Source organism: Erythrolamprus reginae, chromosome 4, assembly GCF_031021105.1.
Source record: "Erythrolamprus reginae isolate rEryReg1 chromosome 4, rEryReg1.hap1, whole genome shotgun sequence".
Taxonomy (NCBI): domain Eukaryota; kingdom Metazoa; phylum Chordata; class Lepidosauria; order Squamata; family Dipsadidae; genus Erythrolamprus; species Erythrolamprus reginae.
Window position 1 is genome coordinate 63,315,793 of NC_091953.1, and position 144,179 is coordinate 63,459,971.

At 41.6% G+C, this 144,179-nt stretch overlaps 1 protein-coding gene across 1 annotated transcript; it reads left to right on the forward strand.

Moving 5' to 3' along the window:
• The first annotated feature begins 8,245 nt into the window (after positions 1–8,245).
• PCP4 (Purkinje cell protein 4) lies at positions 8,246–95,201 on the forward strand. Its single transcript, XM_070751784.1, has 3 exons — positions 8,246–8,427; positions 40,081–40,132; positions 94,846–95,201. Exons 1-3 carry the CDS (start codon positions 8,419–8,421, stop codon positions 94,971–94,973), a joined length of 189 nt encoding a protein of 62 aa, XP_070607885.1. The 5' UTR covers positions 8,246–8,418; the 3' UTR covers positions 94,974–95,201.
• The last annotated feature ends 48,978 nt before the right edge of the window (positions 95,202–144,179 follow it).

Consider the following 144,179-nt stretch of genomic DNA (forward strand, 5'->3'; position numbering starts at 1 on the left):
GCTAAGTTTATTAACCATGGTAGATTGAATGCAATGCAGTTCATAAAACGTACTATTCTATAAACCATGGTTTTACAAAACCCAGTGACTGGTTTCATACAGTAAATCATAGCAAAATCAAACTAGCCATTCTTTACATATAGTATATGAAGAAGGTTACTCAAATAGTCAAGTACACTGCCTCTGAACAAACAGAATATAAATTTGCTTGCTTTTCATGCCATGACCAATTTAATGCAACATTTTCCAGGTCCAACACCATGTGATTTACACCCTTGTTTATCCCTCAAATGTCTGGGAGATGTTCAGTATTTGTAGAGAAGGCACCAGGAAATAACAAGACTGCAATAACTCTCAAAGCAAGGTTGAATCAAGCAAGGTTTATTTCGCTAACAGGACAAGGAAGTCAATTCAGTCAAGAAGCAATGGAGTATTGAGAGCTCTATATAATGACAGTTCTCCTATTTATACAATCTAGCCCAGCAACAGGGCAGTTTTACAAAGATACATTTTAAGCACCAAAAGAAGGCAACCAATCAACATGCAATAAACAACTCTGAACTTTTGACTTTTACCCTGTCTGGGTAGGTCACCCAGGCAAATATCTAACAAAGACTGTAGGCTGGATTGAGACATGAGAGAAGAGAAGGCCATGCCAAGCAATTGAAACTCCAGCCCCTTTTTATACATAGCATACAAGTGGGCACATATACTGTAAAAAGGGTAGACATTGATTATATTGGTGCAGCCACAATCTTACCTTCTTGGAACATTCCTGCAAAAGCCCTTCGGCCAGAATATGGTGGCCAGAAGACCACACAGATGAAGTAGTATGAAGCATGAGACCTTTTCTATGGAGTCGTCAGGAACTGAGCTTGACTCAAAGAAGAATTATCTTTACCTAGATTCTCTCCGAGCATGTATAATTTATATTTATAGTAAAGTTGGAATGAATATTTTATTAATGCTTAATTTAATATTGTGACTCTGGAGAGTTAATCAGGCTGAACTGATGTAAAAGTCTAGCCTTTAGAAATATATGTTGTTAGTTGTACATTTTTCCCTGTAAAGTTTTGTCACAAATTTAGGCTTTGCACATCCACTTCTTTGTCACAGCCTACTCTTGGTTCATGACAAAAACATTCATGATCATAATACATCCCCTTGGCATTAAAAAGTGACCCCCTTCTGCTCCAATAAATGCATGCATGATTTTAGCTTAAAGTATCAGAATTGTAGAGATGAATACCTTCTAGCCATATGAGATTTTTTAGTGTGTGCCAACTGAATGCCAAGCCCACGTATCATTTTTTCCTGTTTGGGAATTAGGGAATTAACTGACCTGAATATGCTTTTAAAACAGGGACTATAACAGAGGCTGGCATTTTATTCAAGCCCCGGCAGGCCCAGGCTATTATCCTGCAAACTAGTTACAAGTTAAGAATGCCATGCAAAGCTGTTAGGGGCTGCTTTCAAAAGGTTCCTAGGCTCCTTCTGGGAGCTACAGTGACTGGCTATCTAGGAGGAATACAAGATATGGAAAGAATCCATGAATTAAAAAATAAAATTCCAAGAAAATATACACTCCCTTTATCTCTTCCAGTAAAGGATCAGTTAATAATGGAAATGCAGATATATTGTATTCTTCCTTTCTTCTGGCTGAGCTTTTACAGTAAAGTGACCAGACGTCCCACTTTTGGAGGGACAGTCCCGATTTTTAATAATTTGTCCCCCACCCTGGAGGGTTTTTAAAAAGTCCCGATTTTCCTTTCGCCCAGAGCAAATAAAACGTTTCCTTTCTCTGGGTGCTGGGAGAAGCTTCCTCCTCCCGGTGCCCAGAGAAAGGAAATGCTTTATTCGCTCTGGGCAGTCCAGACAAATAAAGTCCAGGCTATGGGTTGCTTTGCACATGCCCAGGGCCACCATCAGGAATTTTGGGGGCCCATACAGCCAAAGTGTCTGCCCCCCCCCCCACCATTTTAAAACTACTTTATTTTGCGACATACCAATTATGTATTAAATCAGGGGTAGGGAACGTTGGCTCTTCTATGACTTATGGACTTCAACTCCCAGAATTCCTGAGCCAATCATGCTAGCTCAGGACTTCTGGGAGTTGAAGTCCTCATGTCATAGAAGAGCCAACGTTCCCTACCCCTGTATTAAATTTACCTTTCAAAAAAAAATTTTTAATCCTGCCACTACAAGGTACACTTGCTTGACAGATTAATAATATGTTAATAAAGCAGAAAATATATTCAAGTGACATCAACATATTACATACATATAAATAAATAAATAACCAGAACAGTGCAAATACACCAAATTAACAAAATATTATTATTTTTGCCATCAACAATATTAAAAGCAGCAATAAGATGGCACAAAGGATAAAGACAAAATACTCCTGCATCACACTAGAAAAATATTTGTTTTCACAATAATACCAATAAATAATAGGTAACCAGAAGATAAATTATATGCAATAACGTTTAAAACTACGTAAACTCCACCATAGGTGTAAAAAGCACAGTGCAAGAAAAAAGAAGAGAAAGAAGAGGGAAGAGCAAAAAAACCCTTCCCTCTTCTTCTCATTAACCTCTCCACCTATCTCCTTATAGCATTTTCCAAAGTTTGCAAAATTTTAAAATTGCTTTATAAAAAAGAACATACCCTCAAGTATCATCAAATCCACATTATAAAGCAAATGTGCCAAAAATCCAAGATTTTTTTCTCATACACGTACCTGCTATTGAGTTCCATAACTTAATATATTTAAGCTTTTAAATGTGTAATGTATAACGTCTCTTAACAAATAGCATGTCCGTGGCTCTAAGAGCAACACCTTTTTTTTCTCTTTATTATTTATTCTTTTTTTCCTAGGATGTTATCATATCTATTAAACATATGGTGAGATATTACTCTGTATGCGTTTAATATAATTTAGAAGGTACAATGTAAAATAACCAACTCCCGCTTCAGATCTTCTCTGTACAAGTGTCAAAATATGATGGTAGTTTTGTTTTTTTGAAAAGACCATAATAGCATTACCCAGCTTCTCCTTTGCATATTCAAATCATTCCACTTCCCACAATGCTTGCTTCTCGAATCCAGGATGGTGTTTTTGATTCTCAAATCTAAAATGGCGAGACGGCTCCAAAAAACATGTCAACTCCAAAGCAACACATCTTACCCTCACACTTAGAAGGGAACAATTTTGAAAAAAATCTAACGCCATAACCAAAATGTATACCAAATTAGGTCTCATCCAAACTTTATCTTGAGCAGCTATGAAGCTCTTCAGGCAGATTAGAGAAAACTAGGCATTTTTGCTGATCTGTGCTGTGCCGACTGTAACAATTTTGCAACTTAATAATTTTTCAATTTCGCCCGGCCCACGCTGCCAAAGGCTCCATCGGGGCTTCGAGTCCTGCCTCGCGAGGGCCAGAGGGCCCACCTTTTCTGTTGGTGAGGCAGGCAGCTGGCAAGAGAGGGCCGGTACTGCGCATGTGCGATGGCGGCCATGGCCGGGCCCGGTACACCACTCCCAGTAGTATCGCCCTATCGGCGGCCCTGCACATGCCCAACAGCGAGAGAGAGAGAGAGAGAGAGAGAGAGAGAGGTTGGAGTAGAGATTGAGCGCGCACCTCTCCGGCGTTGGGAAGAAGAGAGTGCTGCTTCCAGTATAAGAAGCAGCTTGAAAGCAGAAGAGGGAAGCTACCTTGCTCTCTTCCCTTGTCTTACTGTTTTTATGCTTTTCAAAAACGGGAAAGATAATAAATTGATAGAAGTGCCGGACTAGGAAGCAATACATTAAAAAAAACCATAGAGGTGAAAGTCTGTAGAGATTTTTCAGTCGTACGTCGTGCGTCCAATTGTGTCCTGCTTTACCAAAGTTATAATCTGGTCACCTTATTTTACAGGGGTGTGAAACTGGTGGCCCCTGGAACAGATGCATCATGCACAGGCCACGGCCACCCTGGCTCAAAAAATGCAAAAAATGACGCGATATACATCATGTGACACGATCAAGTTTTAACACCCGTGCTCCATCAAGTTCAAAAGGCAGCATAAGTGAAAATATTTGCTTCACTTTTAAAATATTAAAAGATGCCCGGGGTAACTTTAGGCCAACCACTCTTGTTCAGTCCAGACTGACTAGTCAGAAAATGCCCATCTACCAGCCCATAGTAAAGCAACATAGATCAATGTATTGTACTCATCATGGAAAAATACTATTCTTTTGTAATAAAATGGTAATGGTTAACTTCTCCTGATATTTTCCTAAACCCATTTCACAGTTTAGGTAAAATATGATTGATTCTTGTCTAGTTGAAAGCACAAATAAGGTTGCGCCAGGCAAGGACAGATCAAAAGTGAACAGATCAAGTATAAAAATGCAAATTTAGAAGCAAGCAAGCAAGTCTGCTCCTAAAGAGAAAAATGCTTGACATTTTTTCACCAGCAACTATTTTAATCCTTAATTGCAGTGCTGCTGCCCTGAATCTGCACATTTAATATTCAGTATTGTGCTAAGATTTATAAATGAGTTTAATTTAAAGAGTATCAGAGAAAAAACAAGGTTTTTTTTTAAAAAAAAGCATGTTCATTTCACCCGTGCCAATGGTGGCCACATCCAATCATGTTTAGAAAACTAAAGCTCAGAATTGCATTCTCAGCTGAAGGGTGTTTCTCCTTATAAGGTTCTGCTATTGAGACAGCTAAACTCTGGAGAAAGAAAAATGCTTATATTGGCACTGAAATATTGAGTAAGATATGGAAGAGAGGACAAATTAATGAAGATGGAGTATACATAGAATGGAGGAATACATTAGGTAAACATCAATCCGCCTCGAGTCTACTGAGAGGGGCGGCATACAAATCTAATTAATAATAATAATAATAATAATAATAATAATAATAATAATAATAATAATAATTGTTCTGTCGGGCTCTCTGGTAGACTCCTCCCAAAAATTCACTGGTACAAATTTCAGACACACACGTTTGAAAATTCAAAACAATGTTCTTTATAATGAAAATTCACTTAAACTAAGCCCTCTTTTGGTATAGCAAAGAGCACTCGTCTCCAAACAAACTGGTAATTTGTACAAGTCCCTTATCAGTTCTGTGATACTTAGCTTGCAGCTGTGAGGCAATTCAAAGTCCTTCTTCTTTCATGAAGTGAAACACACTTTGCTCTGGTTTAGTTTCAAAGCGGGGAAAAATCAGCACACAAAAGGTCAAAGTCAGTAAAGCAGTCACGAAACACAACGATCAGATAATCCTCCACAATGGCCAAACCCACAGGCTGCTATTTATAGCAGCCTCACTAATTACCACAGCCCCACCCAACCACAGGTGGCCTCATTTTCTTTGATAATAATCTCTCAGTTGTTGTTGCCTATGCATCGCTCTCCGCATGCGTGACTGCATCATTAACTCTTGTTCTGAATCCAAAGAGGAGCTAGATAATTGATCTCCTTCTGAGCTGTCTGCCACACTCTCCTCCTCCCTGTCACTCATGTCTTCTTGGTCAGAAGAGCCTTCATCAGCAGATTCCACCGGGGGCAAAACAGACCTGCAGCATGTGGATGTCTCCCCCACATCCACAGTCCTTGGGGCAGGAGCTGGGCCAGAGCTAACCACAACAAATAATTATAATAAGTTTACCATTACTATTAACCAAGACAAAACTATATAGCTGGATCTGTACATTGCTCTAAGTACTGCTTCACTTAATTGTGGTTTATTGGATAAACAACAATTTATTCAATATGTTAAACAAAAACAAAACAAGCAACATTATGGCTTAGTATTAGGGCACTTTGCTATTGTCTAAAGTTTAGGGAATTCGAATACAGCTAGAATACACCTAAAAAGCTGGGGGGTATTTTAACTCCTCCTTCGCCCTGCAAGTTCGTGCGAGATTTTTCCATAGTCAAACATGGGGATGGGTTCTGGTTTACTTTGCTGCCAGTTTGCTCCTTGCTTGCCATAAATGTGTGCATGGGCACATGGGCATTGCTAAAAAACTCCCAGCTTTTGTGCATGTACAGAAGCAAAAAACAACATGGTGATGCCTTTGGTACCGTCGAGAGAGACGGTTCAGGGGCGCAGCAGGCCTGGGTCGCTGCCGGTTCCAATGATTCAGGTTATCAAATTACTATTGGTTCCATAGAACCAGTCTGAACCAGGAGGAGCCTACCTCTGTGGTGGAATGCACAAAGAGGAAGAATTGTAGAAAATTATGTCAACTGAGGAAAAAAGGACATGTTTCCACAATCCATAAAGTTATCACATGTGCCACGATGAGAAATATTGGGCTGAAGTCTACAAAAAGGAACCACACACAAGTCCCTGGGGATTCAAGATGTTGCAAAATATAGTGCAGAACTTGTTTGTTTCTTTGCTTGTTTGCTTGTTTGCTTGTTTGCTTGTTTGCTTGTTTGCTTGTTTGCTTGTTTGCTTGTTTGCTTGTTTGCTTGTTTGCTTGTTTGCTTGTTTGCTTGTTTGCTTGTTTGCTTGTTTGCTTGTTTGCTTGTTTGCTTGTTTGCTTGTTTGCTTGTTTGCTTGTTTGCTTGTTTGCTTGTTTGCTTGTTTGCTTGTTTGCTTGTTTGCTTGTTTGCTTGTTTGCTTGCTCGTTCGTTCGTTCGTGTTGTGGTTAGCTCTGGCCCAGCTCCTGCCCCAAGGACTGTGGATGTAGGGAAGACATCCACATGCTGCAGGCCTGTTTTGCCCTCGGTGGAATCTGAAGATGAAGGCTACTCTGACCAAGAAGACATGAGTGACAGGGAGGAGGAGAGTGTGGCAGACAGCTCAGAAGGAGATCAATTATCTAGCTCCTCTTTGGATTCAGAACAAGAGTTAATGATACAGCCAGGCATGCGGAGAGCGATGCACAGGCAACAACAACTGAGAGATTATTATCAAAGAAAATGAGGCCACCTGTGGTTGGGTGGGGCTGTGGTAATTGGTGAGGCTGCTATAAATAGCAGCCTGTGGGTTTGGCCATTGTGAAGGATTATCTGATCCTTGTGTTTCGTGACTGCTTTACTGACTTTGACTTTTTGTGTGCTGATTTTTCCCTGCTTTGAAACTAAACCAGAGCAAAGTGTGTTTCACTTTGTGAAAGAAGAAGGACTTTGAATTGCCTCACAGCTGCAAGCTAAGTATCACAGGACTGATAAGGGACTTGTATAAATTACCAGTTTGTTTGGAGACGAGTGCTCTTTGCTATACCAAAAGAGGGCTTAGTTTAAGTGAATTTTCATTATAAAGAACATTGTTTTGAATTTTCAAATGTGTGTATGTCTGAAATTTGTACCTGTGAATTTTTGGGAGGATTCTACCAGAGAGCCCGACAGAACAGTTCGTTCATTCATTCATTCATTTATTCATTTTATTTATAGGCCGCCCTTTTCCTCATGGACTCGGTGTGGCTTACAAAGGTAATATTGAAAGAATATCTCAAAATATTTAGAGCTGTTTTACAAGTATTTCAGTCTTCAATCTGAAAAGTTATAGAAGAAATCAATATTTTGGTGACAAATGTTCAATTTTTCCAAACTCTATTGGGGATTATTATTTTCCTAATCTGGTGCTACCCCCATGACTTATTCCAGACAATCAGAGAACTGAAAGGAGGAATCCAGCAAATTTAAGTGGAATCCAGATACCCCAGCTGTCAGAGACTTGACAACTGCTCAAGCATGTGAAATGCTAATTCTAAGTCTTTTTCTGGTAATATAATTGATCACTGTGTGTGTTTGTGTGTTGTGCTTGGAAACAGTGCAGTTGATTCCCACCCCCACCACCCCCACCCTGGTTTGGCTCTGGCTCTAGGTATTTATTTTAGCAAGCAGATAAACTTCCAGTCAGGTTTTTTTCCTCTCAGTTTCCAGTCCAGGATTTCTATTCAAAATCTTCACATGCATGTTTTCTTTATATGAAGTGAAGGGATGTCTCACCAGCTGCAGCTTGCAGATGTTCAAGGCACAGGAATTTCTCTCGGGGGAAAAAACATGTAAATCTTGCGATATATTTTGGTATGAGTTCTAATGAATTGGGTAACATACTCCCTTCTATGATTCTCATGGATATGATTTGTATCAGTGAATAATAAAGAGACTTCATTGTCTACCTTCTCAAATTTGACATCTGTGTTGTATGCCGGATTCTTTCTTTTTCATCTTTTGAAGAATGCAATTCTTATTCTTACCACAGGGTGGCCCTTTGAGCCCTCTAATACACGCCAGGGGCTTCAGCAGGTAAGAGCTCCTTATTGGTTTATTCAAAACATGATGCTTCCAAGCAACCCTTTTAAAGAGAAAAGCTAGAAACAGTACAGAGAGCTTGTAGCCCAGCAGCTCTGCCTTCAGGAAGTGAAGATCTGCAAACTCTCATTTCAAATTCATCATCATGAGTGAGGTGAGTGAAGAAATCCTTTCATTTTAGGAGATGGGGAGAGACAGAGAAATGGATAGCTGATGAGGCATGAATTTGCCATGTGGCTAAATTCAGAAAAAGGTTGAGTTGCCTTAGTATGAGAAGAACGTATTGTCTGAAACTATTGTTAGAGTATGCGTGTATCTTACTTTTCTGACAATGGGTTATGTACAGCTACTTAATTTAATATGCACCGATTTAAAATCAGTAAGTAATCTTCACTAGTACATTAATCCTATACCAGTTTAACTATGAACAAACCCAATGAAATGCCATAGAACTTTCTCTAAGCAGATATGAATCAATGAGAAACTTAATTAAATAGTCTTAGGAACTTTTGCCAACTCTGAAGCATCAATTCTGCAATTTATTCACTGGGTGGAAAAAACCTTTTGTTTTTTGTTTTTAGGAAATACTTTAATGACAGCTCTCTAGATATGTATCATGTGCTGAGGATATAAAAGAATGTATTTCAGTTCTTGTTCTGCATCGTTAAAAAGTCAGATCAGGTTTCTGGTGTACAAAAGTTAGATAGAAATCAGAGTGATTTGGGACAGATCCAAAATCATCCTGTTTCTTGCTGTTTATTTCTCACTGCTTTTCCACTGCCTACCTTATATTGCTTTCCAATGGTAGAGTATCAGTAGCAATTGTGTTTTTAATATACAGAAAATTGGGGCTGCTTCTATGTATCCATCTTAGTGAAATGATTTTCTAGTATTAAGGCAGCCGTAACTATCCCTTGATTGAAAATGTCATGATAGCTCTACTAACAGAGTAATATTTCTCCCATCTCATTGCCTACGTCTTATTAGACAGATGTTTCCATTATAAAGATCTTTTTGGGCAAAAGCCTAACTTTTTTTCCACTTCACAAAATCAAACTGCCTTGAATAGTGTATATGCAGAAGCAGATGTTGTTATTGGATAAGGTGATCTATTATTTGAAGAATACCTACCATATTGTCTAAAAGGGAGGGGTAGAATCAATAGTTATGGGAAAGAAATATTGCTTTTTTAATAGGCATAACCTGATACTTTTTATGGAGCTCTGGCAGCATATCCATCCCAGGGGACAGAGCTGCCCTAGGACCGGGGGAATTCCTTTCCTGGGTCTCCACAGGCAGCCTGAGTGTATAGTTAAGAGAATCATATGATTGGATGGTTCAGTTTTGGACATTTATGCGTACAGCTGAATAAATAAACTTGAAACAGTCAGTGTTTTAGTTTAATTACATTAAAATGTCTTTTCTTATATGTAGCAAATTAAATGGTTAATTGATCAGGCTACATGCCCTTTTTGTTATAAGTTTAAAAAAAGTTTATTTTAAATCCATATTTGATTTCTCCTGTCTGTCCACAGTTATAATCTGATTTTGTTCCTGGTGCCACCAACTGTTCATAAAATTGTCATTCACAGTACAACATACATTTAGTTCAATTCATATAAAATCTTTCTCCTCTTCAGTTCAGTATAAACTGGAATTTCTCACACACCAAAAATAACTGTGTAGCAAAAATAATAAACTTAGATTGCTAAACTTAGATTGCTAAACTTAGGCTCTATCAGCCACAGGAAAATCTAAGCTAAAAACCATTAAACTCTGCCAGTCATTCAACATAATTTAAAGACTGAATCAGTATTTACAAATATTTTGTGTCAATGATATGTTTACATTATCCTATAATATAGATATTTTGAAATCCAAAGTTGTTGTAATTCTGAAAAAGTTGTACAAAAAATCAATTAGAATATAAAACCACATCTTTTATTCAAAGAGGAGAAGAAACCAATGTGAAAGATAAATAATGCTTTTTTAAAATAAAAATAAACAAAAACAGTTTTAGAGAGAATTACAATTATTTGAGCTTTCTGTTTGGGTGGTGCATTTGATAGAATATTAATTTGGTGAACTGAGCTTTACAAATTTTTATCTCCAAGCGTAAGGAGATGAAACCTGACATACTTTAATGGATCTGGTAGTTCAAATATGTCTAGGAAAATATTGCCTCCAAATACTGCTGAAAGAGAATGAACCAAAGGAAGACATTTCATAGTAGAGGTGTTTATACTTCCAAGAAAATCTAGGATTTTTTCATCTTCTCAGTTCATTTATTTCATTGCATTCAATTATTTTTCTAATTTGATTTTTTTTTAATGATAGGGATAAATGTTGCTAGTCTTTTATGGTTATAGAAAAAAATGAATAGCAGAGTAACATATTCCTTATTCTGATCTTACCTTTTTAGTCAATTAATTTGATGTGTATTCTTTTATTTGTAAAAGGTTTCTTTGAAATTTGATCTAACAGTATGATTATAAGACATTTAAAGGACAAGATATATGCAGTTGGGTGGCTGTCCATGAAATCAGAACTTATTCTTTTTAATACTGTATTAACTATATAAATATACATATCATATGCATACACACCGTTTTTCAATGTATTAGAATTTTTCAAAGTATCTATACAGTCCAGTGAGCTTTCTGTATATCTATCAATATCTATCGATAGCTGTATATCCACCTTTCACTGCTTGCTTTTGCATATTCAGCATGGAATCCTAAACATAAGCCAAGGTAACATAGGGATAGAGTTAAGACTTCTGGCTCAGTTCCATTGACTTCCTATGTTTTGACTTTATGCATAGCTTAACACTTCCATCAGCCTCTTTGCACCATAAGAAAGATAAATGTGGTGGAAACTAGGAAAAAAATAAATGAATGCATTTTTAGTCTTTGGATTAAACATATATAAAATGAAAAAAGCCAGACCGTCAAAACAATTCTATTTTCATAATCACTGAATTTAACTTAAACTTCAATTTAAACCTCAAATTAGTTTTGAAAAAAAAAAAGCCAGCAGAAAAAGATATAATAGTATCTTACAATATATTGACTCCATTTTAAAATGCATTTTAAGATGAACACATCTCTTCCCAATACAATCCTGGGCCTTGAAAGCCTAGAACTACGACGCCTAAAACACGATTTGAGTATTACCCACAAGATCATATGCTGCAACGTCCTACCAGTCAATGACTACTTCAGCTTCAACCGCAATAACACAAGAGCACGCAACAGATTCAAACTTAATACGAACCGCACCAAACTTGACTGTAAAAAATATGATTTCAACAATCGAGTTATCGAAGCGTGGAACTCATTACCGGACTCAATTGTTTCAACCCCTAACCCCCAACACTTCTCCCTTAGACTCTCCACGATTGACCTCTCCAGGTTCCTAAGAGGCCAGTAAGGGGCGTAAATAAGTGCACCGGAGTGCCTTTCGTCCCCTGTCCAATTATCTTTCCTTTCCTTCACCTATTTTATATATTCTCTTCCTTTCATATATCCTCTCCTATAAGTTCACTTTCACCCTCTTTTATATTATCACATGTCTATTTTTCTTCCTATGTATTTTTATTTTGGACAAATGAATAAATAAAATCAAATAAATAAAATAAATAAACAATACAGGAACCCTCTAAAGTCAACAGGGGTCCATCTAAAGCTAAACACAGGCCAATTAGTTAAGAACAAATTGTGATGCCCAAATTGTGAGTGGGATAACTTTCCTGACTGCATCACTTAGTGAATGGATCCCCATAAGCGCAGACAAGCTGTCCGGCTCTTTACTGCCTTGGATGTATAGCTAGCTATAATTAGGACAAATGGGGTACTTACCAGTTTGATAAAGAATTCTGCAGCTGACATAAGGTGGGTGGGGTGGGGTGAGAGAAGGGAAGCAAAGAAAGATCACTTAATAATTTGAGCTGACATCCCTTTATTAGATGGGTGGGAACCTGCCAGTTGACGAAAGGGAGCAAAAGATATCTTAAAGTTGTCACTTTGCCTACGCTTTAACTCAGGACAGGTTGAGGATTTGTTACCCTCCAAGTTTTGCTGATAGAACTATTTAAAAAGACAAGTAACCACATATATTTTCCTAACTGCTTCAAGTATAGCTACATCAGCATAGTCATGAAATATCACTCCATTAATGGAGAAAGCAGGTTGTAGAGAGAGGTTAGATACCTTTGGGCAGCTCATTATTTCTATTGATGTGATAATTATAGTTGCAAAGACTAATGCAGTTGACAAGGGTGTTAAAGAGAAAATGTCTACCTGGTTGAGGTGAGAATAACTCACTAGTCCTGATAATACTGCTACATTGACATAAGGATAATTAAAATCAACCCCAAAACAAATATTTGCAAAAATAGTCTGGTTTTAAAAATTACCTTGAAAATCTCCATTAACTTTGGACCTCATTGCCTCATTGAGATTCAGTTTCTTTGCTTCTGACAATAATGTAATGTGATTCTTGTTGTCTATGGACTTTTCTGAACCTTTTGATAAATATCTAATGCTAATGCTATTTTATATTGGTAGGCAAAATCCAACCCCTTCTAGTCTGATGTTTTCTCCCTCTGCAGCATTTGGAAAAATACTGTGCTTTTTCTAGAGTTCTCCTAAAGCAATTCCTCCATAAACCTTTGTAAATTTATCATGATTTGAAGGTTGGAGACAAGGTAAAACAAAATCACCAACAGTGTGTGAAAAGCCAGCAGCTTAAGTTCTTAACCTTTTATAATAAAAGTTTCTGAACAAGCTTAATTATAAGGATTAACAGCATAAGGCTTCCCAGAGTTTATGCTGGCAATAAAAACTGTGAACATTGCTTAGAGTCCTTTGTTAGAGCTTAGAAAGAAATCTTATTTCTGTTGCTAGTTAGCCTCCTCGAAGCTCATGATTGAATTTGCATCCTCTGATCAAGTTAAATCGTGCTTTATTTATTTATTAAACTTATGTGCTGCCCGTCTTATCGATAAGGCAACTCTTTTATTAATGTAACCATGAAGAGTTCATTTATCAAACTACATTAATAAACCGTGCTTTATAAACTTAGAATGTTCACATAACATGCTATGGGAAAGCCAAATAAATCATGTTAAGGCTTAGTGCTTAGTGAACAAGTGTAGGAAAGAGAGACCAGGGAAGTAGCAGGTGCAGAGCTGATTTTGAGCCATTAGGAAGCCTTTTTAGTGACATATAGAATAGAATAGAATATAGTAGAGTAGAGTAGAATAGAATAGAATAGAATAGAATTTTATTGGCCAAGTATGATTGGACACACAAGGAATTTGTCTTGGTGAATATGCTCTCAGCGTACGTAAAAGAAAAAGATACATTTGTCAAGAATCATGTGGTACAACACTTAATGATTGTCACAGGGGTCAAATAAGCAATGAAGAAACAAACAATATTAATAAAAATCTTAGGATACAAGCAACAAGTTACAATCATACAGTCCTTAGTGGGAGGAAAAGGATGATAGGAATGATGAGAGAAAAAAAACTAGTAGAAATAGAAGTGCAGATTTAGTAAAAAGTCTGACAGTGTTGAGGGAATTATTTGTTTAGTAGAGTGATGGCGTTCGGAGAAAAAACTGTTCTTGTGTCTAGTTGTCTTGGTGTGCAGTGCTCTGTAGCGATGATTTGAGGGCAGGAGTTGAAACAGTTTGTGTCCAGGATGCGAGGGGTCAGTAAATATTTTCACAGCCCTCTTTTTGACTCGTGCAGTATACAGGTCCTAAATGGACGGCAGGTTGGCAGCAATTGTTTTTTCTGCAGTTCTGATTATCCTCTGAAGTCTGTGTCGGTCTTGTGTGAATGCTTTAATCTTCCCTTCATTCAACAATCAGGTGATTTTTAAATAGGCAAAATATAGTAGACAAAGCAATATTTTTAATTAGCTCAAATTCTACGCAAATTATCCAACTTGTTAACTTCTTTCCATCCTTTCTTTTTTTAAAAAGAAATCTCTCAATCTCCATTTGCTCCCACCCAAGTCCTAGTGAATGTTCCTATTTTATAACAGCACAGTTTTGGATATATGATTTATTTCTGACAACTTCTTTTTCCTGGAAACAAACCAAAGAATCCAATGTTGCTATGCTTGCAATTTGCAAGCAAGGGAATATTGACCTTTTTTAAAAAAACAGCTCTTGTATTCATTATTCATCAGTGATTAAAGATGAAAGGGGGAAAGGAAAAAGAGATGAATAAATCTATTAGTAAGGCAAATATCTCTATGACTGATCTTAAGTACATGTTTTCCAAAAATCTAATACTGTATTACTTATAGATTTTGCATCTCATAGATTTTGCATAAGGCTAACAATCTCACGGAGATGGAAAGCCAAATTTGGTTCTTTATTTAAGGCATGGAATGTTGGTTCATTATTTTTTTTAAAAAAATTGATAAGCAGAACTTTCTTGGAACAGACTTGTAGAATGAACCATACTTTCGTACAGTTCAAAGGCAGGAATTCATTCATATGGAATTTTCTTCTCCTGTTTTGATACCTATACTGTACTTGACCAATTTTATTTTCAAGATATTGGCCCAGAGACTGAATCGGATCAGATGCAACAAGGCCTATGCCACTAGCTTCAATGACCTATAGAATAACAGAGTTGGAAGAGACCTTGGGGGTCTTCTAATGCAACACCCTGCTGAGGCAGGAAACCCTACACCACTTCAGACAAATGGTTGTCCAATATGTTTTTTAAAACTTTAAAAAGCGTTGGAACATTCACAACTTCTGGAGGCAAGTTGGTCCACTGATTAATTGTTCTAACTGTCTGGAAATTTCTCCTTGGTTCTAAATTACTTCCTCAGGTAACTAGCATCCAAGCCATAAAGTGCTTTTAACTTCTGGTCCCTTGTTTGCTGGCCTTCTTTTGCAATTAAAAGTGTTGGTCTTGACCTATAAAGCCCTTCATGGCATCAGACCAGAATATCTCCGGGATCACCTTCTGCCGCACGAATCCCAGTGACCGATTAGGTCCCACAGTGTTGGCCTTCTCCGGGTCCCATCGACTAAACAATGTCGTTTGGCGGGTCCCAGAGGAAGAGCCTTCTCTGTAGCGGCCCCAACCCTCTGGAACCAGCTCCCCCCTGAGATTAGAACTGCCCCCACCCTCCTTGCCTTCCGCAAACTCCTTAAAACCCACCTCTGCCGTCAGGCATGGGGGAACTGAAATATCTTCCCCAGACCTATACTGTTTATGTATGGTATGTTGTGTGCATGTTTTTTTAAAACTATGGGTTTTTAGCTTTCTAATTATTGAATTTGTATTATATATTGTTTTCTGTTACTGTTGTGAGCCGCCCCGAGTCTGCGGAGAGGGACGGCATACAAATTTAATAAATAAATAAATAAATATTGTAAAAGAAGTGTGCCAAAACTTACTGGTTAGGCTACTGTTTGTTTGTTTGTTTGTTTGTTTGTTTGTTTGTTTGTTTGTTTGTTTAATTTAGTTTGTCAAACATGTATGAAATAACAGGTATAATTATAAACATGGACATGAGCCCATGAAATGAGTACAAATAAATGGGGACAGTAGGACAGGGGTGGTAGGCACACTGGTGCGCTTATGCACGCCCTTACAGACCTCTTAGGAATGGTGCAAGGTACACAGTAGATAGTTTAAGGTTGAAGCTATGAGAGTTTGAGGAAGTAACAATGGAGTCAGGTAAAGCATTCCAGGGGTTGAACACACTGTTGCTGAAGTCGTATTTTCTGCAATTGAGTTTGGAGTGGTTTACCTTGAGTTTGTATCAATTGTTTGCCCTTGTGTTATTATGGCTGAAGCTGAAGAAGTTGGCAGGTAAGACGTTGTAGCAGATAATTTTGTGTACTATGCTTAGGTCAAATCGCAGGCAGCATAGTTCTAGGTTGTCCAGGTCCAAAATTTCAAGCCTGGTGGCACAAGGTATTCTATTGTGGGTAAAGGAATGGTGTGCTCTTCTTGTGAAATACCTCTGGACCCACTCGATCGTATTAATGTCCAATATATGGTATAGATTCTTCTCTTTCTCCTCCTTCATTACCAATGCTATCTCCATCCCCTTCTCTCCCTCTCCTCTTTTTGAAGTCCATCCATCTTCAAACTGCTACCACTAGGAAAGGCTTCTAGATGAATGCCTGTAATAGATGATCCAAAGATGTTCTGATTAATTTAGCAGATAATTTGCCTACCATGCAGCCCAATTCCTGAGCAATTCTCTGGGGAGCTTTTAAAACTTTATACAATGTTTTGGTGTCTCTACTTCAAGGAAAATTGCTGGGACAGCTTTTCATGTGGGCTTTTGGAAGTCCTTCAGAGATACAGACCATGTTCCACTATGAAAACAGATGCTGGAAGATTGTGGCCCACTAAATCTTGTGATGGTTGAGTTGAAAGTCTTTGAGAAAATACATTTTACTACTTAGCAGAATAACAGAGTTGGAAGGGACCTTGGAGGTCTTCTAGTCTAATCCCCTGCTCAAGCAGAGATACCACACCATTTCAGACCAATGGTGGTCCAGTTTCTTCTGAAGAGCCTCCAGTGATGGAGCACCCACAACTTCTAGAGGCAAGCCATTCCACTGGTTAATTGTTCTTGCTGCCAGGAAATTTCTCCTTACTTCTAGGTTGGATCATTCTTAAAGAGAATAATAGAGTTGGAAGAGACCTTGGGAGTCTTCTACTCCAGATGCTGCTCAAGCAAGAAACCTACACCATTTCAGACAAATGGCTGTCCAACTTCTTTTAAAAACTTCCAGTGTTGGAGTACTCACAACTTCTGGTGGCAAGCTGTTCCATTGATTAATTATCCTATTAGGAAATCTGTCCTAAGTTCCAGGTTGGTTCTCTCCTACATTAGTTTCCAACCATTGCTTCTCATCTTGCCTTCAGGTGCTTTGGAGAATAGATTGAGCCCCTCTTCAAATATTGGAATACTGCTATCATGTCAACTCTTCTTTTCATTAAACTAATAGACATATCCAATTCCTGCAAATGTTATTCTTATATTTTAGCCTCTAGTCCCCTGATCCTCTTTGTTACTCTTCTCTGCCCTCTTTCTAGAGTCTCAACATCTCTTTTTTTTAATCTTATGGCGACCAAAACCAGATGCTGTATTTCAAGTGTGGCTTTACTAAGGCATTTATAAAGTGTTAGTTAACACTTCACGTGATCTTGATGCTATCCTTCTATCTTTTTAAATTTAATTTTATTTATTTTGTCAAGCATATATATAATTTCAGAAAAAGTATAGACATGATCATGAATACATAGAATGTATCAACATGGTTATGAGCAGGCAAGGGTTCCCTGTCACCGGCGCTACTGGTGCACTACCGGTGACCGGTGCGGGCGTGGGTGCATGCCCGTGTGAGATTTGGCTTCTGTGCAAACCAAATTTTGCGTGAGGATGTTCTCACGTGAGATTTTGTCCATTTTCGCCGATTTCTTTGCTTCCGCGCATACTACCACCCTATAGAGTGGCCCGTACTGCCTGGAACCCATTGCTGGTTATGAGTACATGAGATGACTGATGCTGCTCAATCATGCTATTCTGCATTCTACAAAACAGTATGGCAAAGAGAGTCAGGGCATCATCATTGGGCCAGAAGCTTTTTCCACTGCTAGTGAAGCAAGCCTCTGAGAATATGGTACCTTCCTCACGCTGCTGCCCTCCAGACACTTCAGAATTTACGCACCTTGTCCTTAGCTAGCAAGCTCATTTGTAATGCTAGGGATGTTGGAAATTGTATTGTAACACGCTTGGAGGGAACAGTCTTTGGGAGCTGTTCTACAGCAACTGCTTGCTGAAAACATTCAGAAAATTAGACAATATATCAAGCAAGTTATGTACATTTCAATTTATTTCCTATATGCTACCCTTCCCCCTCTTCTTACTCTCCCTGATTTTATTGATATTAAATGCATTTGAGCAAATTCTGACATACTGAAGGGATGAATCTATTGGTCTTACTCCTATTCTTCTGGCTTATAAGAATGCTCTGAAAGTCTATACATAATAAATTGGCTAAGATCCAGACTATTAACATCATGAATACATGGAAGCTTATACACGCAGATGGTGCTTAAAATAAAAGTGACCCCATTTGTGAAAGATGCTGTAATTTTATCATGCCTGGGGGCATTCAAGTTTTGTTGCCCTGAATATCCAGCAGTCACCTAGGTAACAAGGGATGCATTTGTAATGTTTTACAGTTTACAAAATTGCCATCCCTATTCCTCCTACAAACTTTGAATATAATGTAGTCTTAGAGTTCTTCTGTCACATAAGAAATAATCCACTAGGTACTTTTGCACAAAATATTCAATCTATTTCATTCAATGAAGAGAAATCATTTTTAAAAAAAGGAAAAGAGGGTTGAAGCAGGGTGGTATTCAAAAGCATGAGGTAAGTTCTACCTTAAACTGACATATATCCACTCAGGAGGGATGTTGCTTTCCTTATCCCTATGCCAGTGATGGAGAACCTTTATTTCCTTGGGTGCAGAAAGAGCATATGCGTGCACTATCACACATACGCGAGTGCCCACACCCATAATTCAATGCCTGGGGAGGGCGAAAACTGCTTCCCCCATTCCCCCAGAGGCCCTCTGGAGGCCGGAAGCAGCCTGTTTCCCAATTTCTGGTGGGCCCAATTGGCTCATGTTTTGCCCTCCCCAGGCTTCAAAGGCTTCCCTGGAGCCAGGGGGAGGGTAAAAATGTCCTCCCCCACCCCTTGGAGGCTCTCTGGAAGCCAAAAACGCCCTCTCGGAGCCTCAGTGTGAGCCAAAAATCAGCTGGCCAGTACACACATGCACGTTGGAGCTGAGCTAGGGCAATGGCTCAAGTGCCAGCAGACATGGCTTGCATGCCACCTGTGGCACCCACGCCATAGGTTCGCCATCACTGTCCTATGCTTTTGGTGTTGCACCTCTTCTAGCAGCATTGAATGATACAGGCAGTCCTCAAGTTACAACCACAATTGAGCCCAGAATTTATGTTGCTAAGTGAAACATTTGTTAAGTGAGTTTGCCCCACTTTACGATTTTTATGCCATGGTTCTTAAGTGAATCGTTGCATTTGTTAACCTAATAACATGATTGTTAAGCGAATCTGGCTTCCCTATTGACTTTGCTTGTCAGAATGGGAATCTCATGACCTTCGGACACTGCAACAGTCATAAATATGAGCCACTTGCCAAGCATCTGAATTTTGATCTGGAGACCTAGGGATGTTGCAAAAGTGTGAGTGTGAAAAACTGTAATAAGTCACTTTTTAAAGTGTCATTGTAACTTTGAACAGTCATTAAATGAACTATTGTAAGTTGAGGACTACCTATATTTTACTGTTTGGGAGATTCTCTTTTGGGAAGGGCCTTTCCCTTTCAGCCCCTCCCCTTCTACCAATCAGAGCACTGAGCATAAAGGGGGAGGGTCTGACTTCAGAACCTGTCTTTCATAGGCTGATGAGTCTGTCTCTCCTTCCAGGCCTCACTGGGCCATCTCCCAGGTTAAAATAATGGGAAATGAAAAAACTATAGAAGACATCATAGCAGAAACAAGAGCTGTGATTGTATTGCTTAACTCGCCTTTGCAAATCAAGATAACTGACACTGACAAGCTGCGGATAAAAGTAGAGAGTAGTGGGCCTTTGACCACTGCAATCTTCTTGCAACAATCTATTTCAGTGAGCTAACTTTAGTTACAACAATGCAGCAGCCAAACGATAGATTTTCATTCTGATCTGGAGTTCTATGAAGTTTTTCCTAAATGCCACTAAACAATGAAAGGCAAATGCTCTGTGCAATTACACTCTTTTTATATCCCTGCAGTAGCAGAAAAGCAGATTTAAACTGCAGCCTTCCTCCCACCTTACATAAGGACTTTCTGGTGCCATAAGGTCTGCAACCCCATCTCTATCTCCCATCCCTTTAGCTATCTTCAGCACAAATGAAGGAGGACTGTCAGTGGAATAGAGAGCTTAGGTGACATGCACTCATCAGGCTGTAATACCTGGTGGTGACAACAATCTCTCTGAGTTGGTTGCAACTCTTGATATTTTTGAAACAAAGATGTTTATTTTATTTTATTTATTTTATTTATTTATTTATTTATTAAACAAATAAATGTGCAATAGGGTTGATATTCCTGGAGGCATCTGTAATATGGTAAATGATTTAGCTTTACTAGATACTGGTAAATGGTCACAGCAATGGAAACTGCAGTTTAATGTTTCCAAATGTAAAATAATGTACTTGGGGAAAAGGAATCCTCAATCTGAGTATTGTATTGGCAGTTCTGTGTTAGCAAAAACTTCAGAAGAAAAGGATTTAGGGGTAGTGATTTCTGACAATCTCAAAATGGGTGAACAGTGCAGTCATGCGGTAGGGAAAGCAAGTAGGATGCTTGGCTGCATAGCTAGAGGTATAACAAGCAGGAAGAGGGAGATTATGATCCCGCTATATAGAGTGCTGGTGAGACCACATTTGGAATACTGTGTTCAGTTCTGGAGACCTCACCTATAAAAAGATATTGACAAAATTGAACGGGTCCAAAGACGGGCTACAAGAATGGTGGAAGGTCTTAAGCATAAAACGTATCAGGAAAGACATTAAGAAGGAAAAGGGGGGACATGATCAAAACATTTAAATATGTTAAAGGGTTAAGTAAGGTCCAGGAGGGAAGTGTTTTTAATAGGAAAGTGAACACAAGAACAAGGGGACACAATCTGAAGTTAGTTAGGGGAAAGATCAAAAGCAACATGAGAAAATATTATTTTACTGAAAGAGTAGTAGATCCTTGGAACAAACTTCCAGCAGACGTGGTAGATAAATCCACAGTAACTGAATTTAAACATGCCTATAATAAACATATATCCATCCTAAGATAAAATACAGAAAGTAGTATAAGGGCAGACTAGGCGGACCATGAGGTCTTTTTCTGCCGTCAGACCTCTATGTTTCTATGTTTCTATTAGATTTGTATGCTGCCCCTCTCCTCAGACTCGGGGCGGCTCACAACAATAATAAAACAGTATACAATGAACAAATCTAATATTTAAAAGAAAATATCTAAAAAACCCTTATTTAAAAAACATACAACTCAAGCATACCATACATAAAACTATATAAGCCTGGGAGAGATGTCTCAATTCCCCCATGCCTGGCGATATAGGTGGGTCTTAAGCAATTTACGAAAGGAAAGTGGGGGCAGTTCTGATCTCTGGGGGGAGTTGATTCCAGAGGGGCGGGGCTGCAACAGAGAAGGCTCTTCCCCTGGGCCCGCCAGACGACATTGTTTAGTCAACGGGACCCGGAGAAGGCCAACTCTGTGGGACCTTATCGGCCGCTGGGATTCGTGCGGCAGAAGACAGTCCTAGAAATGTTCATTTCTCAGCAATAACAGGTATTCAGGAATTTAGATTCTTCTTTGAGGCCCAGTGCCTTTAAAATGGCAGATCCCCAAATTTGCTGAAAATAAGATGTTGACTAAAGTTAACCATCACCACCCCAAAACTGTCACAAAGAGCAGTCCTTATATTCCCTTTAAGGTCATCCTCTTCTCTTTAATGAAGGTGGGATTAACATGAAATGATTTATTGGGGACAAGTCTTTGCAGTAGTGTTCTGGAAGACAGTTTTTAACTAAATAACAGCTGGATTTGCTGTCTGGAAAATTTAATTATTTCCTAATCTCATTTTTCTCTCTGTTTAAAGATTACCATAAGTCTTTCCTGTAAAAACAAACACAAAACTTTTCTCCCATTGAAGGATCATTTCTATCCTAATGCCTTTCCTCTTCTCTTCCTCTACACCTTTCTTACTACTCATTCTACAATCCCCACAGCAAGTTTTGAATTTCCCCTCATACTTCAGCATCTCTTTTTATCAGGGCTTGCAGACATCATGGACTAGAGGTAGTCTTCATCTTACAACATTTAGTGATCATTCAAAGCAGTAGTGGGTCCTAAAACCAGTTGCTACCAGTTTGCACGCGCACTTGTGCATGACGCTTCTGTGCATACGCAGAAGCATCCTGGATGAGTGGGTGGAGCTTACTGCCACCCCTGACCCGGTTGGTAAAACCAGGCTGAAACAGGAGCAACCTATTGCTGATTCAATGTTACAATGGCACTCAAAGAAGTGACTTATGACCATTTTTCACACAACCATCACATCCCCTTAGTCATGTGATCAAAATTCAGAAGCTTGAAAATTGGCTCATATTTATGACACTGGATATTGCAGTTTCCTAGGGCATGTGATATTTATTTGTTTGTTTGTTTGTTTGTTTGTTTGTTTGTTTGTTCGTTCATTCATTCATTCATTCATTCATTTATTAGATTTGTATGCCGCCCCTCTCCGAACACTCGGGGCGGCTAACAATAATAAAAAGACAATGTAAACAAATCTAATATTAAAAATAATCTAAAAAACCCCAATTTAAAAAACCACTCATACATACAAGCATACCATGTATAAATTCTATAAGCGAAATTTCAATTCCCCCATGCCTGACGACAGAGGTGGGTTTTAAGAAGCTTGCGAAAGGCAAGGAGGGTGGGGGCAACTCTGATATCTGGAGGGAGCTGGTTCCAGAGGGTCGGGGCCGCCACAGAGAAGGCTCTTCTCCTGGGTCCCGCCAAACGACATTGCTTAGTCGACGGGACCTGGAGAAGGCCAACTCTGTGGGACCTAACCGGTCGCTGGGATTCATGCGGCAGATTCCTCAGGTCAATCACATTCTTCCCCATTAAAAAATATTTTAATCTTTTCAACCTTCCCAAAATGGGGTGTGCAACCGGCACTGTCCGTCGGCCAAAACACGATGTTCTTCTTTGATCTCTGCATGGCCCACTTTTGGAATTGGGGAGGAAAGTGTTTTCAGGCTGCAGTGCCGCCCGGAACACCTATCACCTGAAATGCGATGCTCTTTTTTTTGGCTCCGCACGTTCCACTTTTGGAATGGGGAGAAAAGTGATTGACCTAAGCGCACAAAGCCTGAAATAGTAATCAAGGTATTGAAATAACTTGGGTCTTCCGGCATAAACTGCCCAGCAGTTCAGTACACATCACCACCAAAATCAATAAATAAAAATCTCCAAATCGAGGTCTCTAGAAACCCAATTTGAGGAATCAGGTGGTTGGATCCCGCAGCCCACCCACTTCAGTTAAATGCTCGGAATTGTTTCTTTCTTGCTTTGCCCACCCACAATTAAGGTGCATCTTATACTCTGGTGCATTTTAAACTCCAAAAACTATGGGAGCTCTATGATTACATTTTACAGTTTTATATCATTATTTGCTGCCTCAAAAATGTTAGATGTTAGATACAATAAATTATATGCCAGAATTACGCTGCCAGTTATTCTAATTTAGGGATTAATCTCAAAATTAATTTTCTGCATTTCATTTTTTGTTATCCAATTTGCCACTGAAATTTCTTGCTGTGTTCAAAATCCTTTCCCAACAAACATGCTGGTTGGGGAATCCTGGGAGTTTCTTTGTTTGCTTATTAAATTTGTATTCTGCCTATTCTCGAGGGGCTCGGGAGTTGAAATCCATATACTGTATCTTAAATTTGCTGAGGCTGAAAAACAGTGCCCAAGAGCAGGGGTCTTCAGCCTTGGCTACGTTAGGACTTGTGGACTTCAACTCCCAGAAGCTTTGCGGGCTGAGGAATTCTGGGATTTGAAATCCACAAATCTTAAAGTCGCCAAGGTTGGAGACCCCTGCCCTAGAGCATTGAGTATGTCCAGAAACTTTCCCAGGTCTGATACTGAAGCTATACTTCCATACATCTCATGCTGGGGTTTGGCTTTCATTAAACAGCCAAATTTATACCAGAAGTAAGACATGTCTCAGTGTTAAAGGCTGCATGAAGTAGAATTTTTCAGACCCTGAGAGAAAAAGGTTAGGTAGTACTGGAAGAGGCTATCTTTTAAATGATTCAGCTGTGCAGTTGATAGCATTATCCCTCATATACAGTAATACCTCGTCTTACGAACCTAATTGATTCCAGGGGGAGGTTCGTAAGACGAAAAGTTCATAAGACAAAACATTGTTTCCCATAGGAAACAATGTAAAATCAATTAATCCGTGCAACAACAAAAAAACCACGCAAAAAACAGCCGCCGCCCGGCTGTCACCTTTTGAAACAGCCGGGGGGCTTCCCAGCGTCCTCCTGAACGCCGAACCCGGAAGTTTGGGTTTGGTGTTCGGGTTCAGGAGGATGCTGAGAAGACCCCCGGCTGTTTCCAAAAGTGACAGCCGGGCGGCAGGGCTTCTTGGTGGCGGCGGCGGGTTCGTAAGAAGGAAAAAGTTTGTAAGAAGAGGCAAAAAAATTCTGAACCCCGGGTTCGTATCTCGGGTTGTTCGTAAGACGAGGGGTTCGTATCATGAGGTACCACTGTATTTAATAAGTTTCCCTTTCTGTCACTCCCAAACTTATAAATTTATAGCAGGCGCCAGCTCCATGCTTTGAGATCCTCCCTGTTTTGGGGACCTGACATGATTGCGATTTACCGTCATGATTGCGATTTACCTGACATGATTGCGATTTACAGAACATCTCTCTGGGCCTCACCTTTACTAAGGGCATCTTGGAAAGCAGCAGAAACTGCTGCTGCTCTGCTGCTGTCAGAATTTTACAGCCCGTGAAGCTTGCTGAAAAGGACTCCTTAGAAGGATTTAGCCAAGCCCTCCAGGATGGCTGCAACAGCATTTCTCTGGAATCTGTACTGGAAAATTGGAATGAGCTCATTTGGCAAAGAACCCATTTTTTTTCTGCTCGGTTGTCTTTGACTGTCTCCTCACTTTTTCTCTGTTTATAATTGTTGTGAAAGCTGCTACATGACTGAACATATCTGGCCTTTCTCTCCTTTGTTCTTCTTTTGCCTCCCTCTTTGTCAACTTTAGTTAGCTCACCTCCTATTACTACTTTCCCCGTCTGTCTTTTATCTGCCTTATGTTTTGGGGAGGTGTCCTGAAGCCAAGCTCAGTTTGCATAAAACTGCTATGTACACATTCTCCAACTTCTTTTAGCTTCCATGGAAAATGAGAGACTTGCAATATTCTGGCTTATTCAGTTGGGTAAAACTGATCTCTCAATTGATCCCTTGAACCTTGTTTTCTTAATTATTCAGCTATTATTTCATATTTGTGCATTTAATTCATATTTCATTGTCTTCCAAATGGGCAACACAAATTACCGCTTGAAACACTGGCATTTATTTGTTTCTCAACATTATCACCTCTTGTAGAAAGGAAAGGCCCAACAGACAGTCAATGCCTTTTCTCATTTTTACATTGGTAAACAACACATCTAAATATGCAGAAAGCCATCACAGAATAGAAGTCATTTGACCAGTCACAGAACTGCACAGGATTCCATGTACACTGTGCATCACAGAAGATAGGATGAGTCTGAGGTCAGCATGATTAATGAATGCTTGGTATATGAGAACCATTCCTGAATTCTTTTTAGAAGTTGTAGATTATTACAATTTTCCAATATAGATATTGTTGTGGTTGGCTCTGGTCCAGCTCCTGCTCCGAGGACTGTGGGTGTTGGTTTGGGAGAATCCTCACGTTCTCATAGACCGTTTTTACTGTCAACAGCTTCAGACAGTGAAGATTCTGTGTCAAGGGTAGACTCTGGAAGTGAAGCAGGATTAGGTGATGAGGTAGTTACAGGCAGCCCATTAGCTAATGACCCCATTAGTGAGTCATCATTAGACTCGGAGGAAGAGGGATTGATAGATGCTCGCAGGCGCAGGTTTATGATGAGAAGGGAACAACTGCGCAAGTATTATAGAAGATAAGGGAGAACACCTGTGGCTGGGGCAATTAGGCTAATGGGGCTGCTGATAAATTGCCAGCGTTGCTGAGAGAGTGCGTGGAAGATTATCCGTTTGGAGGGGGACAAGTGTTGTTTGATTTTGGACTGCTTCAGGATTTATAAAGACTTTTTGAATATTTCACAGTTAAGTACAGTTTGTGGTCTCTTGAAGGGGGGTGGCTGTGACGTCTTCACAGCTGTCTTTATCTGCTCTGCTTTTGTTTTTGCTTTTCACAGCATTCCAGGCTTGTGGTTTGTGGGAGGGCACTTTGGCTGATTAAAGTGCGTGTGTACAATACTTTTGTTTTGATAAACCGACTCTTTCTTTACTTTACAACAATGTGTGTGTTTGAATTTACACTTCGGACTTAATTGGGGCTCGTAACGTGAAGCCCGGCATAACAGATATGGGGATGTAACATTCTAAATTTTGAACACCACACTTAAATAAAAATGTAGACATACACATTATTGTAATCAAATACCACTCATGTGCTCATGTAAACATTCTAAATTTTGAACACCACACTTAAATAAAAGTGTAGATGCATACATTATTGTAATCAAACATCACTCATGTCTTGCTCATGTTTATGACATATATATATATATATATAGGAAAAACACATTAAATCTCACTCTGTTCTCTTTGGGCTTTCAGATGAAAAACATATATGATGAAAAACATATTTATGTGAACAGCAATAAATATGACTTTTTGCTGCATTTGAGGGTTTTTCAGCCATTTTGTGCCCTGGAATGGTTCCAAAATGGCCAACAGCACTGAAGTGCACTTAAAATGGCCACCGGTACTTGTGGACGATTAAAGATGGCATCCTGAGCTTCAGCTGCCAGTAATTGAAATTAAAAATGGCCACCAATATTAAAGTACACTTCAAATGGCCACTGGTACTTGTGGACAATCAAAGATGGCATCCTGAGCTTCAGCTGCCAGTAATTGTAATTCAAAATGGTCACCAGCAGTTGAGGGCAAACAAAAATGGCTGCCAGGGCTTCAGTATACAGTACAGTAATTGCAATTCAAAATGGCCATCGGCTCTTATGGGCAAACAAAAATGGCTGCCAGGGCTTCAATATATAGTAATTATAATTCAAATTGGCCACCGCCCTTCAGGTAGCTAAGCAACAGCTACTGGTGCCTGATTACTAGTCAAAATGGCTGCCGATCAGAAACAGCAGAAAAAGGACAATCTTGAGGCAGCTGAGGTAATAAATAGCTTTCATGTAACAGTAATGAGCCAAGCTGGCTGTAATGGGCCTAGGCCCAGCTGGAGACAGAGGTAGGAGGCGGTGCAAGCACTAGGCTTCTGCACCTTGATGACAGGAACAGCTGGATCAATTCTTTTGAGGACCTCTCTCCCTGCAACAGCAGCTTGGCAAATAGATACATAAAGGCCCCTAGCTCAGAAAAAGCTGATGGGGACTTGTATATACCTCAATAGCTGGAATAGGTTGTTAAGCAATTTTCACAGCTGTCATCAGCTGAAGGGCCGCCTCTGGCATGGATGGTGACCACTGCTAGCCTCAACTCTGGTGTGTGAAACAGCATTGGGGAGGCAGACTGATTTTACAGGTACTCACAGATGTTATATTTGAAGAGAGAGAAAAATCCACACTAACCTGGAAGGCTGAGAGCAATGCACATATTCTAAGGTTAAAGCCTGAGCCAAAAGAGGGAGATCCGGGTGTGGGGGCCAAATTTATGGTTTTTCAGACTCATAGACAGGGTTTTCTTGCTTCCTTTCTTTTATTCCTTGTATTCCTTGTCTTGGTAATCCAATGAGCACTCAAGGAACAAAACTGTAAAAAGTAGAAAATCTAAAAGTTAAAGCATAAACTAAAATCAATACTCCAAGGCAAAACCACTTAACAATTAAAAGCCTGGCAAAAGAGATGCATTGTTACAGATTTTGAAACCGCTAAGAGAGTGGGGGGGGGGGGGGGGGGGGCAAAGGAAAAATGCTCCATAGGTTAGGAGCAGTGCAGGAGAAGATTGTAGCTGATGATGGACTTAGACATCTGGAGCTTCTTCAGAAAAAGTTATCCTATCCCTTTAGCAGTTGGGCAGGTTCACAGTGCGAGAGGAAGCCCTTTAGACAGGAAGATCACAAACTACAAAGGCTTACATTTGATTTGGGAGTATCTCTGCTACTTAAAAGTCAAATTCCTCTTCACACAACAGCCCAAAGGCATATAATTCATATTTCATTGGTCTCCTACACAGTGTCTTCCAAATGGGTAACACAAATTACTGCTTGAAACACTGGCATTTATTTGTTTCTCAACATTATCACCTCTTGTAGAAGGGAAAGGCCCAACAGACAGACAATGCCTTTTCCCATTTTTACATTAGTAAATAAGTTATCTAAATACACAGAAAGCCATCAAAGAATAGAAGTCATTTGACCAATCACAGAACGGCACAGGATTCCATGGTCACTGCATCACAGAAGATAGGATGAGTCTGAGGTCAGAATGATTAATGAATGCTTGGTGTATGAGAACCATCTCTGAATTCTTGTTAGAAGTTGTAGATTATTACAATTTTCCAATATAGATATTATGGGGGTGTAAACATTCTAAATTTTGAACTCCACACTTAAATAAAAATGTAGACATACGCATTATTGTAATCAAACACCACTCATGTGCTCACGTTTAGGACACATATAAATGGAAAAAACACATCAAATCTCACTCTGTTCTCAACAACTATATGTTAGCTTTGGGCTTTCAGATGAAAAACATATATGATTAAAAACATTTATGCAAACAGCAATTAATATGACTGTTTGCTGCATTTGAGGCTTTTTCTGCCATTTTATGCTCTGGAATTTTTCCAAAATGGCTGCCGGCACTTAGGTGCACTTAAAATGACCACCGGTTCTAGTAGATGATCAAAGATGGCATCCCGAACTTCAGATGCCAGTAATTGTAATTCACAATGGCCACTGACACTTAGGGGCACTTAAAATGGCTGCTGGCACTTATGGATGATCAAAAATGGCTGCCAGGGCTTAGTATACAGTACTGTAATTGTAATTCAAAATGGTCACTGCTAAGCAATGGCTACTGGTACCTGATTAGTAGTCAAAATGGCTACGGATCAGAAACAGCAGAAAAAGGACAGTTTTGAGGCAGGTGAGGTAAGAGATCGCTAGACTTCAATGTTCTTACAAACATTGTAAGTGACACCTGTCATTTAACTGTATGTGTGAGGGTTAGTATTGTAGTATTTTGATACCGTAACTTGACACTTTAAAACTTGTGGATTTCAATTCCCAGAATAGCTGGAGAATTCTCGGAGTTGAAGTACACAAGTCTTAAAATGGCCAGGTTTGAAGACCTCTGCCATAAGCAGTGCCAGTGCAACAGTTTAGTCTATTGAAAAGAAGAACTAGGGAGATATGACAGCAATGTTCCGTATTTGAGGGGCCACCACAAAGAAGAAGGGGGTCTTTCTATTTTCCAAAGCACCAGAAGGAAAGAGAAAAAACAAAGGATGGAAAGAAACAATGAAAGGAGAGAAGCAATCTAAAACCAAGGAGACATTTCATAATGGCAAAAACTATTGACCAGTGGAACAGTTTGCCTTCAGAAGATGTAGGTGCCCCATCTCTGGATGTTTTCAAGATGAGACTGGACAGGCACTTGTCTGAAATGGCATAGGCTCTCCTGCTCGTGCAGGGAGTTGGAGTAGTTGACCTTATTCTATGTTCTAACAATCTAGGCAATGTAGCAGCTGCCCCTTTATTCTACATGAGGGTAACGTGAGGATAGGCTTCAAGTTATCAGAAATTTTTTTTAAAAAAAATTCTGCTAGATAAATGTCAGGTATGAAATACTTTTAAGGAGTTGCTCATTCCCCATTTGTCTATTTAAATATGATTATTTATAGTGTAAATATACATTTGGATCCAGTTCCTTTTTTTTGCACTCTAATAAGAATAAAGACCACATCCTTTATTATAATAGGATAGAAATAACAGCAATCCATTCTGTATGGGAGGACAGGAACAGCTAACCCTGTCTTTTGCACTTACCCTTTGTAAAGGAAGCATATAGTATTTACCAAAATGTACATGAAAGCAAGACCATGCTCTTGCTGTCAGCATTCCAATTAACACCCAAGAAATAATTCAGAGTCCAAATCTTGGCCTTTTTCCAAGTTCCAATTTATTAACAGAGTCATATTGGCCACGAACTGTAGGCAACCTTATACAGTACAAACTTTTCCTACAGTTCTCCACCCAGGCTAAGGTTCATGCCTTGTCCCTACACCCCCACAAGTTCATCACATGAACTACTCTGGTTCTCTCAACATCCATGATCCTCCCATGTACTTCCGGCTGGTGCTGAACAAAATATGACCTTGAATCTCTGGAAAGAATTTGTTATGGCTAGTATTTTTCCTTCTCATACAATCACCCGCCCCCAATTCCCATAGTACTATTCTACTTGTGGCAGGCCAAAGTCTCCAACTCAAAACAATGACTTTAGCCTGACACTTGCACACAATAGCAATATAGTTGTTCTATTTGAGTACATGAATATTTCAAGGGAGTTGGGACATCAGGGAATCACCTTTTCAGATGTTTGCAAAATCATTTTCAAATACTATTAAATTTCTACAGGAGTAATATTTCTGAACCCAGGATCCTTGGATATGGATCTGCCAAAGAATAGACTTACTTCAAAATTTGTGGTATTTACATAATTTGAATTTCATTTCATTCTCACTATTCTGATAGAAACAGAAATTACAGTATTCCCATTTACAGTTCACCTAAGTGCATGGCATTACTCTACAGTTGGGTGACAGATTTTAACTGCAAGTACTTGAAATATTGGATTGGATCCCTGACCCGAAAGTGCTTTTTCAAGAGGCAACTGGACTTTCCATCCCTTTCTTTTCCTGGACTTTCCTATTAAGAAACCTCCTCCCACTGATCTTATGCTATGAATAGCAGATGAGCTCCCATTGACTTCATGTTTTTCCTAAACCATGCACAGCTCACAACTTGGTAACTTCTAATTTAGATTACCACAACACAGTCTACATGAGGATGCTCTTGCAGGCCACCTAGAACAGTGATGGCAGAGCTTTCTTGGTTTGCAGGCCCAAAGGGTGTGTGTGGGTGTGCTAGCATCTGCGCACATGCCCACAGCCCTTCCCTCCCCCTTCATGCGCACCCTCTCCCCGTGCATGCGCACAGGCCTTTCTGAAGCGTGGTAGGCAGAGGTGGGTTCCTACCAATGTGGTCCAGAGAGGTACACTGGTATAAACCCACTGATCTATTTTTTTTTTAACGGTGTCTCTGTGTGGAAGAAGCCTTCCTGCTCACCCTTGTCTTAATGCTGACTTTATTCTTTGTTGGAAGCACAGCTGAGGGTTTCTTCCACACAAAGATGCTAGGGAAAAAATCATGCAAAATCGGTGGGTTCATACCGGTGGGGCTCTCTGGATCACACTGGTATGAACCCACCACTTCTGGTAGGTCAAAAAAAATGCTCAAATGGGCAAACCGAAAGTGCGTTTTCCCAAATTCTGGTTTGTCTGTTGGGGTTTTTGGCTCGGAGCTTCAGGGAGGCTTCCCTGAAGCCTCCAGAGGATGAAACGGTCTTTCCCAAGACCAAACATTTGTTGCATGCTGGAGCTGATACAGGACAAAATCTCGCTTGCCCTCCCATATGGCTCCGCGTGCCACCGTTGGCACGCATGACATATGTTCACCATCACTGACCTAGAATCTCAGCTGGTCCAGAGTACAGCAGTTCACTCGATATTGAGTGTCTTTAGGTTTGTTCTTGTTCCATATCTGTTGTGCAAGCCACACTGGTTCCCATTTTTCTTCCAGGTGCAATTTAAGGTGCTCGATGGCATGAGACCAAGTTATCTGCAATGGCTAGCTAGCTAGCTATTTGTTTGTTTGTTTTGTCCAATACACAATTAGGGTTTTAGTGGGTATATATCTATATACACATAGTAAAATACATGAAGAAGGTTATAGAGGAGATACTCATAGTAAAATATATCTAAGAAAGAATAGAAAAGAAGATATAGTAATAGAACATTTCAATAAAAGAATAGAAGATGAGATATAGGTATAGAAGAAAGCTATAGGAGATATAGGAGAGCAATAGGACAGGGAACGGAAGGCACTCTAGCGCACTTGTACTCACCCCTTACTGACCTCTTAGGAATCTGGATAGGTCAACCGTAGATAATCTAAGGGTAAAGTGTTGGGGGTTGGGGGATGACACATGGAGTCCGGTAATGAGTTCCATGCTTCGACAACTCGGTTACTGAAGTCATATTTTTTACAGTCAAGTTTGGAGCGGTTTTGTCCCAGAGCAGTGAGTGCAGGCACAATCCAAGCCCTCTCTCTTAAACATTACCACTATCTGTGTGTATGGAAGTGTGATTTTTCCATTGTAGCCCCTGCCCTGTGGAATACTCTCTCCCTTAGGTCTGACAGACCCCTGGCCTCTTATTATTCTGGAGATAATTTAAAACCTGGTTTTTCCTCCAGTCATTGGGGTAGGACAAGATCAAAATGGGATGAGAATATAGAGGCATCAGAAAAGTATGACGGGCGCTAAGTCTTTGTGTTTTCACTTTTATTGCTGTTGGTTTTATGCTGTTTATATAGTTTTATTAGTTGTAAACTGCTCACATTTTATTTTCGCAAGCCTGCAGAATACCTCACCAGATTACAAAACATGTGAATTTTATGTTTGCCTTTTCCTATCCATTTTAAAGGATGCCTTTTTTGGAAGTTGTCTTGCAAATGTAAATCATGTGTCCTCATTTTCAGAGGCATCTAAAAATAGGTTGACAGCAATTGAATTAAAATGAAAATAAATTAAGGGTGACATACAGTACAGCCATAGCAATCTAACTTAAATTGTTTCAAAATCAATATCTAGGCTTTTGCAGGAATAAAGGATAGGCTGCATCAAATAGTGCATAAATACTGTATACTACAGAATAATGTCATTCTGGTTCACAAACCAGTTCTTGAAAAATTAAAGTATGAACTCACTGAAAAGTATGAACTCACTTCTGAATGGCTCTAATGTCATCAATCTTTTTTTGCTTTTCTTTCTTTTTTCATTCCCTTTTAAAAAAAAATCTCCACATCTTCTCAGGCTATTTGGGTAAAAGTTGTTAATTGGTGTAATTTCTTGTTTAAAATAAACTAGATTCACTCCCATTTGCATTGGCTAAGTTCAGCTAAGACAATATAGAGTGGACCTCATTATATCAGTCGCCAGGCATGGGGGAGTTAGGATATTCCTCCCCCTAGGCCATTACAAGTTATGTATGGTATGTTTGTGTGTATGTTTGGTTTTTATAATAAGGGTTTTTAGTTGTTTTATTAAATTGGATTGTTACATGTTGTTTTTTATCATTGTTGTTAGCCGCCCCGAGTCTGCGGAGAGGGGCGGCATACAAATACAATAAATAATAATAATAATAATAATAATAATAATAATAATAATAATAATCTCCCTACAATATAGCAGATCACAAAGAGAACAGAAAATTGGAAGTGGCAGCAATCCAAATTTAGGAGTGAATTCCACATAAATATTGGTTGAATATAAAGAGCTTAAAACTCAGACTCCTAAACGCTATCTACTCATGCCATCTTCATGGATCACTATATCTGTCAATTACATGTTCTCAGCAAATCACTTTGGTTTAAATGTCAAGTGCTTGCAGCTTACGAAAAAATGCACATTGGTCATCTCTGTTCCTCCTCCTTCTTCATAAAAAACCCTCACTCTTAAAATTTTTCCATCACCCAAATCTCTCCCTTGAAATATGGGGAAAACCTCTCCCATTTCCTTCCACATTCCCTGTGTTGATAGTGATATATTTGGATTCAGTGCAAGGTTTAAACTATGACATCTTCTTCTCTATTGATGGGCAATGAGGATGGGAAGATGACATTTTCTTGCTCTTTGCCTTCTTCCAGTCATATCATTCATGGGGTCTACAATTTTGCATTTCATCTGCCACATCATCTGGTCTGCAGCATCTTGCATGTCACCATCTCAAGCTTTGTTTTGGGTTTGATGCCTAATGATGCAACATTGAAGTCTTAGCCAACTTGTTGTTAAAATCTGATGCCTACCCTCCTCCTATCCCATCTAGGCTTGGGGACCAGCATGATGGAGTCGATGGGATGATGACATGGAAACATATATTCCCTCTCTTTTTCAGAGAAGCTAGTGGAAAGAAAAACCCTTCTATCCAGACAACTGGTGTCCTATTTATTAATTATTTTTAATTAATTGGACTTATATGTCATCCCTCTCTGTGGACTCGGAGCGGTTTGAAGGATCATGGCCCTGGGTAGCAGCTTCCTGAGATACCGTGCACATTTCTTTCTGAAAAATAAAAATAAGTGGAGTCTCATAGCCAATTTTTTTTAGCTTGCAGCAAGTTTCAAATTATGCTAATGGCATTATTTGAGGCATTTCTTCCCTGAAATGAAGACTCTAAAGCAGGGTTGGGCAATTAATTTTGCCATAGGGCCGCATGAGAAATTGGGATGGTTTTAGAGGGCCGGACTTATATAATGAACTCAGTTCTACCCAATACTGTATATTATTGGGTAGAACTGAGTTCATTATATTATAATTATAAATTATAATTATATATTATATTATATAATATATATAATTATCTATCAAGGAACTTGGTTGCTTTCCATAAAAGGGGAGATAGATTCATATTTAATAGTTTTATATTTCCAGAGTAATACAATTTCTCCTTCCTTCCTTCCTTCCTTCCTTCCTTCCTTTCTACCTTCCTTCCTCCCTCCCTCCCTCCCTTCATTTCTCCTTCCTTCCTTCCCTTCCTTCCTTCCTTCCCTTCCTTCCTTCCCTTCCTCTTTCCTTCCCTCCATTCTCAGTCTTCCAATTCTCTCCCTGCTCCCCAACCTGATTTCCCCCCACTGGGGGTGGGAGAGGCTCCACTGCAAATTCCCAAAAAAGGTTAAGTCAACTTATGGGAAAGGTGGAGAGGGCGAGGCGAGAGCTCCGGTGTAGGCAGTGCCGTCAGTGAAGGAACAGGCACGACGCGACTGCCGCTTTTTCGCTTTTTGCTTCTGCATGCAGGTGGTGAGGCCATCCGACTCCACCACATGGCTTTTGGAAACGCTACATGGCTTTTGGTTTTTGCCTGCGCATGTATGCACATACGCACAGGTTAGACTGACCTCTGAGGGCCAGTCACAGACTGGGCGGGCTGCATCCGGCCCCCGGACCGCATCTTGCCCAGGTCTGCTCTAAAGGGATGTGCTGCAAAAGTTTCTGCAAGATCGATACAGTGTTGTCCCTCGACACCTAAAACATAAAATAGTTGTTCCGTCCTACCTATCCAACACAACTTAGCTTTGCCATTTGAACTTTGCCAAACAAAAATAACAACAGCAGCAATTTGCCTTGGCATTTAAAAAGAGAGAGAGACAAATAGAACTAGAAATTGATGAAAAGAATTAATAAAGATAGTTTTAGGCATTTTATTTCCAAAAAATAATTTCAACTTTTCCAGAGGTAGGAATGGAATTTTGACAATTCTGGAAACGTAAGGTTTGTGGCATATAATTCTCATGATAATGCATATCATTCTCTATGGTTTATTTTATACCTTTAGCTTGTATTATACTTTTCACTTTTCCTTTTTATAATGACAGATTTAAAATGAGTTTGGTTTCCTGTGCAGTTTTTAATGATGTTTCTCTGATGTTTTGGAAAACCAGTAACTTAAAAATTTATATGGCCCCAAGCAACCATAAACTGTGTTACCTCTAAGCTTCATAACAACAGTACTATATTGTTTATCTTTTTTAATAATTGTGTTTTTTATTCATGTTAATTGTAGCTGAGATATGTCATCAGCAAGAGATAGTGAAAGAAATTATGCTTCTGCCTTCTTTAACCATGACTAGTGGTATTTACTTTGTGCAACTTGGTGGCTTCTAGATGTGTTGGACTACAATTCCCATGAACTCTATTGAATACAAAAATAGGAATTATGGGACAAGTTGTCCAACACATATAGAATTCATCTGCTTGGAGACAACTCTGGTATCATTTTAGTGTGCTTACTTGATATAATTTATATTCTCAGTTTTCAGCCATTAAAGCTAAAGTGATTCATTATTAAAACATATAATTTGATAGACGTTGATGGAGGAAATTAGTAAACTACTTCTGACTTTCAAATGGACCTGATTGCTCCCCTCTAGTTAGCAAATACTATATTTTTTTGGAGTATAAGATATACCAGAGTTTAAGATGCACATTATTTTAGGGGCAGAAAACAAGAGGGGGAAATCTGCCTTTGCCTCCCAACAATTTGCCTCCCAGCAAACAGCAAACAACACTGATATACACTGTATTTCTGTGTATGTGTGCCTGGCCCATAGAAATATCAAAGAATTATAGCAGTATATTAATGTCAGAAAGTTTTCTTAAATGTAGTCACCCTAACTCCTCCCAATTATTTAAATAGATTTACTCCAAACATAGCTAAGTCAAGGTTTAACTCAGCTGCCTTATCTTAATATTATAACAGGACACTGTTACATTTCAAATTATACTTGTACAGATGCTGTTAAAATTGATGTGGCTTTCTGGAAGTATATATTCTCTGCTTTTTAAAAGAAGATACAATAGCACTGGCCTCTTCAGATCAAGCATTTATTTTAAATAGTTTCCTTAATTTGTTAAGTTGTCTAGAACAATAATAAAGCAGTCTTTAAAATATAAGTCTAATAATTTGAGTATTCTATAGACATTTATAGTTATTGACTTACCTCCTTGCATTCAGTTTCAATAGTCTGATTAGCACAAGAAAATAAAAATTTGCCTCTATCTCTACCTCTCAGCAATTTGCCTCTTTGCAGCTTTAGTTTCAGTTTCAGTTTAGCGCTTCAATCAGCTGAGGGTCGGAAAACTGATAATTAGTTGGTGTAACAGGCTCTGTACTGTTCGCTGCAAGGAAGTAAATTGCTGGGAAGCAGAGGCCAAAGGGTTTGGGTGGCTGGGTGGGGCTACATTTGGGGTGTAAGGCACATCCAAGTTTTCACCCTCTTTTGGGAAGTAAAAAAGTGCATCTTATACTCCAAAAAATACGGTAGTTTGTTCATTGAAAAGCCAGTTTGAATTTGCTCCTGCCCTTACCCATAGGTGTCTGCATACTACAAGTGTCTTTTAAACTGAGTGGACTTTGGGTTGGATATCACCAGGTTACTGCAACTTTGTCAGCAAACCAGATCCCTATAGCAAAAGTGGATATAAACTGCTTAAATAAAATATGGAAAATGTGATTTACATTACTTTTCTTCTCAAAAAGAATAGTATACATATGTGACATGACTTAGTAAGTCCCTCTGTAGAAAATAATTGAAGATGCTATGCATAGGTGACATGGCTTAGTTTATCCCACTGCAGAACATAATGGAGACAATGTGTGCACTTTTCTTTCCTTAAACCAGACATTTTCCAGCTGGAAATAATGGAAAGCAACTGCTGTGATTCCTTAAAAACATCTTATCCTTAAGAATTGACTCCAATAGAAGGAATATTAATTCTCCTCAAGGCCAGGAGGATGTTAATTTATATTTTAAAAGTGTCTTCCCTACATTCTTTTCCCCACTAATCATAATCAGACATTCAATATACTGTACAGGAGTCTCAAAGGCAATTTATGATAGTTCTCATAGTTATTGACTAGATAGACTCAGATAAACCCAAAAAAGAAGCTTATAATACTTTACAAACTAATATATTTATTATAACATTAGTTTTCATGTTCTAGGACCGTGATGGCAAACCTATGGCATGTGTGCCAGAAGTGGCACGCAGAGGCATCACCCATTGCTCTTCTGAGTTTTGGAACTACATGTTTGCATTGCTGGCCTCCAAGACATTCAGGCAGCATCCATTGCTTTCTCCTCTCTTCACTGAATCTTCACACCATCACTTAGATCAGTGGTTCCCAAAGTGGGGCCCACACCTCATGGGGGGCAATTTTATTTTTAATGGGGGCAATTGGAACCTTGTTTAAACCAAGTTAATGGCCTTTTAGGCTTACTCCACATGAGTAGGAGTTCACTTTTTGAAAAGTAAGAATTATATGTCATGGGAGGGGGGAGGCATTAGGATTTTAGAGACGCTTAGGTGGGGCATGGCCAAAAAACCACTGCCTTAAAAGGTAAAAGTTCCCTTTGCACATACATGCTAGTCATTCCTGACTCTAGGTGGCAATGCTCATCCCCGTTTCTAAGCTGAAGAGCCAGGGTTATCCGAAGATGTCTCCATGGTCATGTGACAGGCATGACTAAATGGCGAAGGCACATGAAACCAGCCTTAGATGGATCTCAAATCAATGAATAGCTTCATACTGTGGTTGGGGTGATCTGATTCTTCACAATGTACACTCCAATTACTTCACAATTTTCACTCTCTAGAAAACTGTTGCAACAGCAGTACCATTTTTGAAAGCCTCAGATGCAACTGGCCTCTGAGCTGAAAGAAAATGGTTGCATTAATAATGGCTGATTATCTTCAGCAACCCATCATGCCATATTTATTTGTTGTACTGTACAAACATTGCTAATTCAAGCTAGCTCCCTTCAGCTTTGATTGAAAAGTTCCTATACTTCTGTTGCAATGCCATTCTCTTGTTTTGGTTTTCCCTTCAATGGCTGAAATATTTTTTTAAATCTTCACGCTAATCAGTGGATCAACCTATTTTCTCCTATGCACTGATCAAATAAAAATGCGAGGGGTGCAGGGGTTAGGCACATCAGAAAGGGTATTGAATTCAATTCTGCAGGTCCTGTTCAGAAAGCTACTTAATAACAAGGAAGGATTTGCACCGTCAGCTATTTCTGACTGAAGGAGTGTCCTCCTTCAGTCAGTTCTTTTCATGATCCTCACTAGAGCAAGAAAAATTCTGTGAAAATGTTGATATGGCATGTGACTACAGTGAAAAAGCAGAAACTCTTATTGGTGTCTGGGAATTATTGAGAAAGGAGTCAAAATTAATTTTGCCAGATGAATATGATGGCATACAACACCAGAGGGTAGGAAATAGCTTTCTATCTCATAATCTTTGAATGTAGTTCATCCAAGAAAACTAAATATGTAAGTGTCAGACAGATTCACACAATGTACAGTTATGAAATTCTTTAGTAAAAAAGGTAATGATGACAAATTAAATGTCTTTCAAAGGAATTAAACATATTTTAGAGATAAATACGTTATGAAGCATGCATAGGCGTGCATAAGCGCACCACTGTGCCTACCGTCCCTGTCCTATTGTCTTCTTTTGTTACTTTTTATCATTACTTATCTAATGTTTTATTTATACAAATTATCACCCTATAATTGTTTGACAAAATAAATAAATAAAATAAAATAAAATTATTTCTTACATTGAAAGCAGTGGTGGGTTGCTACCAGATCACCCTGAATTGGGAGAACTGGTAGCGACGGTTCTGCCCACCTCTCTGATATCATAAAAAATGTTCCGCGTATGTGCAGAAGATTCTGCACAGGCACAGAAGGGTTGTGTGTGCACGAAGCACGGGTGCACGTCCATGCACTCCTGTTCCGGAACCAACAGCAAAGGTAACCCACCACTGATTGAAAGGTCACATTAAGGCTTAGAGTTAGAGAGCATTAGAATTTGTTTGGTAGCCATAGGAACAAAGGCCAAAGAATTAAAAATGCAGAAATCTTTTTGGAAGGAGAAAAATGTTTGGATCAAAACCACAGTACACTGATGCTGAGTATGAATGGAAATAGGTACTAGGTTCATAACAATGTAATTTTTCTAACATAGCTTATAACAAATTGCTAATGAACATCCTTTTCCTCCTTTTCTTTCTCAGAGACAAGGTGCTGGAACAACAAATGGAAAAAGCAAGGCCCCTAATGAAAATGGTAAGAATACTGTAGTTGGATTATATTCAATCGCACTGAGTCTTGCACAGACACAGAGCTAATTGCTATCAGCCACTACTGAAGCCACCTTCCCTGCAAGTCTGCTTTAAACAGCAGGCTTTGTCAAAACTCCTCTCACCAATTAAAAAATAGTTAACTGGTTCTGAGTCAGCCTTGCTTTAAAGACATCCTTAAGTCTTGAGAGTCTTCTTTTTTAATATATAAACGATTCAAATGAGATGTATTTTTTGCTTGTGCAGTCTTTTGCCTTTTCTTTCTCCATGTATCGTCATTTATTTCACCTTCCTTCACACATGCTGGAGATCTGTTACATACATGCTCCAGAAAGGCTTTGGCCTGGTCTATTCCATGAATTATGAAGTGATTATGATGGGGCAAAAGTGCACCTCCAGAACTCTTCCTCTCTGTTGTCCAGAAGGTCCTGTTCTGTTAAGTTAGATATTGAGTGTGTGATTCCGAGGACCTTTGTGGAGATGGCTCTTACATTTCATTGCTTCTCTAAGCATGTTAAATAGGAGGGTGCTGTGAAAAAGAGTTGCAGAGATGGCCAGCTGGAAAACATCATGGGTTTGGCTGGTTTTTTGGTTTTTTTTAGGGTTAGGATTTTTTATTTCCACGGAGATGCAAGGATTTTGAGTCAAAATATGTTTCCTTTACCTACCATAATGTTTGGAGGATTGCAAGTCTACCTTATGCTTGGGGAAACTGAATTGAATGTGGAAGTAGCAGTTCTTCTTGTCTGTCTATGATGGGCTGGAAATATTCCTATTCATGCTGTTGGCACAGGCTCAAGTGAGTGGGGTGATTCTAGAAAAATTAAGCTCACAGCCACACTTGCTATTTTGGCAAAAAAACAAGGGAGAGCTGAATTAGTGGAATTTCTTTTTCCACAATAGCGTAGCTTACTTCGATTAGTTTAGTGACAAAGAATTATGGAAAAGCTGTACATACAATATGTGAAAGAGGTGGAAAACTATGGATTTATAAATCTGTACAAATGGGAAGGGAATATTATCCCTATTTACTGCCACCCTAGGATCCTTTCATCGCCACACCAGCATCAACAGTCAGACTTACCACCAGTGGATTCACCACTGATAGCAACGCAAACAGGTTGCCACCCCAACTTTCTTCCATCCACTTTTCTTCAGTAGTAATTTATCATTTTGTGATCATATTTTTGCTAGGTAGGCTTTTCTCTAGGGACAAGCAAGGAATTTTTTTTTTGTCTTTTTCTCTGTGCAGGTTTTATACACATCTTGAGGCTTTACTACTGATATATCAAGGGTAATATTCAGGTTATGTATGCAAACACATACATCTTTAACATTGTGGGGGGTGGGGGTGGGAAATGGAATCAGAGACTCTGCATTATAGTCTTGGTGTATTCATAGATCTTCCTGGATAAAGCCCTGTTGAGGTTTCCTATCTAAAGGATGAATAATATTGTGGTTTGAAAGCATAATATTGCAGTTTTTAAGCCTGTATTAAACTGCAGTAAATCCTGCCCCTGTCAGATACCCGTGTCAAGTTGTCTCTTGCTTCTCATCTGCCATATACAGCAGCATTTTGCTTGCTGACTCAGATGAAAAATAAATAGACCGGAGCTGATTCGGCCTGTGTCAGGTGAATCAATGAGCAAGTAAGCTAGCTCAGGGTTGTGATAGCAGTTGTCTTTTTTGAGAACATGTTTTTGTTGTTGTTGTTATAACTGTTCTCAGTAGGAAATAGTCTCAGCTCCTGGACTGGGTGTGTTCACCTTCTACAATTAGTACCAGAAGTTGAAGGGGTGATGTGTGTGTGTGGAGCAAAAGGGTATTCAAACAACAATTGTTTGCCCTTCCTTTTTAAGTCTCTGCCTGATAGTCAGTCAGCTGTGCTATTCCTACCCAATAAGAAGGGCACTTGCTGTTTCCAGGATGCACTGGAGAACAGCATGGGGTACAATGGATGATTTTTCAACAGTCTGCTCAAAATAAGATCTCAAGTGTAATATTTTTGTATTGAGATCTGCTGTAGTTAAATCTCTCATTAGCTCTGGCAGACAAGGCATGCTGCGGGTACCATTGGCTAGGGGCCTGCATTTCATGAGTTCCAAGGAGATGTGCCTTCTCAGCTGTTATGTCCACTTTAGGAAACATCTTCCTCCCCCCAAAATAACATTAAATCAACTCCATCCCTTTTGATTTTTTTTTTAAATCTTGTTATATATCAGGCCTGGGACTCCTAGGGAACTGGAGACTTGCATAGGTAGCTTTATTGGGGGTCTTTGGGGGGGATTTTTATCCTCCCTTCGCCTAAGATTTGGAGGATTTTTTGCTTTAGAGGATATTTATTGATACATTTTAAAAATATTTTATATGTTGTTTTTATGTTTCCTCTTTTATCCCATTGTTGTACAGTGCTCGGAGTTGCTATTTGTGCAGTTGATGTCCTGCTTCTTTTGCAGGGTGTGTGTGTGTGTGTGTGTGCAGCAGGGTGTGTGAGTGTGTGTGTGCAGTGGCCGGCCAGCTCTTCTGGGATACCCAAGCTTGCCAGGTGCTCCAGACCACCTGAGCCATGCAAGAAACCTGCTAGGGCATGGAGGAAAGGAAGCCACAGCTCGTCCATCTCTGCTCCCCTAGGAAGCAACCAACAGGATCCCCTCTCCATGTCTTTGAACATGCGCACCTGTTGTTCTTCCTGTTGCTGGTCTTTGTGCATGCATGCGCACCAGAAACTAGACCAAGTGGCCAATGTGCATGCGCACACTGGAAACAGGAAGATCATCTTCCTGAAGTGGGCATTCCAGTTTCTGGAGCACCCATGTTCATGAAAACAAGCTGGCCGGCATGGCAGAACCCAGAAGAGCTATGGGCAACATTTCCGTGTGCCAGGAGAGATGGCTCTGCGTGCCACTTCTGGCATGTGTGCTGTAGGTTTGCCATCATGGTTCTAGGGTCTCTTCATGTCTTCAGCTCTACAACAAGGCATTTATAACTAATGTTGGGTTTATGAGCATCTGTTGTTTTTTTAAGGGCATCATTTTGCATTTTGAGATTAAATCATTAAAAATGCACAGAGTTCGTTTTACTTGCTTAAGATTGGGTGACTTGCTCTTTTGTGCTATATAATACAATAATGAAACACAATGTTCTTAAATATTTAATTATTCATTCCATGACAACTAAAAGATAAAAAGGTGCCTTTTGGCAGACCCAGCAGCTGTTTTGATTGGGCAGGTATACTTGCTGGAGAATCTGCCTTTTTAGGACAGATAAGAATATTCCAGCCTTCAGCACCTTGGCAGATAGAGTTGGCCATGTGCATGGTGTTCCTTTTCACAGAAAATAACTGCAACCCAGGAAAGGGGACATACTCCACAACTCCCGATTTTCATACTTTCACAAGCATCTTTTTACATTTTTCCATGTTGTCATAAGCACATTTTCCATTGCTCAGCACTTCCTGTCAGCCACCTGCCTTTACAACAGCTTCTATGCCTCTTACATAATTTAAAAAGGATTGCCATACAAACCATCTCACATATTTTATAAGTGGAAAACTGCATCAAAACCAATGAAGTGTGGCTTGCCAGTTCATTTATTCTACAAAGCTTACAAAATCCCTTTTTCTTTTTAAGAAGGGATGTGTCCTCTTTGGCCAAGAATTTTTTTCAAAAAATGGCTATTTGTTTAGATATTTATAAAATTAATGAACAATAGGTCATGATTTCCATAGCTTTCTAATAATTTGCCTAAGAGGAAAGTAGTAGATCCATATTGGTTGGTGCAGAAAAATGAAAATGTTAAAACCTTTTATTAAAAAGAACCTCCCCATGCTTCTGCTATCTTGACATCAAATGCTGATTAAGAGGCAAACTGTATTGCAGAGACATAAAAGCAGGCTATGTGGAATTGTCCCCATCTATGCTACAGCATATAAATGTAAAGATGTAGACCTGTATGGCCTACCAACATTGCTTTTAGTTTACCAGATTAGGTCAGATAAAAATGCCTAGTGGTTTCTGCACTTAGAATTCAGAATTTTCCTTCCCCAAAAGGATCCGGGCTATGCCCATTTTTTGCCCTCTGCATTGCCATGCAAACTAGGGCTCCCCTTGAACCAACCAAAATTATGCAGTCTTTGTGTCACAGGAGAGACCTGAAAATGCAGATCAGGATTCACTTTTTAAGGATAGAATAATAAGTGACATCACTTCACATTTATAATGGGAAGCCCCATTACTTCTGCGCATAACTGGGGGAAAGTTGTGGTGTTGATAGGTCATTTAGGTGAGATGAGTAGTGCAGAATTTGAATAAATAGATGTACATACATCAGTCTGAAACTGCTGTATTTTTCTTCCCATTAAAACCAGTGTGAGGAAAAATGGATTATTTTAAAAATTGAACTACTACAGTGAAAAGTTATGATAGACTGTCCATCAAGCCTGATGGAATTCAACGTTGAAAATGGCAGGTGTATTGTTTTGGCTCTTGCCGTTACTTTGTTCTGAGAATTATATTTTCCCAGAACAAAACAACAGGTTTGCACACCTTTTTTGTTCACAAAGGTTTTGGTATTTGCAATGACTACTCTGTGTTTCTCAAGAGATGGTTTTATGTTGCTATAGAATAAAATATTCACTATGACTGGCAATGAAATAGGATGAGTATACTTTTTGTTTTCTACAGGTGTTCTTGCCCTACGATCATTATATTAGCAACTGTTCAAAATTAGTTTTGGGGGAGGAAAATAGGGAAATCTACTTACTAGGTATACTAGCACCCTTAGTCTGGTCAGCCTCAGCACATCATTTTATCTCCTGATTAGGGTTGCTATTCTCTCCTTTTTTTGGAAGGAATAGCAATGAGAACAAGACTGCAAAGACTTAATCCTGGAAAAAATCTTTGGAGAAGCAATGAAAAAAATGCTGCAAGCCGGGAAGTTCATTATCACCAATTAGGGCTGAAAAAACCCTTTTAAGGAGGGAATAACAATGAAAGCAAGACTGGGAGTGTTCAGGGGATCGTTAGCATCTTGTTAGGGCTGGGGGGAAAAGCTTCCAAAAAAAGCTACATTTGTTGTATAAGACACACCCAAATTTTCAGCCTCTTTTTTTTGGGGGGGGGGATGTGTATTATACTCCGAAAAATATGTTATTTACAATGGTTGCAACATCTGAGGGTCATATGAACACCATTTGTGACCTTCCTTGGAAGCTTTCAGCAAACAAGGTCAATGGGAAAGCCAGATTCATTTAACAATCACACAATTCACTTAACCACCATGGCAAAAAGAGTCATAAAATCAGGCATGACTGACTTAACAATCCCCTTTCTTAACAACGGACATTCCAGTTTCAACTGTGGTCATATGCCGAGGACTACTTGCATATTTATTGCACTGGGTTTTTTCAGATGCTGTCTGCAGAATGCAAATTCCTATGCTTTATTCTATTTCAGTTTGCATGTATACGCATATATATCCACACCAAAGTGGATTGAAGATATTTTCTCAGGCAAATTAAACAGCAAAAGATACTCTGTGTGTCACAACAGAAGGCAGCACCTAATCAAATCTCGGCTGATCAAACAGAGTTAGATTTCATTCATATTTAAATGGAGACCCCCTAGAAAAAAATAGAAGGGTAGCCTAGATTGAAATCTTGAGAAAACAATCGAGACAAAAGCAGTGGTGAAACCGATTTGTATTGTTGCTAATAAGACAAAATATATGTGTCCACATAGTCACTAGGAATCTAGGTTGAAGGAAAGGAGAATGTACTTTTATCAATTGCAATTTTTGTCTACTTTTCAACGTCCGTGTCAAATATATTGCAAGATGGGTTGTAAGGCATCTACAGTTACCCAAATCCAACCAACTCAAAACTATTGTAGCTACCATCATTGCATGTGCTGAGGTTCAAGAAGCATTCCTAGGTGTAGTCCTATATTTTTAGATGGGAGTGCATGTCTATTCTATTTTTTATTCTATTTTTATTTTATTTTTAAATTTACCTATTCTGATTCTATGTATGGTGGGACTGGTCTCTGGGTGTCACACGACTTTTGTTGCCAATGACAATTCGTTGTTTTTTGACAATGGCAATAAAGAATTTGTTTATTTTATTTACTTATTTATTCAAAGTTGGCTAAAGTTTGGTTCCTGAGTTTAGCATGCTCCTTATTTGGCAACAATTTCAACAAACCTTAAGGTGTTCCTTGAATACATCTTTGCTGAAAATGATGTTTCACTAATTTATTGGTAAATATTACTAAAATAAATATAAAATACCTCCCCTTTATGGGGAAGGTTGTCGAGAAGGTGGTGGCACTCCAGCTCCAGCGATCCTTGGAAGAAGCCGATTATCTAGGTCCCCAGCAGTCGGGTTTCAGGCCCGGTTACAGCACGGAAACTGCTTTGGTCGCGTTGATGGATGATCTCTGGCGGGCCCGGGACAGGGGTTTATCCTCTGTCCTGGTGCTTCTTGACCTCTCAGCGGCTTTCGATACCATCGACCATGGTATCCTTCTGCACCGGCTGGAGGGGTTGGGGGTGGGAGGCACTGTTCTCCAGTGGTTCTCCTCCTACCTCTCCGGTCGGTCGCAGTCGGTGTTAGTGGGGGGTCAGAGGTCGACTCCGAGGTCTCTCCCTTGTGGGGTGCCTCAGGGGTCGGTCCTCTCCCCCCTGCTATTTAATATCTACATGAAACCGCTGGGTGAGATCATTCAAGGGCATGGGGTGAGGTATCATCAGTACGCTGATGATACCCAGCTTTACATCTCCACCCCATGTCCAGTCAACGAAGCAGTGGAAGTGATGTGCCGGTGTCTGGAGGCTGTTGGGGCCTGGATGGGTGTCAACAGACTCAAACTCAACCCGGATAAGACGGAGTGGTTGTGGGTTTTGCCTCCCAAGGACAATTCCATCTGTCCTTCCATTACCCTGGGGGGGGAATTATTGACCCCCTCAGAGAGAGTCCGCAACTTGGGCGTCCTCCTCGATCCACAGCTCACATTAGAGAAACATCTTTCAGCTGTGGCGAGGGGGGCGGTTGCCCAGGTTCGCGTGGTGCACCAGTTGCGACCCTATCTGGACCGGGACTCACTGCTCACAGTCACTCATGCCCTCATCACCTCGAGTTTCGACTACTGTAATGCTTTCTACATGGGGCTACCTTTGAAAAGTGTTCGGAAACTTCAGATCGTGCAAAATGCAGCTGCGAGAGCAGTCATGGGCCTACCTAGGTATGCCCATGTTTCACCAACACTCCGCAGTCTGCATTGGTTGCCGATCAACTTCCGGTCACAATTCAAAGTGTTGGTTATGACCTTTAAACCCCTTCATGGCACTGGACCAGAATATCTCCGAGACCGCCTGCTGCAGCACGAATTCCAGCGACCGATTAGGTCCCACAGAGTGGGCCTTCTCCGGGTCCCGTCAACTAAACAATGTTGGTTGGCGGGCCCCAGGGGAAGAGCCTTCCCTGTGGCGGCCCCGACCCTCTGGAACCAACTCCCCTCGGAGATTAGAACTGCCCCTACTCTCCTTGCCTTTCGTAAGCTCCTTAAGACCCACCTGTGTCGTCAGGCATGGGAGAACTGAGACATCTCCCCCGGGCATATACAATTTATGAATGGTATGTGTGTATGTATGTGTGTTTAGAAAATGGGGTTTTTTAATGTTTTTAGTAGAAATTTAGATTTGTTGTGAATTGTTTTTTTTCACTTTGTTGTGAGCCGCCCCGAGACTGCAGACGGGGCGGCATACAAATCTAAATAAATAAATAAATAAATAAATAAATAATACATGCAGCGTCTTTTGAATGCATGAAATTTGGATAATATATTGGTGTAATGAAACTTCACATCAGATAAAACTGATTTGACTGTTTATCCTCAAACCAAGCATGATCCACAGCTGAATAAACTAATGCATGGAAATGACAGGACATCTGGGCTTCTGTGCCACCTGTAAGTCAGCTTTCTCCATGATCCAGCATATATTGGCAATTTGATCCTCTGCCTCTTCAAAATCCTGCCTGTATTTATGGTAGTTCTCGGTCCACATACTGCTGGAGCCTAGCTTGTAGGCTTTTGAGCATAACATTGCTAGCATGTGAAATGAGTGCAATGGTGTGGTAATTTGAACATTCTTTAGCATCACCCTTCTTTGGAATTGGAATGTAAACTGACCTATTCCAATCCTGTAGCCACTGTTGATTTTTCCAAATTTGCTGGCAAATTGATCATAGCACATTTACTGCATTGTCTTTTAAGATCTTGAATAGCTCAGCTGAAATACTATCACCTCCACTAGCTTTGTTGTTCCTCAGACTTCCTAAGGCCCATTTGACTTCACAGTCCAGGATGTTTGGCTCGATGTCAGTGACCACCCTTTCGTCCTTTTCAGGGACATTAAGCTTCTTTTTATCCCTTCTGCCTGTGTTAGGTCCCTGTCATTTTGGTCCTGTATTATGTCCATCTTTGCATGAAACATTCCCTTCAACTCTCCAATTTTCTTGAAGAGATGTCTGATCCCCCCCTATTCTATTGTTTTCTTCTATTTCTTTCCAGTGTTCATTTAAGAAGGCATTCTTATCTCTTCTATCTATTGTCTGGAATTTTGCATTCTATTGTGTGTGTCTCTCTTTCTCCCTTGCCTTTCACTTCCCTTCTTTCCTCAACTATTTATAAAGCTTCCTCAGACAGCCATTGCTTTTTTGCATTTCTTTTTCTTTGTGATGGTTTTAGTTGCTACCTCTTGTACAATGTTGCTAACTTCTGTCCATAGTTCTTCAGACACTCTGTCTATCTGATCTAATTCCTTAAATTCCTATTTGTCACCTCTACATCCACAGCTGAGCATCCTTTCAACTTTCGACTAGTCGCTTCACTCTTTCTGGCACGTACTAGCCCTCTGCTCTTCCCCAGTAGCAAATTGGACACGTTCCGACCTGAGGGGCTCATTTTCAGCATCATATATTTTTGCCTTTTGATACTGTCCATTGGGTTTTCATGGCAAAGATAATGGAGTGGGTTGCCATTTCTTTCTCCAGTGCACCACATTTTGTCAGAGCTCTCTGCTATGACCTGTCTGCCTTGGGTGACCCTGCACGGTATAGCTCATAGCTTCATTGAGCTATGGAAGCCCCTTTTCCACAACAAGGTAGTTGATCCATGAAGGGGCCATTCAATTTCTCTGCTCACAAACTTGGGAGAGAATGTTGAAAGGCAATGGATGCCTGACTTCCAGTCTTGGAGGCTGGAAGAAGGCAAGAGCATGGAAATTCTGTTGCCAAATCATATTTGTGCTCTGCTCAGATGCAAATGAGGATACAGCTATAGTCAACGGTGGGCTACTAGCCAGAACGCTAAATTGTGCTTGCCGCGGCAGCTCGTAAGTGCTTGTGGGACCAACGCGATTTTGCTTCTGCACCTGTGGAGGTAGCAAAATCACGCATGGAGCCACAGGTGCACTGGTGTTTCGGCATGCGCAGAAGCATTAAAGACTCACCGAAACATGGGCACAACTGGGCTCCATGCGTGATTTTGCTACCTTCACAGGTGCAGAAGCAAAATCGCGCTGGCCCCACAAGCATTTACGAGCTGTGGCAGCAAACGCAATTTAGCATTCCGGCTAGTAGCCCACCGCTGGCTATAGTCCTAATGCCACAATTCCAATAATACATTTCTAAAAACCATTATTTCAAAGCATCTGTAAACTCATTATCATTAGAGAACAGGCTAGAAGGTGTGGCAAAATTTTCTTCCCATAGTGTAGGATTGTATTCTTGTCTTACATTATGCTACCAGTTTTTTGTTCTTTATGCAATCTATGAACTTTATAAAGCCCAGATATTCTCTTTCTAATCATGGTGAAATATATGGGGAAAGAAACAGGCACAATTGTGCCATGAATGTCCCTTTAAAAATAGCAGCTTAAAAAAAACATAACTATATGACCCATTTTTAATAAAGGGGTATGCTTTTAATTTGATCAAAGCTGAAAATCTTTAAAACTGATGTCACTTAACCTGCTGATAATATATGATGTTAATGATTATAATCTGCAAGCTTTTTGTGTTTCTAATGTGAACAGCTAGCATAATATACTTAGCTTGATGCTCCAAAATTACCATGTAATTTCCCATAATTGGAAGACTCCGCTTGAAAGAGTGACAGAATTTAGAATAGCAGAAGACTTATAAACCAGGAGCAAATATATGTCTATTGTTACTTATATTGTTTTGAAGAAATTTCCTGCAATCCACTCATTAGAGGGAAAGCATTTAAGTTCAGTTAACATCTAAGTTTAGTTACTTTCGTTATCCTGTATTATCATTTAGAAAGTATACTTTCCCTGATATATCGTATTGGTCATATTCATATTTTATCTTTCCTTTAAGCTATTTGTTTTACTCACCACACCCAGGCAAAAGTTTACATAGCTTTTGAAATTCAGCAAAAATTTGGATTTGTAACATTGCATTTTGAATATTTCAGTGGTACCACTCTGGTGCAATCTGGCCTTCCAAGTACATCCTCAAAATGTGTTCCTCAACTTCCTAAATAGAAATGGCCCTACAGCAAATCATGAGCCCATATGATGCTCAACAAAATGTGAAGCTGAGTTTGCTCATCCATATCCAAGTAAATTAAATGGCAGCAGTTTGAAAACTTTTCAGATTAACAGCTTAATTGAAGTAATCACCTCGAAAAACCTGAGGGATATTAAGTTGTCCCTCTTGAGCATGCAGAGCTGTGTGCCCAGGAAAGGAAATCTCCATTAAGAAGTGCCTTCTCCAATCTGCATAGCTGCTGCAATAATCATGCTTGAGGTATGGCTGGCAGTGATATAGGTCAAGGCTGCCTCTCCCTTCTGGCATTTAAGCCATGGAGTTAAGTCTGCCAAGTAATCTAACTAAGCAGAAAAATGATTTTCGAGGTATACTCTTGCCTAATTACATGAAAATTATTCATTCTCTCTCCAATGCCTTTCTTTTGCTAGTTCTGTGGTTTAATGAAAGCAAACATCTACACATTTCTAAAGGACCCAGATTGTGGGGGCAATATGCTGGCTCTGTTAAAAAGTGCTGTTGCTAACATGTTGTAAGCTGCCCTGAGTCTAAGAAGAAGGGCGGCATAAAAATTGAATGAATGAAGGAATTAATAAATAAATTTCCTTTTATTTATGAAAAATCTTTAAATTGTGGATGGCAAGGGTGTAAGTAAATGTAAAAGTATGCACATTCCCAAAAATTCAGTTATAATTCAATTATATTCTTTACATTTATTTCTCATATGTATCATACCACCGATAGATCCATAGTGTTGTTGGAACACATTGATGTATCTGAACAGTTTGCACTTCCACAGTGAGTAACAAAAACCTAGCACAACCCCTGAAGAAACTGACTAGTTAGCTGAATCTTAAATATCAAGTTTTAGAAGGGAATATTTTTTTTTTTTAAACCCTTTCCCCTATCTGGAAATTCTTCAAAATAAGTTTTTCTGGTAATAACCATAGCATATGAAATATTTTTCTATCTTTGATGTAAAGCTGATGTGACATGAATCTCTTGACAGCCACAGAGATTCTTTCAGTCCTGAGAATTCACTCCAATTGCTCATTAGATACAAAATTCAATCTACAGATGGAAAATATAGAAAACTAAAATATACCATCCAAATAGGATTAGCAAAATTAAAAGTAGAAAGGAGATAACATTCCTCAGTTAACCCCTAAAAATGGAAATCCCTCTTCAAATATATGATTCAATCCCTTCCCCTTGCAAATCATACCTTTAATTTAAGACATCATCTTGTCCTAAAGCATTTAAGTGCAGCCCTCAGTCATAAAAATGTTACAGATAGTCATCCATTTGTGACTGCAATTGAGCTCAGAATCTTGGTTATTGAGCAAAGGAGTTTTTGGATGAAATGTCTGGCTGTTCCAGTTGTGATTATGTGGAGGCCTAGAGAGAGAGAGTCTGGGTCTCCCACCCATCAACCAGGCCCAGGTCTTTTTCCTGCCCCATTGGGAAGAACAGTCAAGAGAGTGATGGTGTTCGCTAATAAAATCCGTTGGCACATTGGAGGAATAGACCTAAAATTGAGTGAAACACTAAATTTTCACTTCATTCCGGAAGGTTTGGTGACTTTGGCCATAAAGGTTAGCTACAGTATACAGTATTCAACTTCAAGTTCTGCTAAAAGAGCAGACATTTCTGCATTGAAAATACAGGTATAAAAGCACATTTATGTATTCATCCTTTGATTTGTATGAGAACACATGCCATACTGACTACCTAAGACTGCTTCTTTTCAGTTGAACTTTTCCACGAAGATGAAGTTTCAGAATTAATTGTAATGGTATGTCAGTGCTTTTTCGAATACTCTTTTATTGCACTAAGTGATGGCAGTCTAGTCACAAGAGATGGTTTACAATTCACTATGTTTATAAGAAATAGATTTTCTTTGCAAAGGATTTTAATCAGGTAAACCAGGAGGCTTTGTTCTTTAAGGCCTTCAAAGATATGATTTTCCCTGTGTAAAAGAAATTAAACAATGTACTCTGAAATGTATAGTCTTTTCTGAGAAAATTCACAATGCAAAGGATTTTGTTTTTTTTAACTAGATAGTTCCTGATATTAAACGTCTATGACTAAAAATAACCGGTATGAATATGAAAGATCAGTGAATTTTGCCATATCACCAGCCATTCTATCAGCAAACCAGTCCAAAATATTCCTTCCTCTGGTTTCATCATTTACATATCCCATGTGCGTTAACCCTGAATCTGGACTTTGCAAAGAGGAGTAGCTGAGCTCTGAGAATGACTTTGTGGTTTCTCCTCCAAAACCTCAAAACCTAAACTGTCTACTGTTGACCTCACCACATTCTAAGAGGTATTGTAAGGAATGTCCTTCTGGGTTCAGTTCCAAATGGGGATAAAGACACTGGGAGCATGGGACTGCTTGGAAAGATGGTTTAATGGTGGACAGCAGGATCACATGGGCTGAGGTCCTGGGAAAGGGGAGATCACATGCCTCAAGGATTTTGAAGGAGAGGAGGGAATTGTTGAGAGTCCCTGAGGTTTTTATATCCTCTGTTGGACCCCACCGCAGAGTTTCCTTTTCCTGTATAAGAAATGCACTCTGATTGGTGGACAAACTCCCAGAGATCAGGGGTCTTAGCTAATTCTGTAGGCTTTTGCCGTTGTCCCATGCTTGGCTGATATAATTTTCCCAGGTGCCATTGCTGAGTTTCTTTTTGCTAGATGGATCTTCCTAAAGGGGAATGTAGAATTATGTAGAATAGACTGGTCCAGGCTATTAACAAAGGATGGTGGGGGGAATCAGTGAGCTGGGCCATTCCTTGATGGCACACGGTGGGGCTGCCTCTCAGTATGGCTATGATAAGTCTTTTTTCTGCCTGAAAGCATGCTTCTCCATTTCTCAGCCAGGGATGTTCTATATAATATCCTTTTTAATATTTTCTAAAATATTTTATTCCTCTAGGAGAGGGATAGGTGCTAACTTCCTACAGAGGTCTGTAAGGAGCATACATTAGTCCACCAATGTGCCCATCGTCCCTGTCCTAATGTTCCCATGTACTCATAACATCTCATGTATACTTGTTTATACTTTTACTGCAATCTTATACATAGTTGATAAAAATAAATAAAATTAAATAAATAAAAAAGCTAATCAATTGGCACCTGCCCCCTTCTGTTTTAAACCAGCCACTCATGGAGTTTGCTCCCTAGTTCCAGTGCTTAGTAAAATAGGTTTTTCTTAGCATGGTTCTTTTATCTCCTGACAATAGCAAGCAGTAACGCTTTGCCTCCCAAGTTAGGTTAAGTGAAATGGAATGGCAGGCAGCCTGCCCAATGAAAAAGCAAGTAATCCACTACCCCAGGATGAGGTCATTGGAGAAGAAAGAACAGTCTTTGTTTTCAAAACATGCCAGGAAAGCACAGTTGCTGGAGGAGTGGTGGGCGATCTCTACCTTTAGAAGATACTGATACTGGTACACAAGGTGGATCTTGTGTCAAGTTCCATCTGTCCAAAAACATTGCTTGGCTAAGAAAATTCACAAGCTTCTTCATAAAATGAAACTGAAGATTTAAAACAAAGTAGACTTAGTCAGACTACTGCTTTCCATCCTTTCATTAGTCCAAGAGAGAAAGCACCAGGAATTACTTTATATCAAGGAAGCATATTTGACCCTTTGACTAGAGTTGTTCTCCAAGTTTTCCCGACTAGTAGAGGGGAAGCCTTTAAAAACGAGAATGAGATTCTTAAAAGTATTTATCTTAAATATAGCAGTATGTTATTTATTTAGTTGAATTGTATTTAGTTTGGTAAAACTTAGTACTCACTGATTTTCAGAAGATTTTATGCCATTTTTGGTACAGGAGAGAATTGTAAGCCAGACCATAGTTCTAGTTTGCCACACCTAGATTACAATTTGTCAGAACATATTCCAGTCAAGAACCTGTTGACTATAATAAACTAAAGGTTAACAAATATTGACAATTGTTAACAATTCTTGATAAGTATTGTTTCTCTAGTTCCTTCTGACAGCCAGTATATTTGATCCTTAATAGAAGTGGGGAAATTCACAGAAGATTCTGATAATCAAAGTTCAGCAGAACACAAAGAAAAGGAAAAGTCAGAGAGACTGCAAAAAAAAATTATACCAGTTTTTAGCTGACCTTTTATTTCAAGTCTCAGTTAATCAATTCATTATTGCAGGCCCTGCTGCACATATAATCTACTCAGAGTAACACAAGACCATCATATACAGTAATACCTCATCTTATGAACTTAATTGGTTCTGGGACAAGGTTCGTAAGGTGAAAAGTTCGTAACAACTTTTCCTATGTTTCCCATAGGAATCAATGGAAAAGCGAATAATGTGGGCAAGCCCAAAACTCACCCCTTTTGCCCATTACTGCCAGCATTCGGATTCTTGTTCTGGGGCGGGGGTGGGGGATGGATGAGACATTCCTGGCACTGCTGTTGCTCCTCAAAGGGAAACCACCGCCACTATCCTCTTGTCCTGGCAAGAGGGATGGAATCCGCTGGGATATTGCAGCCCCACCCTTTGGGAAGGCGGAGCTGGAGCAGAGGGGCTGGCTCGGAAGGGGCTGGCTCAGCAAAAGCGCTCCCAGCAAAGGGGCTGTGAGAGGGATTTGTCCAAGCGCTTCGGGAACACCTGCCCCGCCCCTCTCGCAGCCCCTTTGCTGGGAGCGCTTTCATCCAGGGCTGTCAGCGAAGGGGCTGCAGGAGAGGCGGGGGCACTGGGGCTGGAGCAGAGGGGCGACTGCAAAGGGACTGGCTTGGCGAAAGTGCTCCCAGCGAAGGGGCTGTGAGAGGGTTTTCTCCAAGTGCCTTGGGAACACCCGCCCCGCCTCTCCTGCAGCCCCTTCAATGGGAGCACTTTCGTCCAGGGCTGTCAGTGAAGGGGCTGCAGGAGAGGCGGGGCAGGCATTCCCGAAGTGCTCGGAGAAAGCGCTCTCGCAGCTGCTTCGCTGGGAGTGCTTTCGCCAAGTGCTTCCGGAATGCCTGCCCCACCTCTCCTGCAGCCCCCCCGGTGGGAGCACTTTCGTCCAGGGCTGTCATCAAAGGGGCTGCAGGAGAGGCAGGGCAGGTGTTCCGGAAGCGCTCGTCAAAAGCACTCCCAGCGAAGCGGCTGCGAGAGTGCTTTCTCCAAGCGCTTTGGGAATGCCTGCCCCGCCTCTCCTGCAACCCCTTGGCTGACAGCCCTGGACGAAAGCGCTCCCAGTGAAGGGGCTGCGAGAGGGGTGGGGAGGACGTTGCCAAAGCGCTCAGAGAAAGCGCTCCCAGTGAAGCGGCTGCGAGAGTGCTTTCTCCAAGCGCTTTCTCCGAGCATGGAATCCCAGTGGGGGCTGTAATCAAATGGGAAATCCCAGCAGTGTCAGTCACAAGGCAGGGAAATCCCTGCAGCAGTCAGAGAGCGCACGAGCAGTACGAGAGCGCATGCACAGTAAGATAACCCATGCACCCGGGCTCGGGTTCATAAAACGAAATAGGTTCTTAAGACAAGGCAAACAAATTGTAAACCCCAGGTTCGTATCACGAAAAGTTTGTATGAAGGGGCATTTGTAAGACAAGGTATCACTGTATATGTTTTTCTCCTCTCAGAAGTAGTTCCCAAATATTCAGGTGGATAACCACTAAAGATGTGTAGCATGTGTTCTGTAGTTTGGGTAGGCTTTAGAACACTCCTCATCAAACTATTACCTTCTGATATGTTGAGACAGCAGAAATTTCCAGGAGTCCTAATTGGCATTGAAATGTGAATGGAAGCTCAGACCTGGAACAAACACTAAATGTGCTCTAAAATGTGCTTCGGAATGAAATGGCAGCCTGCAGGGAGTTGGCAGCCCATACATACAGTTTTTTGGCAGAAAAATAGATAGGAAAAGAAGTTCCCTGAGGGAAATTGCAACACTAATGAGTGAAAGAAATATGGTCTGCTCTAAAACATGGACTTCCCAGCAAGCTGTCAACTGAGAGAACCTGGCCAATCCGTTTTAAGGAAACATTTGACATACTCATTCATCCAGGCTGAATGCAAAATGTTCATCTGACTCACATGGTGAGCTGGTGGAGAGAACCTTTCAGAAAAGATTATTCAATATAAAGGCTATAGTATACACAGTATTAAGAGATTCTGGAAACAAGTTTGGCAAGAAATTGTTTCCATTTTTATCTACTGCTAGCAAAACACTCATCAATGTGATGGTTATTGTGAATTTGTTTATTTCCAGGACCACTATAGCTGTAACAAATCTCTGTGATAATTTAGAAAAATAAGTTTTCTCATCCGTGTATCCATATCTTCATGCTGTTACTTCACTATTCTTTACAGGAGCAAATTGGCAAACAGTCATTTACATAGTGTATTTATCTTCTATAAAACTCTAGAAATGTTTAATTTCCATTGCACTGCACACATGCACTTTAGAACTAATGTTAATATTACATAAATGTTGGATAGCAAAGTGACAGGGAATAGTTTAAAAAGGGAGAGAGGAAGGAGGTTAAATTGCATTGGATTCTTTAGCCTATTTTATAGCTTTATTTTTCTTATTTAAATTGCTTGCTCTGACATGGCACCCCTCTCCCCAGTGTGCTAGCTATTAAGGCACATAATCCTTGTTACCCTAGGAAACTTCATATCTCAGTGTTCTAGGCAAAGAGGTAAAGAAAGAAAAGACAGATTATGCCGTCATTGCTAGCAACAGAAAATATTCCCTCAGGAACTGAGAAGTTCTACTTATCTCTCTAGTAACATTCATATTGAATGCTTCCCTAGATTATTTCCCATAGAAACTAAGTTATAAATAATATGGTGGATTTGGACTGAACAAATAAAGCTTGGCCAATTAGAATTTAAATACGTTAAACCAAATGTCAAATTAATCTGTATTTCTAATTGAGTGGGATTCCACCACCACCACCCCAACAGTCCCTATTCAATAAATTAAAAGCTATAAAACCAGATAGAGCCATCAAGGTAAATAAAATGGCAGAGAGGGGAAAACTAAGGTTCATAGAAAGTCATTTGATTGGTATATTCAAAGGATTCTTCGATATTTTAAAGAACTTCTAAATTATATTTTTTCTGCAAAAAAAGTATGAATCTCTTCTCTGCCTACTATTTAAGTACAAACATCTTCCACTGATGTTTGTACTTAAATAACATGGCAATGGCCATCATTCCCTGACAGGTTGCACACTGACAGCCAGATATGACTTGTAATTTAGGAAGCAGTCCTAAAATCCAATGTCTTGGCAAAAATATAGATTGACACACTACATCAGGTACTAAGAACGGGGCTCTCCAACCTTGGCAACTTTAAGACTTGTGGACTTCGACTTCCAGAGTTCCTCAGCCAGTTTTTCTGGCTGAAGAATTCTGGGAGTTGAAGTCCACAAGTCTTAAAGTAGCCAAGGTTGGAGACCTCTGCTATAGAAAAGTGAAAAAATCACAGCTCCACTTAGGAATCCCTTGATAGGGATAGCCATACTGAGAGGCAGCCATCCAAACCCTGTTGGAAGATGGCCAATGAAAAGAGTCCTCCACTATTCTAGACAGATTGTTTGGTTGCTCCTTGGTGTTTTTAACAGCTGTCTTGTGCTAATAATCAACTGCATCCCTTTTTGCGTATGTAGTCTTTTATATTGTAGAACACTTCTGTAATATCTCCCATCAGCCCTTTTCTTTTGCAAGTTTACCAGTTATTCTAACCATTCTCTGTAGGGTTGGATTTCCAGGTTCTTACCATTTAATAGCATAATAGCACACAACAAGAGCAAAGCTCTAATGGATCCCAGTTAATGCTTCTTTCCAGTTTACTGGGAAGCCATTAACAATGTTTAGTGCTGTTATTCAACTAGATGCAAATCTACCTGACAACAGCAGTACTTTCCATCCATCTATAATAGGGTAGAAAATAGCTTATCTACCCAAATAGCTTTCACAAATAATTGCACTAAACAAGTTTAAGGAAATGGATACACATAAATTTGAAAATTCTGTGCACACAACATTTATTTGCAGAGGTTACGTTGCACCTTACATGGATTACTCTTTCATTGGCAAAGTATAGCGTATGGATAGAAACATAACCTCCAGAAGTTTGAAGCCAAGATTGCTAGAACAGAGGACAGAAGCCAGGCAAATATTAATAAATTCTCCACAATACTACTGATGTCTAAGGCACCCAAGAGAAAGTTACTCTTCAGAGAGGATGGAATGAGGCCAAGAATAAAAATGTATTCTCTTATTTCCATGATGAATCATTCCGAAACATTTTGTTTCCAGAAAAGACAGATGATGTTTACTTTATAAGCAAAGACTAAAAGTAATCATAAAGTGTTTTTAAAAAAAAAAAATACAATGGAATGAAGCAACCGAGATGTAGGTTAACATGTTAGGAAACCTCTGAGGGAAACCATAAATTCTACCTGCCTTACTAACAGTGCAATTCTATTTTTGTTTTTCAGAAGTAAATCCTACTGTTCTTAATGAAGCTCCCTCCCTTCCTTGAAAGTTTTTTATTGTAGGCTATTTTTATTGAGACAATCATTTACTCTCATTGTATTAATTGTTGGCCAGTGCTGTTACATTTGTGATTACATCAGAATTGTTCAAATCAGAAAAAAAAGTTGCAAAAACTCACAAATGTAAAAATTAAGGGTATTTTTTGAGAATGCACAGTGTTGGTTTTAATGTAAGTATTATTTTGTTATTGATTTTTCTTCTCCTTTTCTATTAGTCACTGTGGCTTTTTTCTACCTCCATGAGTTCCCCCCCCCAATAATTTTATTGATTATATTATATATATAATATGAATCTGCATTGTATAAAATATTTAAAAAATATTTAAAAAATTAAAAGAGCAGAAGAAGGAAAAAAGAAAACAAAAGAAAAAGATGAAATCTTCTCCTTCATCCCCAACAAGCATAATCAACATTCTTTTCTAAAGATTACTTACTTAGCTAAAGTAAAACCAAACTGCACCTCATTCATAATAATAATAACAATAATAATAACAACAACAACAACACTTCATGATTGTGCGATTCTCTGACATTGAGAATTTCTGCCGCTTTTTGATTTGTAAGCTTTGTTTGTTTTGTTCCTGTAGCTCATTTGTCAATGGCTGCCCAGGTTCCAAAGCAGCCACCGCAGTCCTTTTTATCCTGGGTGATGACTGAGCCAGTATGGACTTCTTTTTGTTTTGTCTCTCCATTAGTTTAAATGGGTTAGGTACGTTTAGTCTGGCTCCTCTGCTTTGACCACTCCAGCAAGGTTAGACCTACCAGTAGTTTACACTACCACTGGCACAGCTCTCAGCTTCATTGAAGCACACAAGCCCCACTACCACGACAAGGCGTACCCATCAGTGGGGTAACAGATGAAACAATCGATCACATACTCAGCTGCTGCAAAAAGGTCGCACAGACTGACTACAAGCATAGACATGATGCTGTGGCACAGGTGATCCACTGGAACTTGTGCCGGAACTATCATTTCCCAGTGGCAAAGAACTGGTGGGATCATAAGCCCGAAAAAGTAGTCGAAAATGAGCAAGCAAAACTACCGTGGGACTCCCGACTTCAGACTGACCGAATCCTGAAGCATAACACACCAGACATCCTGATTGTGGAGAAAAAGAAAGTATGGATCATCGACATCGCAATCCCAGGGGACAGCAGAATTGAGGAGAAGCAGCTAGAGAAATTAGTGAAATACTTCAAAAGTATGTAAGAGAAAAGAAGACATGTAAGAGAAATCCCACAGAGTTCTAGTATTGACTTCTGAGTTTGGCTCAACAGTGTAACAACTGTCTCTAAGTAATGAGCTAGCAGCTAAGAAGGGTGTTGTGCCCTTTTCAGTTCATACTCTGCTGGTCTTCCAAGAGTATTAATCATCACATAGAAACATAGAAACATAGAAGACTGACGGCAGAAAAAGACCCCATGGTCCATCTAGTCTGCCCTTTTACTATTTCCTGTATTTTATCTTACAATGGATATATGTTTATCCCAGGCATGTTTAAATTCGGTTATTGTGGATTTACCAACCACGTCTGCTGGAAGTTTGTTCCAAGGATCTACTACTCTTTCAGTAAAATAATACTTTCTCATGTTGCCTTTGATCTTTCCCCCAACTAACTTCAGATTGTGTCCCCTTGTTCTTGTGTTCACTTTCCTGTTAAAAACACTTCCCTCCTGAACCCTATTTAACCCTTTAACATATTTAAATGTTTCGATCATGTCCCCCCTTTTCCTTCTGTCTTCCAGACTATACAGATTGAGTTCATTAAGTCTTTCCTGATACGTTTTATACTTCAGACCTTCCACCATTCTTGTAGCCCGTCTTTGGACCCGTTCAATTTTGTCAATATCTTTTTGTAGGTGAGGTCTCCAGAACTGAACACAGTACTCCAAATGTGGTCTCACCAGCGCTCTATATAAGGGGATCACAATCTCCCTCTTCCTGCTTGTTATACCTCTAGCTATGCAGCCAAGCATCCTACTTGCCTTTCCTACCGCCTGACCACACTGCTCACCCATTTTGAGACTGTCAGAAATCACTACCCCTAAATCCTTCTTTTCTGAAGTTTTTGCTAACACAGAACTGCCAATGCAATACTCAGATTTAGGATTCCTTTTCCCCAAGTGCATTATTTTACATTTGGAAACATTAAACTGCAGTTTCCATTGCTTTGACCATTTATCTAGTAACGCTAAATCATTTACCATATTACAGACCCCTCCAGGAATATCAATCCTATTGCACACTTTAGAGTCATCGGCAAATAGGCAAACCTTCCCTACCAAACCTTCCCCTATGTCACTCACAAACATATTAAAAAGAATAGGACCCAGAACAGACCCTTGTGGCACACCGCTTGTAACCTGTCTCTGCTCAGAATACTCGCCATTAACAATAACTCTCTGATGTCTATGCTTCAGCCAGCTTGAAATCCACTGAACTATCCAGGGATTAAGTCCAATCTTCACTAATTTATCTATCAGCTCTTTATGTGGAACCGTATCAAAGGCTTTGCTGAAGTCCAGATAGGCAATATCCACGGCACCACCTTGATCCAACACCTTTGTGACATAGTCAAAGAACTCAATGAGATTAGTCTGACACGATTTGCCTTCAGTAAAGCCATGCTGATTTGGGTCCAATAAGTTATTGTTTTTTAGATGCTGATCACTGTTATTTCTTTGAGCTTACCAGCGATTAGTTTGTATGTGAATACAAATTTCTAGCTGCTCCTAGAAAAATAGATAAACGTATAAATGGGAATTGTACTTTGATAAATTTCTTACTGCAATTCTTGAGTTGTCTTCCTGAGGAATATGTGCTACCTTCCTGTGCTACTCGAGGAGGTGGCCGGGCTGGCGGTGGGGTTTCCTAGACTTATTGTCTTGGGGGACCTTAACCTGCCATCACTCGGCGGGTCCTCTGGACTGGCACAGGAGTTCATGGCCACCATGACAGCCATGGACCTGACCCAAGTAGTACAGGGTCCGACTCACAAGGGGTGGCACACACCCGACATGGTATTCCTCTCTGAGCAACTGAGTAATGGTCTGAGATTAAGGGGCTTAGAAGTGTTACCTTTGTCATGGTCAGACCATTTTCTGCTGCGGCTTGACTTCCTGGCTCCAATCCTCCCTCGCAGGGAGGCGGAACCGATTAAGTTGTTCCGCCCCAGGCGCCTGATGGATCCAGAAGGCTTTCAGAAGGCACTTGGGGCTCTTCCAGATGCACTCGTCCACAGTTCGGCAGAGTCTCTTGCTGAGGCCTGGAACAAGGCTGCAGCAGAGGCCCTTGACCGAATTGTGCCGCTGCAACCTCTCCGCGGCACTAGACCCCACAGAGCTCTATGGTTCAACGAGGAGCTCCGGGAGTTGAAACGCCAGAAGAGATGTCTAGAGAAGCGATGGAGGAAGAGTAAGTCCGAATTCGATCGAACACTTGTAAGAGCTCATATTATGACTTACAAAGTGGCGCTCAAGGCGGCAAGATGCACGTATCATGCCACCTTGATTGCATCAGCGGAATCCCACCCGACCGCTCTGTTTAGGGTAACCCGCTCCCTTCTTAACCAGGGGGGAGTTGGGGAGCCCTTGCAGAGTAGTGCTGAGGATTTTAACACGTTTTTCGCTGATAAAATTGCTCGGATTCGAGCGGACCTCGACTCCAATTGTAAAACAGAGTCGACTGACAACGAGTCAGTCGAGGTGACTGGGGCTAAATATCTTTGTCCATCTGTCTGGGAGGAGTTTGACTTGGTGACACCTAAGGAAGTGGACAGGGCCATTGGAGCTGTGTGTTCTGCCACCTGTCTACTGGATCCATGTCCCTCTTGGTTGGTTTCGGCCAGTCGAGAGGTGACGCGGAGCTGGGTCCGGGAGATTGTCAACGCTTCCTTGGGAAGTGGGTCCTTTCCGGCCCCTTATAAGGAGGCACTTGTGCGCCCCCTCCTCAAGAAGCCTTCCCTGGACCCAGCTGTACTCAATAACTACCGTCCAGTCTCCAACCTTCCCTTTATGGGGAAGGTTGTCGAGAAGGTGGTGGCATTTTGGCTCCAGCGGTCCTTGGAAGAAGCTGATTATCTAGGTCCTCAAGAGTCTGGATTCAGGCCCGGCTACAGCACGGAAACTGCTTTGGTCGCGTTGATGGATGATCTCTGGCGGGCCCAAGACAGGGGCTTGTCCTCTGTCCTGGTGCTTCTTGACCTCTCAGCGGCTTTCGATACCATCGACCATGATATCCTTCTGCACCGGCTGGAGGGGTTGGGAGTGGGAGGCACTGTTCTTCAGTGGTTCTCCTCATACCTCTCTGGTCGGTCGCAGTTGGTGTTAGTGGGGGGTCAGAGGTCGACCTCTAGGTCTCTCCCTTGTGGGGTGCCTCAGGGGTCAGTCCTCTCCCCCCTACTATTTAATATCTACATGAAACTGCTGGGTGAGATCATCCAAGGGCATGGGGTGAGGTATCATCAATACGCCGATGATACCCAGTTATACATCTCCACCCCATGTCCAGCCATCGAAGCAGTGGAAGTGATGTGCCGGTTCCTGGAGGATGTTGGGGCCTGGATGAGTGTCAACAAACTTAAGCTCAACCCAGACAAGACGGAGTGGCTGTGGGTCTTACCTCCCAAGGACAATTCCATCTGTCCATCCATTACCCTAGGGGGAGAATCACTGGCCCCCTCAGAGAAGGTTCACAACTTGGGCGTCCTCCTCGACCCACAGCTCACATTAGAGAAACATCTTTCAGCTGTGGCGAGGGGGGCGTTTGCCCAGGTTCGCCTTGTGCACCAGTTGCAACCCTACTTGGACCGGGAGTCACTGCTCACAGTCACTCATGCCCTCATCACCTCAAAACTTGACTACTGTAATGCTCTCTACATGGGGCTACCTTTGAAAAATGTTCGGAAACTTCAGATTGTGCAGAATGCAGCTGCGAGAGCAATCATGGGCTTTCCCAAATATGCCCATGTTACACCAACCGCAGTCTGCATTGGTTGCCGATCAGTTTCCGATCACAATTCAAAGTGTTGCTTATGACCTATAAAGCCCTTCATGGCACCGGACCAGATTATCTCAGGGACCGCCTTCTGCTGCACGAATCCCAGCGACCAGTTAGGTCCCACAGAGTGGATCTTCTCTGGGTCCCGTCAACTAAAGAATGTTGCTTGGCGGGACCCAGGGGAAGAGCCTTCTCTGTGGCAGCCCCGGCCCTCTGGAACCAACTCCCCCCAAAGATTAGAATTGCCCCCACCCTCCTTGCCTTTCGTAAGCTGCTTAAAACCCACCTCTGCCGTCAGGCATGGGGGAATTGAGACCCTCTTCCCCCTAGGCCTTTACAATTCTATGCATGGTATGTATGTATGTATGTTTGGTTTTTTAATTGTTTGTATGTTTGGTTTTTTAATTGTTTCTAACATCAGACTACTATTGTACACTGCTTTATTGTTGCTGTTAGCCGCCCCGAGTCTCCGGAGAGGGGCGGCATACAAATCCAATAAATAAATAAATAATAAATAAATAGTCTGTGTAGATTAGGGGGTCCTCAACCGCTGGGCTGTGGCCCATTCAGAACCGGGCTGCGTAAGTGGCTGGCAAGAGTGTGCAGCTCATTTGCATGAGCAGTGGGCACTTGTGCTGATGCAAGAAGCTCCACATGCCTGCCGCTCAGGCAAGGGTTCCAAGTTAACGCCACTATTAGTGCGGATGTATGCACAGCTATGGGTGACTGGCAGGTGCACGCAATTGTCGGAATGAGATTTGTCTTTTGTGCATGCACAGGAAGCAAAGCTTGCAAGAAGACGCGTGGGTGCAAGGGATTTCAGCGATTTTTACACGCATGTGTGAGATTTTGCTTATGGCACATGCGCAGAAGACAAATCTCGCTCCATTTTGCTACCACTGCAGCGTTCCCCCCAAGTTCTGGTAGGAATCAAATACTGCTGCCACTTGTGCAAATGGAACTGTGCACACCTGTGCAAGCACCTGCCACTCACACGGAATCATCATCTCTCCCCACTCTGCTGAGCTGTCAAGCTGAAAAAGTTGGGGACTGCTCGCATAGATGATTCAATAGCTTTCAACAATGTGGCTAAAGTCCTGAGTCCTTTGGGATTGGGCAGCATAGAAGTCGAATAAATACATAAATAAAAATAAAGAGCACCCTTTTGAAACCCAGCTCAGATCCCTCTGGAGCAGTGACTCCCAACCTTTTTTTGGCCATGCCCAGGGGTGGGCTACTGCCTGAACAGGGGGAACGCAGTGGGATAGCGAAAATGGAGTTCCACCCCAGAGCACCCAATTTGCACTGAAAGATGTTGAAAGAAAATGCATAAGCCATGCCCACAGTGTGGTAGTAAACATTTTGGTAGCCCTTCACTGGCCATGCCCCACCTAAGCCTCCCCCCCATGACATTCAATTCTTATTACTCAAAAAGTGAATTACTCACATGGAGGAAGCCTAAAAGGCCATTAACTAGGTTTAAACAAGGTTCCAATTTCCCCCATTAAAAATGAAATTGCCCCCCTGTAGAACCACGGCTCTAGAGTTTGCAACACACAAAGGGTAGATAAAAGTTCAGTAATCAGGAAGTAGACAAGAAAAGATTATTCCTCAAAGAAGCAGAAAATCAACAAAACCATCCCTGTCATCAGCAAGATCAATAGGAGTGATAAATTAATTAAAATAACTCTAACTATCTGATTTTTCTTCTTTAGGCTGAAATGATAATTTCTCCCATTTATTTGAAAGCTATAATTGCTGTTTTTAATACACCAGAGAGAGAAATCTATGTCTAATGGTAATTCAAAGGAATGGTTCTAAATCTGAAACCAGTTACCCAGGTAGGGGATAATGGGTACCAGATAAGGGAGCTGTGATAAATATTAAGGCAGGTACAATTCTTTCTTAGAAATAGTCATGCTATTTTTTCTGCATCCAGTTGGTAAATGCATCTTTAGTTTCCTTTTTACATTGTAAAAGTGTAAAAAAAAAAAAAGATTTGCAAGCCAATGCTTTGGGTGAGACCTTATCATCTAACAAGTAGTTTTTCTTGAGTTGGAAAGTAAGAATTTACAAATCTGCAATTTAGCCAATAATATAAGAATAGGAAGACAAATGTTGCTTGAGTGGAGATCACAAATTATAGCATTCATATTCACAAACAATAATGGTAATACAGTTGAGGCTGTCTTGAGTACAATAACTTCTACACAATTCAATATTTGAGGTGCATGACATTGCAATTTCCCCATATTTTAATTTCCCTCTTACAATATACACATTTGTTTCTCCATGTTTTCTATGCTCCCACGTAAGCAGGCAGTGACTTTAGAACATTTTGTTGTTCCTTTCTACTGGTGATTTCATTTTTACAGACAATCTGAGGGTAGGGCGGGAGAGGGGCCAAGCAGAATTCATACTGATTTTTCAAAAACACCTATATGGCCTTGTATTTGGGGATCTCTGAGCTGCAGCACTTTGATCTGCCTCTATGAATACCATTGACCAAAATGGATACCCTGGTCATTACTGCAAGTAGTACTGGCCATTTCATTTGTTTATCAGCAAGCAAAGACAGTTCATTCCGATCTATACATTTTTCTGCTTGATACAAGCATGACACAAAGGCAGCATACAATAGAAAATGTTTATGCATAGATAACATCTAGAATAGAATAAAATTCTTTATTGGCCAAGTGTGATTGGACACAAGGAATTTGTTTTGGACATAAAAGAAAAGATACATTTGTCAAGAATCAGGAGGTATACAGCACGGAAACTGCTTTGGTCGCGCTGATGGATGATCTCTGGCGGGCCCGGGACAGGGGTTTATCCTCTGTCCTGGTGCTTCTTGACCTCTCAGCGGCTTTAGATACCATCGACCATGGTATCCTTCTGTGCCTTCTGGATGGGTTGGGAGTGGGAGGCACTGTTCTTCAGTGGTTCTCCTCCTACCTCTCCGGTCGGTCGCAGTTGGTGTTAGTGAGGGGTCAGAGGTCGACCTCTAGATTGTTCCCTTGTGGGGTGCCTCAGGGGTCGGTCCTCTCCCCCCTGCTATTTAATATCTACATGAAACTAGGTGAGAGCATCCAAGGGCATGGGGTGAGGTATCATCAGTATGCAGATGATACCCAGCTCTACATCTCCACCCCTTGTCCAGTCAGCGAAGCAGTGGAAGTGATGTGCCGGTGCCTGGAGGCTGTTGGGGTCTGGATGGGTGTCAACAGACTCAAACTCAACCCTGATAAGATGGAGTGGCTGTGGGTTTTGCCCCCCAAGGACAATTCTATCTGTCCATCCATCACCCTGGGGGGGGAGTCATTAACCCCCTCAGAGAGGGTCCGCAACTTGGGCGTCCCCCTTGATCCACAGCTCACATTAGAGAAACATCTTTCAGCTGTGGCGAGGGGGGAGTTTGCCCAGATTCGCCTGGTGCACCAGTTGCGGCCCTATTTGGACCGGGAGTCACTGCTCACAGTCACTCATGCCTTCATCACCTCGAGGTTCGACTACTTCAATGCTCTCTACATGGGGCTACCTTTGAAAAGTGTTCGGAAACTTCAGATCATGCAGAATGCTGCTGCCCAAATATGCCCATGTTACACCAACACTCCGCAGTCTGCATTGGTTGCCCATCAGTTTCCGGTCACAATTCAAAGTGTTGGTTATGACCTATAAAGCCCTTCATGGCACCGGACCAGATTATCTCAGGGACCGCCTTCTGCTGCACAAATCCCAGCGACCAGTTAGGTCCCACAGAGTGGGTCTTCTCCGGGTCCCATCAACTAAACAATGTCGTTTGGTCTGTGGCGGCCTCGGCCCTTTGGAACCAACTCCACCCAGAGATTAGAATTGCCCCCACCCTCCTCGCCTTTCGTAAACTTCTTAAAACCCACCTCTGCCGTCAGGCATGGGGGAACTGAGATATTCTTTCCCCCTAGGCCTTTACAATTTACGCATGGTATGTTTGTATGTATGTTTGGTTTTTATAATAAGGGTTTTTTAGTTATTTTAGTATTGGATTGGATTGTTACATGCTGTTTTTATCGTTGTTAGCCGCCCCGAGTCTACGGAGAGGGGCGGCATACAAATCCAATAAATAAATAAATAAATAAAATAAAGTATAGGACTTAATGATTGTCATAGAGTTCAAATAACCAATTAGGAAACAATCAATATTAATATAAATTGTAAGGATACAAGCAACAAGTTACAGTCATAAGTGGGAGGAGAAGGGTGATAGTTCTTCCTCATCTACTTCTTCCATGTACCGGTACTTTTTGTTAACATACCTAGATTTTTCAACATAGCTCCTAAAATAACTATTTGTTTTTTTTAGAAAATCTATTTCCTTTAATGGCTTTGGATTTAATCCATTTTAAAATTCATCTTTTAAAATGCTAGCCAATATAGATTGATATACAACTAAAAGGGTTGTTAGCTACCATAAATTTTCTGCCGATCACTTCATCTCTGTTAATCTTCATGAGATATATTTAAAATGTTTATTTTCCTTCTCACCCTCTTCCAATGATATAAGGAGACCTTTATCCCTACAGTATGTAGGTAAATGCATTTAATACTATTGCTCCCTTATTTTTGTCCTTTTATCTCCACAGGACACTGAGTATTGAGGTTACAGTAATTGCATGGCATGGTATTACCAAAATAGTTCAAGAAAAGTGGTCCCTCTTTTCAGCCAGGGCAGGCAACATATTTAAAGTTAACCTTATTTATTTTGTAGAGCTAAGGGGTACAGGTTCAAGTTATTCAAGAGGAGTGTACGAACAGATGGACCAATTTCCCCCCTTTGGGATGATTAAGGACTTTTCTTTTTTCTGTTTTTACTTTTGAAGAATGTATTAAACCACAGGTATCAAACTCAATTTCATTGAGGGCTGCATCAGAATTGTGGTTGACTTTGGATGGGATCATGGGGGTTGTGGCTGGGTGGATGTGGCCAGCTTCTGCTACTGCTGTGGTCTCTCTCTTTGGCCAGGTTGCTTAAGATGTATGTGGGAGGGCAAAGTGTGGGAGTCAGAGGGAGACCCACTCGCTCCCCCTGGGAGGAGACCCAGCTTTGTAACCAAAGCATCCTCAGCGATAGGATGGGAGACCACCAGGAGAGGTCAGGAGAAGGGGACAAGGGGGTGGCAAAAGGCAGCAGGGCTACTGCTGGCCAAGTGCTAAGGCAGGGTTTACCTCAGACATACTCTGTCTCTCATTATAATCTCCCTTCTTTCTTTCCTTCTTTCCCCTTCTCTTTCCCTTTTCCCTTTTCTTTTTCCTTCCTTCTTCCTTCTCCTTTCTTTCTTCTTCCTTCCCCTCTTGCCTTCTTTTTTCTTTCCTTGCTCTCTTCTTCCTTTTCTTCTTTTTCTTTATCTTTCCTGTCCCTTCTTGGGTGCTCAAATGCAAAAGGGGAAACATTACTTGGTGCCTCCTCACCTTGTGATCAACTGCCACTTTTGCTAGTAGTTTGTGGCTGCTTAAAAGAGTGGGAATAAATCAGGCTCAGTTTATCCCATGCATGCATTTCATGGGGTGTCCACAGACAACAGTACAGCAAAACTCTCAAAACTATCAGAGCTCCTCTGTTTTTTATATGCATGTTTTAGTGTTTAAGAACAGAAGTAAGTTAGTTGCTTTTCTCTCTATATATAATTCTTAAAAGGGCTCTCCTGTAGGGACTCTGACATGGCCTAATTCAGGAAAATATTTTCCCCACATGCTTTGTCTTGTTTTCCCCACTGGAAATGGCTGTTTGCAACACACAAAGAGGGAATACTTTCCCTCAGATGAGGTATCTCAGGCTGGGGAAGGCCATTGGAGAGGGGGGGTAGTGATAGAACAGGCCCTCAAGGCCTCCTTGACCCACTAAGATACCTCATGCTTCTCCCTCCCTTCCTGCCATAAGGACTCGCCTTGCAAACATCTGTCTCCTCTCTGCCGCTGTCTCTTTGAGGAAGGGAGAGGAGAGTTGGATTGGAAACGCTTTTCTGCTGAGAATGGTTGCTCCTGGGTGCTGTAATATTGCGCAGGTTCAGGTACCCATATTCTTTTGCAGAGAGTCAGGGATCCAGAAACGGTCATTCTCAGCTCAAAAAAGGGTTTGCTGGTCTCCTGAGTCCTGCTCCTTCCCAAATACTTTCCACTTAACTACTTAGTGAGACCTCTTTGACCCACGGAACACACTTGCATGCAAATGGGGCGTCTGTGTGCACTTGGGACACTTGGAGTGGTGTTTGAAGGCAAGACTGCTGCTGCGCCTCTGCTTTCTTCCGCTTGGACACAGTCAAGCTGGCCTCTGCCGCCACAGCGACACAGAGAGAGCGAGATCAAGAGAGCAATCTGTTTGTGTGTGTGAGAGAGAGATAAACAGTGCTTCAATAGGCTGGTCACGGAATTGGAATTGGCTGGGCGCAGGACCCCTGGAATGCCGTCTGTGGCCTTGGTGTGCTGCTCACTTGCTTGTGCCGGGCTTACTGTTTGAAGTCTGAATGAAGCCTTCAACCAAGGAAGGAGGTACTGTGGGGCCAGGCCCTTCACTCATGCATCCAACCCACTGGAGTTCGCTGCGTGGGGGCGGTAATGAGACCCTGCCCCATGGAGCCCACTGCTGCTTGACCTGGGATGAGAAGGAAGAGAAGAACAGCGAGGCTTTGCGCCAACTGGATGGCCAGGCAGGGATTAATTAGATTTGTATGTCGCCCCTCTCCGAGGACTCAGGGCGTCTCACAGCATGTACAGAAAAACCAGAAACAATAATAGCAATCCATTATTAATCCATAATTAATCCATAATACATTAAAAAAAACAGTCTTTAAAATTCTAATTAAAGTATCATTAATATCATTCATTCAGCAATCAAACTAAAGCATTCATTGGTCGGGGGGGGGAGATCTAAGGAACCCCAGGTCTGGCGGGAAAGATGAGTTTTTAAACTCTTCCGGAACGTGAGGAGGGTGGTGGAAGTGCGAATCTCCAGAGGGAGCTGATTCCAGAGGGCCGGGCCCCCACAGAGAAGGTTCTTTCCCTAGGTCCCACCAGCCAACATTGTTTGGTCGACAGGACCCTAAGGAGACCAACTCTGTGGGACCTCACCGATTGCTGGGATTCGTGCGGCAGAAGGCGGTCTCGGAGATAGTTTGGTCCTATGCCATGTAGGGCTTTATAGGTCATAACCAACACTTTGAAATTGTGTACGGAAACAGTTTGGTAGCCAATGCAGTCCACGGAGTGATGGTGAGATATGGGCATTTCTTGGAAGGTCCAAGGCTGCTCGCGCGGCTGCATTTTGGGCGAGTTGAAGTTTCCGAACGCTCTTCAAAGGTAGCCCCATGTAGAAAAGTGATGGAGAACTGGGCCTATGGATGCACATGTCTGTCAGGATGGCGTGGGCTAGGCCTAAGTGATGAAAAAGTTTCCAAACAGTTTCCAGGATGGCCACGCAGGCCAGATTTGGCCTGCATGCTTTGAGTTTGACACCCCTGTATAGGAGGTTTTCTTCCCCAAATTAATAAAAAAATGATGTTTTGCTATTTCATTGTGGGTAGCGTGATCTTAGGAAACCCAGAATGTTCATCAGGTTCACAATATGATGAGCTTTAAAACAATAATTAACACTATTATTAGCAATAATATCAGTACTGTTTCAAGCAATATATTTTAAACTTTGTGTCACCGAAAGAGATAAGGGATATTGTCTCAGATTACTTAAAAAATAAACAAATACAGTGGTACCTCATCTTACGAATGCCTCTTCTAACGAACTTTTCAAGATACGAACCCGGTGTTTAAGATTTTTTTTGCCTCTTCTTCCGAACTATTTTCACCTTACGAACCCAAGCAGCTGCTGCTGGGATGAAGGGGTTTCTTTTTTTCCCCCTTTTTTGAAGAAAGAAAAGGGAGGGGCTGCTTGGAGTAGGAAACATTTTGCAGAGAACAACATGCTTGCAAAGGAACTGAAAGGGTGTCTTTTTAAGAAAGGAAAGGGAGGAGGGAGGGGCAGCTTGGGGGAGGAAAATTTTTTGCAGAGAACAACGTGCTTGCAAAGGAACTGAAAGGGTGTCTTTTTAAGAAAGAAAAGGGAGGAGGGAGGGGCAGCTTGGGGGAGGAAAATTTTTGCAGAGAACAACGTGCTTGCAAAGGAACTGAAACGGTGTCTTTTGAAGAAAGAAAAGGGAGGGGCGCCCCCCTTGCCTTTCTTCCTTACCACTCACTCTTTAGCCTAGCCTTGCTTCTTCCACCCGCCCCCTTTAGCTGCTCCTCCCTGCCCTCTGTTCGCCTCCCTTCTAAAGTTTGGGATTTTCCTGAAGGATTTGCACGCATTATTTGCTTTTACATTGATTCCTATGGGAAACATTGTTTCATCTTACGAACTTTTCACCTTACAAACCTCCTCCTGGAACCAGTTAAGTTCGTATGATGAGGTACCACTGTATATAGTAGAAATTACTCTGCATTCGGAAAAAAAATTTCAAACATTTTATTCAAGTGAAAATTGAGGAGGAATGTGTAGGTTGATATAGATGGACAGGCCCCTTCTTCTTCTTTGCTATCGGTTATGCCTGGGAACATACACATTTTTTAAACTTATTGTCAGCCTGGAAATTCATTCTGCAGGCAATGAGTTGTTCTCTCTATATTTTATCTTTGTTTTTTCTACTTTTTCTCATTTTGTTCAGGGGAGGAAATGAAAAGAAACAGGTCAAATAACAGAGAAAGGACCATTCACTCACCCTGATTTGTCCCCTTGCCTTTTCTGTAATCTCAGCCCTCACAACAGCTGACATTTTAAAGCCTCCTACACTGCTGGCTGTGTCTTTCTCTCTGCTGGCAATTTCTGTTGCACCTCCCTCTTCCTATCCAAGTGACTCAGTATTGAGGGGCTACTGTTCGTTCTCAGGCATTATCAGACATGAAGCTTTGTTTTGTTTTGTGCCTTTCATTTCCTTCCTCTTATTTTTTTAAACATGCTGACACCTCCTTCTTGGGCATAGATGCTGCCATTAGCCCTGCAGAATTGATCACTCCAGTTTCAGTGGGAGCGTGATAGTTAAATGGATCAACTGCATTTAGAGCCTCTAAGAGAATAAAATTTTCCCTTAGGAGACTTTCCCCTTCATAAATATAGCATAGATTACTCATTTCAAAAAGAATTAAAGCAATGGACAATTGACAGGCACCATTAATCTACTGAGTGCCTATCCTCGCAATAGGATTTAAATCAACTTAATTAAAAGATGTTATTTAAAGAGTCATATTATTATTTCAGATTATATTGAAGCATTTGATACGTTACTAAATTTCATCCAGATTTAAGAGCACTCATGCCTTACCAATGTCAGTAAGCCTATGCACCTTGGAAATAAGGATGCCCAAACTGTTAAAACACAGAGATATCAGATAGGACTGCACCATGTTTTCACCAGCCACATCTGGATAAATGGCATTCTCAGAAAATTAAGCTGATTTTCCAACCTCAGACTGAATCAGAAGTTTTAGATTTACAGCATTCTCCAATGCACTTGCAAGGAGAGTCCAGGATGGGTAATTCTTCAGTCTGATTGGTAGGGACTGAGTTTAATTTAAATATTAGGCAGGTGCCGCCCCCTTAGCCCTCCAGTCTAAAAAACTCAGTCGCAGTAAAGGGACTTAGAGTTTCTTGCTCTTCCAATAAAATTTGGTTTGAGTAGTTAGGCATTAGATGTATACTGGTTGTTAGCTTAATTGATTAATTATTGATTAATTGATTATTTCTTATTTAATTGGATTTATTAGTGATGTTTTGTTATTAATAAATAACTTGCCTTTTTCCTTTCCTTCAATTTTTTTCCACAGGTGCAGCTGGGGGTTGACTCCTCAGGCAGCTCTGGTTTCAGACTTCCAGTGGGTCTAAACCAGTTGACTGCAGCTCCTCCATTCCTTGTGAGAATCCACACAGGGGCCTGTAGTGTGGATTCGGGAGTGAGCGCCCGGGGAAACTACCTCCGAGGTAGACTCCGGAGGAGAGGAGATGGTTGACGCCGCGGGGGGGTCCGCCCTCCCCCGTGGCGAATATACCGAAGGGGGCAGGATGCCAGAAGTCATTCGCCGAGCCTTGGATCGGGCAGGCGCCCCCGCCCCCCCGATCGCCCCAGTTCAGAGGACGGCTGGCGCTTGGCCACGGAAAGGGCGGGAACTTGGAGGCTTTCCCGCCCATAGCCTGACAGCCCCGGCGGCCATGTTTGTACAAAGGCCGGCGTTGGAGGTTTCGCGCCCAGGCTTGGGCGTTACCATGGCAACCGGCCGGCGGCCATTTTGGTTGAGCAGTTTGACAGCGGGGCGGGGCTTAAATGGCCTGATTTCTAACGCTGACTTGCCGAGCAGGGATCCTGCCCCAGCAACACGCAGGCGCAGACGAGTGGGTTGCCTGTCATTTTGCTCGGGTTCGGTGAAAGCAGTTGGTGAGATTTTTGACTTGCTTTTACACCGGCTCTGTCAATCTCCCATTGAGTGATAGTATGGCAGATCAGACACCCCAGCTGGTGGAGGAGGCCTCTGCAGGGCCTAGCACTCCGAAGGACAAGCCCCAGAAAACTAAGGCCTCTCAAGGAACCTCTCTGAGGGAGGCAGAGAAGCGCATCCGAGCGCTGGAGAAGCAATTGGAGGCTTCCCAGAAGGTAATGGCCTCTGTTCCTTCTGCCAATCAGCCCACCCCGTCGATGGCCTCCCCCATGTTCCTGCCAGGGGTGGTAGGCACAGCAACGGAGAGAGATTGGTCTCCAGAGAGGGTGAGGCTGCCAGCATCCAGGGCTGAAAGACAATGTGCTGCAGGACTGTCTGTATATCCAGCCTTTCCATCAACCCAGTCTGGTCAGGCAGCCACCTTTACACCTACAGCTGCAGGCCTGCGCAGTTCCAATGATGCATGGCAGAGCATGCCTCAGTCCTTGCAAGACCACATTGCCACAGCTTATACCCAGGGTGTGGCTGTGGGGACTCAACAGCATCAGCAGTCTCCAGTGGGACTCCCTCCAATGAGGTCTAGAGACCCCTGGACTGCCCCTGTCACCTTGTCCATGGAAGGCTCAATGGATGAGGAGCGGTCATCTAGAGGCGACTTCAGTGGGGCTGAGGATGAACTCTCTGGTGATGAGCAGCCCCCTGAACCACCCAGTTTTCCTGGACTCTTTAAGTCATCCCTTTTCAGGGTTCTTTTGAATAAAGCCAAGATGACCATCGAGCAAGCAGGTGAGGGGGACCAGGCAGCGGCTTCTGAGACGGCCCAACCAGCTGGGGGCCTATTTGTCTTCCCCAAGCAGGAGACGGTCCACATTCCGTCTTCCCACCTGTTCAGAGAGACTATCCAGCGCCCGTGGGAGAACCCAGCCGTCGCACAGGGGCCATTTAACCTGGATCGCAGATTCTACACGTTTGATCAGGCGATGGAAGACCTGCTGGAGTTCCCAGTTGTGGATAAACCGGTGACAAGCCTGGTGTCCAATGCCCTGGTTCCCTCGGAGTCTCAAGAGGGTCTGAGAGCAGAGGACAAGAGAGCGGAAAATGTGGTACGCAGGACTCACCAGATGGCAGCCTGGGCTCTTCGAGCCGCTTCAGCGGCATCGTTCTTCAACAGGGCCACGATGCTCTGGATCCAAGAACTGCAATCCAGGGTTAATCCAGAGGATAGTAGACTCCGCCAGGACCTCAACAAGCTCCTGGCGGCCACGGAGTTTTCTGCGGACGCTACGGTCAACGCCGCCAAATTTGCTTCTCGTGCAATGGCCTCCTCCGTGGCCTCCCGTAGGCTCATTTGGCTCAGGAGCTGGCAGGCGGACGTTAAGTCCAAATGGAGCCTGGCATCGGCCCCATTCAAAGGCAAGAAGCTGTTTGGGGAGGTCCTGGACGACATCCTCGTTGAGGATAAAGATAAGAAAAAGGTCATGCCCAGGGCAAGCAGAAAACAGGATAGGAGATTCACTCCCTATCAAAGAAGGCAGTCCTTTCGGTCTGAGCCCTCCTCGATGGACACCCAGGCGTCGAGGCCGTATTTTCAGAGCTCCTTTGGCCAAGGGTCCTTTCAGGCGGACAGGTCTTTCCAAACTGACAGGAATAGATCTTATCAAGGCCGCCGCCCCTTTAGAGGAGGAAGCAGAGGCTTCAAGAAGTCGAAGTGACTCCGAGCTCAGCGGCTGTCTGGGCGGAAGGCTGCTGTCCTTCCATGCAGCATGGGTGCCGACGTCCTCAGACCCCTGGGCGGTATCCACAGTTGCCCAGGGCCTGAGAATAGAATTCCTCTGCTCTCCACCTCACAGATTTCTCCCGTGTCGAGTTCCATCAGATGGGGAGAGAAGAAGACTCCTATTCAAAGAAGTCGAGCACTTACTGGACATTGGAGCTATAGAGGAGGTTCCCTTGTCACAACAAGGCAAGGGCTTCTACTCGGCGATCTTTCTCATTCCCAAGTCGTCGGGGGGAGTGCGGATGATTCTGAACCTGAGGCGCTTGAACCTCTATGTAAAATACAGGAGGTTCAAGATGCACTCTCTCAGATCAATTCTGGCAGCCATCCACCACAGAGACCTAATGTCCTCCATAGACCTGAAGGAGGCATATCTCCATGTCCCGATATTTCCTCCTCACAGACAATTTCTCAGATTCTGCATCGCCGGAGCACATTTCCAATACAGGGCGATGCCCTTTGGCCTATCATCGGCCCCGAGAGCATTTACAAAGTTGCTGGACGTCCTTACTGCGCACCTCAGATGGCAGTCGGTACGTCTCATGGCGTATTTGGACGACATCGTAATTTTGTCCAGAACGAGGGATCGTGCACTAAAGGACCTACACCTGACCATACAGACCCTGGAAGACCATGGTTTTTCCATAAACTGGGACAAAAGCCACTTGACGCCCACCACTCGCCTGGCCCACTTGGGGACGACGATAGATTCCGAACTGGGCGAGGTCTTTCTGTCACGGGACAGGCAATCTACAATCAGGAGGTTGGTGAGAGAGCTGCGCCTCCAACAGTACCCAAGTCTGCTATTCCTGTCCCAGCTCCTAGGGACGCTAGTGTCCTGCATTGGCATACTGCCGTGGGCAAGGTTCCACCTTCGACCATTACAGTGGTTCCTTCTCCCCTTTCAAAAGCAGAAATCGAGTCATTCTCGCAGGAGGGTTTTCCTCAATGCCAGGGTTCGCAGATCTCTCCGGTGGTGGGTGTCTCCGGCCTTGAGCAGCGGTTCCTCCTTTCTGGAAAGGGAATTCCTCACAGTGACGACCGATGCGAGTCTGCGGGGGTGGGGAGCACATCTTTCCTCGCAGATGGCCCAAGGCCTGTGGTCGCAGCAGGACCTTTGCAACGTCAACATAAACTTCTTGGAACTGAAGGCAGTGTCACTAGCCCTCCACAGCTTTGCTCACCTGGTGAAGGATCAGCACGTATTGATTATGACCGACAACGTAGCCACGCGTTCCCACATCAACAGACAGGGGGGAACACGGTCAGGGAGGCTGATGGCAGAGGCGGAGTCTCTTTTCAGGTGGGCAGAGACCAATCTGGCATCACTTTCAGCGGAACACATCTCTGGGGTGGAGAACGTTTGTGCAGACTGGCTCAGCAGGGAGACCCTAGATCCAGGGGAATGGCAACTGGAACCCGGGATCTTCCTGGAGATCAACAGGAGGTTTGGGGTGCCGGTTATGGATTTGTTTGCAACGTGTCTCAACTCCCAGCTTCCCCGCTTCTTCTCCCGATTTCCATCACAGGGAGCGGAAGGAGTGGATGCTCTACGCCTCAGATGGCCTCCGGGGCTTTTATATGCGTTTCCACCGGTTTCCATCATTCCCAGAGTCATTCGGAAAATATTACAGGAGCAGGCAGAGGTGCTGTTGCTGGCCCCATTCTGGCCCCGTCGGATCTGGTTCGCAGACCTGATGCAACTCTCAATTGCTCCGTCATGGCGGATCCCAGACCACCGAATCTCTCTCTTCCAGGGGACCATGTCACACCCGGAGCCTCAGTGGTGGCAGCTAACCGTGTGGCGCTTGAGCGGGAACGTCTGAGGAGTCACGCTCTGCCAGACACGGTTATTGATACCATACAGGCTGCCCGTAGGCCTTCTACTAGGAGGATCTACCAGTCCACTTGGGAGGCCTTTTCTAAGTTCTGTGCACTACGACAGGTTGAGCCTCAGGTAGCTTCTCCTCCTATGGTACTGACATACCTGCAGGCAGGTCTGGACAAGGGCCTCGCCCCGAATACTCTTCGTCGACATGTGGCTGCTTTATCCAGCATCATTACATTGGACAGTCATCGCCCCTTGAGCAAACATCCATGGATAAGAGACTTCCTGAGAGGGGCGGCTAATCTTAAACCGCCAGTCATTCATCGCTTCCCGTCATGGGACCTGTCCTTGGTGCTTCACTCCATCACAGCACCTCCATTTGAGCCTCTACAGCAGGTTTCTGTACGGCTGTTGACTCTTAAGACTGCCTTTCTGGTAGCCATTACGTCTGCCAGGAGGGTCTCAGAGATTTCGGCTTTGTCTACAAGACCGGACTTATGTCGCTTTCATCCAGACAGAGTGGTCCTTAGGCTGGACCCGGCTTTCCTACCTAAGGTGAATACCACTTTTCACAGGGCACAAGACATCGTGCTGCCCGATTTTTGTACACATGGAACTCACCCCTTAGAGTTGAGATGGCACAAGCTGGACGTGAGGAGAGCCCTTAAAATCTATATTCGCAGGACTCAGTCCTTTAGAGCTTCAGAGGCCTTGTTTGTATCCTTTTCAACACGTTCTATGGGGTCCAGAGTTTCCTCCCAGACCATCAGTCGTTGGCTCCGCGACTGTATCTCAGAGGCTTACAGAGCTAGAGGTTCGCCTGTGCCACATGGGATCACGGGACACTCGACTCGCAGTGCCGCCACCTCGACGGCATGGAGAACACAGGCATCTTTAGAGGACATTTGCCAGGCGGCCACTTGGGCTGCTCCTTCAACCTTTATAAGACACTATCGTATAGACTCCTATGCTTCATCAGAGGCAGCTTTTGGGAGGAGGGTCCTACAGGAGGTTTGTTCCTTTGCCAAGTCACTGGTCCAGCCTTCTCCCTCCCTTTGAGTTTTTTCTTGGGCATATCCCATCCTGGACTCTCCTTGCAAGTGCATTAGAGAAGGACCGTTGAACTTACCTGAACGGTCTTCTCGATGCACTGCAAGGAGAGTCCAGACCCACCCGGCTCTGGACCAGGGGCCATGTTATGGTTTAAGGTTCCTTTCTTTAAGGTTGTTGTGTTTTTTCATATGGTTCAATAAATGTGTTGGACTTTACTGCTCCTTCGTTTAATTAGACTGGAGGGCTAAGGGGGCGGCACCTGCCTAATATTTAAATTAAACTCAGTCCCTACCAATCAGACTGAAGAATTACCCATCCTGGACTCTCCTTGCAGTGCATCGAGAAGACCGTTCAGGTAAGTTCAATGGTCCTTCTATAGTAGCATAAAGATGCATTGCTGGCTGTTTGTCCAGAAGTGCTTCTTTTCCTCATCCTTGTCTTTGATCATTTTCACTTTAAAAAAAAATATGACATTTTTTTCATTAGAGTAAAATAAAGCAATAATCAATCATGTAAATAAGATGCTGATACCACAAGAACATTCAACCAGCTTTGATGGAAGCCCTGGGAATCAAGAACTGAACATAGGCTAGGTCTGGTTTCATTTTTTTCCCCGAACGCCATCACTCTACTACAGTGTTTTTCAACCAGTGTGCCATGGCACACTAGTGTGCCGCGAGACATGGTCAGGTGTGCCGCGAAGCTCAGAGAGAAAGAAAGCAAGAGAGAGAGAGAGAAAGAGAGAAAGAAAGAGAGAGAGAAAGAAAGAAAGAGAGAAAGAAAGAGAGAGTGAGAAAGAAAGAGAGAGAAAGAGCAAGAGAGAGAGAAAGAGAACAAGAGAGAGAGAGAGAAAGCAAAAGAGAGAGAGAAAACAAGAGAAAGAAAGAGAGAGAGAAAGAGAGAGAGAGCAAGAGAGAGAAAGAAAGCAAGAGAGAGAGAAAGAGGGAGGGAAGGAGAGAGAGAGAAAGACATAGAGGGAGGGAGGGAGGGAGAGAGAAAAAGAGCAAAAAAGAGAAAGGAAGGAAGAGAAAGAAAGAGGGATGGAGAGAGAGAGAAAGAAAGAGGAAGGAAGGGAGAGAAAGAGGGAGGGAGAAAGAAATAGAGTGAAGGGGAGGAAGAGAGAGAGAGAGAATTTTTTTGTCCAAACTTTTTTTAGCCACTCTCCCCCCCCCCCCCCGCTCAATGTGCCCCAGGGTTTCGTAAATGTAAAATTGTGCCGCGGCTCAAGAAAGGTTGAAAATCACTGCTCTACTAAACAAAGAATTTCCTCAACACTGTCAGACTTTCTACTAAATCTGCACTTCTATTCTACTTTTTTTCTCATCATTCCTATCACCCATTTCCTCCCATGTTGACTGTATGACTGTACCTTGTTCCTTATATCCTAAGATTTTTATTAATATTGCTTCTTCATTGCTTATTTGACCCCTATGACAATCATTAAGTGTCGTACCACATGATTCTTGACAAATGTATATTTTATTTTATGTACACTGAGAGCATATGCACCAAGACAAATTCCTTGTGTGTCCAATCACACTTGGCCAATAAAAATCAATCTATCTATCTATCTATCTATCTATCTATCTATCTATCTATCTATCTATTCATAAGCTGAGAACAGAGGATCCTTAGAAGTCTATGTACTGTACTTTCTTTTGCAAGAAGGCCAGTGTGACATTAAAAAATCAGTCTTGGTACTCACATTAATCAAAGAAGCAATAGTTTCAAGGAACTTACTTTGCTCCTTGCTCTCACATAATACACTCTGCTTTTTCGGTCAGTTCTGGGATGGTAGAAGGAATTCTGGTTCCATTGCCACAGCAATTCTGGATCTATCCATCAACTAAAGCATATGACTTCTTTTGGTTAAAGAGCTGCATCAGGTTTTGTCTTTGAAAATGTTGAAAGGTACATTCTGAAAGTGGGTTTGGAACAGGTTCCAAGGTGAGCAAAACGGGCCCAATTTTTTTGGTCCTGCCTTCCCTGAGCAAAGAAGAGATGCCGATGGACTGTGCATTTTGCATTTTTGAGCAAAAATAAGCAAAACGAAACAAATAATATTAAGACAAGGAAGGGAAATTCAGTCTTACTGCTTAGCACTTAATTGATCTCTCCTGCCTCTTTTTCTTCCACTCCTTGTCTCTTGCTTTTCCAGAATGTGAGTTTGAATTATTTATTTGGGAACAATCGTTATCAGAGAATAAAAAGATTGCAAATAAATATTTACGTACATTTGGAAGCTAATCAGAGTAGATAGAAAAATTATATCAGAGAGCAAAGCGGGATGAGAATATGGCTTCCATTGCAGGGAACAGGCAGAGATTTACTCTGTGATTGAGTAAAAACTAATTGTGTGAATTCTGCTTTTGTCCTTAACAATAACTGGAAAAACAAGTATTATTACTGCATAATCGGTTTGTGAGCTCTTCATCATTCTGTAACAACTGAAATCATTGACTGAGCCTATAAAGGATTGTCATCCAGCTTGGCAAAATAAAATATTAACAGATGGTTAGAAATATAAGATTGGTTTGTTTTAATTTCTGCTCACACTATTAAAATGTAAATATCTAACACTACCCTGACATCATGTTGAATCTCTTCAAGATCTGTTTTTGCTGAGCTATTTCCTGATGATAGCATGCAAAGCTATAATGCGTACAATGCCTGTAACTGCATAAAAATACAATTTCTGTCATTTTCTAATGATAATTATATTTTAAATATATATTTATGTATTTAATTGTCCCTTTAAAAAGTAAAGATTTTATAGCTAGTATAATTATACTATTGGATTGGTGCCCTCTGTAGGCTATCACAGTCAAATAAGGATATGTAAAAGCTGCTTCATTATCAGCTAAGTGAATTATCTTGATTTACATAGTAGGTCCTCTAAAATTGTCATGATTATCTGCCTCACTAAAGAGGGAGATGAGGCATTAGGTAATTCTCCTTTGCTGTACAAAGTGCTGATATACTTTGTAGACCTGCCTGTTCGGTCCCAATTTGATGTATTCTGATATAGACATTGCATGCATTCTTGATTTCACTGAACAATATTAGATTCCATTATAGTTTCTCTCTGACTTCAGGTAATACTGATACACACTGATAGGAAATTTGTAATGCTGGCATTAGTATTTCTGAAATCCTCAAAGAGCTGCAATAAATTGCTAATTTAAAACCTCTACATTTAAATTTAGAAAGCTATGTTTGTCATCATCTCAATGGTCAGTGAAATAATGGAGGATTATTAATAGCAACAGCAATCTCTGTTTCTTTTCACATTATTTTTAATATTTATTTTATAATATTTGTGTGCACATGCAAATATATGTGCCTGTTTCTTTCCTTTTCTCTTGTAGAAAAGATTAAGAATTCTAAGAGATGTAAAAAATAATGACAAATGTCAGTACACAACAACCAGTGATGGTCTCCTATAGGTACGGTCAGGTATGCAGTACCGGTAGAAACATTTTGGTCAGGTATGCAATACCGGTAAAAATAATAATATTTTTTTTATTTTTTCCCCCTTTTGGGCTTTGGGTATATGTTTCCTATCGTAGTAAATGAGGTTGAATGTGTATAATTTTAGAAGAGCTGTCTGTGCATACATGTGTGTACATACACGTACAGTTTATATTGTAATGTATATTTTTGTGTGCCTGTGTATAACATGTTTGTACACATATAGCATATATACATAGAATTAAATATTATATTTTGGATGTTCAATAATAGTAAATACCGGTAGATAGGGAAATTGTATCTCTTTGAGGCAAGGAGAACCCTAACCCTAACACAGCCCTTGACGTGAGTGATGTTAAATGTGAACTCTTGGTAAACTATTTACATTAACATATTTACACATTCAGCAATTTGGGGATGAGAATCCTCAGTAAGTTGAAGTATTACATCTTTAAGAACACTCTTTTTCAAAAGAACAAAAGGAGATAAAACACAAAACAACACATTAAAAAGATGTATCAAAAAAGAAAAATAGCTGAATACTGAAATATTATCATTCCCACCCCTTTCAAAATAAGCACTCCAAAAAATTTTAAACTACTAAACCTAGTTGCAACTTGTTGACCTGTCTTCTATATGTTACATTAATGACCACTAGTTAACAAGAAAAACAATATTAGTAAAACAGAAAATTAGAGTTTCAAAACTGTTTGGTTTAACAGTTTGTTATTGTAATCCACTTGTAGAAAATTCATCACGACATTTTATCTATCCCAAATCACCCCAAAAGTTATAACAAATCATTCTGGATCAAATATCCATGTTTGTTTCTAAATATCATCTCTAGTCAATTGTTGTTCTGTATTTTATTTAATTGTTCTGTACTTTGTTTTGAATAAAATAAAAACAGGTTAAAAAAAATAACATTCTTTTTTCAAACACCAAAAGCCACCAAAATAAATGCCAGTCTAATTTTATCTTCTCAACCAGAAATATTTCCTTAGAGATTATCAAATAGTGCCTAACTGTCTACATGATTAATACCATTAATTACTTTAGGGATGTAGAGAGTAATTTCTCTTCATTGGATGTTTCCAAAGTGTTCATGTAATAACTTTATCAGTATTCCTAGCTAGTTAAAAAGAATTTTTTTAAAAAGAAAAATAACTCAGATTGGTTGCTACTCAATTGATGTCCACTTAATTGAAATGGGATAATTATGATTATAGTAAATTGTTTGTATTTGTATTTTGTCTTTTTTTCTCCCTTCCTCCTTTACATTTTTATTATTTTCTTAGATCATATTGCAATTGTTTTACAGATTCATTTGAACATTTATTTATTTTATTTTATTTATTTTAGTTATTTAGTTATTTAGTTAGTTATTTATTAGTTTTCTAAGCTGCCCTTCTCGAGGCGACTCAGGGCAGCGTACATCATTATAAATGCAACAATATATATAAAGAAATCTAAATTACTTTAAAAAAGAATTATACAAAATTAGTAAAAGTGTTAGAAAACCCCATATACAGTCGTACACATTCATCCAACTCAATCATTCATAATATCACCCGGAGACAATCTCATCACTCACAGCCCTCATGCCCACCGGCAGAGGTGGATCTTCAGAGCTTTATAAAAGATCAGGAGGGAGGGGGCGGTACGTATCTCTGGAGGGCCAGGGCCACCACAGAGAAGGCTTTTTCCCTAGGCCCCGCCAGCCAACATTGTCTGTCCGACTGGACCTGGAGAAGGTCAATTCTGTGGGCCCTAATCAGTCGCTGGGATGCATGAGGCGGAAGACGTCCCGTAGATTGTCTGGTCCTAAGCATTGTAGGGCTTTATAGGTCATAACCAGGACTTTGAATTGTGCCCGAAGATCAATTGGCAACCAATGCAGCTCACGGAGGGTTGTTGAAATGTGGGCAGATCTTGGGAGCATTTTGTACAATTTGTAGTCTCCGAACACTCTTCAAAGGCAGCCCCATGTAGAAAGTATTGCAGTAATCAAACCTCAAGGTGATAAGGGCATGAGTGACTGTGAGAAGTGACTCCCTGTCCAGATAGGGCCGCAACTGACATTATTAATATATAATTAGGGAATGGGGGTAAGAGGAGCAAAATTGCTGACTATAAAAATCTAAACAATTGATAGTAGAAGAGTTATTTGGTAAAGCATTTTGAGATAGATATTACCTGGTTGAAACATTGCCTCTGGATGCAATTGAACATATAAAATGATGCATTTTACATTAGTCCCAGTCTCAAAAACATCAAAAGCATTCAATCTTCTTTAATTCTTCAATGCCCATTATTTGAATGGCTATTTGGGATATTAAATGGCAAATGACCTTTCTTTCATTAACTATATCTTCATTTTTGAAATAACAAAATAACAGAACTGGAAGAGATCTTCAAGGTCTTCTAATCCAGCTCTGCTCAAGTAGAAAACTCTATACCCGTGATGGCGAACTATGGTATACATGCCACCTGTGGCATATCGAACAGCACGCAAGACTTTGTGCTGTGTCATCTCCAGTGCGCATGCACGGACTAATTTTCAGCCTTGGGGAAAGCCGTTTCACCCTCTGGAAGCTTCTCTGAAGCCCCGGAGGCAAAAAAAACCCAATGGACAAGCCAGAAATTTGGAAAACACACTTCCAGTTTGCAGTTGTGTTGTTTTTAGCACTCCAGAGTTTCAGGAAGTTTCCCTGAACACTCCCGAGTGCAAAAAACAGCACAATGACAAACCGGAAGTACAGTAATACCTCGTCTTATGAACTTAATTGGTTCCAGGATGAGGTTCGTAAGGTGAAAAGTTCATAAGACGAAACAATGTTTCCCATAGGAATCAATGGAAAAGTTAATAATGCGTGCAAGCCCAAAACTCACCCCTTTCGTCCATTGCTGCCGGCATTCGGATCCTTGTTCGGGGGCGGTGGGTGGGTGGATGTGGCATTCCCGGCACTGCTGCTGCTTCTGAAAGGGAAACCACCGACGCCACTATCCTCTTGTCCTGGCAAGAGGTATGGAATCCGCTGGCTCAGCAAAAGCGCTCCCAGCGAAGGGGCTGTGAGAGGGATTTCTCCAAGCGCTTCGGGAACGCCTGCCCCGCCCCTCTCGCAGCCCCTTTGCTGGGAGTGCTTTCATCCAGGGCTGTCAGCGAAGGGGCTGCAGGAGAGGCGGGGCAGGTGTTCCCAAAGCGCTCGGAGAAAGCACTCTTGCAGCCGCTTCGCTGGGAGTGCTTTCTCTGAGCGCTTCCGGAACGCCCGCCCCACCTCTCCTGCAGCCCCTTCGCTGACTGCAGGAGAGGCGGGGCAGGCGTTCCCAAAACACTCAGAGAAAGCTCTCCCAGCGAAGTGGCTGAGAGAGCGCTTTCTCCGAGTGTAGAATCCCGGGGGGGGGGGCTGTAATCAAATGGGAAATCCTGGCGGTGACATCACAAGGCAGGGAAATCCCTGCGGCAGTCAGAGAGCGCACGCGCAGTACGAGAGTGCATGCGCAGTAAGAGAGCCCATGCTCCCGGGCTCAGGTTCATAAAACAAAAATGGTTCTTAAGACAAGGCAAACAAATTGTAAACCCCGGGTTCATATCACAAAAAGTTTGTATGAAGGGGCGTTCATAAGACAAGGTATCACTGTACGTTTTACAAATATCCAGTTTGCCCATTGTGCTGTTTTTTGCTCTCCGGAGTTGCGTGGGGGTAGGAGTATGGGCATGTGCATGCATGCTAGCACACCCACACACCCTCTTTTGGCACGCAAAGCAAAAAAGGTTCTCCATCCCTACTCTATACCATTCCAGATACAAAGCTGTCCAGTCTGTTCTTAAAAACTTTCAGTGTTGCCTTGAGTAACTCCTGAAGGCAAGCCTTTCCACTGATGAATTGTTCTGTCAGGAAATTTCTTCTTAGATCTAGGTTAGTTCTCTTCTTCATTCATTCCATCCATTGCTTCTTGTACTGCCTTTTGGTGCTTCGGAGAATAGATTAACCCCTTCTTTGTGGCAACCTATTAGAACACTGCTAGATCATTGTGAAGAAGGTAATTTCAGAGTTACATTTCAGTAAGATGAAACATAGAAACATAGAAGACTGACGGCAGAAAAAGACCTCATGGTCCATCTAGTCTGCCCTTATACTATTTCCTGTGTTTTATCTTAGGATGGATATATGTTTATCCCAGGCATGTTTAAATTCAGTTACTGTGGATTTACCAACCACGTCTGCTGGAAGTTTGTTCCAAGGATCTACTACTCTTTCAGTGAAATAATATTTCCTCACGTTGCTTTTGATCTTTCCCCCAACTAACTTCAGATTGTGTCCCCTTGTTCTTGTGTTCACTTTCCTATTAAAAACACTTCCCTCCTGAACCTTATTTAACCCCTTAACATATTTAAATATTTCGATCATGTCCCCCCTTTTCCTTCTATCCTCCAGACTATACAGATTGAGTTCATTAAGTCTTTCCTGATACGTTTTATGCTTAAGACCTTCCACCATTCTTGTAGCCCGTCTTTGGACCTGTTCAATTTTGTCAATATCTTTTTGTAAGAGAGGTCTCCAGAACTGAACACAGTATTCCAAATGTGGTCTCACCAGCGCTCTATATAAGGGGATCACAATCTCCACAATGAAGTCTGAGAATAGGATGGGATATATCCTGGTAGCATAATTTTGTCCTCAAAGTTTTGTTCTTTAAAAAAAGTGGGGTTGTAAAATTGTTTCACGTATATATGCAAGCACAAGTGATTTGGTATTCATACCTCCAGAGGCATGGCGAATGCTTTTCATTTACGAGTACTGCCATTGTTCATTTCAGTTCTGACTTTAAAAGTAAATCAAGAAATTAGCTGAAGGCTTGGTCATGAGTAATTACACTTGCACTCTCAGGAGTTTGCTTGCCATCCATCCATTCCTTTTTATTGATTGTGCTGTGCAAAAACACATTATAAAGCTAACTTATTTGCTGCACAATTGGAATGAATAGCTCATTTAATTCCATAGCTATATTATTTGTATAAGTTGCTGAGTGCTAAAATAGGAAGTTGGGTGGGCAGTTAAGAAGACCAACTAATTTAACTATTATTTACTTTCAGCTTTTCTCATGATTTCCTAACTATTGATTATTGCATAAAACATAATTTTACTTTTTGAACATAAAAAAAATGGGAGTAACTGAAAATCTATAAATGTAAACTATGCTTGTATATTTAAATATTTTTGCCCTTAGAGGATGGCTTTTCTGTACTGAATGCGGGCAATGAAAATTGTAATTATTTATTAAGTTGCAAAATTTATGTTTTTCCTAATTCCACAATCTCTGGGAAGCTCATATTTAAAAAATCCTTGAATTTAAGTCATTTTAAAGGAACAGAAGTATAACGGACCTCTTAACCTTGAAAGCTTAATATTATCTTATCAGTTTTACGTAGTCTAAAAGGGCGGCAATAATGCATTCTATATGTTTGAGAAACAATTATGACAATCAAATGTTTTGATGATTCTTGGCAAATAGCAAGTCAATAAGGATAAGCACAGGATATTTTGTTCAAGAAAATAAGAGATGGGATTCTTCCCTGTTCCACTACAAAGCAGGCTGCAGTGGAAGTTCTTCTTTTTCAGCCTAGGGGTTGAAGGTTGATGTGTGGGGGGGGGGGATTGTCTTCTCCATCAGTGTGTTCTTACCCTCCAACATCTACCTTTTGTTTCAAGGTTGAATTGGGCTCAGGAAATCAAGTTACATTACAGTTTGGAAAAGTGAAAAACAAAGATGCTAATAGCACAAGTCTATACATGGTTATTTAGATGTTTCCTGTTGGGCTCAATGTGGCTTAACCAATCAAACTTTTATTGCAGAAAGTGCCACAATAAAATACATAGATCTATAATTAACATTTAAAAAAAATACAGTAAGATTATGTACATTGTTATAGTAACTGTAGTGCAATCACCAACATTTATACTAAACCAGCTGTAGATGGGACAGATACAACAATGTTTGTACAAAATTGGGCAACCTGAAAAGATAAGCTAGAGCGCCGATCAGATAGACGTTATAAATAGAAATTGTGCTGTCTACCACGGTAGTTCTTCAAAATGGGATAAATATATATATCTTTCTTGATTTCCTATAGACCAACAAAAGAGTATATGGCTTAAAGCAGTGGTTCTCAACCTGGGGGTCAGGACCGCTTTGGGTGTCAAATGACCGTTTCACAGGGGTCGCCTAGGACCACAGGAAAAGATAAATTTCCCATGGTGTTAGGAACTAAAGCTTCTATTCTTGCACCATGAAACATATTTTTATAATCCGACCAATCAGGCATTTGCAGTGGGTGTGTCCCTCTGACCTTCCTGCTGATCAGCTTAAAACTCTGTTGGGAGAATTGGTGCTAGACTTATGGTTGGGGGTCACCACAACATGAGGAACTGTATTAAGGGGTTGCGGCATTAGAAAGGATGAGAACCACTGGCATAAAGATTCCACAGAACCATCTCCACATGGGCACATGCAATGCTGAAATGGGATATTTTTATATCTCTCAAACAGACACTGCAGAGGATAATGCATCTATCTTGGCCAGTAAGAAACACTGATAAAATGTCAGAATCAGAACTGAAGAGGCAAAAGATGATGGCACATGCCCATTTGGGGAGAATCCAAAAACTGTAGGGTTGGATGCTAGGCTTAAACTGGTTTGAAAATCAATACTCCAGATTTGTTGTTTACAATGACTATTGGCATTTTCAAGCCCTAATGGACAGAAACTTTCCAAAGAAAGTCCTGAGAACTGGATTTGCTATTGGCTCTTGTTAGCCAGGTTGATTTTAAAATGTCTGAGAACTAGTGGAGTCAGAACTGCGGCGGGCGGGGGGGGGGATCAATTTCAAGGAGAAATGAAGGAACTGCAGACCTGTCTTGATGGCTCCAGTGCTGAGCTGTTTTTATCCTTTCTTTGCCCCGGTTTTTTTGTTTTTATATTATTTATTATTGTGGCTTTTAGATTTTTGTTTTATACTCATTGTTTTATAGTTGTGCATTGCCCAACTGGTCAGCAATATTCATTTGATTAAACAAACAAACAAACAAACAAGATCTAGCATTCACAGAAACCAAACCTGTCTCTAACTATAAGGCAGCATTCTTAATGCGTCTTGGAACTGCAAGTATTGCTCTTACAAATTGGGGCTGGACAGTTTCCAGGATATTAAACTTTATAAAAATTCAAATTATAATCATAAAGTAGCTGAGAGATTACTGTAGCAAAGAAAACATTGCAGGTTGCAGGAATAAAATGTGCCCTCCTTGAATGGAAGACTCTGAAGACAGCTTTGGGCCTACATTCGGCTATACTTTCCCAAGAGAAATGTGTGCTCCAAAATAAGGAACCCTGAAACTATTTATAAGTACCACCTACTCTATTGGAGGCCCATTGATTTTCCATTATGTAACCTAATATTGTATCATACAATTACTGTAACTGTAATTTTTTGATAATTTACTACAAGTTATTCTTTTAGACAAAAGAAAGTTAATGCCCTTCTCATTCCCACCTAGGAGATAGATAATATTACTACATTGTTTGCATGTAGCAAGGCTGAAATTGGGCGATTTGCTAATATTGGACAGTGATGACTAAAGCTGAATTAATGAATTGATGTACAAATTAAAAAATAAGGGGGGTGAATATACCTTTTTCTTACCCTTCTTATCATGGAAACAACTCCAGAAACAGGCACCTAGGAGAAACATTTCACTCTCAATGAGATGTCGGAATAGAGAGTCTGGATAGGACGGAACCACCATTTATCCATACAAGATTCCTGAAGGGTTTTTTTGTCACAGCCTCTCCTTTGGAATCAGATCAAAAGCTGATCTGAAATCCATAAAGGCTTCAAAAGGAGTGCCGCTGGGTAGTGAATAATATTTTTAGGCCAAATGGTGTGAGACCAGAATAATGGTCTAAGGTTGAATGGTCCCCTCTAAATCCTTCCTGTTCCTCAACTCCAATTATTTTCACTTTGGACACAATCCAATGCTTTAAATAAAGATACTTTGCATATACTTTGCTTATTATATTAAGCAAGGTAATTGGTCTATAGTTGGCAGGGTTAAGTCCATTTCCTCTGTTCCTTTAAAGAGGGATAACTATGGCCTCATTCCATTCAGATGGAAAATGTGCTGTGCTATTAATATAAGTTAAAAGAGCAGCCAGCACTGGGGCCTACCAGTCTTTACTTTCTTTCAGCAACTCTGGAGGAAGTTCCAGGAGCTTTCCTAGATTTCAGTTGTAAACAAAATACTCAGCTTCAGCTATAGACACAGGAAGGCATGCCAAGGAAGTCATCATTGAGTGAGGGACCACCACTGGATTATTTATTTAATATTTCTGGTTTTAAAATGTTCTGAAAGTAACTTGTTCAAATATCCACAGGTATTTGGCAGATGAAATTTAAAACACTACTTATAGTAGAGTGTAATAACTCTCAAAGCAAGGTTGAATCAAGCAAGGTTTATTTCTCTAACAGGACAAGGAAGTCAATTCAGTCAAGAAGCAATGGAGTATTGAGAGCTCTACACAATGACAGTTCTCCTATTTATACAATCTAGCCCAGCAACAGGGCACTTTTACAAAGATACATTTTAAGCACCAAAAGAAGGCAACCAATCAACATGCAATAAACAAATCTGAACTTTTGACTTTTACCCTGTCTGGGTAGGTCCCCCAGGCAAATATCTAACAGACAGTAGTTAATTGGGCACCATAACCAGGGTGAGTTCTTAAGCTTAACTCCCCCAGCCCCAATCCTCTTTTAGTGCTAGTCCTTCTTAGTTTTAAAAGGGCTTTATACAACGTCTTGTGCTCTCTGAATGAAGGGAACCTAATGAGTTGTTAGGTTGAAAAGTATACTCTGCAGTAAGAAGGACCTTTTTTAAAGAAAAGCTGTAAACCAATTCGTTAAACAAACCCTAAATAATGGGGCCTGAGAGTGTGGATAATAGATTGGTAATATGACAGTATCTTTCAGATTAACAGAGTGGACATGTTTCTTGCAATTCTGGAAGATCATTTGTTTTGAATGAGTCTCTTGTTGTGGCCTCAGAGGGCAGCTAGGAACTTAATAATTTCTTTAGGACAGATGGCAGATTAATGGGAAAGGGTCACTATCTGGGTTTATTAGATGTAGTACTGTACGTGGAACCATAAAATGATCAAAAACACTTGCTCCTTTGGAGCTTCAGAAAGTTAGTTCCATATCCAGGCTATCTATAAGTTAGTCCACTCTGAAGCTTGCCATATTATAGTTTTATTTTTAGACTGTTAAGCCAATAAAGAAAATATTGTTTCATTTCAAGGAGAGACCAATTAAAATGAGTTTGTAAAAAAGCATCTGACTCTCCAATATGAACATTGAAATTACCAGCAATAATTACTAAGGCATCTGGGTACTGGCAAAGCAGTCCGGAGATGTAGTTGCCAAGAATATCACAAATACTATTAACTTCATCATGTCTGTGTAATAAGGGAAGATATATATTGATGAATAACATTGATGTGAGGCTTAAGATGAATGAAATGGTCTAGAGTCATACTGCTACATGGCTCCAGTGTAGATGTTAAATTTTGTACTGACCACTTTGTTCAAACTTCCAGAGGAATCTTTTATTTTTAACACTGGGTAATGTCTGGAATGTGTATGGAGCGTACCTAGAGAAAGAAATATTACCTATGCCCAATATTTCCTTCAGCAACAAAACATCAGGAGTTAATATATTCTAGAAAAAAAGCTATGCTATTAGGATGGAATCCAGAAGGAAGCAGAATTTAGGAAAGTCAGGATAGTTGGATTTTTAGCTGTTTTATTAGGATTTTTTTTTCTTCTGGAGGTCTTTGGCTTCTTTATTACCTTTATTTTTCTTGCTTTTAAATGCAATCCAGCCAGCTGGTTTATTAATGTGATTTTATTTGTAGAGCCACCCATCTAACTTAAGCAACTCTGGGCAGCTCATAGTAATTAAAACAGTATCAAAAAATAGAAAATAAATCAAAACAAGTACTGCATACATATTTTAAGCTAGGCTTGCTTTTTGATGATTGGGTACATAAATCAGTGTATTTCCACTACAACAATGAGGAGGTGGTTTCCTATTACCTTTTGGGGAAGTATCTTTTTCAATTTCTCAATTTAATTTAGACCCCTTGTATTTCCAGTAATGTCTCTGAAATGGTGGTATTTCTGTAGCTCTGTTGATGTTATATTTAACATTTTATGTTTATTTTCTGAATAGATAAACACCCACCTTCCCAGATCTGTTATTTGAAACAACCTATGTCTCTCCATTCTATATAGATGATTTCTACATTGTATATAGATGATTTTTATTAGAAGAAGTTATGAACAAAGAAAATAATTTTTTAAAATTTCTCTAGTGCTTCAATCCTAATCAAGGATTCTCACATGAAATTCAGTTTTGCCTCCAGTTTCCATGGATTATTGACTCTGAAGTTAGTCATTACTGACTTTGGAAGATTGCAAAGAAATGAGGTTTTCTAGAAAAGGTATTAGAGAAAGAAGAAGATTGAACAAGGACCTGAAGCATTCTTAGCAATATCAGCCTTTCACTGTAGGAACAAAGATCTAAAGTCTTCAAACAAATGTAAAATAGAATATGAGTGATGGGCACATTCCTTCCTTCCTTCTTTCCTTCCTTTGACTTATTTCATATTAAAACTATATCCACATTATATATTTTAAATATCTATTGTAGCCATAGCAAACATATTTTTGAAAATTTTTCATACCAAAAAATCTGCTATTAAAAAGCTAACACAAATAGCTAAAAATATATAATAAACAAAGCAATTATAATTTTTTAACACAAGCCTTCCTGGATTACAAATAAAACAGTAGAGCTCAGTGGCATTTGTGAAAAGTTGTGCCTGTATTTCTCTAAGTATTTAAGAGGTTGTATAATAGCTGGAATTAAATTGGGTTTCCAGTCCACTTGCTCTAAATTAGTACTGCTATCATAGATATGAGATATTCAATAGCACTATTGATATGGTCAATAAATGTTTGTTTAAAAATAATTGAGAATTTAAAAAGTCAAGAATACATTAGGAGCAAATTCTACTTGAAAAATCTTCTCAATTAATTTATTATTGGAAGAGATATTGCAAACCAAGAATCCATAACATACTGCCTTCAGGCATCAGTGTGCTTCCAGACAATTCCTCTAATGCCCAACAAGTTCAGCTTCCCTTGGAGCTTGTTAAAACTATTTTAATTAATTATTTACATTAATTCATTTTAATTAATTTAAGTAGGATATTGACATGCTGCTGAGCAAAGTACCAGCCTTTTGCAGTGCAATTGGTTAACAAGAATGCCTTTGGCAACCCAAGAAAGCTAGTTTGTCTTTTGGTAAATGGTGTCAAGTAACTGACCATGCTCATGTTATTTTGCAAAGTTTTTCACAGGAATCATCTTTTCTGCAAGCCTATCAAATATTTTGACTTCCCAAATGTGCCTCAGTCCTTAAAACATTGAACAAATAACTTGTGCAAGTTATTTATCAAAATAAAACTTTGGAAAGTTGAAAAAAAAGTCTTTGTCGTTAGCTTGTTCCAGTGAGACATCTGTGTTGGTCGTTCCTAGAGAGCTGGAATCTGCTCTCAGCCTTCCTTAGCCTCTTTTTTCTCTCAGCCTGAAACTTAAAGCAAAGCTGGGAGGCTGATACTAAATACTGTAATGGTTTTAATCTGTGGGATATTTAAAATGGTGTCTACATCAGGGTTTCTCAATCTTGGTAAGGTTGAGAAATGCTGGCTAATTATCAACCATTTATCATGCCTCAGAATACCGACAATTGAGTGACTAGTGACATCTCTCAGATATATGGAAATAGGAGAAAAGAGATCACAAGATTTATTTGTGTGGCTTCTGATCAGAGAATCCATGTTGGTAATTTTTTTCTTAAATGTGTATTAATTTTTTTTTGTGTGTTTATTCATCTTCTTGATATAGATGCAGAAAAGAAGGTTCCAGAGGATTTTGACATAGACATGGATGCACCAGAGACAGAGAAAGCTGCCGTGGCGATACAATCCCAATTCAGAAAATTCCAGAAGAAAAGGGGTGGCGCCCAGTCTTAGTCTCTACCTCGCAGTTTCCCCCATGAAACACTAGTCTATCTGGAAATGAATTAAAACATTTAGATGCATGTACAGGAATAACCACTATTTAAAACCGTAATTGTCAGGTATCAAAATAAGTATGCATATGCTGTGGCTTAGTCTCTGTATTGACATCCAGTATCAGTTCTTCTGTAATCCACATTTTACCTGATATTAAAATAAATTTTGGGGATGAAATTACTGAAATTTGGTCAGTCTTGAGCTGCATTATTATATTATTTCAATAAATCCAATGTACTTTAAATTAAAACAATGCAAATGTCCACTTTTGTCTTCACTGAGAGCGTTAATCGCCACATTATATTATGTTTTGAGCTTATTTATTTTCTGAGGAATGAGGGCATACATTTTTCTTATCTCATTTGGTAGATCAAGGTGTCATCCACATGTCAATTACCAATATTTTTCCATGGTTGGAAAGAGCAACCATTTCAGCAATTTTCCAGTCTAAATGTTTAACTGACTGATATCATAATAATAATAAATATGGGAGTTTTGAGTGGTGACATGGATACTTTAACCCTACAAGGTTTGGAGCATCATATATGCCCTTGGCATCCCCAACTGCTTAAACATGGTTCACTCAAGCTGAGTTTGAAAAGGTGACTGAAGTTTATCACTTATATGGAGCTCCTAGAAACTAAATAGCAAAGTATTGTTTTTAAATGGAGGCTTGGATAATGCTCCAAAAAGGGGCTCACCTGAACCCTCTCCAAAATAATATCTTTTTAGATGTTAACTATGGTAGACAGTTGACACAACAGAGACAGTTGCCTGTCACAGGTGTTTCCGCCCCAGATGCCTGAGGGCTTTCAGAGGGTGCTTGGGGTTATTTCAGATGCACTCGTCCACAGTTCGGCAGAGTCTTGCTGAGGCCTGAGGCCGTTGCGACCTCTCCATGGTGCTAGACCCCGTAAAGCTCCATGGTTCAAGGAGTTGAAACACCAGAAGAGACGTCTAGAGAAGCGATGGAGGAAGAGGAAGTCCGAATCCAATCGAACATTTGTAAGAGCTTTTATTAAAACTTACAAAGTGGCGCTCAAGGCGGCAAGATGCACGTATCATGCCGCTTTGATTGCATCAGCGGAATCTTGCCCGGCTGCTCTGTTTAGGTGACCCGCTCCCTTCTTAATCATGGGGGAGTTAGGGAGCCCTTGCAGAGTAGTGCCGAGGACTTTAACACATTTTTCGCTGATAAAGTCGCTCGGATCCGGGCGCACCTCGACTCCGATTGGATAACAGAGTCGACTGACAAGGAGTCAGTTGAGGTGACTGGGGCCTGTACTTGTCCATCTGTCCGGGAAGAGTTTGATCTGGTGACACCAGATGAAGTGGACAAGGCCATTGGAGCTGTGAGTTCTGCCACCTGTTTACTGGATCCGTGTCCCTCTTGGCTGTTTTCGGCCAGCAGAGAGGTGACACGGAGCTGGGTCCAGGAGATTGTCAACGCTTCTCTGGGTAGGGGGTCCTTTCCGGCTCCTTACAAGGAGGCACTTGTGCGCCCCCTTCTCAAGAAGCCTTCCCTGGACCCAGCCGTGCTTAATAACTATCCTCCAGTCTCCAACCTTCCCTTATGGGGAAGGCTGTTGAGAAGGTGGTGGCACTCCAACTCCAGCAGTCCTTGGAAGAAGCTGATTATCTAGGCCCTCAACAGTCAGGATTCAGGCCCGGCTACAGCACGGAAACTGCTTTGGTCGCGTTCATGGATGATCTCTGGCGGGCCCGGGACAGGGGTTTATCCTCTGTCCTGGTGCTTCTCGACCTCTCAGCGGCTTTCAATACCATCGGCCATGGTATCCTTCGGCGCCGGCTGCTCCTCCTACCTCTCAAACAGTCAGTGTTTGTGGGGGGTCAGAGGTCGACCTCTAGGTTGCTCCCTTGTGGGGTGCCTCAGGGGTTGTTCCTCTCCCCACTGCTATTTAATATCTACATGAAACTGCTGGGTGAGATCATCCAAGAGCATGGGGTGAGGTATCATTAGTACGTTGATGATACCCAGTTGTACATCTCCACCCCAAGTCCAGTCAGTGAAGCAGTGGAAGTGATGTGCCTGGACGCTGTTGGGGTCTGGATGGGTGTCAACAGACTCAAACTCAACCCTGATAAGACGGAGTGACTGTGGGTTTTGCCTCCCGAGGACAATCCCATCTGTCCGTCCATCACCTGGGGGGGGATTATTGACCCCCCTAAGAGAGAGTTCGCAATTTGAGCATCCTCCTTGATCCACAGCTAACATTAGAAAACCATCTTTCAGCTGTGGCGAGGGGGGCATTTGCCCAGGTTCACCTGGTGCACCAGTTGCGGCCCTATTTGGACCGGGAGTCACTGCTCACAGTCACTCATGCTCTCATCACCTCGAGGTTCGACTACTGTAACACTCTCTACATGGGGCTACCTTTGAAGAGCGTTCGGAAACTCCAGATTGTGCAAAATGCAGCTGCAAGAGCAATCATGGGCTTCCCTAGGTATGCCCATGTTACACCAACACTCCGCAGTCTGCATTGGTTGCCGATCAGTTTCCGGTCACAATTCAAAATGTTGGTCATCACCTATAAAGCCCTTCATGGCATCGGGCCAGAATATCTCCAAGACCGCCTTCTGCCGCACGAATCCCAGCAACCGGTTAGGTCCCACAGAGTTGGCCTTCTCCGGGTCCCGTCGACTAAACAATGCCGTCTGGTGGGACCCAGGGGAATAGCCTTCTCTGTGGCAGCCCCGACCCTTTGGAACCAGCTCCCACCGGAGATTAGAATTGCCCCCACCCTCCTTGTCTTTCGTAAACTTCTTAAAACCCACCTCTGCCGCCAGGCATGGGGGAACTGAGACATCTCCCCCGGGCCTATACAGTTTATGCATGATATGCTTGTGTGTATGTTTTCTTTTTAATAAGGTTTTTTTAAATGACTTTTAATTATTAGATTTGTTTTATATTGTGTTATTATTTTTGTGAGCCGCCCCGAGTCTACGGAGAGGGGCGGCATACAAATCTAATGAATTGAATTGAATTTTCAAGATAGCAGGCCTTGGAATTATGATGAAGATATCAATAAAAATAACTCAAGTTGCATCATGTTGAACCAAACTACTGTATTTAGCTTTTAGTATTGATCAGCAGTTATCCAATGTTTCAAATGGGAATTTTTCATAGTTTTATGAGGAATAGACCAGAGAAGCTTTAAATGAAATGATCTATCTTGCTATTCTTTCATATAGTATCTTGCAGTTCACATACTCAGAGGAAAGATGCCTACAATCAAATGTTATTATTTTTCTTTAAACAATTAAGTAAAATATACACAATTCCTTGAAGTAAAAATGTGACATAGATTAATTCTCATGCAGATTTATTAAAACACAGACATTAAAAAATTAATTTATGTTCCAGCGATTGGGTTCTGATCACAATAGTTGCAAACACACTTAAATCAGTGAGGCTTCAAGCACTCATAGCTAGGATATCTCATTAATATCAAGGCAAAATCTGGATCCATTCAAATGCTTTAATCTTTCTCTGAATGCAAAGATATAATACCCTGAAGTTCTGAATTTATTTCAATTACAAAAAGGCAAATAAATATGAGAAAAAAGTATCACATATATATCATTTATGCTGATAGTAATGATGCTGCAAAGCAGTCAAATGCCATTTGGTGCTAAATGTTGGACATATCAAATTAATGAAAAGCTTCCACACAGGAATTTCATTTATTAAATGCTTTCTGCATTTGAAAACTGATTTACAGATTAATTGGCAGACATCAAAGGTTATCCAGCCAATTCATGACATCAGCGCAATCATGTAAGCCAGATATTTAATAGTAATCTTTTCTGATGAGATCATAGGATAAAAGAAGGCACTGAAGGTGGGCTTCTTTCCAACATCTGCCACTTATGAGAGTTTTAGGGAAATTATTCAGTTACTGTTTTAGCACAACGTATTCCCTCCCTGCCACCTGCTTTATATAGTTGGGCCAGATTGGAGATTGAAATATTTACTACTGCTCTGACTTTTACAGAATTTGCACATGAGGGAAGAATAGTAGCATGAGAAATTCTGAAAAATATTTTTGATGTAGCTAAATTTTTTTGATGAGATTCTTCCAAATCTTTAAATTTGTTTAAACACATATTAAACAATGTGTTAAATATTTTGGTTGCTCACCTACTCAGCATAGAGAGAAAGATACTTACAGTTCATGGGGAAATTTGATTATTTTTATTACACAACAAATATAATTTGCGACCATAAAATGTGGACATAATTTGTTTTAATCAAGCAAAAATGAACTGTGAGCCTTTTTTCAACCTGGCATTTCTTGATATATTACAATAGAATTCACATAATGCCCATCAATCAAATTAACTTAAAAGTGTGGGAATTACAATTTAACAGCTTTAGAGGTTATTACACAAAACAGATGCATTTAAGTAAATCTAGAGGCTCTCCTTCAAAAATGCTTCTTTATAGATTAGAGTGATTACAAAGACTCCAGATTAGAAAGATGCAGATGCTTCCAAATTGCTTATAACTAAATAGCTTGCTTAACTCTCATTTTATGTGTGTCCAGTGAATGGCTACCAAAATTTTTACTACCACACTGTGGGCATGGCTTATGCAGTACACCCTGCATTTTCTTTTAACATCTTTCAGTGCAAATTGGGTGCTCTGGGGTGGAGCTCCATTTTTGCTACCCTACTGAGTCTCCCACCCATCCAGGTAGTAGCCCACCCCTGTGTGTGTCAGTTAACAAAAGTACACAAGTTTCATCATCTCACTTTCAGTGAAACATATGGAACCATGGCTTACATAAAATTTGCTTGGCCTGCTAACAACATACTACTATAATTTGGGTGGGCTACATGTTGATTAGCAGTTTTACAAGGGAGAGCACTCTCCGGTTGTTTAGAGGCACAGCATTGCTTGTCGATAGCAATCACAGCAAAACTATCCACATTCCCTTTCTTTTTTTAATTTACTAGCTGAGCTGCAACAAAACCAAAGTAAAGCAGTGAGAGATAATCCACTTCAGTGCAGCCACTCAACAAGACAGTGACAACTGTGGAGAACCAGTTGTTCTGGAAGAGCATTATGGCTGACCTGTTGTCCTCTGGATTAGCACAGCAATTTGAAAATACAATAAATGTTTCAGACTTACCATTAGCAGAGGTAGAAGAATTTTTTAAAAGTGCTGATCAATTCCAAATATCATTTTTGTGGTTCATCCAACTATTTGTGATGTGACACACAGCACTCAAGAACTGCCTATCAATATCACTTCTTTGAGTTCTTAGGAGTTCGTGCTTGTGATATCTGGTTTCTTATCTTCGTCTTGCCTTTTTTTCTATTTTATTTTTCCAAACATCGCTGCCTTTTCCAAAGACTCTTGGTTTCACATTAATATATATATATATATATCACATTAATATATTTAAGTCTTAATTTCACCATTAGCACTGCTGACTGTTTTTATTTAACCTAGTATTGAATTATTTGTTTTTCTTCCTGTCCAAGGTACTCTCAGCAATTTTTCCAGCACCACAGTTCAAATGCATTGATTTTTCTTTATTCAGTATCTCTGATAGTGCAGCTTTCACAGCCATATATTACAAATACTTTGTGTCTTTGTACAATACAGACTTTTTTGGGGGGGAGGGGTAATGTGAAATCTTTATACTTTAACATCTCATTTATGATCTTCCCCCTAAGAAGCAGATGTTTATTTTTTTCATTGTAGTAATCATTATTTCTGTAGACTTTTGAGCCCAGGAAGTAAAATCTGTTACTGCTTCCACACTGGCTTTGATACTTTCATTTTTCACCTTCAGTAAAAAATTAGGCTACCAAAATAGTTTTATCACAACTTCTGAGATTATTCAATTTCTTCTCACAATTTTAATTCCAGATTCTGTTTTCATATCCAAGCATTTGTCATTATATAATCTGCATGTGTTAAGTAGTTGGGATGATAGCAGTGATGGGCGACCAAAATTTTTACTGCCACATTGTGGGCGTGGCTTATGCATTTTGTTTCAACATCTTTCAGTGCAAATTGGGTGCTCTGGGGTGGAGCTCCAAATGTTGCTACCGGAACTGCGTTCCTGACCGTTCCCATAGGAGCCCATCACTGGATGATAGCATATATTTTGGCACACTAACTGAAGCAGTTAGTTGCTCAATATCCATTTTGACTTTGTAGTCCGTGTAAAATATCTACATGTTAGGCATGATACATAGCCCTATTTTTTTAAAGAATTGTTCACACTTTCTGCCAACCCCTGCATCTAAGCCTTTGTAGAATCAACATGGAAAATAACATATTAAGCACTCGCTTGGCTTTTCCATTATTTATCAGATATTTGTAATGAAATCCGCACTGCTGCTGCTGAAATCAGATTGTATCTTCAGTACTTTTTGTTCCATGTATTGTTAGAGTCTAGGCTGCAAAATCTTGAGCATCATTTTCATACCATGTGAGATAAGTATAATTATCCGCTACTCTGAATAGTTTTAGCTCTTCCCTTTTTTGGTATTGGAGAAAAGACTGATCTTTTCCAGGCCTCAGGTCAGTTCCATGTTTTCCATACCCACATTGGAACTGCAGGAAGCACTTTCATGTTATGACCTTACAAGCAGATCTATTGGAAATCTTCTATGTCATAAACCATCAAAGTTTTTTGTGGCTTTTTTCAAATGTCTGGTTTTAGTTTAGTCTTCATATCTTTGTATGTACCAATGATCTGGGAGTCTTTTTGTGGAGTCTTTTCATGTATTCTTTACAATTTTTTTCTCCATTTGATATTTGTTATGTCCATCTTTGTATAAACGTTTTTCTTAATTTCTCTAATTCTCCAAAATAAATGTCTTCTCTTTATTATTCTCTAAAACAGATTTGTGAAAGATTTAGTTGGGTAAATTTTACTCTGTTGCTGCTGCTTTTTGCCTTTCCTCAGCTGTTTTTAACATATCTTAACAGAGTTCTTAAGGCATTCTCCCAGATCTAATCCATTAGATATTTAATTCATCTGATTACATATTTGGATGGAATAAAGCTGTGATTATATCTTCATGATTTTATTTGTTTTCTTTTGTGGAATTTGGAAAGTAGTACTGTAGTTCATATTCTGATCCATTAAATTTTAAACTGACTAGTTAGAGTTCCTCCAACTTTGTTTCTAAACTACTTAGTCAGTTGGGTTTCAGTATTGTCCATCTGATTGTGCCTATGTGTCAAATTGTCTGTTAGGTTTTTGGAAAAAGACATTTCTTGTGGACATCAAATTATCCAAACTGGACTCTTGGACGGTTTAGCACTTCAGAAGACAGGTTCATGTTTTAAAAGGATCTCCCTCAACTTGTACTTCAAACCCTACCACATAAAATGCAATTCAATGGTGAGAAATGTAATATTCTGCACTTAGGTGAAAAAAACAATTGGACAATCGTAAGATAGTGGTCCCCGGCTTGGCTTGGTATTTGTGAGAAGATCTGGGTATTCTGATAAAGTACAGATTAATCATTATCCCAGTGTCCAACAGTTGTCAAAAGAGCTGATGTGATCTTGGATTGCATTCAAAGAGATTCAGTGACAAGAAATGATAACTCTACTCTAGGCTGCATTGGACAGATTACACCTGTAATATTGTATCCAGTTTTGGTCACCACAATACAAAAAGGATATCGAGGGATAGGACAAAATACAGAACAGAGTGATAAAAATAGTGACAGACCTAAGCACTAAATCCTATGAAGAACAATGATACAAACTTTTTTATGTTTAACCAAAGAGAAAGGTAGGGACAGACATAATAGCAGTCTTCAAATACTTGAAGGGTTGTCACAGAGAAGAGAATTTTATTCTCCAAAGTTCCCAAGGGTAGAACAAGTATCAGCGAGTGGAAATTTTATAGAGGGAGATCTGAATTTGAAATAAGGGGCAATTTCATGTCTGTAGGAGATATTAAACAGCAGAATAGTCTGTCTTCTGGATCTGTAGGTGTTCTGCCACCGGGGATTTCCAAGCAGTTTGGATAGTCGTTTGCATGGCATGGCATGGCATGGCATGATATAGTAAGGTATGGTATGGAGAGTCCTGTCCTGAATAGGGACTTGGACTTAGAAGTCTTTTTTCCCCCTGACAGCTCCTTAGTTATCTTCTGTTCTGTCTGGGTCCCCCCAGACGCCAACACCAACCAAAAAGAGTATCCAGACACACTGGTAAAAAGCAAAGGCAGTTTATATAATTCAAAGCAAACACAGGTAACAAAAACTGTTCTTACAGACAGGAACACTATGAAGCTTCACAGAGGTTTCACGAAGGCCAGGCAATAAAACAGGATTCTTGCTGGCAAAAACAACGCTGGAGATAATAAAACCCACGCCTCCCCCAAGTCTTCCAGACTTCTAGGCCACAAGCCAAGATCAGAGATGCCGAGAATCGAAGCAAGGTCACAGGACTCCCAGTTGATAACTCTCCACAAGACTGTAAGGGCGGGCCTGCCTTTTCAACCCTGCTGAGGAGAACCACACCCAAACCCAGCTGTTGCCAATTCAGGGATGGAAATACCTTTCTAATTGGCCCCGTCTTTGAGCTGCACGTCGCTGCCTCATGTCTATTATAGCCTGTGCGTCTTCATCCAATGAATCCAGGCTACTAGCTGGGGAGAGGGCCCCCCCCCGGGGGTCTCAGGCTGCTCTCCCTCCTCCTCTTCCTGATGTTCCTCTCCCCCGTCTGCCTGGTCCTCCCCCTTCTGTTCACTGTCCTCCTCCTCTGGGCATGGATCCGGCAGAGATCCAGCCAGTCCCTGAGGAGCCTCAGGCTGAATCACAACATCTTCTGACCTGAAAAACTGATCTTCTGCTATGACATACCTAGCATATCCATGGAGGAATATTGACCTACAATTTCCTTCTTCAGTAGAATGTATTTTGTTTGATCCCTCACTTATGAATTACAAACAGTCCTTGACTTACAACAGTTTGCTTAATGACAATTCAAAGTTACAATTGCACTCAAAAAGTGACTTAGGACTGCTTTTCACACTTGCAACCACCTATATGGTCACATGATCAAAATTCAGATGCTTGGCAACTGACTCATATTTATAATGGTTGCAGTGTCCCGGGGTCATGTGATCACCTTTTGTGACCTTCTGGCAAGCAACGTCAATGGGGAAGCCAGTTTCACTTAACATTTCTGCCAATCTGTTTCAAGTCAGTTAAAGACTGACTTGAATTGGGGGAAAACACAACACGTGTATCATAACTGCTTGTCTGTTATTGATTTTGAAGGAGGCAATAAAATATTATTGCATGTCCTTGCATTTGTAAATATGTATTGTAGACATTTCTACGCTAGGCTTTTATCTACAACTTTTTCAGGGAGCTTTGCTTCTTAGATCCCTTGTTTCTTTAGTTACATCAGAAAATATTGGCAACTTCAGTTCTTTATACATGCAGATATTCTGTGGGTCTTTTAGAACAGGCTGAGGATATCTGAAAGCAATATTCATTACTTCATTTCATCACACGCACGCATACACAAATCAAATCATACATGCAAAATTATTCAGCTACTGTGAATGCATCTTCAAATGACATGTTAATCAGGATATCTTATGTAGATGAATGTAGCAATCTGGCTTTGAAGGAAAAAAAAGGGGGGGGGGTCATTCCACTGGATTTGAAATGGTTATTGGCATATGTTTAAATTGGTCTCCTGCATTTAAATGCTGTCCCCTAGTCTTGGGCCCAGGCTGCTTCTCCACCAGAGACCTAAGACATAATCAGAAAGCCATATTAACAGTCATTTCTCCTTTTCTGGATTGGTAGAAAAGTTTTCCAGCATCAGATGTACTGTCCCAATGGCTGAGTGCTATAGCTGTATTCCAGAATAAGTTAAGAAAGCAATTGATTAATTCCCTCACTTCCTTTCCCTATCTGCTCCGTACCTTCCAAGGTGAAAAATACAACTATCAATTGCTTCACCAAATATCAGAAGGAATCTGGTGACATCTTTTCTAACTAACAAATTTTGGCTTCCATCCCCAAAGGAAAAATGTTTTACATCCACTCATAAATATGCTATTCCCAATTTATAGCATTAGTTTATACTCTGAGTTTTGCATGGGAAGGAATTTTATCAATACGGCTCTGCAAGTAGAGCGTATAGGTACAATATACATATAATTTTCATTTTCAATGTCCTTATTTCTGCCGTCAATAGATTTAAGACCTGAGGAATCCTTCTGTTGTGATCCTGAAGTCTGAATCTGTGTTCGTAAACTAATGGATCAATGAACTAATTACAGAACAAAGTTGATCTTTACTATGCTGGACTGCCCTGCCCTGCTCATCAAAATGAATGGAAGATGATACTGGATGCTGGAAGACCACAAGGCTGCTTGGTTTATTTGCTATATGAGGTCTTGCTGAGTGATATGTACACTAAAACTGGTGTCTAAAATTTGGAAAATACAGTTCACATTATTCAGAAGGGACTTCCACTGTTTGTAGGAATAGCAAGGTTGCAGTGGCTTTTAGTCAGGAGTGAAATCCAGCAGGTTTTGACAGGTTCTGGAGAACCGGTAGCAGACATTTTGAGTAGTTCGGAGAACTGATAGTGGAGATTTTGAATACTTTGGAGAATGGCAAATACAATCTCTGTTTGGCCCAAGAGTGGGGTGGGAATAGAGATTTTGCAGTATTCTTCCCCTGCCACTCCCACCAAGCCACACCCCGCCCACCAAGCCAACCACAGAACCAGTAGTAAAAAAAAAAGAGGATTTCACTACTGCTTTTAATTTACAAATTCAAGAGATGCATTCTAGCATTGTGCTACCACACTTTGATCTTCCTTTATATGAGAAGTACAACTCTGAAAAATGGCAGTTAAGATCCCAATTCACAATTTACATTTTGGTAAATTACATTCATTGGGCAGAAATAAGCCCATTCCCTATATTTTCATAAGCATTGCATCAAAAAAAAACATCTGGGATTTGCATATTAGCCCTAAGTGCAAAATTATTTAGAATTAAATAAACCTGAACTGAGACATGACTAATACACTCCTATGATGTTTATCTAGTTGAAGCTTCAATTGATTTAACACTTTGGAAATACAAAATTGAAAGAAGGCTGATTTAGTTGTAGGTAGATGCTACACAAAATATAAATCAGCTGAATGTGGAAAACCTTCATTTATCATAATAATTCCCAACAAAACAACTTTCCCCCCCTATGATTTCACTCTTATCCCATGGTCCTTTTAAAATGCATATACAATTAACTTGGCTCTTCAGAACTACAAATTTAACTAGTCAGTTCTACAACAATAAATTATCCTTTTAGTGACCTTTCAGGAGAATGTAATTGTTAGATTATATTCATACAAACCTATACAATCCTGTTACCAATCTGGGACCCAACCAACTAAGAACGAACAATACTAGACTCAACAACCTCATATTCTGCAACAGCAAAAGTGCAATTATGGACTACAAATAAAAGAATGATAGACGTCAGCCTCAATCTACACCATTGCAAGAATCACCTTAATAATGGGATACCCAAGTACAACTTTTAAAAAGCCAACTATGACACTGACCTCTCAACTCTTGACTGGCAAAAGTTGAGAGGTCAGTGTCATAGTTGGCTTTTTAAAAGTTGTACTTTTAAAAGCACCCATTTTTGCTATGCTGGGATTCCCCTGCTGGGATTCCCCTGGAGCATCGCAAAAACACAGAAGTCCGGAGGTGGGGTTTCCCAGCGAGGGGAGCCTCAGGGCAATCCAAGCAGCGCAAAAATGGTTGCTTCACTGGCAACGGAAGGTCCGGAGGTGGGGTTTCCCAATGAGGGAAGCCTTCGCCTGGCAACGGAAGTCTGGAGGCGGGGCAAAAAAATTTTAAACCCCGGGTTTGTATCTCAAAAAGTTCGTATGACGAGGGGTTCATAAGACGAGGTATTACTGTAAATAAATAAATAGATAGATAGTCAGAATGTTGCTGGCTGGAAAGAATGGCTGAACCAGGAACACTGTCAGCACCAAACAGAAACAACAATTTCTGAGGAGTGGAACTGATGAGCAAATTCTGAATCTCTTTTATTTTCACTCCAACTATTTTTCTTTAGCATCTTCTCCGAATTCATAATTCCTGTTAATATGCCCACTGTCAGGTTTATATTGTTGTGTGTAAAGAGTCCAGATATTTTGGATTAAATCCAAAGCTATAACCAAACTGATATACTTCCTCCTGAAGCAGATTATATAGTAGCTAAGAACGTTCAAAACCGTTTGGGTAACTAGATGGATTGGAATTAGAAAAGATATATAGGTTGCTTGCACAGCAGGTTTTTCATCAGGTCTGTTGAGATTTCCAGTAGCTATTACAGACAAATGTACTATAGCTGCCAGGAACAAGACTGTCAAAATCTGGGGAAGGGAAGTATCTGCAGCTGCCAAGGTGCACTTTTCACACAGCACCATCACCATCACCAGGTGTTGTGGTTGGCTCTGGCCCAGCTCCTGCCCCAAGGAATGCGGAGGTGGATATGGGGGAAACACCCACATGCCACAGGCCTGTTTTGCTCCTGATAGAATCTCCCGACAAAGTCTCCTCTGACAAAGGAAGCGTGAGTGGCAGGGAAGAGGAGAGTTTGGCAGAGAGCCCAGGAGGAGATCAATCATCCTTATCATCCCTGGATTCTGAACAAGAACTTATGACAGACCCACGCATGCGTACAGTGATGCATAGGAAAGAACAACTGAAGGATTATTACAGGAGATAAGTGGTTGGGTGGGGCTGCTGTAATTAGTGCTACAGATAAAAAGAGCAGCATGCTGGTTTAGCCTTGTGGAAGTTTATCTGATTCATAGTTTCGTCAAGATCGTGAACAGTGCAGTCAGGCGGTAGGGAAAGCAAGTAGGATGCTTGGCTGCATAGCTAGAGGTATAACAAGCAGGAAGAGGGAGATTATGATCCCACTATATAGAATGCTGGTGAGACCACATTTGGAATACTGTGTTCAGTTCTGGAGACCTCACCTACAAAAAGATATTGACAAAATTGAACGGGTCCAAAGACGGGCTACAAGAATGGTGGAAGGTCTTAAGCATAAAACGTATCAGGAAAGACTTAATGAACTCAATCTGTATAGTCTGGAGGACAGAAGGAAAAGGGGGGACATGATCGAAACATTTAAATATATTAAAGGGTTAAATAAGGTCCAGGAGGGAAGTGTTTTTAATAGGAAAGTGAACACAAGAACAAGGGGACACAATCTGAAGTTAGTTGGGGGAAAGATCAAAAGCAACATGAGAAAATATTATTTTACTGAAAGAGTAGTAGATCCTTGGAACAAACTTCCAGCAGACGTGGTAGATAAATCCACAGTAAATGAATTTAAACATGCCTGGGATAAACATATATCCATCCTAAGATAAAATACAGAAAATAGTATAAGGGCAGACTAGATGGACCATGAGGTCTTTTTCTGCCGTCAGAGTTCTATGTTTCTATGTTTCTATGCTGTTTCCCTGTTCAAGACTGTGTGTGGACTTTCTGGACTTTGGAATTGGACTCAATTTCCCAGTTACTGGGTGAGAAATTGGATTGCATTTAATCTGTGCCTTGTGTACCAGAAAATCCCTTTGACATTTAAAAAGGGAGTTTTTTCTGCTTTTCTGTTGATAAAGACTTTTGCTTTTCCTTCTATTGTGTGGTGTGTGTCTTTTTGGACTAATTATCCTATAATTACGGGCAGTTGGGACACACCGGCAGAACACCAGATGCATCCTAAAGTTGGTCGATAGTATAAGTTGCAAGTGCTCATTGCACTTTAATTTGTAACAAGAGGGGTGCTAAGGCAACAGACAGCATCTCCCATAATAGGCTAGCATGAAGTTAGCTACTGTTATTAGTAACAGGAGATGAACAGAACTGGTTCCCAACAGTCAGTACAATCTGCTTTGTTTTCCTGCCCTTAATGCAGTGTTTCTCAAATAGTGGGCTAGGCCTCCTTGGGGGGGCACGGAGCGATGTCAGGGGGGGCATTTGACCCCAGGGAATGTGCTCTTTTTTTGCCAAAGGGGTTTTTGCACCGACAATAGCACACAACACAGAATAGGAGATATGAGGTGGAGATAACAAACCCTTCAGAGATACCATGGAAAATATTTAACAGGAATGAAAAGAAAAGAAGAGAGAGATAGAGATTATGAGTTTTCCGAAAGCTAAGATGAGGAAATATGATGAAGTGTATGTAGCACTTGGCTTCACTGTGACTACGGTGGGAGATGAGGAAAGACCGGTATGTTTACTGTGTCTGAAAATATTGACAGCGGACAGGAAGAAGCAAATTAAGGTATCATACCCCAATCGCGCTGATAAGCCACTTAAGTTTTTGCAATGAAAATGTGCTGAATATTGCAAACTATCATTCCTGCAGAGAGTTGGGTGTGTGTGCAAAATGTTTACTTCTTCCTGAGGGGGGGGGGGGGGTTTAACAGAAAATAATCAAGAAACACTGCCTTAATGGAAGTAAGTAACCAGGTACCTCTAGTGGGCTGTTGAGAGGGGGAAGAAATGGAGACGCTTGAGCTGAGTATATGCACATTTACCTTTGTGTATGAGGAGGTGCCTTTTTGTGCAGTTTCTTATCCCAAGTCTGCCAACTCATGCAGTTCTTGAGGCCAAATATTTTGGTAGCTGAAGTTTAGTGAAAGGTTGTAGGTGATGAGACAAGAGTCAAGCTTTTGGGGAAACACAGAACAGCAATACCTCATCTTACGAACTTAATTGGTTCCGAGCCGAGGTCCGTAAGGTGAAAAGTTCATAAGATGAAACAATGTTTCCCATAGGAATCAATGGAAAAGCCAAAACATTAAGGCTTTTTAAAAAAAAAGCGGGGGGGGGCAGGCTAAGCTGAGGCGAACGGAGTGGGGGGAGGGACAGCGAGAGATGGCAAGAGGTGGCAGTCCCAACGAAGCAAGGCGAAAAGAGCCTCTTTTGAGCTCCATGGGTCCTTCCCTCCTGTTTTTGCCCACCCCAAATTGAGGAGCCTCAGGGAAATCCCGGCGGCTGCTCAGGTTCGTAAGGTGAAAATAGTTTGGAATAAGAGGCAAAAAAATCTTAAACACTGGGTTGTATCATGAAAGGTTCGTATGAAGAGGGGTTCATAAGATGAGGTATCACTGTATTATTAAATCCATTTTATAAAGTAATCATGGGATCAAGTCTCTCACTGTATGGTTACATCCAGTGCGGCTCACAACAATAATACACTCAGGGCGGCTCACAACAATAATAAAAAACAATATTATAGCAAAAAAAATCTAATATTAAAAAAGAAGCATATAAAACCCTATCATATTTAAAAACCAAACAGCACATACATACCAAACATAAAATATAAAGAGCCTAGGGGAAAGGTGTCTCAACTCCCCCATGCCTAGCGGTATAGGTGGGTCTTGAGTAGTTTACGAAAGACAAGGAGGGTGCGGGCAGTTCTAATCTTCGGGGGGAGTTGATTCCAGAGGGTTGGGGCCACCACAGAGAAGGCTCTTCCCCTGGGGCCCGCCAAATGACATTGTTTAGTCGATGGGACCCGCAGAAGGCCAACTCTGTTGGACCTTATCGGTCGCTGGGATTCATGTGGTAGCAGGCGGATCTGGAGGTATTCTGGTCCAATACCATGTAGGGCTTTAAAAGTCATAACCAACACTTTGGATTGTGATCGGAAACTGATCGGCAGCCAGTGCAGGCCACGAAGTGTTGTAGAAACGTGGGTGAATCTGGGAAGCCCTACGATGGCTCTCGCAGCCACGTTCTGCACGATCTGAAGTTTCCGAACACTTTTCAAAGGTAGCCCCATGTAGAGAGTGTTGCAGTAATCGAACCTCGAGGTGATGAGGGCATGAGCGACTGTGAGCTATGACTCCCTGTCCAAATAGGGCCACAACTGGTGCACCAGGCGAACTTGGGCAAACACCCTCTTTGCCACAGCCGAAAGATGATGTTTCAATGTCAGCTGTGGATTGAGGAGGACGCCCAAGTTGCGAACCCTCTCTGAGGGGATCAGTAGTTCCCAACACAGGGTGATGGACGGAGAGATGGAATTGTCCTTGGAAGGCAAGACCCACAGCCACTGTGTCTTGTCTGGGTTGAGTTTGAGTTTGTTGACACCCATCCAGGCCCCAACAGCCTCCAGGCACCGGCGCATCACTTCCACTGCTTCATTGACTGGACATGGGGTAGAGATGTATAACTGGGTATCATCGGCATATTGATGATACCTCACCCCATGCCCTTGGATGATCTCACCCAGTAACCTTTGTCATTAAGCAATTGTAGCAGGATAATTTTTTTAGTAAAAATATTTTTGTCTTTAATTTTGCAGAATGTAGGATAAATTCATCTGGTACCAATGTTCTAGTAATGTCCTTACTGAAAGAGTAAAAACAATTTGTGAAAGCTCAAAAATAGCAACAAATCTTCATGTTTACAAGTTTCCAGGAGAGCAATTTCTAATCTTCAACATTTTGCTCGTATCTAGTTTCATCAGCTAACAAAACAAAATAAATACTTTTATTGATTTGTTCCATAATCTTTTATAAAAGTGTTTTAGCTGTGAATTATTTCACTTTGGGATTTACAGCTTGTGTATTTAGCATTTGCAAGCACCATTGTCATTGTTTCCTGTAATTTTTATATCTCTCCGTAAAAGTTCCATATATGTGTGAGAAGAGTCTATCTGTATATGTATCCCTAATTTTTCAAATCCCAAATCATCCCTAAAAGGCAACTGATAGGCAGTTAAAAGTTAAATTACTTCAACAATCTACTTCTGATTTTATCTGCTATTTTGTACAGCACATTTTTTCATGAACTGCTTCTTTTTAACTCCAGGCTTTCATTGCTTCAGCAAATTACCTTTGCAATTTTATGGGCATATTATTGGATATATTTTTTTCATTTTATGCTTTATGTTTTTAGTCACTATATCAGTATAAGTGCTAAGACAGAAAGTGCAATTGGATTGTTTTATGTGCAAAGCAAACTCAGTTGGCACTAATATTAATGGAATACTTCAACCGCTCTCACCATTTATAGCAGGAATATTGAAATCTCTTAAGCGTGGCCTGTCATTGTAGCCCAGGAAAAAAAATGGTTGAAGAATGGTGGACTTTAGTAAAAGCTTATTTTTAAAACAGCGTTTGGGGTAGAATACGTTCTGTGTTGATGCAGCACAATCTCCCTGTAAGCTCTTTACTAGTCATTCTGAGATAATGTAAGGCACACCAAAAACTTGTCCTACAGTTTTCCACCCAGTTAAGGTTCATCCCTGTTCGCCACACTCACAAGTTCAGCACATGGACCACTCTGGTTCTCTCAGCGTCCATGATCCCATGTACTTCTGGCAGGCCAAAGTCTCCAACTCAAAATGAAGGCTTTGGCCTGACACATGCTTAAATCGCTCATACATATCTTATTGCACTAATTTCAATACTTTCAGCACACATTTGTTTATGAACAAAGGCTTTGTGTTCACATGAAATGCTCCTTTTACTTTGTAAAGCTTCCCCCCCCCCTCCTCTTCAAACTTTTGTAAATGTCCAACTTTAAGGGATCATTATCTGGAATATATAAAATCACTACGGCCATAATTGGTGGTGTTCAAATCAATGGAGGGTTTCATATAATATGTTTGAGATCAAAGTGCCAGGCTTGTAGAAATCAATAAACCTTTAACACAGTGTTAAATTCTAACGATTTCAAACAGACTTGCTGCCATATTGATTTTGCAAAACAAAAGCAAGGCACACTGCAGAAGAGAGGATGTATCTCATCAGAATAAATGCAAAAACAGCCAGCCAAATTTAGGAGCTTTTTCTGTCACTCAGAATTCTTTGGACATCATTGTGGTCCTCCTTTTCTTTTGTTTGGGTAAAAATTGATATGACTCTTTCTTAGTTGTTAAAACGAGGGCAAAATAATATGTAATTTAAATGAAGAGAAAACAGTTCAATCAAGACCTATAGTAATTGGATCACAAATCCAATTACCATCCTTGCTAGGATAGTTGTTCTCTCCAAAAGTGAGTTAATAAATATACTAACTCAGGTTTTGTTTATAAAATGCTTAGAAAAAAATAGGATTTCAAAAGAAACATTTTTATTACCTGTAATAGTAAATACTGATCCAACACCAAATTTTTTGAAGAAAACCAAGTTAGATATTATTATTGTTGTTGTTGTTGTTACTAACAACAACAATTATAATAATAATAATAATTATAATAATAATTGTATGCCACCCTTCTCTGAAAACTCGGGGTGGCTCACAGAGTAAATTTAAAAAATCATATTATGTTAATAAGAATTCTACAAAGCTATCTACAGCATTCATTGGGTGAATTCATTGCCGTTATAATGCATATTTTAGAAAGGCTTACCTGTGATGAGATTTAGCCAGTTCACACCTCTTCGGGAGTACCAGTTGTTAACTTTCTAAGCAGTTCGGAGAACTGGTTGTTGGAAGAAATCTTATTTTGTTTTGTTCTACTTAATAGGGCTAATCCTTTAAAGAAGGCAGGAAGGAAACATTCTGGTGTTTTTTCTAGCTTAATCTTTATTGCCCTGCTTACAGAAACTGCCTCTCTGATTAACCCTTATTACATTTAAATAGCTAAGGTGAAGCGCCCATTGAGTTGAATTGCCCATGCCCACCCAGTCACATGACCTACACAGCTGGTCATTAGGACAGAGAACCAGTTGTTAAATTATTTAAATGCCGCCACTGGGCTTACTTTTGATACCCTTGGAGAAGTAAAAGATAGCTGAATACTAATACTACTATTTCCTTTGAAATTAAATGATTGAATCATTGGGTCACTCAGGGTCACTAGAAATACTGTTGATCACGTTAGTGTGTCTTCATGCAATTCTGAACACCCAACCAAAATGTCACAGACTCCATTTTTTATTTGATGACATGTCACTCAGGGGATTCAAATGTTACTTGATATGATGAACAAAAAGAAAATTTAATTTTCCTAATTTAATTTTTCATCTGCATTCCTCTTCCACCATCCCAAATGATCCAGAGTTGATTGTTCTTCTTGCAAGTAAATAATGGTTGCAGTTGACTTGATGGTGTCATAGATTTCATTATGAGGATGCAGCCTAAGAATGATAAAACATCTTTGAACTTTAAAATGTTTCAGAATAAGAATTCTCATTGAGGCACTCAAATTCTTCAGGGATGCTTTTTGATTTGAAAAAAGAAATGAAATAGCTCAATAGTAGTAACTGTGAAGGGGATCTCCGAGGCCAAGTGGACATTCATTTAAATATGAGCCAGCTTCCCAAAAGGTCAGTAATTTTGGCTACATTAACAGAGGGATAGAACCAAGATCATGTGAAGTGTTAATACCACTTTATAATGCCTTGGTTAGGTCACATTTGGAATACTCCATTCAGTTTTGGTCATCATAATGTAAAAAAGAAGTTGAGACTCTAGAAAGATTGCAGAGAAGAGCAACAGGAGACTAGAGACTAATATATATAAAAAGCGGTTGGTAGAATTGGATATGTCTAGTTTAAGAAAAGAAGGACGAGGGGAGACATGATAGCAGCATTCTGCTATCTCAGGGGTTGCCACAAAGAAGAAGGAGTCAAGCTTTTCTTCAAAGCACCTGGGGGCAGAACAAGAAGCAATGGATGGAAACTATTCAAGGAGAGAAGCAGCTTAGAACTAAGGAGAAATTTCCTAACAGTTAGAATATTTAATCAGTAGAACAATTTGCCTCCAAAAGTTGTGAATGTGAATTTAAATGTGGAAAATTTACTAGCATTGCCAAAACTGCCTTCTCCTCCTGTTCTTTGGAGTCATACTGGGAGATGCTAGAATATCATTGTTGTATCCTGAAATGGCTACCTTGTAACTCTGTAAATAGTTTGTTCCTCTTTCCAGCGCTGTCTGAGCCCAAGCAGGAAGTCGCTCCTGATTGGCTCAGACGCGGCCGGCTCTAGCTTTGGCGGGAACCGCAAAAGTATAAAAGAAGCGGTTTCTCCAGGCAGAGTCAGTCGGTACTCGCTGAATTGTCACTTTACCTTGCTGAGCTGTCACTTGTTCTCTGAGCTGAATAAAAGTACCGATTGCTCAAAACCCTGTCTCTGGGTCTACTTCACTGGCGACGAACGAACGGAAGAAACTTCGCGTGCAACATGGACAAAATCCAGATCGGCCAGGCTCCGGAACTCTTCGATCCCGAGAAAATGACATGGGACGAGTACATGGCCACCTTCGAGATCTTCCTCGAGGCGGCGGGAATGCAGGACGCCGGAGCCGATCGCAGACGGGCTATTTTTCTCAACTACTGCGGCGCAGAGATCCGTAGACTTGCCCAAACTCTCACCGAACCAGAACAAGCAAGAACCACAGCGTGGGACGTACTTCAACAGAAACTAGCGAGCCATTTCAAACCAACCAGACCAGCCATGGTTTACCGGCATCAATTCCACATGATGGCTCAGAGAGAAACCGAGTCGATCAGCCAATTTACAACGCGGCTTCGAACGGTACTTGCTCAATGCAAGTTTAAAGACCCGGAAGCTCGCCTCACCGACGCCTTGGTTTTCGGCATGAAGAGCAACACAGTGAGAAATAAACTCCTCACCGAAGAAGAGCCGACTCTACAAACCGTAATTAAATTAGCGCAGACCGCGGAAGCAGCCGACGCAGCGGCAAGAGAATTAAAAGAGCACGGAAGGCGAGAAATCATTGCCAAAATCGACGCCGAGTCTCCCAGCGCCGTGGGAACAGACGACCTCAGCCAGCCAACTAGCAACGGGGACAACTGCCTCCTCCTGCAAGACCAGCCGAGACACCCTAGAGCTACTCACCCAGCCCCCTGCGCGGGCTGCCGGGGAAATCACCAGCGCCATCGATGCCCCTTCCGAGACGCTACGTGCCGCCGTTGCAACCGGAGAGGCCACATCGCCATCGCATGCAGGGCAACGGCACCAGAAGAAACTTTTGCCACACAACAATACCAGCGACCTCAAAACCAGCCCCCCCAATCGCGAGAAAGGAGACCGTTCCGCAACTCGGGTCAAAGGAACTACTCAACCGCTAACCGCGACTACAATAGAGGTAACTCTCAATTTTCCGTGAATAACACGGCAACCAAAAAGGGGGCTAAAATTGTTATCTCATTGTTACTAAATAACCAGCCTTGCTCAATGGAGCTGGATACGGGCTCGAGATATACCATCATGCCCTGGGAAAAATTTAAACTATATATGCCTAATGTGTCTAAGGCTGACCTAACTCAAACCTCTTTGGTGATCAGAGACTTCCAAGGGGGGGTAATCTCGGTCCTGGGAACAGCAAATGTACCTATTGCATTTAAGAATGTTAAATGTACCCTTCCCATGCTTATTGTGACGGGGGCCAAACACTCCCTGCTGGGTCTAGCGTGGATGGAACCGTTGGGGATCGAAATTTCGGGTGTTTGTAATGTAAACTGTGATAATATGCCTAACTTTGTGAAAGAGTTCCCTGAAGTGTTCAGCCCCACCTTGGGATTGTATAAGGGACCCCCTATATCTTTCTCTATTGACCCCAAGGTCCCACCGGTTAGACTGAAACCTCGCAGGGTTCCCCTTCCGCTTCTCCCCAAGCTAGACATGCAGCTGGACAAACTCATTAGTCAAGGTATTTTGGTCCCTGTGGAACAGGGGCCATGGGAAACTCCCATAGTGACACCCCTGAAGCCAGATGGCTCTTTAAGAGTTTGCGCTGATTACAAATCAACCCTGAATAAGGCACTCCAACACCACCCCTACCCCATCCCGGTTGTGCAACAACTCTTACACTCCCTGGGGGAGGGAAAAAGGTTCGCAAAGATCGACCTGGCGCAGGCTTACCAGCAACTTCCGGTCGATGAACAAACAGCAAACGCTCAAACGATTGTAACGCACAGGGGGGCTTTCAAATGCACGAGGTTACAGTTTGGGGTAAGCATAGCCCCAGGAATATTCCAGAGCATCATGGAACGCCTATTGTCAGGGGTAAATGGGGCAATTCCATATTTTGATGACATCTTAATTGCAGGGGAAAACCAGGAACAAGTGAACAAAAGAATAAGGGAAGTACTTAAGAGGCTACAGGACAAAGGGCTACGAATCAAGCCTGATAAATGTGTCTGGGGAACTAACAGTATTGAATTCCTTGGGTATAAAATAGATAAAGAAGGTATCCACCCCACAACAGAGAAGCTGAGAGCAATTAGAGAAGCCCCAGAGCCACGAGATAAGAATGAGTTGCAGGCATTTTTGGGCCTCCTTAATTTTTATTCCGTTTTTTTAAAGCAGAAGGCAACAGTAGCAGAGCCTCTCCATCGTTTACTCCAGAAGGAAGCCCGCTGGACATGGGGGAAAACTGAACGTGAAGCTTTTTCTCAAATAAAAAATTTATTAACTTCGAAAAGTGTAGTAGTCCAATATAGTGCTTCACTACCCATTAGGCTCACCTGCGACGCTTCGCCGTACGGCATAGGAGGAGTCTTAGCTCACGTTCTACCTAATAAGACAGAGGCCCCAATAGCATTTTTTTCAAGAACCATGACCAGCACAGAGAGGAATTATAGCCAGTTAGACAAGGAGGCTCTAGCATTAGTGGCAGGGGTGAAGAAGTTTCACAATTACATTTTTGGAAGAAGCTTTGAGCTAGTCACTGACCACAAACCCCTACTAGGCCTGCTAGCCCCCAACAAGCCCACTCCACCTTTTATGTCTCCAAGACTAATCAGATGGGCTCTTTTCCTCTCAGGGTATCAGTATGAGCTCACCCACAAGGGGGGGAAGGAAATCAATCATGCAGACGGCCTCAGCAGATGCCCCATAGCAGACTTAGTGGAAGACCCTGTTCCTTCCACAGATGTGCTAATGATAGAACTCGAGGAAAACCCACTAACCACAGCAAAAGAGGTAGCTGCACACACGCAGCAAGATCAAATCCTTAAACAAGTGGTGAACTGTGTTCTAAAGGGATGGCAAAATGATATTGTTAAACCTGAATTGTGTGATTTTAAAAACAAAAGGCTTGAATTATCGTATGTAAAAGGTTGTTTGCTGTGGGGGGATAGAGTGATCATCCCCAAACGCCTAAGGGAAAAGGTACTCAAAATGTTACACGTGGGCCATCCTGGGATTGTCAGGATGAAGAGCCTAGCAAGGGGGCATTTATGGTGGCCAGGGCTAGATGCTGATATTGAAAGTTGGGTTTCAAAGTGTGACCCGTGCCAAGAGTCAAGGCCCAGTCCCCCCAAAACAACTCCGGCTGAGTGGGAACAGCCTGCTGGTCCTTGGTCTAGGATCCACATTGATTTTGCTGGCCCAGTGGGGTCTCAGTATTTTTTAATAGTGGTTGATGCTTTCTCCAAATGGTTGGAAATAATAGCAATGAACAACATAACCACAAGTGCCACTATCAAGGTATTGAGCAGACTGTTTGCATCCCATGGTTGCCCTGATCTCTTAGTGTCTGACAATGGGCCACAGCTAACAGCCAGGCAATTCGAATTATTCCTAGATGGCCTAGGGGTCAGGCATGCCCTCATCTCGCCTTACTCGCCCTGGGCTAACGGGTTGGCAGAACGTTACGTACGGGTGGCAAAGGAGGCATTGCACAGGTCAGGCCCTGGGGATGTGCAACAAAACTTGGACCAATTCTTACTAACCCAGCACATTACCCCTAACTCGCACACACATGTAAGCCCTGCAGAGTTATTGATGGGAAGGAAGTTGAGGTCACCATTAGACAGGTTAAATCCAAGGTTCTGTGTTAATAATAACCAAATGTGTATGAAACCAGAAAGAGAAATGTATTTGGGACAAAATGTATATGTAAAATGTTTTGATGGAAATGTAAACTGGATGAAGGGAATTATTGTTAAGCAAAACGCACCCAAGACTTATGTTGTTAAACTAGAGGATGGTCGTTTGTGGAAACGACACATAGACCACATTCGGAAACGAGCTGAAAATCAATTGCCACAACCCGCTGACATGGACTCTCCCCCTTCAACAGACTTTAGTACATTGCCCGAACTAAGAAACACGCAAAGAGACTTATCGGGCCAGGGGGAACCATCCAGCGACGCCGAGCCATCCTCGTCCTCCGAAGCCTTCGTTGGGCCTGCCAGGCCAAGTCCGCCGCACCGGGAGAACAGCGGCGAGCCATCCTCCACAGTCAGTGGCGAAGGAGAAATTGAACTGCGCAGGTCAGCGCGAGAGCCTCGGAGGCCTCACCGATTGGACGACTTCGTCACATGGCTTTCTTGATGGATGAGTCCAACTATGAGGGGAGGGGTGTTGTATCCTGAAATGGCTACCTTGTAACTCTGTAAATAGTTTGTTCCTCTTTCCAGCGCTGTCTGAGCCCAAGCAGGAAGTCGCTCCTGATTGGCTCAGACGCGGCCGGCTCTAGCTTTGGCGGGAACCGCAAAAGTATAAAAGAAGCGGTTTCTCCAGGCAGAGTCAGTCGGTACTCGCTGAATTGTCACTTTACCTTGCTGAGCTGTCACTTGTTCTCTGAGCTGAATAAAAGTACCGATTGCTCAAAACCCTGTCTCTGGGTCTACTTCAATCATTATTTGTTGCTAGGACTTTTAAATGCTAACTTTCAATTCTGAAGTTCCTGATGTAACTATTGGGATTCTATGAGTAGCCCAAAGAACTTAGAAGCCCATGGGGTTCTAGTCAGCAATGCTGCAGCCAACACCTGGGCACTGTTCTGAAGATATCTGGCAACTTTCAAGTAGTCATTTCTATCCTAGAAGACTGGATATACTTGGTAGAACATCACTACATCAAGGTGAAAAGAGAGATAAAGGATGACCAAGGGGACTGACTTAGGCAGCATAAAGATCTCATACATTGCCATTGACACCTTTAACTCCACAAGTGAGTGATCTTATTTTGTTTTCTTTGCCAAGTTCTGCTGACTTTCAGAAGGAGGAGAAAAAAATTGTCAGCAGCTAAGATTGCTCTGAAAAGCAAATGGCTTTTATTTCTACTTATTGATCCTCCTTGATCTGTGGTTTATGTTTTTAGCTAACAACTTTTTTAAAAAAGGGGAGGGAGAGGGTTAAGGGTGAAAAGTATGAAAAGTTTTTAGCTAACAACTAAACAAAAGGTTGTGTTTGAAAGGTCCACAACAATGCTTCCCTTTGCTCTCAGAAGAGGACTTTTTATTTTTATTTATTTTATTTGTTTGTTTTGTCCAGTACGTATTGGTGGTATACAACGATATAACAATATTTATATACATGATACTAGTAAAAGAGAAACATTAGGACAGGGGATGGAAGGCACTCTGGTGCACTTATGCATGCCCCTTTTGACCTCTTAGGAGAGGTCTTGCTATTTTACTATCTTGCTGCACTAAAGATATTTATTTCTTAAGTAAATTTCTGTTTAGGATTCTGAGACATATTTCAAACTGGCAAACCAAGTAGAGCTTTCCTAAAGCAAAATTTAAAATCACATACCTGCTACTCTCTAATCCAACTTATTCCTCTAATAAGCTTACCCAGTTTGCATGTAGTTAAATAGCATGCATAGTAGTGCTTCTCCTTCTAGATTGTACAATTTCTTCTCTCAAAATCTTTCAGGAAAGTGCTTAATTGCAAGAGAAAGGATCACTTCTGCTTATTAACAGATTTTGAAGTCAGGGCTGTAGGCTATTTCATCTCTTTTTGTCTCTCATCTAATTTGCATGCCATAGATGCAGACATTATTTGCTCTATAATACCACATTTCTTAAATAGAACTAGAATTTTGTTTTAGTAGAAAGTCATTTGGACTATCCTCTACCTGCTGCTATCTTTCAGATGATATCCTATTCACTTTCATAAGATAGTCTAGTCCAGGGGTCTGAAACTCGCGGCCCATAGGCCAACTGCGGCCCTCATGACAATAGTTTGCAGCCCCCACGTCAATATCAAAGTTTAATGTTAGTGTGGCCCGAGTTTGATACGAATGGCACTTTTCAGTGTTGTGCGCGGAGCTGAATGAACCTACCAATCACGATGGGGTATATTGCTCTCAGAGGTAGGACATCAGCCGGGCTTATTGCGAACTTGCGCCATTACCCTGGGCTCATAAGCAGAGGCGGCCACAGATATTGCTACTCAGCGAGACAGGAAAAAAAAGCAGAAAAGACACATCGGCTAAAGTTTAGCCGCTAAACACTGAAACAGTGACACCAAGTGGAATTATATATTACAGAGCCCCAAACATGTCTTTTTCAAAGCCTGCAGTGAAGAGAAAGGTTGGTGATGAGCACAGACAATTTCAGGAAAGTGGGAAGTGCAATTTTTCTTTGTTGAGCACAGGAGCATCCCAACGTGTCTTATTTGCACAGAGAAAGTTGCGGTGCACAAAGAATACAATTTGAAACGTCATTACACAACTAGACACGCTGAGAAGTATCAGATCCAGGGGCTTAAAGCACAGAAGGTTTCATACTTTTTTTTAGAGGAAATGGAGTCAGAATATGAGGATGTGCTCTACTTCACCGAGGTATGTTGGCTCAGCCGGGGATACATATTGATGATATTTTTTGAGATGAGAGTGGAAGTGAAAACCTTCATGGAGAAAGATGGGGTTGCTGTTCCCATGCTAAGTGATCCAAAATGGCTTATGGACTTTCCTTTTTTTGTTATCACACATAGCATAATGTACTGAACAAGAAGTTGCAAGGCCAGGGGCAATTTGTCAGTGCTGCCTATGTGAGAGCATTCTCTACAAAACTTATGTTATGGAAAGCCCAGCTTTCTTAGACAAACCTTTGCCATTTCTCAGCATGCAAGGAACTCATGGATGCAGGCACACCATTCAGTGGTGAAGAGTATGTGGATGCCATTTTGAAACTATAGGAGGAATCTGATCACAGATTTGCAGACTTCAAGATGCACAGAGCGACATTTCAATTTTTTGTGGACCCCTTCTGCTTTGATGTGCAAGATGCCCCTCCTGTGCTTCAAATGGAACTCATTGACCTGCAGTGCAACTCTGAACTCAAAGCCAAGTTCAGGGAGGTGAGTGGAAAAGCAGACAAGCTCGGGCAATTTTTGAGAGAATTGCCCCCTGTTCTGCCTGACTGGGCTCAGGCAATGCGTAACAGTCCAAGGAAAAGAAATCAAACACACACGTGCTCTTCTAATCAGCAAACTTGTATAAAAACAAACAAAAAAGGGTTAATCAAAACAGTCCTTAGTGTCAGGAAACAATGATAGTGCAAGGCTTACTTCAGCCGCATACAAAACACAGGAAAAAGCAAACAAAGACAACCTGAAAGGAGCAGAAACGTTTCAGGAGTCCTTTGAATCTTTGGAGCAAACAGCAAGTCCCAGAGGTTTCACTTCCCACGTGCCTGAAAAAGCTGGGTTGAAATCCAAAGGCACAGAACAGAAACTTCAGAGCAGGAACCACAAAATAACACAGATAAACAGCCACAGTTTGCCTTGTGCCTCTGTTCCCTTTTATACCTTTAGCCCTCATTAAGGGAACCACACCCAGCCCTCAGTATAAGAACCACACCCAGCCCAGGTGCCACTCTGATGACCTGTAATAATCCTTCAGTTGATCCCTCCTTTGCATAGCTCTTCAGCTACGCATGTCTATGAATTGGTCTGCAGAGGAATCCAAGGACGAAAGACTGTCTGAGTGACTGCATGCCAAATTCCCTGGGCTGTCTGCTGAGTCCTGCGAACCAGTGGCCTCATCCTCCTGGCTGTCTGCCACATCTTCCTGGCTGTCAGCCAGGCTTTTGCACTCACTTTGTGCCGCATCTCTCCCATCTGTGGGAGCAACAGCTGGCCCAAGCCCAAACACAACACCCCCCAGCTTCCCTGAGCTTTCTCGAACGTTCAAGCAGACCATGTGTCTTTTTGGGAACACATACTTGTGTGAAAAGTTCTTCTCTACCTTGAACTTCAATAAGTCCAAGTACAGGTCCAGACTTACTGATAAGCATCTTCAAGCCCTACGGAGGACGCTGCTTGTTGGACCGGTGTCCCTCCTGGCTGGGTTCAGCCAGCAGGGAGGTGAAACAGAGCTGGATTGAGGAGATTGTCAATGCTTCCTTGAGGGAGGGGTCCTTTCCAGCTCCCTACAAGGAGGCCCTTGTGCACCCCCTACTCAAGAAGCCTTCCCTGGATCCAGCTATATTTAAAAACTATCGTCCGTTCTCCAACCTTCCCTTCATAGGGAAGGTTGTTGAGAAGGTGGTGTCACTCCAACTCCAACGGACCTTGGATGAATCCGATTATCTGGGCCCCCAACAGTCAGGATTCAGGCCCGGCTGCAGCATAGAAACTGCTTTGGTCGCACTGATGGATGATCTCTGGCAGGCCCGGGATAGGAGTTTATCCTCTATCCTGGTGCTTCTTGACCTCTCAGCAGCTTTCGATACCATCGACCATGGTATCTTTCTGCACCGGCTGGAAGGGTTGGGAGTGGGAGGCACCGTTTTACAGTGGTTCTCCTCCTACCCTCTGGTCAGTCATAGTCAGTGTTAGCAAGAGGTCAGAGGTTGACTCCTTGGTCCCTTCCTTCTGGGGTTCCTCAAGGGTCAGTCCTCACGCCCCTCATGCTTAATATTTACATGAAACTGCTGGGTGAGATCATCTGAGGGCACAGGGTGAGTTACCATCAGTATGCTGATGATACTCAGCTATACATCTCCACCCGTGTCCACTCAGTGAAACAGTGGATGTGCCACTGTCTGGAGGCTGTTAGGGTCTGGATAGGTGCTAACAGGCTCAAGCTCAACCCTAACAAGATGGAGTGGCTGTGGGTTCTACCTCCCAAGGACACTTCCATCTGTCCATCCATTACCCTGGGGGGGGGAGCTAATGACCCCCTCAGAGAGAGTCTGCAACTTGGGTGTCCTCTTTGATCCACAACTGACCTTGGAACGTCATCTGCCAGCTGTGGCAAGGGGGGCATTTGCCCAGGTTCGCTTGGTGCACCAGTCAGTCATGCCCTTATCACCTCCAGGTTTGACTACTGCAATGCTCTTTACATGGGGCTACCTTTGAAGAGTGTTCGGAAACCACAAATTGTGCAGAAAACAGCTGTGTGAGCGGTCATAGGCCTTCCCAGGCATGCCCATGTCTTTCCAACACTCTGTGGTCTGTACTGGCTGCTAATTGGTTTCCAGACTCAATTCAAAGTGTTGGTTATGACCTATAAAGCCCTACATGGCATCAGACCAGATTGCTTGTGGGACTGCTTTCTGCCGCATGAATCCTAACGACCGGTTAGGTCCCACAGAATCAGCCTTCTCCAGGTCCCGGCAACTAGACAATGTCATTTGGTGGGTCCTAGGGGAAGAGCCTTCTCTGTGGGGGGGGGGGGGGGGCGGCCCTCGGGAATCAACTCCCCCTCAGAGATTCATATTGCCCCCATCCTCCTCGCCTCTCATAAGTCGTAAGACTCATTTATGTTGCCAGGCTTGGGCTGATTAGATCTTAGCCCCTGGCCAACGAATGATTGTATGATTGCCGTATGAATGGGGTGACTGATTTTAATACAACTAGGGATTTTAGATAGTTATGTAATTTTAATTTAATTGGATTTAATCTTATTGTAACCTATTTTTTTATATGTTGTAAGCTGTCCCAAGTCTTCGGAGAGGGGCAGCATAGAAATCTAATAAATAAATAAATTAGTCCAACCAATTGATCTTTCAAGAAATTAACTGGAATATTCTCAATAAATTGCTGTCCATACTACACTTGAGACCGTTGATGAAGAGAAAAGCCCACCAGTTTTCTAAAATATAATATTAATATTCTTTCTCCTAGCCAAACATTCTGGTGTAACAAAGAACAGAATAGGTAATAGCTTTTCAGGGGCTTCAAACAATGCAGTCCTATGTTTCTGTATATAGATATATGTTTTCCTCTACAGCAGTATTTTCCACCTTAGACATTTTTTAATTGTGCTGACTAACTCCTGTTGTAGCTCTGCTACTTGAAAAAAAACTAGGAAATTCATAGAACTGGAATTTGTCCAGGTTTGAGAGCTTCCAGGCAAATTCACTACTGGATTCAATCTGAATTTTAGCGAGAAGATATAAGGGAATTCTATATTACACCGAAGACTTTTACATATTTAAAATCAACATAAATTCTTACCATGCTACATAGATAGCTATAAAACAACCCTTGACTTAATGCACCATTCAATGGGACAGAGTCTCCATTAAATCTAAACATTTATTAATTAAATTCAAATTCACTTCCTTCAACTTGCCTGATTTGTATAACTATGTTATTGATATAAACGTTGTTTGTAATAAAAGCTTGATTTAACAGACACAGCAACAAATAATATTTGAATGTGGAGTCTTAACAAAAGATCAGTCTCAGATATTTTACATAAGGGTTTCCATAATTCTACCAAACTGATACAATTGCCTTTTTATGTTATTTCTGAAAAAGAAGACAATCATCTATTCTGTTCTTTGTTACTACAGACAGCTTTATTTGGAAAGACTGATGAAAGCAATAAAAATATATACACTTTCTTGTCAGAGTGCTTTCTTTGGAGATAAGTCAAATGCTGTGAGTTTTTTATCATTAAAAAAAACACTACATCAAGCTACATTATACATTAAAAATTCACAAAGAAAAGGAATTAAACTAAGGTATGCTTCCAACTGCAAAGTAAGATAAAAAGCGATAACAACTCTGTGCCAAATAAATGGTCTTGCGATGTTATGTAATGGTAGTCCAGGTATCTATGTTTGAAGCATAGTTCCCTCTAAGCTGAGCATCATCAACTCAGAGTTTTCCAAACCTGTCCAGAAGCCGAGAGGGAAAGAGTGAGAGGGAAGGAGAGAGAGAGGAAGAGAGGAAGAGAGGAAGAGAGAGAAACAGATAGAAAAAAGAGAGGAAGGAAAAGAGAAAGAAAAAGAATGGGAGTAAGGAAGAGAGAAAGAAAATCAAAATCTAGTTTGAAACTAGCTCAACTATTTAAGTGGCATTTTGATATTGATAGAGTTGCCCTATTATGAGCTCATTGTTATATAGACACACAGTACAGTATTTTATTTTGAAATTCTCTGAGGCAAAACTGGGTGGGTTTTTTATTTGTTTGTTTGTTTGTTTGTTTGTTTATTTGTTTATTTGTTTATTTGTTTATTTGTTTATTTGTTTATTTGTTTATTTGTTTATTTGTTTATTTGTTTATTTGTTTATTTGTTTATTTGTTTATTTGTTTATTTGTTTATTTACTTATTTACTTATTTACTTACTTACTTACTTATTTACTTACTTATTTACTTATTTATTTATTTATTTATTTATTTATTATTTTTGTGCCGCCTAGTCCCGAAGGGACTGCCGCTCAGACACTATACTTTTCCGCCCACCTCCCCAAAAAATTACAGGGAACACTGGTTTGAAGTCTTTAAAAACAAGCCCCCCTGACACATTCCATACACTCTCTATGTCGGAGTTCTCTGAGGAGAAAATAAAAACATATTTGAGCCATCCAGATATAAGAAGATTCTTAAAAAGCAATATCCTTTTTAGATTAATTTTGTTGAAGTCTCATATTTTATCCTTGTAACCAAGGTTATTACAATGGGCTGAATGTTACCTCTGTTAAGAGGATTACCAGCTGGATAAGCAGCTGAACTCATAGCTGTTCATTAATGGATCTGCATCAGACTGAAGGGATGGAGGTTAGAAGAATGTCAGAGTGTTTGACATTGATCACCCCATTTTTTAAAAAAATAAAGTGGCCCGGAGGTGGTATAGAGTAATTCTTTATCATTTACAGATAAGCTGCCAAAGGAAGGTGTTGCCATAGAACAGTGTTTCCCAACCTTGGCAACTTGAAGATATTTGAAATGCTGGCTGGGGAATTCTGGGAGTTGAAGTCCAAATATCTTCAAGTTGCCAAGGTTGGGAAACACTGCCATAGAAGACACAACACCATCTTCTTTACCACTAGCTTTGCTATACAAAGACATATAGTAGAAGTATGTTTGTATTCTCATGCAATGTTCTTCAAAGTTTGAACTAGCTTGCATTCTCTTCCGCTAATTTATTTATTTATTTATTTATTAGATTTGTATGCCGCCCCTCTCCATAGACTCGGGGCAGTTCACAACAACAATAAAACAATTCAAGACAAATCTAATAATTAAAAAACATGAAAAAAACCCTGTTATTAAGGCAGACATACACGCAAACATACCATACATGAATTGTATAGGCCCGGGGGAGATGTCTCAATTCACCCATGCCTGATGGCAGAGGTGGATTTTAAGGAGTTTACAAAAGGCAAGGAGGGTGGGGGCAGTTCTAATCTCAGAGGGGAGCTGGTTCCAGAGGGTCGGGGCCACCATAGAGAAGCCTCTTCCCCTGGGACCCGCCAAACGACATTGTTTAGTCGACGGGACCCGGAAAAGGCCAACTCTGTGGGACCTAATCGGTCGCTGGGATTTGTGCAGCAGAAGGCGGTCCTGGAGATATTCTGGTCCAATGCCATGAAGGGCATCAACAAGAGAACAACAAGAGAACACAGAGACAACAAATTCTCACTTTTTATCCTGCCATACTTTTTATAATAAAAAAGGGAATCTGGCCACTTTTGTGGAATAATAAAGCTCTTCCTCTTCTTGGGCCTCTGAAAGAAGGAAACAAATCCCAGAGGTAAAGTTCCAGCCAACTGGAAATCTTTCCCCTTGCATCTTGTGAGGAAACCTTATAATTCTATACACACAATTGGCTTTGCTTTCCAGAACATTGGAAGTCTCATGATGCTACAGATAAGGTTGCCTGCATTGAAATTTGTGTGTGGAGGGGGGAAGCTAGCACCAGGAATTAAAAGATGCCAATAGTATAATAGTGAATATAAGAGCCAGCTCACTGCAAGAAATAAAAACAGTTGATAGCATGGCTGCAGTTATAACCGAAGACCTTGGATGTGAAATCAAAATGGAAGGGGATTGGTCATCACCTATAAAGCCCTTCATGGCACCGGACCAGGGTATCTCCGAGACCGCCTTCTGCCGCACGAATCCCAGCGACCGGTTAGGTCCCACAGAGTGGGCCTTCTCCGGGTCCCATCAACAAAACAATGTCACTTGGCAGGGCCCAGGGGAAAAGCCTTCTCTGTGGCAACCCCGACCCTCTGGAATCAACTCCCCCCAGAGATTAGAATTGCCCCCACCCTTCTTGCCTTTCGTAAGCTCCTTAAAACCCACCTCTGTCGTCAGGCATGGGGGAATTGAGACATTCTTTCCCCCTAGGCCTTTATAATTTATGCATGGTATGTTTGTTTGTATGGATGTTTAGTTTTATAATAAGGGTTTTTTAGTTGTTTTTAGTATTGGATTTACATGATGTTTTTTATTATTGTTGTTAGCCGCCCCAAGTCTGCGGAGAGGGGTGGCATATAAATCAAATAAATAAATAAATAAATAAATAAATAAATAAATAAATAGATGGATGGATGGATGGATGGATGGATGGATGGATGGATAGATGATAGATAGATAGATAGATAGATAGATAGATAGATAGATAGATAGATAAATAAAAATAAAAATGCCTAAACAATGCATCATCAAATGGAAGATTGGGTTGGAAAATAAAGTCAGATGCAAGCAACAGATGATCAGATGAAATAAAAGAAGTTGAATAACAAAAAGACCAAAGACTACTTAATCAAAAAATATCATCTGGACGCAAACAAAATCAAGGAAGTAGTAAAAACAGTAAAGCAGGAAATAACAGCTAAGGAAAATCATCAGATACAAAACTCCAGTTGTACACTATGGACAGAATTTCCACTTTCATTGGAATCAGACATGTTTCTACCAATCCATCAATGGACAAACTATAATGAACCAGCCCAAGAAAGAAGAAACAGTGCACTTCAGTGACGATCCAGCAAAAATGTAGCTAGCTATTATGGTTTATGTATGGTTTGTTTGGGTTGTATGATTGCTTTTTATTATAAGGATTTTTAAAAACTGCTTTTTAAACATTGGATTTGTACACTGTATATTGTTTTTTGTGAGCCACTCCGAGGGGTGAGGGGTGGCATACAAATCTAATAAATTATTATTATTATTATTATTATTATTATTATTATTATTATTATTATTATGTCAATACAACTCAGCAAACGAGATCACTATGCTGGATTTCGTATTTCATCACCAGTCGGGCTCTTCCCAAGCACCTAAGACTGCGTGATGTAGCGGAAAATTATGTTTGCATGAATGGCAGCAGGATGCCAACTGTGTGGTATGATGAAGCTCACGGCAGTCCTGCAGTTGGTGCATGCAACAGCACAACAAGACTTTGCAGAATCCTGCTCCATGAGCCTGTGGAGGTGGGCCAGCTGCTCGGCTGGCACCAAGAACAGGGAAGGGAGGTGGCGGTAATGGGACATCCAGTTCCACACTCGTTGCCTATTGCACCCCCAAAATAATAAGCCCCCCAATAATAGGCCAAGGCCATATTTTGGGGTTCAAGCAAATATAAGGCCCTGGCTTATTTGTGGGGAAACATGATAGCAGCAATGATGCATTGGAAGGTCTGGAAGAAGTACCATTTGCCTCCAAACAAGAATTGATGAATAACAAAATAGACAGTATAATAGAAAAGGAAGGCGCTAAAGTGTCCTGGGACCTTAGAATTCAAACAGAAAGGCACCTGCCACCTGCCAACCCAGAATTAACAATTATTGATAAGGGGGGGGGGAGTCTGGATAATGGATATGACAGTACCTGGAGACTGCAAAGTATAACAAAAATAACTGGAGGGGGGAAAAAATCACAAAATATAAAGCCCTGCAAACAGAAGAAGGACAATTATAGCAAAAGAAGCAAAGAGAGTACCAATAGTAATAGCTGTTCCAGATGATATAGCATCGGGAGCACCAGTTGAATACCACTGGCATTGATAAAATTGCCACCAGTCAACTGCAAAGGCCAGATTTACTTGGAACAGTTTAAACCTTGATATGATACCTTTAACCTCATAGAACAGTCTCCAACCTTCCCTTGATGGGGAAGGTTGTTGAGAAGGTGGTGGCACTTCAACTCCAGCGGTCCTTGGATGAAGCCGATTATCTAGGTCCTCAGCAGTCTGGATTCAGGCCCGGCTACAGCATGGAAACTGCTTTGGTCGCGTTGATGGATGATCTCTGGCGGGCCCGGGACAGGGGCTTGTCCTCTGTCCTGGTGCTCCTTGACCTCTCAGCGGCTTTCGATACCATCGACCATGGTATCCTTCTGCGCCGGCTGGAGGGGTTGGGAGTGGGAGGCACTGTTCTTCAGTGGTTCTCCTCCTACCTCTCCGGTCGGTCGCAGTTGGTGTTAGTGGGGGGGTCAGAGGTCAACCCCGAGGTTTCTCCCTTGTGCGGTGCCTCAGGGGTCGGTCCTCTCCCCTCTGCTATTTAATATCTACATGAAACCGCTGGGTGAGATCATCCAAGGGCATGGGGTGAGGTATCATCAATATGCCGATGATACCCAGTTATACATCTCCATCCCATGTCCAGTCAACGAAGCAGTGGAAGTGATGTGCCGGTGCCTGGAGGCTGTTGGGGCCTGGATGGGTGTCAACAAACTCAAACTCAACCCAGACAAGACGGAGTGGCTGTGGGTTTTGCCTCCCAAGGACAATTCTATCTGTCCGTCCATTACCCTGGGGGGGGAATTATTGACCCCCTCAGAGAGGGTCTGCAACTTGGGCGTCCTCCTCGATCCACAGCTCACATTAGAAAAACACCTTTCAGCTGTGGCGAGGGGGGCATTTGCCCAGGTTCGCCTGGTGCGCCAGTTGCGGCCCTATTTGGACCGGGAGTCATTGCTCACAGTCACTCATGCCCTCATCACCTCGAGGCTCGACTACTGTAACGCTCTCTACATGGGGCTACCTTTGAAAAGTGTTCGGAAACTTCAGATCGTGCAGAATGCAGCTGCGAGAGCAATTATGGGCTTCTCCAAGTATGCCCATATCACTCCAACACTCCGCAGTCTGCATTGGCTGCCGATCAGTTTCCGGTCACAATTCAAAGTGTTGGTTATGACCTATAAAGCCCTTCATGGCACTGGACCAGAATATCTTTGGGACCGCCTCCTGCCGCGCGAATCCCAGCGACCGGTTAGGTCCCACAGAGTTGGCCTTCTCCGGGTCCCGTTGACTAAACAATGTCGTCTGGCGGGACCCAGGGGAAGAGCCTTCTCTGTGGGGGCCCCGACCCTCTGGAACCAGCTCCCTCCTGAGATTAGGATTGCCCCCACCCTCCCTGCCTTTCGTAAATTCCTTAAGACCCACCTTTGCCGTCAGGCATGGGGGAACTAAAACACTTCCCCCTTGCCCATGTTGTTTTGTTGATTGATTGACTGTGTGTCTGTTTTTTATATATACTGTTCTTATGAGATTATTAATTTTAAATTGTAACTAGATGGGTGGGCATTGGATTTGGTATTATGTACTGTACTGTTTTTTATTATTGTTGTGAGCCTCCCCGAGTTTGCAGAGAGGGGCGGCATATAAATCCAATAAACCTAACCTAACCAAACCTAAATTTCCTCGGGTGCCGATAAAGCATGGGCATATGCTATCACACATGTGTGAGTGCCCACACTCATAATTCAATGCCTTGGGAGGGCGACAACAGCTTCCCCTGCCTCCTGGAGGCCCTCTGGAGGCTGGAAATGGCCTCTTTCCCAACTTCTGGTGGGCCCAGTAAGCTCGTGTTTTGCCCTCCCCAGACTCCAAAGGCTTCCCTGGAGCCGGGGTAGGATAAAAATGCCCTCCCCCACCCCCCTGGAGGCTTTCTGGAAGCCACAAACACCCTCGCAGAGTGTTTGTGCAATCCAAAAATCAGCTGACTAGCACACACATGCATGTTGGAGCTGAGCTATGGCAATAGCTCGTGTGCCAGCAGATATGGCTCCGCGTGCCACCTATGGCCACCTGTGCCATAGGTTTGCCATCACTGTCATAGGACAATCACTTGTACCTATCCCAGAGCCTTGAGAAAGAATTGATAGGTGGCAAAAAGGCCCGATCCAGTTTAAACATTTGGCTGACTGTGCAACCAACTATAATAATAAAAAGTAGATTCTGCAAACCTGGAATTTGCTTACTCATGGAATACGTACTGCACACATCGAGTATTTCTATTCCCTTGTCATTAGTCTATTTCTCTCTAGATGGTTGGAGAAGAAATGAGAAGAGATGTAGCCTAGTACATTAGATGTTTAATAGAATGGAAAACTGCTAGTTAGGACTTTTCATAGCATTCAAAAGATTGATGCTTCATATGGCTCTTCGTGCTCATTTCCAGTATGTATATGCTGATAAGATGACAACAGCATACATTATTCATTTACTGCCCTCCTTTGAACCTGAGGGAAGTGGTCTTTTGAAGACTCAAGAAAAGTGATTGTCCATAATTGAAGATTTATCTGAAAATGCTCAGTTCATAAATAAATAAATGAACTGAGACTCCAAACCTGAATTCCATCTCCAAACCATCAATTCCCATTATTGAGCAAGGGGCTATAACAATTGCTAAAATTAAACAAAGTTTGAGTGAAAAGAATGATTATTTACACTGCCAGCTGACTGCTGAAGGGTGTGGGAAGAAGTTTTGGTAAATTTCTTTGCTTTGGGTCAATTTTTTTTATCAAGCTAGAAATATTTTTGTGATGAAGCAAGCAATAAATGTTTTAGAAACATCATTTCTCACCAACCATCTTATTCAGTAACATCAACATCAAGAATCCCATCTTCACTGTGGGGGCTGTAAGCGGACAGCTGATGCAAAAACATGTGGACTCAAGCATACTGCCAGATGCAAATAGTGGTCCATGGTTGAATAACCCCGGTGACTGATGGTCATTTCCACTACATGTCAAATAACATGCAAGCCTATTGGATTAAAAGGAAAGGGAGAAATACCATCATCAGTTATGAAATAAGACTCTATTACAGTGTTTTTTAAATGTTTTAGAGCATTGTAAAAACATGTTATAGGTTAAAGCAGGGGTAGGCTCTTATATGACTTGTGGACTTCAACTCCCAGAATTCCTAGCAAGTCCACAAGTCACCCTGGGTTAGAGCAATGGTTCCCAACGTGGGGCCCATGCTCCCCCGGGGGGGGGTTTGCTTTTTAATGGGGGAAATTGGAACCTTGTTTAAACCAAGTTAATGGCCTTTTAGCCTTCCTCCGCATGAGTAAGAGTTCACTTTTTGAACAGTAAGAATTATATGTCACTGGGGGGAGGACATCAGTATTTTAGAGATGGCATGGCAAAAAAAAAAAAGGTTGGGAACCATTGGGTTAGAGCAGGGGTCTTCAAACTTGACAACTTTAAGACTTGGGGACTTCAACTCCCAGAATTCTCCAGCCAGCAGAACAGTAGGGAGAATTATGGGAGTTGAAGTCCACAAGTCTTAAAGTTGCTAAGTTTGAAGACCTATGGGTTAGAGCATTGCCACACATAACTTAAATATTAGTATCCTTATACTGAGTGAGAAAAGGATAAAATATGAAGGAACTCAAGTAGGTCATTAGCCTTTGTAAATACCATTGCCATGGTTATCAAATTCATTGTGTATTATGTTTGCCCTGAAAGAGCGTCTAATACTATTTTTGTTCCTCATTTTATTCCATCTATTAGCAATAAGACAATTGAATATTATTTTACCTGTCCTTCTCAAAGGATGTACATGACTCACTGAAACTAATGCTCTAATCAAGGCATTCCTCTTTTAACATCAAAGGTAGCTGTTAGAGATCACAGCTAATCCAACACAGATTGCCCTAACCTTAGGCCTTGCAGCTATGCTGCACATCAAATTTCATGACCACTCAACAGGCTTTGACCTATGAGATAATTGCCTTTTGGAAAGCATTTTGGTGATCCCATCACTATCTAAAAATGCTACAGATAAATGTCTAGCATTATGTATTTACATATCAAATGTACCACCACCACCACCACCCCGCGTACAATAAAAACATAGACATGTAAAAACCATATAAATATTGTATCCCACCAAGAGACAATTAAAACAAGACTGGGATAATTAGTTTAAAAGGTCAGGGAAAATCTTCAAGGCACCAACCAACCCCAAGGTTGTGTACACCTCTGCAAACCTCAAGCGAATTGGCAGAGCCAGGTTATCAGATAGTCCCCAAAGGCCAGGAAGAGGGGCACTCGTCTCAGTTCTGGGGGGAGAATATTCCAAGAATGTTCCAAAAAGTGGGGGTGATGGTCCCTATTATTACTATTTTTTTGGAGTTTAAGACGCACCTTCGTCCCCCCAAAAGAGGGTGGAAATGTTGGTGCGCCTTATACTACGAATACAGCCATTTTTGGCCTCTGGAAGCTCTCTCCCCATGTCCCATTTTTGCAAAAAAATTGGGCAAAAATGGAGTGGGCAAAGTCTGGAAAGCCTGCAGAGTGCTCCTGGCAACTGGAGGAAGGCAGTGAAAAATTGGACAAAAGTGGCCCGTTTTTTGCAAAAATTGGGGTGTTTGCCTTCTAATTACCACATCTAATTGGCTCCATGACTGGAGGAGGAATTCTGTGAGCTGAGTCCACAAGTCTTAAAGCTGCCAAGTTTGAAGTTTGTAAAAAGCATACATGGTTGTGTTCTGCCGGCGTGTTTCAACCGTCCGTAATTACAGGATAATTAGTCCAGGAAGACACACACCACACGATAAAAGGAAAACCCAAAAGTTTTTATAAACAGAAAAACAGAAACAGCTCCCTTTTTAAATGTCAAAGGGATTTTCTGGTACAGACAAGGCACAAGTTAAATGCAATCCAATTGCTCACCCAATAACTGGGAAATTGAGTCCAATTCTAAAGTCCAGAGAGTCCACACACAATCTTGAACAGCACAAAACCATGATCTTGATGAAACAATGAATCAGATAAACTGCCATGAGGCTAAAACACCAGGTTGCACTTTTATCTGTAGCACTAATTACAGAAGCCCTACCCAACCACAGGTGGCCTCATTTTCTCTTGTAATAATCCTTCAGTTGTTGTCTCCTATGCATCACTCTACGCATGCGTGGATGTGTCATTAATTCTTGTTCAGAATCCAAGGATGATACAGATGATTGATCTCCTCCTGGGCTGTCTGCCAAACTCCCCTCTTCCCTGTCACTCATGCTTCCTTGGTCAGAGGAGGCTTCGTTGGCAGATTTCATCAGGAGCAAAACAGGCCTGTGGCATGTGGATGTTTCCCCCACACCCACCTGCACATTCCTTGGGGCAGGAGCTGGGCCAGAGCTAACCACAACAGGTTGTAAAAACTATACACTGGTATTTTATTAAATAATATATTAGTTCAGAACACTTTTTTCCTTGTTTTCCTCCTCTAAAATCTAGGTGTGTTTTATACTCCGGTGAGTCTAAACCTAAGAAAATACAGTACTCACTTAGCAATATTTACTCACCTAGCATTATAACTCATAAAGTCCAAATATCTCTGTATAAATGACAGTGCTCCGGTAGTGGAAAAGGAGCCACGCATGCAGCTCCATTACCGCCAGGCACGCACATTCTGTGCAAGCGCAACCGGTGTGATTCTGCTAAAATTACCAGGTATTTTGCTTCCACACATACACGGAAGCAAAGAAATCAGCAATTTTTGCTCAGATCTCACTGCTGGAAGGATGGGGTGGGTTCTAACTTACCTCACTGCTGATTCACTGCATGGCTGTGCCTTGTGGGTGCTCATGGGCTTCGCAAAAAAATCTGAAAAATTAAAAAAATCCCCCAAAACAAGATGGCAACAGATGTGCAGAGTTGAAAACTTGGCTTCTGTGCACGCGCAGAAGAAAAGAACCCAGAAAATTCCCCTCCCCCAAAAATAAAAACTTGAAAGATTTATTTTAAAAAAAGATGGAAGCACCCAGGGTCTGGCACTGACCAAACCGATTCTCTGACATCATCGTGACATCACCAGCAGTTTGCTACCAGTTTGGGCGAACTGATCCAAACCAGAAGGACCCACCTCTGCTATGAGATCTGGGAATAGGTGGTACACTTTTGTAGTGTTTCCATTCCTATTTCTCAAGTATAGCAATAGTACTTAGGCTTATATACCACTTGACTCTAAACAGTTTACAGAGTCAGCATATTGCCCCCAATAATCTGGGGTCTCATTTTACTAACCCCCAAAGAGTGGAAGGCTGAGTTAACTTTGAGACAGTGAGAATCAAACTGCCAAACTGCAGGATATGATATATCTGGACATACAGTATGTGTTATTTGAGTTGGTCCATCCTATCTTTGGTGGTTTTCAATATCTCCATGAAACCACAGATAGAGATTATCAGGATGTGTGTAGCTGGAGATTATTAGTGTGCTAATGACACACACATTATTTCTTTGTAACATCTTTAGATAATGGTGGGATCTTCTGTTTGCTTGCCTGAGGTCAGTAATGTCTTGATTGATTGATTGATTATGTGCCATCAAATCCATGTCAACTTTTAGTGATTACATAGATGACTAATAATGTGAAATAGAAACCAGATTGCTCAAAAGTTCTCACTGTTAGTAATCACAGTTCCAAAGAACTAACAAGTCTCTCTGTTCTGAACAGAACCAAACTCTCCCAGAAGGAGATGAATATTATTCATGGATGCTTTGGAATAAAAATTTATTTTTGTTTTCCCAGATTGAGAAGTGGTCTGGAGTACTTTTTATCAACAATTTATTTGTGAAATGAATCCCTTAGAAGAAAATTATCTTAAAACTGTGTACTCTAAACTAGGTGGTTCCGCCCCAGACACCTGATGGACCTAGAGGGCTTTCAGAGGGCGCTTGGGATTTTACCAGATTCACTCATACACAGTTCAGCAGAATCTCTTGCTGTGGCCTGGAATATGGCTGCGACGGAGGCTCTTGACCAGATTGTGCCGTTGCGACCTCTCTGTGGCACTAGACCCTGGAGAACTCCTTGGTTCACCAAGGAACTCCGGGTGTTGAAACGTCAGAAGAGACATCTACGGAGAGGGGCGGCATACAAATCTAATAAATAATAATAAAATAATAATAATCTAGAGAAGCGGTGGAGGAAAAGTAAATCTGAGTCTGATTGAACAATTGTAAGAGCTCATATTAAGACTTACAAAGTGGCGCTTAAGACAGGAAGATGTGCGTATCATGCCAACTTGATTGCATCAACGGAATCCTGTCTGGCCACCCTGTTTAGGGTGACCCACTCCCTTCTAAATCAGGTGGTGTTGGTGTTGGGGAGCCCTTGCAGAGTAGCGTCAAGGATTTTTACATGTTTTTTGCTGATAAAATCGCTCAGATTCGGATGGACCTTGATTCCAATTTGAACGCAGTGTCAGCTGACAACGAGTCAATCAAGGTGACAGGGGCCTGTCTTTGTCCATCTGTCTGGGAGGAGTTTGACCAGGTGACACCTGATGAAGTGGACAAGGCCATTGGAGCTGTGAATTCCAGCACCTGTTTGCTGGATCCGTGTCCCTCCGGGCTGGCTTTGGCCAGCAGGAAGGTGACATGGAGCTGGGTCCAGGAGATTGTCAATGTTTCTTTGAGGAGGGAGTCCTATCCGGCTCCCTACAAGGAGGCACTTGTGCACCCCCTCCTCAAGAAGGCTTCCCTGGACCCAGCCATACTTAATAACTACTGTCCAGTCTCCAACTTTCCCTCTATGGGGAAGGTTGTCGAGAAGGTGGAGTCGCTCCAGCTCCAGCGGTCCTTGGAAGAAGTCAATTATCTGGGCCCTCAGCAGTCAGGACTCAGGACCGGCTACAGCATGGAAACTGCTTTGGTTGTGTTGATGGATGGCAGGCCTGGGATAGGGATTTATCCTCTTTCCTGGTGCTTCTTGACCTCTCAGCGGCTTTCGATACCATCGACCATGGTATCCTTCTGTGCCGGCTGGAGAGGTTGGGAGTGGGAGGCACCGTTTCACCTCGAGGTTAGACTACTGCAACACTCTCTCTATGAGGCTACCTCTGAAGAGTGTTCGAAAACTTCAGATCATGCAGAACGCGGCCGCGCGAGCAGTCATGGGTTTTCCAGGTATACACATTTCGTCAACACTCAGTGGCCTGCATTGGTTGCTGATTGGTTTCGGGACACAATTCAAAGTGTTGGTGATGACCTATAAAGCCCTACATGGCATCGGACCAGACAACGTATGGGACTGCCTTCTGCCACATAAATCCCAGCGGTCGATCAGGTACCACAGAGTTGGCTTTCTCCAGGTCCAGTTGACCGGACAATGTCATCTGGCAGGGTGTAGGGGATGAGCCTTCTGTGTGGCATGTTATTAATGTTTTTTTAAATTGATTTAATATTTCTACTATTGGATTTGTAATGCATTGTATCACTGTTATGTTGTGAGCCGTCCCGAGTCTTCGGAAGGGGTGGCATACAAATATAATAATAATAATAATAATAATAATAATAATAATAATAATAATAATAATAATATGGTGAGAAAGCAATAATTGTCCATCCAGGCTTTCAGTGCTGGGCTCATAGGTGAGTACTCTTAATCCCTATCTGTTAAATCATATTTCTGTGATGCTAAATCTGAATTGCCATTTTTGTTTTTCTGATAAAGTTCTAATTTATTTGTAATGACTGCAAATATGTGCTGCCTGGCTTTTTCTAACTGATTTAATTGGGTAAGGATTTGGAGGAGGAGGAAGCCTGTTATTTAACCAAACTTTTTCACAAAATCCATACATTTTCTTTTGAACAAGATATAGAAAATTTTGGATTTCAAATATATGAATAGGGGAAGGGCAGAGAAGGGCTGCTCATCACCGACCCTACCAGTATGCTACTAGGGGCTGGCACGCACACATGTGGGCGACTGGCAGATGCGTGCAAATCAGTGCAAGATTTGGCTTTTGCGCATGTGCCTGAAGCCAAATCTCATGTTAGGATGTGTGCATGAGCGATATTTTGGTGATTTTTGCCAATATTCTGCTCATGCACAGAACCAAAAAACCGACAAAAATTGTCAAAATCTTATTTGCACAAGCATCCTCACAAGCTATTGTGGTTAGATCTGGCCCAGCTCCTGCCCCAAGGACTGTGGATGTGGGGGAGACATCCACATGCTGCAGGCCTGTTTTGCCCCCCGGTGGAATCTGCTGATGAAGGCTTCTCTGACCAAGAAGACATGAGTGACAGGGAGGAGGAGAGTGTGGCAGACAGCTCAGAAGGAGATCAATTATCTAGCTCCTCCTTGGATTCAGAACAAGAGTTCATGATACAGCCACGCATGTGGAGAGCGATGCATAGGCAACAACAACTGAGAGATTATTATCAAAGAAAATGAGGCCACCTGTGGTTGGGTGGGGCTGTGGTAATTAGTGAGGCTGCTATAAAGAGCAGCCTGTGGGTTTGGCCATTGTGGAGGATTATCTGATCGTTGTGTTTCGTGACTGCTTTACTGACTTTGACCGTTTGTGTGCTGATTTTCCCCCGCTTTGAAACTAAACCAGGGCAAAGTGTGTTTCACTTTGTGAAAGAGGAAGGACTGTGAATTGCCTCACAGCTGCAAGCTAAGTATCACAGAACTGATAAGGGACTTGTACAAATTACCAGTTTGTTTGGAGACAAGTGTTCTTTGCTATACCAAAAGAGGGCTTGGTTTAAGTGAATTTTCATTATAAAGAACATTGTTTTGAATTTTCAAACGTGTGTGTGTCTGAAATTTGTACCTGTGAATTTTTGGGAGGAGTCTACCAGAGAGCCCGATAGAACACAAGCATTTGGCTTTGGGTGCATGCGCAGAAGTTGAATCTTGCACAGGGGTGTGCAGCTGCGCACACATCTCCAATTTTACTACCACTCTGTAGAGTGGCCCACACCAGGAGCAGCCCATCACTGGGAGGGTGTAAAACTGACATGCTGTGAACAGCAATGGGCAGCCAAAATTTTTACTGCCACACTGTGGGTGTGGCTTATTTTGTGACTGTGGCTTGATAGTCATGTGACTGGATAGGAGTGGCTTGCCCGCCATGTGACCAGGTGGGAGTGGCTTGAACGATCGTCATCGTTCAAGTGAACTGTTATTGCTGCACGATGCCTTTTCATCTCAGCTGTGGGCAGAGTGAGGGCTTCACGAGGGGGAAAAGACCGCAGCTCAGACTGCCGCGGTGCGGTGTGTCTCTCCTGGCTATGGCAGGTGGTTGTGTGAGGCTGAAGGGGAGTCGGGCAGAAGAGGGGGAAGCTCCTCCGAGGCCAGGAAGGAGGAAAGAGGAAAAAAGTGAAGAGTGCACAACAGCAGCAGCATGGAAAAATAAGGAGAGCCGAGCTGAGTAATCCAGGAAGTTATTGCTGCCAGTCAGCTGGAGCTGTGCATGCAGCTTCATTTCCACATGTGGAATTGCGTTCCACCCTGTCCTACCTGATGCCCACCCCTGGCTGTGAACATCTCGTAATGTTTGTGTGTGAATTAGCTATATAAGTGAAAATTTCATTTTTTTAAAAAAAAGTCATATTATTTATTTATTTATTTATTTATTGGATTTGTATGCCGCCCCTCTCCATAGACACGGGGAGGCTAACAACAGCAATAAACAGTATACAGTGATCCCCCGATCATTGCGAGGGTTCCGTTCCAGGACCCCTAGCAATGATCGGGTTTTCGCGAAGTAGCGCTGCGGAAGTAAAAACACCATCTGCGCATACGCAGATGGTGTTTTTACTTCCGCAGCGCTAGCGAGGAGCCGAACATTGGGGTTCCTGGGAAGGGGACTCAGCTGGGAAGCCGCGCGGCTGTTTTAAAACGTCGCCGCCGGCAAGGGGGGCTTCCTAGCAGCCCCCCAAACCCGGGTTGGGGGTCCGGGGGGTGCTGGCAAGCCCCCCATGCCGGCGGCGACGTTTTAAAACAGCCGCGCGGCTTCCCAATGAGTCCCGAAGACAAACGTCAAAGGCGAACTTCCGCGTTTGTCTTCGGGACTCATTGGGAAGCCGTGCGGCTGTTTTAAAACATCGCCGCCGGCATGGGGGGCTTGCCAGCACCCCCCGGACCCCCCAACCCGGGTTTGGGGGGCTGCTAGGAAGCCCCCCATGCCGGCAGCGACGTTTTAAAACAGCCGCGCGGCTTCAAAGTTCGCCTTTGACGCTTGTCTTTGGGACTCATTGGGAAGCCGCGCGGCTGTTTTAAAATGTCGCTGCCGGCATGGGGGGCTTGCCAGCACCCCCCGGACCCCCAACCCGGGTTTGGGTGGCTGCTAGGAAGCCCCCCATGCCGGCGGCGATGTTTTAAAACAGCCGTGCGGCTTCCCAATGAGTCCCGAAGACAAACGCGGAAGTTCGCCTTTGACGCATGTCTTCGGGACTCATTGGGAAGCCGCGCGGCTGTTTTAAAACGTCGCCGTCAGCATGGGGGGCTTGCCAGCACCCCCCCGAACCCGGGTGGCCGGGCGAGCAGCGAGCGAACGGCGGGTGGCCGGGCGAAGGGCGGGCGAGCGGCGAAGGGTGGGCGAGCAGGTGCTGGGGGGGGGCTTCTCGCCCTCCCGCCAGCAAGAGGGGGAGCAAACGGCGTGGGTGGGCGAAGGGCGGGCGAGCGGCAGCGAGGAGTTTGCGTGGGCGGTGGGGAAACTCCTCGCTGATGCCCGCCGCTCGCCCTCCCGCCAGCAAGAGGGGGAAGACCCAGGGAAGCTGCCCAGCAGCTGATCTGCCCATAAAAAAAGGGCGCGCATGCGCAGATGGTGTTTTGACTTCCGGGTTGAAAAATCGCGATTTAGCCCGTTCGCAATGATCGGGATCGCGATACCCGGGGGATCACTGTATAACAAAATCCAATACTAAAAACAGTTAAAAACCCATTATATAAAAACCAATCATACATACAGACATACCATGCATAAAATTGTAAAGGCCTAGGGGGAAGTGTATCTCAGTTCCCCCATGCCTGGCGGCAGAGGTGGGTTTTAAGCAGCTTTCGAAAGGCAAGGAGGGTGGGGGCAATTCTAATCTCTGGGGGGAGTTGGTTCCAGAGGGCCGGGGCCGCCACAGAGAAGGCTCTTCCTCTGGGTCCCGCCAAGCGACATTGTTTGGTTGACGGGACCCGGAGAAGACCCACTCTGTGGGACCTAACTGGTCGCTGGGATTCGTGCAGCAGAAGGCGGTCCCTGAGGTAATCTGGTCCGGTGCCATGAAGGGCTTTATAGGTCATAACCAACACTTTGAATTGTGACTGGAAACGGATCGGCAACCAATGCAGACTGCGGAGTGTTGGTGTAACATGGGCATATTTGGGAAAGCCCATGATTGCTCTCGCAGCTGCATTCTGCACGATCTGAAGTTCCCGAACACTTTTCAAAGGTAGCCCCATGTAGAGAGCGTTACAGTAGTCGAACCTCGAGGTGATGAGGGCATGAGTGACTGTGAGCAGTGACTCCCGGTCCAAATAGGGTCGAACCTGGGTGAAGGCCTCCCTCACCACAGCTGAAAGGTGTTTCTCTAATGTGAGCTGTGGATCAAGGAGGACACCCAAGTTGCGGACCCTCTCTGAGGGGGTCAATGATTCTACCCCCAGGGTAATGGACGGACAGATGGAATTGTCCTTGGGAGGCAAGACCCACAGCCACTCCGTCTTGTCTGAGTTGAGTTTGAGTTTGTTGACACCCATCCAGGTCCCAACAGCCTCCAGGCACCAGCACATCACTTCCACAAACAAACAAACCAATCCATTATACCAAGAGATTTAGCTTAATGGCAAAGTTAGGGCTCTCCTGAGTTTTCTTTTCCTTTTTCCATGAAGTCTCTTGCCTGCTATAGACACTATTTGAGTAAATTGGACTTTACGCATTTTCCCCCTAACAACTTCCCTTCATTTGATATTTGTTGTTTTCCTCCTAGTTCTCCTGATGAATAAATACATCATCAAACCAAAGACTGCAGATCCTCTAAGGTGTAATTAAAGTTGTCCTTGGTTTCAGTGTATGTATTTTTAGATAGGGAGGACCTTTCCAGTATCAGCTTCAAAAGTAAAGTTTTTCTTTGCTTATATTACTTACTGTTGCTGAGATTCACCATATCCAGAGGATGAGGGAATGTGCTTCAGGGATGAATAAGGAAGTTAAGGTAGAGATAACTTACTGTATCAGCTCTCCAAGATCGATTGCTATTTCCCTGAAACATAATGATTTCTTATCAATTTCAGCATTAATTCCACAGCTTATTATTATAAAATATGCATCATAAAGCAGTATTTCATGAAGCCCTGAGTCTAATATTAAAAGATTTTGTAATCAGTTGGTCAGATCAGCAAGACCTGGGTTGGGGGGGGTAGAACGAGCAAAGAAGGGAAAGGGAAAGGAAAAAGGAGACTCTTTCAAGCTATTCTCCAAAACATCTGAGGGCAGGACAAGAAGCAATGGATGGAAACTAATCAAGGAGAGAAGCAACCTAGAACTAAGGAGAAATTTCCTGACAGAACAACTAATCAGTGGAATGATTTGCCTCCAGAAGTTGTGGGTGATCCAACACTGCGAGTTTTCAGTTCAAAGGTTCTTCTAACTCTGTTATTCTGTTCTGTTCTGTCCTGTCCTATCTTATGCTATTATTGTTCTGTTCTATTCTATTCTATTCTATTCTAATTTTCTCCTTGACTGTAGGTTTACCTACACTGATGAGGCCTAGATTCAACTTGCCAGTTTTGGTCTGTAAAAGCATCTAAAATAAAAGCAGTAACAAATCACTTCCATATTGTTGCCACGAGGAGATAAAGATATTCCCATTTTTATCAAGCATCAGCGTGTTGCCATTTTAAATTTTATATGATTTGGAAATCCATTTTCTTCAGGTTGGTCTGATCTTTTCTATATTCTCACTGCATTTTTATTTGTGATATCAGGGACAATCTTTTTCAGGAACTTTATCCATTGCGCTCCTGAATGTTTACACTTTATTTGGAGGGGGGGTTGTTTCTCAAAGGTTTGGAGATGGGTGAGGTTTAAATCAGATGGAGGATATTGGTTATAGACCATCCATACTTTGCATATCACCCCTGCTTTTTAAGAGAAAGAGCTAAGAGGAGGATCTTTGTGTCTATTTCAGGTTGCCAGGACATCA

What these genes read in the sequence shown, in the direction of transcription:
- PCP4 (XM_070751784.1), top strand. An exon ending in CAAGGCCCCTAATGAAAATG is followed by an intron (nt 40,133 to 94,845) that starts GTAAGAATACTG and finishes TTCTTGATATAG; the next exon opens with ATGCAGAAAAGAAGGTTCCA.